This window comes from Chiloscyllium punctatum, chromosome 48 (assembly GCF_047496795.1).
Source record: "Chiloscyllium punctatum isolate Juve2018m chromosome 48, sChiPun1.3, whole genome shotgun sequence".
Classification (NCBI taxonomy): Eukaryota; Metazoa; Chordata; class Chondrichthyes; order Orectolobiformes; family Hemiscylliidae; genus Chiloscyllium; species Chiloscyllium punctatum.
In genome coordinates this window covers 29,851,268-29,995,446 of record NC_092786.1, presented here as the reverse complement: position 1 = coordinate 29,995,446, position 144,179 = coordinate 29,851,268, and positions in this window count along the sequence as shown.

Sequence of the window (144,179 nt, the reverse complement as noted above, 5' to 3'; positions counted from 1 at the left end):
TCCCTTATGAGACTTCCCACAGTGCATTACCTCACATTGATCAGAAGTAAACTCCATCTGCCATTACTCTGCTCAGTTTATCATCTGATCGATATCAGACTACAGACTGAGACCGTCCCCCTCACTGTGGACAACACCCTCAGCTTTCATGTCATCTGCAAATCTACTAATGATACCTTCTGCTTTCACATGCAAGATATTAATGTACATAATATCCAGCAATGGTTCTTGCACAGATACCGGTGGTACACCCGCAGGGCAAAGGCTTCCAATCGTGAAAACACCCTCCACTAATTGTGGATCCAATTTGCCAACTTGCCTTGGATCCCATGGGCTCTTCCCTTTAGGACCAGCCTTCCATGTGGGACCTTGTCAAAGGCCTTAATGAACTCCATGTAAACCACATCATCTACACTGGCTTCATCAATATCAGAGGACAGTCCTCTACCAAATCCATACAGACAATCCCTAATGAATTCCTGTACTTTTGAATGTTGATTCATCGTGTCCCTCAGAATTGTTTCCAATAATTTCCCTCCCCCTGCTGTCAGACTATCTGCTCTGTAATTACCTGGCCATTCCCTGCTGCCCTTCCTGAACAAAGGAACCACATTAGCGATCCTCCAGTCATTTGCCACTTCACCTGTGGCCAGAAAAGTATTAAATATATCCACCAGGGCCCCAGCAATCTGCTCCCTTCCCTCCCATAGCAGCCTGGAATATATTTTATTGTTACTGGGAATTTCTCCACCTTTTTGCCTGTCAATACATTTAACACCTCCTTCTCATTGATCTTAACATGTTCTCGAATCTCACCATCCCAACTGAAATCCCAGGCTACAATGTGTTTCTCCTGTGTGAATACAGATGGAAAGTATTAATTGAAGATCTCACCTACTTCCTCTGGCTCCATGCACTGATTGTCCCTTTGGTTTCTAACAGGCCCCACTGCTTAGTTGGTAATCCTCTTACTCTAACTGTACTTGTTAAATACCTTGTGGCTTATCCTTAACACTATCTGCTAAGAATATTTTGTGACCATTGTTTGCCTGTTCATTTTTAAGGAGCCCCCCCCCCCGCTTTCTATCTAATGCCTTTGTTACCCATTATTGTTAGCGTCGTCCATTTTGCCTGAGTTTCCACAAGGTTTTGAACCTTCCACCTTTTGTTCACCCTGTAACCACATCTATCTGGTGTCTAAATCTCTTTCATCTCTGTGTCACAAATTCAGCTACCTTATTGAAGAGACTTTGTCGATAGGGAAAATAAAAGTTCTGTACTCTTTTTCACAATTTCCTATCACAAAACAATTCGCTAATGTAGAGTTTTAGTTAAACCTTATCCCATCCTGTTCCTTTCTGCTTGTCTTCAGCCACATCCCCATGCTGCTCCGATGCATCACGTTTTCTATTTGGATTTGGAAAACACTTTGCTGTGTGTATGTCGTGCAGACCACGTGAGGATGGTCCTTCTCGAAAGGACAGGTGTTTGGGTTTTTTGTACATCAGCAATGGTTTCATACATATTTAGGGATTGTTAATTATTATTAAATTATTGATTTGAAATTCCACCATTTCTGATAGTGGGATTCAAACCTGTCTCCCCTGAACATTGGCTGATGTTTTCGATACATGCCCTAACAGTAATGTCACTAGGACATCACTTCATGTGTTCACACGTTGCTCATCCCTGAGCACAGATACCTTTCTCCCCACACAACTGTTTGATCCTGACATCTTCCTGCACTCTATTAATATCACTCAGTATCTCTCCATGTGGTATCCCTCACTGTGAGGGTCTAATTGCTGCCTCTGTCAGCACCTCTCCCTCTTGCAGCTACTCCAGATCCTGAACCAACAGAATTCTCTACTCCAGAGAGATGCAACAGCACAGGCCAGGGATGGAAACTGGGATTTTCCAGATCGCTGTGGGATTCAGTGCCAATCTCCATGTGTAACCCTCACTGTATCGGTCTAATTTCCCATTCTGTCTATTTCTCTGCCTCTTGCAGGTAATCAGGAAGGTCCTGACTCAATAGACTTCCCAACTGCTGGATGGGTCGTCCATCACCTCATCGAATGCAGTTGGTCAGCTAGAGTGCAGGGAGATCTGGAGCCTTCAATAAATCCTGTAGCGAGGTAGTATCACTCACAGTGACCAGAGCAGAGGACATTTAAAGGGCGAGAATCTTCAGCTCACAGGACATGTCATAGATACAGTGCTGAAGGCCAAACACAGGTCATAAAGCTCCCAGTCTTGATCTCCACCCTCTTGTAAGAGGATTATTTTCCAGCTCTGCTGTCCTGAGCCTTCCTGAGACAGTATAATGAGTTCACAGTTATCAATCCAGGCCTGTGCTGTCTCAGTGAGCATCAGTACAACAGAGGGGAAAACAGGCCTCCCTCATGAAAGTGGTATTGAAGCCTAAGATCCTTCTGTTCCCTGGTCCCTCTCATACATCCTCTGTTGTCCTATCATCAAGTCATACAGCACGGAAACTTACCTTTCGGTCCACCTTATCTGAGCCAGTGCCTTGAATGCTTCTTACTCTGAGAACAGTTCCTATCTCTGTAACCTCCTCCCTTGTTTCCAATCCCACTGTATATTTAAAACCTACTCCAATGCTGAATAGTCTCCCTGTCTCTGTAAACTCCACCAATCTGAATAATGTTTCCAATCCCAGCAATGTCCTCCTTTAGTCATTACAATAATCCCTATTACTGTCAACTTGCACAATACCCACAGCCCGCCCTGTCTCTGTAACATCCTCCAGCCTTTACCAACCACCCCCATCTGTGTACCTTCCTCCAGCCCCTACAGCACATGAAATCACTATCACCTTCAATCCCTATAACATTCCTGCCTCCTGTCCTACATCACCACAGACCTCCCTATCTGAGTAAACTCCTCCAGTCCCTTCAGCCTTTCCTGCCAGTGTAACCTGCTCCAATCCCTGCAACCCCCCCTGTGTATAGTGTTCTGAAGCCAATTTAACCTTCCCCATGTCTGCAACCGCATCCATCCTCTGTGATATCCTCTGTTGTTGTGACCTTCTCCCATCACAACAATGTTTCGTTATTCTTCCTCCTGCCATCACGACTAGCCTTCCTGACTCTGTAACCTCGTAAAGCCATGAATACCATCCATGTACCTGAAGCATCCTCTTTGTGGCTGTATCCAAGCCCACTCCGTACAGCTCCCTCTTTCTGTAACCTCCTTCTGTCTGAAAAACCATCCAGTGTCAACACCCCTCTGTATTACGAACTTCATCCAACCTCTTCCAGCTCCTCGCTATCACTGTACGCCATCCTTATCACGTCATTTCATCTCTGCAAACCTCACGGTCATAATAAATCTCTTCTATCTCCACAAAATAGTCCAAATCTCAGTAAACTCTTCTCTTCCTACTCCCCTCCCTGTGCATGTAATCTCATTGAGTCTTTAGAAACATTTGCCTATTACCACTTCTGGAAAAGACGACAATATATGTTTCTCCAATGAACATTACATCCTATAATCCTCCCTGTCACAGTAACTTTCTCCAACCCATTCGCACGTTCCTTTTCAGTCACCTCCTTCAGCCTCCAATCTCATTAAATCTCGGTCAAACTCCAAAAGCCCCCCTATCTCTGTAACCTCCCATGGTTAATCCATCCCTTTCTATCTCTGTAACCGCCTCCATTCACTCCCTGCCTCCCTATCTCTGTCAACTTCTCCAGTCATTCCTCCCATCCCTATCCCTTTCACTTCCTCCAGTCACTCCTTCTCTCCCATCTCCGTAAGCTCACCAAATCACTCCATCCACAATCTCCACAAATGGCGGGCCGAAGGGCCTATTGCTGTGCTGTACTGTTGGATTTTCTAATTTCCTGGCATCTACCTGGCAGAGCCTCTCCGAATCCTAGATGTTCTGTTCAATTTCTTTGCAATTTTTTGAAATGTCAATGGTTCAACCTCAGTCTACTTCACCTCTTTCTATGAGAAAATCCCACCATCTCCAGGATCAGCAGAGTGACCCTTCTCTGACCTGCCTCCAATACAAGAATAGCTTCCCTTCGGGAACTCACCCTGTTCATACTATTCTAGGGGTGGGCTGACTGGTACCTTGTATAGTTTTAGCAAGAAATCTATATATTTTGACTCCATTCCATTTGTAATAAATGGCAGCATTTGCTTTACCTTCTCAATTACCTGCTGACCCTGTAAGCTACCTTTTTCAGATTGATACACAATGGTTCCCAAAACCCTTTGTGCAGTCAGTCTGAAACCAAACAGTGTTAGCCTGACAGTAAGTCAGGAACATGCTAGAGTGTATTATAAAGGATATGGCAATAAATGATAACTGGACACTTAGAAACAATTGGAGATGCATGATATTTTAAAAGGAGAATATTTTAAAATCTGTTGGATTCTGTATTTTGGTGTCACCATAAATGGCAGAATAGGTAAGGGTGGGGGAGGTTAGTGGCAGTAGGGGGATATTTGAAATTTCAGAAGCATTTTGACAAGTTTTAACCAGGGAAGAGTAGCGAGAGAGAATAGGGGCCCTGAAAGGTCAATGGGGCTGTCTATGAGGAATCACTGTTGATGTGGAATATCCGAATCAAATATTTTGCATTAGGATTTACTGTGGAGAAAGATATGGAAGCTCGGAAACTTGAGAAAATACATAGTGATATCTTGAGGAGAGATTACATTTGAGAACAGGAGGTGATGGATGTCTTAACATGCAAAAAGTTAGATAAAACCTTGGGACATGATCAGATGTATCCCAGTGCCTAGTGAGAAGCTAGGGAGGAATTACAGAGCCCTTCGCAGAGATATTTGTATCAGTGACAGCCACTACAGGCCAGTGAGACTGATGGGAGGGTAATTTGTTGGACTAGATTCTGAGAGAGGATCATCATACATTTGGAAAGGCAAGAAGTCATTAGCGATAATCAACATTGCTTTATGGGTGGAAACTGATGACTGAGTGTTTGTGGAGGTAGACAAATAACAGATCAAGGCAGAGCAATGGATGATGTCTCCATGGACTTTAGCAAGGTCTTTGACAAGGGTCTGCATGGCAGACTTGTTATTATGTTTAGATCACACATAACCAGGGAGTGCTCACCAACTGGATACAAAACAGGATTGACGGTAGGAGAAGGAGCATGTTCAGAGAGGGTTACTACACAAACTTGCATGCCTGTGACCAACAGTGTGCCATGGGGTTAGGTGCTGGGTCACTGTTGTGTATCATTTATATAAACGGTTTGGCTGATAATACAGGAGTCATGGTTCGCAAGTTTGTGAGTGAGACTGAAATTGGTGGTAAAGTGGACAGCGAAGAGGGTTATCCAAGAGTACAATGGGGTCAACAGTACTGCTAGACCAGTGAGTTTAGGAATAACATGTGGCCAAATGCAAGATGTTGTGTATTGCTAAGGCAAACCAGGCTGGACTTGTACAGTTAATGTTCAGCCCCTGAGTAGTGTTATTAATCAGAAACCCAGGGATGCAGATACACAGTTTTTTTTTAAAGTGGTGTCACAGGTAGACAGGCTGGTGAAGCAGGCATTTGGGATGGTTATCTTCATTGGTCAGAGCATTGAGAGTAGGAGTTGGGATGTCATGGTGTGGCTGTATGGAACATTAGTGAAGCCACCATAAAGCATTATTGATTATATGGAAAAGCACAACTGGTTCACTTATGTCCTTGAGAGAAGGACATCTGACATTCTAACCTGCAGTGGTCACATGTGACTCCAGACCCACAGTAATATGGCTGACTCTGAGCAATTAGCAGTGGGGTAATGTACACTGGACCAACCGGTGACATCCTCAACCCATGAAGGAATCAATGAAAATATATGTCCATCTCTACCTCTGCAAACCACTCCAGCTGCAACAATTCATACTGGCTTGGTAACATTGATCAGGCCTTTGCCTCTCTCTGTAACACTGTTACCACCTCCAGCGCCTTCGACTCTCCCTGTTCCTATCATCTGATTAAACCCTGACAATGTTTCCTCTTCCTACTGCACTCCTCCTGCTAGTTGACCCCTAGTGATCTCTTTAAAAAAAAATTCCATATTTCTAAAGCATTGACTTCTTCAGAATTGTTCAGTTATTTTTGTATTCTAAGCCGCCCTTAATCAAATCTGGTAACTCCTGGGAATTACTAGGCCAAGACTGTCCGAAGTGGGGGAGGAGCATTGACAAGGTGTCGAGCACCTCAAGACTTGCTGTGGGGAGAAAGGGGAATCCAGAAGAAAACAGCACAAGGAGCGTGCTGCCACACCAACATCTCACCCACCCCCTTCCCACGGCCACCTTCTGCCCCAAGTGTAACAGAGTCTGTGGAAGGCCAGTCACCTACAGACTCCCCCTGAGAGTGGGAGAGAGTCAGCCTCGTCTGTGACCCATCACCAATAAGATGGTGAGATAGGAAAGTTGAACTCCCTTTCAATTGTCCTACTGCCTTTGTTACAAATTCCAATAATTCCCCGTCCAATGCCATGCCTTACAATGTAATGCTGTAAAGGGTCTTAAACACTGTCCTTCCAATTCTGTTTTCTGACTCTTATTACCCAGAATTTTGTCTTCTAATGATTGATAATCTGAGGCCACAAATTTTCTTGATCATCCCATTGTTATCCATAACGATGAGAGTTCCCCATCCTCCTTCCCATTCTGCCTGACTTTCCACAATATTGTGTAGCCTTGAATATTAATGCCCCACCTTTTCTTCACCCTGTGACCATGTCTCCCTGATGGTGATTAGATATAAATCACAGTCACATGTGGATATCCCTTATTGCAAATGTTTCGTGCATTCAAATTAATAAATAGTAATTTACTCTTTAAATCACAATTTCCTGTCACAAACTTATCTGCTGATGTACAATTTTCGTTAAACTAGGCCTCTTCCTGTTTCTTTTTTTTTTCCTCAGCCACAGCCCCATGTTTCAATATTTCAATCTTTCTCCATGGAATTGGGAATTTCCTTTCAGCTGCGCCAAGTCCCTCCTTGTCTGTGTCAGTTTAAAGCACTCTACATAATCCTGGTCATATGATTGACCAGGGGACTGTTCCCAGCACTGTACCATCCCATTACAATAGCTGACTCATCCCTGAGTACTGGTAGCAGTGCTCACTGCATCAGAACCACTTCTTTTGCCACCATGGTTTTATCCTGAAAACTTCCTGCACTCTGGTGATATCACTCAGTATCTCTCCATGTGGTATCCCTCACTATGTGGATCTAATTGCTGCCTCTGTCAGCGCCTCTCGCTCTGACAGCTGGTCTGAGATCCTGCGCCAAAAGAATCCACCGATCCGCAACAGCACAGACCAGGGACGGAGACTGGGTTTTTTGTGGTCTCTGCTGGATTCAGTGCTACTCTACATGAGTTATCTTCACTGCAACAGTCTAATTTCCCATTCTGTCTTTTTCTGACTCATGCAGGTAATCAGGATGTTTCTAACTCCTGTTTCATCCATCACCTTATTGAAAATGCTTGGTCAGCCAGAGAGAGAGAGAGAGAGGGAGAGGGAGATGGAGATCTGGAGCCTTCAGTAAATCCTGAAGCCGGTAAGATCAATCACAGTAAACAGCACAGGGTGGAGGTAGTAGACTTTTATATTCAGACCCGGAAGACAGTACAAAGATACACTGCTGGGCTACATTCTAGGCTTCATTCCCACCATCTTGTGAGGGTCCTGCTTTCCCCTCTGCTGTACTGGTCCTCCCTGAGACAGTACAGGAGGTCCCAGGCAACAGTCCTGGCCCATGCTGTATTAGTGACCTCTGTAATATCCTCCAGTCCCAATAATCCTTCCTCTGTTTGGAATCTTCTCTAGTCCACACAATGCTCTCTATCTCTGTCAGGTTCTCCAATCCCTAACACCGTAATCCTTAAACTTCTCCAGTAGATACTAAATTCCTTCATCCCTGTAAATGCTGAGTCCTGTCTATCCCTGTAAGCTCCTCCTACCAATGCCACCCTCCATGTTTTGTCTCTAACCTCTCCATCCATCCCAATCTGGATAAATGTCTCCAGCTCCTACAACCCTTCCTTATCTGTGAAAAAATTGTAACCTCGTTATCGTTCTCCAATTCTTCGATCTTAATCTATTTAAACTTCACCCGCACCCCACCAACCCGCCTGACCACAGGAACTTCTTCCAGTTTGTGCAACCCTCCCCATCTGTGTAACTGTCTCCAACCCAGCAACCTGCATTTTCTAGAGCCTAGAAGTCTTTTTATATCTGTGAACGTGTTCAGTCACTACAACCTTCCATATCTCTGTTAGTATACACAATACTCTTCTCTCTGAAACACCCACTGTCTGTGCCTCTTACTCTGCCTGCCTCTCCCTACATCCATTCCTATCTCCAGAATATAACCCAGCTCCCTCTATCTCTGTAAATTCCTCCAATTACCCAAGCCCCTTTGTCCCACTGACACTCTTGACCATATGTAACTACGTTTAACTCTAACATCCTTGAGATCCTGTATGACTCCCTATCTCTGTAACCTCTACCCATCTGTTAAAACCACAACGACTGAGGAATGACTCCCTCCATTCGCCATAAGGCAGATGGAATGACAGTGAACAGATATGATCGAACTGTCATTCCGGAGATGTAGATGCAGAATGACCGTCACAGGGAACTGAATATTGAAGGGTTGTTGGGATCTAGGCAGGCTAGGCAAAAAGCCAACAAGTTGTGAAGAAAGGGTGAGGTTAATGCATCAATGAGATAGCCACGTGGAACTGAAATCCAAAATTTGGAGGCTATTTGGGTGGAGCTGGGAATGAACAAACAGCAGCAATCGTTGGCCAGAATTCTTTTATAGGGACCAACCAGTAATGGTAATGTAAATATGGTTACAGTCAGGACACTGAATGTAGTTGTAGCAAGGGCAGTACAGGAACTGTGTGTGACAGTGGTCCCGATTGCATAACTAATGAGTATCAGGGCTGTAATGGATGGAATCCTGGATTGTATGCGAGATGGTTTTCTATAACATCATGTCAAGGACCCACCAACAAAATTGTCTATTGTAGATCAAATGCTGTGTGATAATAAATATCTAATAATGCCACGATAAAGGAGTGTTGTGAACAGAGACCCATAATGTTATGCAGTACATATTGAGTTTGAGCTCAGACCATGAGATGTAGGAGTGAAGTTAGGCCATTTGGCCCATTGAGGATGCTCGGCCCTACAATCAGATCATGGCTGATCTGATGACCTTCAACTCTAATTTTCTGCCTTTTCCCAAAACACTTGTTTGCCCGATTCATTAAAATCTGACCAAGTCTGTTGTGAATATTCTTAATGACCCAGCCTCGACAGCCCCCTGCAGTCAGGAATTCCCACAGAGTCTCTACCCTCTGAGTGAAGACATTCCTCCTCATCTCCATCTTAAATGGGTGAGCCCTTGCTGGGATTTTCTGCCCCCTGGTTACAGATTCTCACGCCATTGAAACGAAAGGAAGTGACAGAGATAATTATTGCAAATGACATGAAAATTGGTGGAGTTGGAGTTAATGAGCAAGGTGATCCAAGGTTGCAGGAGGTTACAAATCGGTAGGAAAGACGTGCAGAGAAATGACAAATAGAGTTTAATCTGGACAAGTCTGAGGTCATGTCAAATTCAAGAAGAAAGTTAGCATCCTGAGGGACATTGATATATAGAAGGATCTTGGTGCAAGTCAGTAACTCCCAGAAAATGGCAACAGAAGTGTTTCAGATGGGAAAGAAAGCAAAGGAAATACTGGCCTTCATCGGTCACAACGTTGGGTATCGTGGTTTGTATCTGATGCTGTAATTGTATAAAACTTCTGTTTGGCCACATTTGGAGTATTGTGTGCAGTTCTCATCGCCACACAATAGGGAGGATGTGGAGGCTTTGGAGAGAGTGCAAAAGGGGTTTGTCAGCATGTTGCCTGTGCTAGGTTTTTGAAGGGAGTGTTAGTGTTGAAGGAAAGAGGAAATTAAACAAAGTTGGATTGTTTCGTGAGAGTATCAGAAGCTGACAGGCGACCAGGTACAGGGAAATAAAATTATGGCAGGGACAGATCATGTGGATAGTCAGAATCTCTTTTCCAATGTGTAAGTTTCAAATAGTAGAGCACATAGATTTAAGGTGAGAAAGAGGAAGTTTAAACGAGATGTGTGATGCACGTTTTTAACGTAGAGAATGAAAGTTACTGAGGGAGGTCGGAGAAGCAGAAATATGAGCAAAGCATTGAAGTGGCATCTGGACAGAAACATGAACAGGCAGAGAACAGAGGGTATGTGCAGGTAGATGGGACTAGTTTAGAATAGCATCATGGACAGCACAGCCATGATGGCCGAAGGGCCTATTACTGTGCTGTACTGTTCTGTTTTCTAACTTCCCAGCATCTAACTTGTCAGATCCCCCCAGAATCTTGAATGTTTCATTCAGCTTCTCTCTCATGTTTTCTGAATGTCAATGGGTTCAACCTCCATCTACTCCACCTCATTAGAAAGTCCCTCCATTCTCAGGGACCAGCTGAGTGACCCTTCTCTGGCCTGCCTCCAATGTGACAATGTCGTTCCTTAGGGCACTCGGACTGCTCATAATATTCTAGGAGTGATCTGACTTGTACCTTACCCTAGATCTCCCTCTTTTTAGATGCCATTCCCTTTGTAATAAATACCAGCATTTGATTTGCCTTCTCTATTACCTGCTGAACCTGTACGCTACCTTTTTCAGATTGATAAACAGGAACTTCCACAATCCTTTCCATTGTCAGTCTGAAACCAATTACTGTTAGCCTGACAGTAAGTCAGGAGCATGCTGAAATGTGTTAGAAAGGATATGTGGACTTAAGAAACACATTTTATACAAGAGACTTTGTTATTGAGCCTGTTGGATTTTATTTGTTGGTGTGAATATAAATGGTAGAGTAGATAAGGGTGTCGGAGATGTGGTGGTACGGAGGTTATGGATTATTTGAATTTTCAGAAACCTTTGCACAAGTTTCAAGAAGGGCTAAAGAGTAACCTGGTAGAGAATAGGGCCCATTAAAGATCAAGGAAGTCACCTATGTGTGGAACCAGGGGAGATGGTGAGATCTTAGCAAAAAAAGATCTTGTCAGAATTTACTGTGGAGAAAGACATGGAAACTTGGAACTTGGGGAAATAAATAGTGATGTCTTGGAAAGAATCCTCAACAGAGAAGAGAAAGTGCTGGAGTCTTAAAACAAATAAAGGTTGATCAATCCTCAGTAGCTCATTAGGTCGATCCTACAACATTGTGGGAAGCTAGGGAAGAGATAGCAGTGTCCCTAACAGAGATATTTACATTATTAACAGACAGTGAGGTTCTGGAAGACTGGAGGGCGGCTAATGCTGTTCCATCACTTCAAGCTGAAGGGAAAAGCCAGGAAATTACAGCCCGGTGATGGGTAAGTTGTTGGAGGAGCTTCTGAGAGAAAGGAGCTTCGTATATTCGGAAGGGCAAGGGCTGATTAGAGAAAGTCAGCATGGCTTTGTGAGTGGACAACAGTATTTCACAAACCAGATTGACTCTTCAAGGAGGTGGAGACAGTGAGGTCTGCAGATGCTGGAGATCAGACGTGAGAGGGTTTTTGCTGGAAAAGCACAAGCAGGTCAGGCAGCATCTGAAGAGCAGGAAAATCAACATTTCAGACCGGAGCCCTTCATCAGGAATGAGGAGGTTGCCAAGCGATAGATGAATGTAGAGCAGTCAATGTTGTCCACATGCACCTCAGCAAATAATTTGACAAGGTTCCAAAGGATGTAGAATGTCTAGTCAAGAGGAAGAAGGAAGTTGACTTAAGGTTGAGGAAGCAAGAATTGAGTAGAACTCTAGAGGGTTAAATGGGACAACACAGTGTCTCCGTGGTTAACACTGCTACCTCATAGCACCAGGGACCTGATTTTAATTCCAGCCCTCGGCGACTGTATATGGAGTTTGCATGTTCTCCCATCATCTGCGTTTGTTTTCTCCCGGTGCTCCGCTTTCCACCGGCATCCCTAAGATGTGCAGGTTAGGTGACTCAGCCATGCTAAATTACCCATAGTGTTCAAGGATGTGTAGGTTTGGGCATTTTAGTCAGGGAAAATGTAGAGTAATATGGTGGGGGAATGGGTCTGGGTGGGATACTCTTTGGAGGGTTGGCATGGAGTTGTTGGGCCAAATTGCCTGTTTCCACACTGTAGGGATTCTCTGAAGGTACCAGGAAGGAACTGAAGAATGGACTTAGGACAGCTTGAGGGGGCATGAAAAAGTTTTGTTGGGAAGGATTAAGGAAAACTGTAAGGCATTCTCCACTTACATGTGGAACAAGAGCATGGCCAGAGTGAGGGTAAGGCTGATTAGGGTTAGTGGAGGGAACTTGTGTTTGGAGTTGGGGGAGGTCCTTCATAAATACTATGCCTCAGTATTTACAACTGAGGTGGACCTTGTCATTTGTGAGGACAGCATGAAAAGGACTGATACATGTTTACAGGTTGATGTTAAGAAGGAGGATGTGCTGAGAATTTTGTAAAACATAAGAATAGATAAATCTGCTGCACCCGAAGGGATATGTCCAAAGTTACGACAGGAAGTGAGGGAAGAGATTGTTGCGCCTTTGGTGATGACCTTTGTACCCTCACTGTCCACTGGAGTCATACCAAATGATTGGAGGGTGGAAAATTTTATTCCCTTGTTCAGGAAAGGTAATAGGGATAATCTTGGGAATTACAGACCTGTCATTCTTATGTCTGTGGTGTGCAGATTATTGAGGAGGACTCTGAGAGACATGATTTATGATTCATTAGAGATAGTCAGCATGGCTTTGTAAGGGGCAGATCATGCCTCTCAAATCTTATTGAATCCTTCGAGAATGTGACACAACACGTTTATGGCTAATTCAGAAATTACGGAGGCATGGGATACAGGGAAACCTGTCTGTCTGGATACAGAATTCCTGGCTCACAGAAGACAGAGGGTGATGAAAGATGGAAAGTATTCATCCTGAAGCTCGGTGACCAGTGGTGTTCTGCAGGGATTTGTTCCGGGAACCCTGCTGTTTGTGATTTTTATAAATGACTTGGATGTGGGTGTGGAAGGGTGGGTTAGTAAGTTTGCCATTGTCACGAAGGTTGGTGGAGTGATGGATAATGTGGAGGGCTGTTGTAGGTTGCAACGGGACATTGACAGGATGCAGAGCTGGGCTGAGAAGTGGCAGATGGAGTTCAGTCTGGAAAAATATGAAGTGATTCATTTTGGAAGGTCGAACTTGATTTTAGATTACAGAGTTAAAGGTGGGAACCTTGGCAATGTGGAGGAACAGAAGGATCTTGGGTTCCATGTCCATAGTTCCCTCAAAGGTGCCACCCAAGCTGATAGGGTTGTGAAGAAGGAATATGTTGTGTTGACTTTTGTTAGCTGGGGGATTGAGTTTTAAAGCTGTGAGGTTATGCTGCAACTCTATAGAGCCCTGGTTAGACCCCACTTGGAATATTGTGTTCAGTTCAGATTCCCTCATTACAGAAAGGATGTGGAAGCTTTAGAGATGGTAAAGAGATTTACCAGGATGCTGCCTGGACTGGAGAGCATGTCTTATGAAAAAAGGTTGAGGGAGCTAATGCTTTTCTCATTGGTGTGAAGAAGGGTGAGGGGTAACATGGTCCAGGTGAACAAGATGGTGTAAGGTGAAGACAGTGAATAATGCGAGACTTCATTTTTGCATAGCATAAATGGCTATTATGAGGGAGAATGATTTTAAGTAATTGGAGGATGGTTAAGGGGAGATGTCAGAGGTAGGTATTTTACACAGTGGCTGGTGGGTGGAATGCACTGCCAGCTGTGGTAATAAAATTAGATACATTAAGTACATTTAGTAGACTTTTGGATAGGCACATGGATGATCGTAAAATGAAGGGTACGTAGTTAGTTTGATCTTACAGTCGGATAAATGATTGGCATGGCATCATGACTGAAGGGTCTTGTGCTGTACTGTTCTGTGTTCTACCTTCCATGTGGTAAACTGAGTAATAAGCTCAGATCAATGCAAAAGGATAAGGCATTCAGGAGGAGCTAGTCAACTGGATACAAAATTGGCTTGATGGTGGAAGACAGAGGGTGATGGGAGACATGTTGTTTTTCTGACTGGAGGCATGTGAGTGGGTTCACTGTTGTTTGTCATTTGGATAAATGGTTTGGAAGGGAATATTGGTTTCCTGGTAAGTAAGTTTTTTTGGGTGACACTGAAATTGGTGGTAAAATGGGCAGTGAAGAAGGTTATCTATGATACAACAGGATGAACAGTACTGCTGGGATAGTGGGCTGAAGAATAGCAGATGGAGTTTAATTAGATAAATGTGAAGTATTCCATTTTGGTGAAACAAACCAGGGTGGGACTTGCACAGTTAATGTTCGAGCCCTGGGTCGTGTGGTCAATCAGTGACCCAGGGACGCAGGTACACAGTTTTTTGAAAGTGGTGTCACAGGTAGACAGGCTGGTGAAGCAGGTGTTTGGGATGGTTACCTTCATTGGGCAGAGCATTGAAAGGAGGAGTTGGGATGTCATGTTGTGGATCTGTTGCTCCCGATGCAGTCTCCTCTACATTGGAGACTGGATTGGAGACTGGACATCTCCTAGCAGAGCGCTTTAGGGAACATCTCTGGGACACCCGCACCAATCAACCACACCGCCCTGTGGCCCAACATTTCAACTGTGGTTGTCAGTGACAGAAATATCTCTGTGAGGGACTCCTTTAATTTCGTCCCTAACTTCCTCCAAAATCCAGGGACAAACTTGATTAGTTCCTAGAAATTGTCTTGTTTTCATGGATTTTAAATCCTCCAGCACCTCCTGCTCTGTAATGTGGACTCTTTTGAAGATATCACTGTTTATTTCCTGACTTCCCTAGCCTTTGTCCACAGTAGTTGTAATGTGAATTTTTTGTTTAAGGTGTCACCCACCTCCTGTGATTCCACACATTGATGGTGCCATTGATCTTTTAAGGGGCCACATTTTGTCCCAAGTTAATCTTTTTTTGAATATTCTTGTAGAATCTCTATGGATTTTCCTGAGCCTTATTTGCCAAAGCTTTCTTGGGTCCCCTTTTGGCCCTCCTGATTTCCCTTTTAAGTTTATTACTACACCCACAATGTTCTTCAAGAGATTCACTTAATCCAGATGGCTATATAATGATGTGCCCACTTTTTTCTTGACCATAACCTCAATATTCCCAATCATCCAGTGTTTCCTACTTGTGATCAGCATTGTCCTTCACACTAACAGGAATATGATGGCCCTGAACTCTCATTTTCTCTATTTTGAAAGCTTCCCACATGTCTGAGGTCCCTTTACATAGCCTCCAAATATCAACTTTTAAAATCTCTTGACTAATACCTTCTGGATTGGGGTAAGTCCAATTTTGATCTTTAACTTGTGGACCAGGCCTACTAATTATCCATAGCTATTTTCGAACTAATATAATTGTGGTCACTTTTCCAAAATGCTCCCCCACTAACACCTCAAGCACTTTTCCCTACCTTGCTTCCTAAAGGGAGGTCAGGTATCACCTCTTTCTCCATTTGGGTCAGTTGCATACTGACTGAGCCGGTTTTCTTGAACATACTGAACAAATCCCTCCCATCCAAGCTCAGAACATTTTGTCAGTCTCAGTCTCAGTTTAGAAAGTTAAAATCCCTGACCGTTACAGCCCTATCGTTCTTACAAATATCTGAGATGTCCGGAAAAAATTGCTGCTCAATTTTCCGCTGACTATTGGGGGCCTGTAGTACAGTCATATCAAACTGATAACCCATTTTTATTTCTCAGTTCCACTCGTATATCTTCACTGGGCGATCCCCAGGAATATCTTCTCTAAGTGCTGCAGTAATGTTTTCACAAATCTAAACCTCCACTCCCCCTCCTCACTTGCCTCCCCTTTTATCCTTCCTGTAGCATCTGTACCCCGGAACATTGAGCTGCCATTCCTGACCCTCTCTCAGCTGTGTTTCTGTAATACCTATGGTATCCCAGTCCCATGTTCCCATGCATGCATTGGGTTCATGTGCTTATACTGTCAGGCCTTTTCCATCAAAATAAATGTGGCTTAGTTCATCAGTTTTCCCTCATTGCCTGCTATGCTCTTGCCTGCCTTGTCGATTGAAATGACTGTATTGAAATTCTGTCCCAACCTCAATCTTCGGACTGTAGCCTGAGACCATCCCCCTCACTGTGGACAACATCCTCACCTTCCATGTCATCTGTAAACCTAATAATGATACCTTCTGCTTTCACATCCAACTCGTTAATGTACAAAATAAACAGCGATGGTTCCTGCACAGATCCCTGTGGTACACCCACTGGTGAAAGGCTTCTGATCGCAAAAACAAACCTCCAATTTTGGATCCAATTTTCCAACTTGCCTTGGATCCCATGGGCTCTTCCCTTTTGGACCAGCATTCCATGTGGGACCTTGTCAATCGCCTTAATGAACTCCATCATCTGCATGGCCCTTATCAATATTTTTAGACACCACTTCAAAAAGCTAAACTGAATTCCTCAGACAGTATCTTACTCTACCAAATTCGTGATGACTTTCCCTAATCGATTCCTGCCTTTCCGAATGTTGTTACATCTTGTCCCTCAGCATTGTTCCCAATAATTTCCCTCCCCCCTGCTGTCAGACTGTCTGCTCTGTAATTTCCTGGCCTATCCCTGCTGCCCTTCTTGAACAAATGAACCACATTAGCGATCCTCCAGTCATTCAGCACTTCACCTGTGGCCAGCAAAGTATTAAATATATCAACCAGGGCCCCAGCGATCTCCTCCCTTACCTCCCATAGCAGCCTGGGATACATTTCATTGGGCACTGGGGATTTCCCCACCTTTACGCCTGTGAAAACATTTAATACCTCCCCTTTATCAATCTTAACATGTTCTCGAACCTCACCATCCCGACTGAAATCCCCAGCTACAATGCCTTTCTCCTGTGTGAATACAGGTGGGAAGTATTAATTAAAGACCTCACCTACTTCCTCTGGCTCCATGCACAGATTGTCCCTTTGGTTTCTAACAGGCCCCACCAATTCCCCAGTAATCCTTTTACTCTCACTGTACTGGTAAAATACCTTGTGGCTTTTCCTTAACACTATCTGCCAAGGATATTTCGGGACCATTGGTTGAACCTCATTTTAAGGACCCCCTTGCAGTCTCCATACTTGTGAAGGGCTTCACCTGGTTTTATTGAACTGTATTTTCTTTATCAAACTCACGATATCGCTTGATCAGTATTTGCTGGACTTGCTGCCTTTGTCATTCCATCCGCATGAACACACTGGCCCAGATTTTTCACTCTATCACTTTAAAATGCTCCCATTTTATAAAAATGGACCCAAACGCAAATGGTTCTTCCCAGCCCATGTTTGCCACATCTTGTCCAATGATCGTGATACTGATGGGAGACTCAGATGTGAGAGGGACAGACAGGAGACTGTGTGGCTGCAGAAGAGACCCCAGGATGGTGTGTTGCCTCCTGTGTGCCAGGGTCAAGGATGTCTCTGAACAGTTGCAGAACATTCGGAATGGAGAGGGTGAACAGCCAGAGACCATTGTGCACATTTGTACGATTGACCAAGATAGACAAAAGGATGGTGTCCTGTGAAATTAGTACAGGGATTTCAGTAAGAATTTAAAAAGCAGGACCTCCAGGGTAGTCATCTTTGGATTACTCCCAGTGCCATATGCGAGTGAGGATAGACATAGAAAGTTAAGCGGAATGGATGTGTGGCTGAGGAACAGGTGAAGGGGCAGGGTTTTCAGATCTTGGATCTTTGGGATCTCTTCTGGGGTAGAGGTGACCTGTAAAAGAGGGATGGGTTGGACTTGAACCAGAGGGCACCAGTATCCCTGGATTGAGATTTGCTAGATTTACCCCGGAAGGGTGTAAACTAGTTTGGCAGGAGGTTGGGACATTGAATGAGAGGGGTACCATCGACCAGTGAGAGGAAAATACTTTAGCGATCAAGAGCAAGTTTCCTATTCAGGATATCCAGGGGCACAGTCAAGGGAGGGAAAAGATTTCTGGTTTAACGGGCATTTATTTCAATGCACGAGACCTGACTGGTAAGGCAGACAAGTTCAGAGCGTGGATTAGCTCTGGGGAGTGGGATATTATAGCCATAACAGAAACATGGCTAAGAGAAGGGAGCTCGGTGTTCCAGGATACAGAAGCTACAGGTGCGACAGAAGGACAAGTAAGTGAGGAGGGGAAGCTGCCCTTTTGAGGACATAACAATAGTGTTTAGAAAGGATACTCTTAAGGGGTCATCAAGTAAGGCCATATGTTCGGAATTTAAAAACAAAAAGGGGATGGTCAAACTGTTGGGACTGTATTATGACTCTCAAACAGCCAGGGGATACTAGAGGAGCAGATGTGATGAGAGTTTGGTGATAACAGTAGGAATAATAGAGTAGTACTGTTTGGAGATTTTAATTTCCCCTGGATTGACTGGGCCACCGAGAGTGTAAAAGGCCCGGATGGGATGGGATTTGTACATATTCCTAGATCAATATGTACAGGGTTCCCACGCTACTCAGGCGGGTGCAGCACTGGACCTCCCCTCAGAAACCAAGGTTGGGCAAGTGACTGAAGTCTCAGTCAGAGAGCGCTTTGGCTCCAGTGACCACAACTGTCTGAGAATTCACATGGTTATGGAAAAAGATCGAACAGGTCCACAGATTAAGGTGTGAAACTGGAGCAGAGCCAGTTTTGGGGCCATTAGGCAGGATCTAGCAGAGGCCGATTGGGTGAAGTTAAATATCACACAACACCAGGTTATAGTCCAACTAGATTTGGAAGCACTATTGATCATTACAGAAGATGAAAAACTTAATCTAAATGTGTTTGATATTACATTCCATGACACTGCTATCCTGTTGCTATAAATTCTGTGCCTTATGACTGTGCTCCACAACAACCTGATGAAGAAGCAGTGCTCAGAAAACTAGTGCTTCCAAATAAACCTGCTGGACGTGGTGTTGTGTGACTTTTAACTTTGCCCACCCCAGTCCAACACCGGCATTTCCAAATCATGACTACCATCGATTGGGTGAGTCTGTTTGAATAAAAAGGAACGACTGGCAAATGGGAGATTTTTTAAAGTGTCATCTCAAGAATCCAGGGTCAGTATGTCCCTCTTAGGGTGAAGGGGAAAGCTGGCAGGATCAGGGATCCCTGGCTGATGGGGGCTATTGAGGCTCTACTCAGGAAAAAGAAGATCGCATACATTGGCTTTAAGGTTTCTGTATCTACATAACCTCTTCCAGTCTGCGAGACACAATCAATCTTTGGAGACCCCACAATCCTCTCAGATCACTGCCACACTCCTGATCTGTAGAACTCACTCCAATGCCTGTGGCTCTCCCGATGCAGTTCCAACAAGACCCACCGTCTGTGTAACATCCTCCTATCGCTAGCACACACCCTGTGAATGTAAGCTCCTTCAGTCTCTCCATCCATCTACTCATCTCCATAACCTTCTCCAGCTCTGATATCCCAATCCGTGTAAATGTCACCCTCCCCTACAACCCTTCCCTTGACCGAACTGCAGGAGCTTACTCATGCTCCTTTTTTTTCTGTGAAACTGTCTCCAACCAAAATTGCTGTCCTTATCTCTCAGAAAATCTGTCAGACTCCACACCCTCCAATCCAAAAAAACTCCAGAACCTTAGCCTTCCAATATCTATAAACACTCTCGGTCTGTCTAATCTGCATATGTCTGTTTGTTCCTTCAATTTGTACAACCCACTTTATCTCTGTGATCTGCTCCTAAAGCACTCCTTGTCTGTGTAAACCAGTCCATCCTCCCGACATTCTTATGCCTGTAAACTGCTCCTTCCTTCCCAACCTCCCCATCTCCATGAACACCTGTAGGCCCTACAGCTGTCCACATTTCTGTAACCTCCTGTGGCTCTACGTTCCTCCTTCCTGGTGAAACCACGTCCAATCCCCAGAACCCTCGGAGCCTGTATCGTCTGCTCCTGATCAGACCATTGCTGTCTCCGTTACCTCTGACATTCCTAGCAACCCTCCCTATTTGTGTCTCTTCCTCCAGATCTTATCCTCTTTAACTTTCTGAAACATCTGCGTGCCATTGTAACCTGCCTTATATAGAACACAGAACATAGAACAGTAGAGCACACTACAGGCCCTTCGGCCCTCAATGATGTGCTGACCTTTCATCCTACTCTGAGATCAAACTATAATCTACAGACCCTACATTTTGCTATCATCCATGTGTCTTTCGAAGAGTTAATTAAATATCCCTAATGTAATTAACTCTACTACCACCCCTGCAGTGCATTCCACGCACCCACCACTCTGTGTAAAGAACCTACCTCTGACAACGCCCCTGAACCTTCCTCCAATCACCTTTAAATTATGACGTCTTCTGATAGCCATCTTCACAATGGGATAATTCTCCAGCTATCCACTCTATATCAGACTCGCATCATCTCGTGCACCTCTATCAAGTGACTTCTCATCCTCAATGAGAATAGCCCGAGCTCCCTCAGCTTTTCTTCATAAAACCTGTCCTGCAGTCCAGGCAGCATCCTGATAAATCTCCTCTGCATCCTCTCTCAAGCTTCCACCTCTTTCTGATATTAATGCAACCAGAACTGAACATGATATTCCTAGTGTGGTCTAACCAGGGGTCTATAGAGTTGCAGCATAACTTTGGCTCTTAAACTCATTCCCCTGCTAATGAAAGCCAACACACCATACACCTTCTCAACACCCCTATCAACTTGGTTGGCAACTTTGAGGGATCTATGGATTGAACCCCAAGATCCCGCTGTCCTCGACACTCACCAAGAATCCTGCTTTTAACCATGTCAAATCCTTCCAATCTTAAACCTTCCCAAACTTGGTAACTTCCTCCAGTCCCTACAACACTCCTAAACTGTGAAATCTCTTCACGTCCCTACAATCCCTCTTAGCTCTGTAACTTCCTTCAACACTAAATTCATGAAGCCTCCTTTTGCTACTGCAATATTCCTAATATCTGCATTACCCTCCCGTCCTGATATCCCTATGTAACCTCCACCATCCTCCAGTGCCCTTCTGGGGAACATTGCAGAGGAAGGAAGAGTTATAGAGTCTCGGCCGTGTTACGGAGTTGGGAAGGGCTGCCGAACCTGGAGGGTGGTACAAATGTAGGAAGGAACATGGATCCTGCAGGAGGTTAGAGTTAGCAGGATTTATAGAACCTGCAGGATGGGACCAAGTTAGAATGGGTTGTGGAAACTAAAGGATGTTCCAGTTTGAATGACGGATTTTATTTTTGATTGGACCAATGTCCAATCTTCATGAGCTAATTTTGGAGATGTTTATCAGAATGGCTGAACACAACTTCAGGTTCCCAGGCTGGGAGATGTGGAGTTCAGATGTGAATCTATTTACCCATTCTGTCTGGGTGCCTGACACTGACCTGGTGCTGCTCATGTGCTGCTCATGTGACCGCCAGATCTGCATGACTGACCAGAGCTCACCTCAACAAAGCCTTCGATTGGAATGATCCTTTTTTTTTCATTATATTTCAGTGGCAGTTTCATGAGATGCAGGAATTGGAGAGTTTTGATGTTGAGAGAATGAAGCCTTCAAAAATGAGATAACGAGAGTCCAGAGATAGTATACAGTATTCCTGTTAGGGTGAAGGGAAGGTTTACAGGTGTAGGGAACGTTAGATTACTAGAGAAATTGATGTTTTGGATAAGAAACAGAAGGAAGCATATATCAAGTACATTTAGGAGAAATCCAGTGAATCCTTAGCAGCGTATAAAGGTAGTAGGAGTATACTTCAGAGCGAAAAGCGGACAAGGGATAGCTTTGGCAAATAGGGTTAAGGAGAAGCCAAAGGGATTTTATTCATAGATAAATGATGAAAGGGTAGAACCTTTGTCCATTCTAAAACAAAACATAATTTACTCTTTCCCACAATTTCCTGTCACAACCCAATTCACTGATGTACAGTGTTAGTTAAACTCTGTCCCTTCCTGTTCCTTTCTGCTTGTCTTCAGCCACATCCTCATGCTGTTCCGATGCTTCACCTTTTCTCTTTGGATTTGGAAAGCTCCTTTCACCTGAACCCTGTCCCTGCATCCTCTTTGTCAGTTTAAAGCCCTGTCCATAAACCTACCGACATGATTGGCCAGGACACTGATCCCAGCATGTTTCCAGTGGGACCATCCTAATGGATTGTTTTGTAAATCAGGTATGGGATGTGGGTGTCTCTGGCTGACTAGCCTTTCTTGCCCAGCCCTAGCTGCCCTTGAGCTGAGTAACTTACTCAGCCATTTCAGAGGGTCATTGAGAGGCAAACACTTGGCTGTGGGAATGTCGTGCAGACCACGTGAGGATTGGCAGATGACCTTCTCTCAAGGACAAGTGTTTAGGTTTTTTGGACAACAGCAAGGGTTTCATACATATTTATGAAATGATAATTTAAAGTTATTGATTTCAAATTCCACCATTTCTGATGGTGGGATACAAACCCGCCTCCACTGAACATTAGCTGAGGTTTTGGATACATACATTCCTGACCAGTTATACCAGTGCATCATGAAGTTAAACCCGTTCTTCCGACACAATTGTGTGACCCTGACATCTTCCAGCAGTCTGGTGAAATCACTCTGTGCACAGAGCAGAGAGCAATGAGAGGGCTCCATACATCGTCTAACAAGACATGACACAGATATAGTGCTGGAGGGGGAGCAGAGTACAGACTTACTACCAAGTGCTAAGACTTACTGCTCTGCAACACTGTATCTACGGCATGTCTTGTGGACCAGTTTCTTCAATAATTTTTAATTCCTATAACAAGTATTATCTCTGTAAACTCCTCCCCTTGACATGTTTGAAATTTACCACTTTCCAGTCTGTCATCCCTATGTCTGTAACTTGCTTCAGTGTATATAACATGCCTTATCTCAGTAGTCTCCTCCTCCAATAACTGGAGACAGAGTCATGAAGCATAGGAATAGTTCCTTCGATCCAACCAGTCCATTCTGATCAGAGTCCTTGAACGAGTCGCGTTTTGCTGCATTTGACCCATATCCCTTCAAACCTTCTCCTCTCTATGTACCTGCCCAAATGTCTTTTACATGTTGTCATTGTATTTTTCTCTACCAATTCTCCTGGAAGCTCATTCCATACCTGTACCATCCTCTGTATAAACAGTATTCGCCTCCAATCCCTTTTAAGTCTTTCCTCTCTCACCTCATATTCATGCCCTCCAAAACATAGAACATGACAGTGCAGTACAGGTCCTTCGGCCCTCGATGATGCGCCAACCTGTGGAACCAATCTCAAGCCCATCTAACCAACACTATTCCAATTCTATCCAATGACAATTTAAATGCCCTTAAAGTTGGTGAGTCCACTGCTGTTGCAGGCAGTGCGTTCCATGCCTCTACTACTGAGTGAAGAAACTACCTTTGGCATCTGTCCTACATCTATTACCCATCAATTTAAAGCTATCTCCCCTCATGCTAGACATCGCCATCCGAGGGAAAAGTTCTCATTGCCCTACCCATCTAACCCTCTGATTATCTTATTTGTCTCAGTTAATAGGCGTGAAAACGTCTTATCTTGAATGAAAACAGCTTCAAGTTCCTCAACCTTTCTCATAAGACAATCCCTCCATACCAGATGACATCCTAGTAAATCTTCTCTGAATGCTTTGCAAAGCTTCCACATCCTTCCTGTAGTGTGGTGACCTAAACTGTACACAACGCTCCAAATGCGGATGCACCAGAGTTTTGTCCAGCTGCAGCAGGATCTCACAGTTCTGAAACTCAATCCCTGTACCAATAAAAGCTCACACACTGAATTTCTTCTAAACAACCCTATCCGCCTGGGTGGCAACTTTCAACGATCTATGTACATGGACACCGAGATCTCTCTGTTCATCCACACTACCAAGAATCTTACTACTAGCCTAGTACTAGCCTGTTACTCCTTTCAAAATGAATGACATCACATTTTTCCACATTAAACTCCATTTGTGAAATCTCAGTCCAGCTCTGCAGCATATCTATGCCTCTCTGTAACCGACAGCATCCTTCATCACTATCCACAACTTTACCGACCTTTAGTGTCATCCGCAAATTTACTAACCCATCCTTCAATGCCCTCATCCAGGTCATTTATATAAATGACAAGCAACATTAAACCCAAGACAGATTCTGACATAAACAACTAGTAACTGAACTCCAGGATGAGTGTTTCCCATGAAACATTACTCTCTGTCCTCTTTCAGCGAGCTAATTCCTGATCCAAACTGCACAATCACCCTCAATCCCATTTCTCCGTATTGTATGCAAAAGCCTAGTGTGGGGAACCTTAACACATGCCTTACTCTGATCCATATACACTACATTAACTGCTTTACCCTCATCCACCTTCTGAAAGAACTCAATAAGGTTTGTGAGGCACAGCCTACTCTTCACTAAACCGTGTTCACTAAACTTATTTATCTCCAGATGATTATAAATCCTATCCCTTGCAAGCCTTTCCAACACTTTAGCCAGAATTGAAGAAGAGCTCACAGTTATATAATTACCAGGGTTTTCTCTACTTTCTTCTTGGATAAGGGGACAACATTTGCTATCCTCCAGCTTTCTGACACTATCTCTGTAGACAATGACAGCATAAGGATCTAAGCCAAAAGCTCAGCAGTCTCCTTCCTGGCTTCCCAGAGAATCCGAAGATAAATCCCATCCGTCCAGGGGACATACCTATTTTCACACTTTCCAGAATTGCTAACCCCTTCTCCTCCTGCAGTTCAAACCCATCTATTTATGGACTCCACTGCCCTGGGGTAAAGACATGGGTTAATCAACTTACCTGTACCCCTCATGGTTTTATAAGCCTCAGCCACCTACGTCCAGTGGAAATACGAAGGACAATGATACAAATATCCCTGCTTGTGACCCTGCCACTACTTTGCCACAATGTTCTGGGATACACTTGTTCAGGACCTAGGGCTTTCTCTACCATTGTGTTCTAAGACCTCCATCACCACCTCTTCTATAATGGGGACTCTTTACAAGCCATCACTGTTTCTTTTCCTTTGTTTCCTAGTATCTGTCCACAGTACGTTCTGACATGAAATGCTCATTTATGATCTTCCCCATCTCCTGTGGATCCACACTTGGATAGTCTCACTGATTCTTTGACGGGCCCTGTTTTGTCTCTCCAGTTGTTTTTCTGTAGTTGTGTGCTGTAGAAAATTATTTGCATTCTCCTTAACCTTATCTGCCAAAGCAACCTCATCCCCCGCATATTGCTTTCCAGCTTATCCAGCCTCTCCGATTCTGTCAGACCCTCCAGTATCAGTAACATTGATTAGATTCCCTACAGTGTGGAAACAGGCCCTTCGCCCAAACAAGTCCACACCGACCCTCAGAAGATTAACCCACTCAGACCCATTTCCCTCTGACGGATGCATGTAGCAAGTGTGGAAAATTTAGCATGGCAAATTCACCTGACCTGCACATCTTTGGACTGTGGGAGGAAACCAGAGCACCGGGAGGAAACCCACGCAGACACTGGGAGAATGTGCAAACTCCACATAGACAGTCGCCCAAGGATGGAATCGAACCTGGGACCCTGGTGCTGTGAGGCAGTAGCGCCAACCACTGAGCCACCATGCTACCTCCTGAGCCACCGTGCTGCCCCCAATCTTCGTCAATTTTTGCTCCATTCACAGTTTCAGGAAATGCTTCCTGAATCAAGATGATCAGAATTCTACACAGCACTCCAAACCTGTGCTGACTATCCCGAATCAATCCTTGCCTTTGCAAATGCATGTAACTCCTGTCCTGCGGAATCGCTTCCAACAACGCATGCATAACTGACATCAAGCTAATTGGTGTTGATGTCACTGGCTTTCCCTCGCAGCCTTTCCTAAATACTAGCACAACATTAGCCACCCTCCAGGCTTCCAGCTCATCACCCATGGCTGTCAGTCATAGAAAAATCTCTTTATTAGACCCCGCAATTTCTTCCTTAGCTTCCCACAATATCCAGAGATACACTTGATTAGTTCCCAGGGATTTGTCTACCTTTTCTGCATTTTAGAAACTCCAGCACCTCCTGTATGTGGAGTCTTTTGAATGCATCACTGTTTGTTTCCCTGACTTCCACAGAAAGTTGAAATATGAAATTTTCTTTTAGGATTTCAGCCATCTTCTCTGGTTCCACACTTTGATGGCCCCCATTGATCTTTAAGGAACCATATTCCGTCTGTATTTAATCTTCTGTTGGTAATATACTTGCATTTTCCTCCACCTGATCTGCCAGAGCTTTCTGTCGTCCCCTTTGTGCCCTCCTGATTTCCCACTTAAGTGTACTACTCCACTCACAATGGTCTTCAAGAGATTCCTTTAATCCAGCTGGTTATATGTGACAAGTGCCTCCTTTTTGTTGACCAGAACCTCAATATCCCCCGTCATCCAGTGTTTCCTACTTGTGTCAGCATTGACCTTCACACTAACAGGAATATGCTGGCACTGAACTTTCATTTTATCTCTCTTTTGAAAGCTTCCCACCTGCCTGACGTCCCATTACCTGCCAATAGCCTCCACAAGCAATTGTTAAAAGCTCTTGACTCATCCCTTCTGGATTCATGGTGCTGGAAGAGCACAGCAATTCAGGCAGCATCCAAGTAGCTTCGAAATTGACGTTTCGGGCAAAAGCCCTTCATCAGGAATAAAGGCAGTGAGCCTGAAGCGTGGAGAGATAAGCTAGAGGAGGGTGGGGGTGGGGAGAAAGTAGCATAGAGTACAATGGGTGAGTGGGGGAGGGGATGAAGGTGATAGGTCAAGGAGGAGAGGGTGGAGTGGATAGGTGGAAAAGAAGATAGGCAGGTCAGGCACTGACCCCATCCTACCCAACATCATTATCCCTGTAAACTGCTCCATCCCTCTCCACCTCTCCATCTCCATGAACTCCTGTAAACTCGACAGCTCTCCACATTTCTGTAACCTCCTGTGCCTCTATGATACTCCCTCGCGATGAAGCCACCTCCAATCCCCACAACCCTCCCAGTTTTGGTCATCTGCTCCAGGTCAGACCGTTGCTGTCTCTGTTACCTCTGACAATCCTAGCAAACCTTCCTAATTGTGTATCTTCATTCAGATCCCATCTTCTCCAATTTTCTGTAACCCTCCCGATAAAGAACACACACCAGTACAGCATAGTAAAGGTCCTTCAACCTTCAATATTGTGCTGACCTTTTATCCAACTCTAAGATCAAACTAACCTACATACCCTACATTTTACTATCGTCCAAGAGTTACTTAAATGTCCCTAATGCATCTGACTCTACTACCACTGTTCCTTAGCTGGAATAGCTGGAGGCTATTCCACTCACCCACCATCCTCTGTGTAAAAAATCTACCTCTGACATCTCCATGAACCTTCCTCCAATTACCTTCAATTTATTCCCCTCATTATTGCCATTTTTGCAATGGGAAAAGTCTCTGGCTATCCTCTCTATCTATGCCTCTCATCATCTCGTACACCTCCAATAAGTCACCTCTCATCCTTTGTCATTCCAATGAGAAAAATCGGATCTCACACAATCTTTCTTCAGAAGACATGCTGTCCAGTCCAGGTAGCATCCTGATAAATCTCCTTTGCACCCTCACTAAAGCTTCCACAACTTTCTGATACTGAGGCAACCAGAACTGAACACAATATTCCAAGTGTGGTCTAACCTGGGCTCGATTGAGCAGCTGCATAATCTTGTGGCTCGTAAACTCAATCCCCCTGCTAATTAAAGCCAATACACCATACACCTTCTGAGCAAGGCTATCAACTTGAGTGGCAACTTTGAGGGATCAATGGTCGTTGAACTCAAGATTCTTCTGTTCCTCCACACTGTCAAGATCCTGCTGTTAACCCTATAAAGGTTGTCTGTGGAATCTTTCAATCTTAAACCATCCCTGTCTTGGTAACATCCTCCAATCCCTCCAACACTCGTAAACTGTGAAACCTCTTCAAGTCCCAACAATCCTCCTCTGCTCTGAAACCTCTTATTAACATGAAACCTCAAAATTACTGAAGCCTCTTTTTGCTACTGCAATATTACTAATGTCTGCAAAACTCTCCCGTTCTGATATCCCTCCCTATCTCTATAACCCCCATCACCCTTCTGGGGAACATTGCAGAGGAACGAATGGTTATAGAGTCCGAATCATGTTGTGGAGGTCAGAAGAGCTGCAGAACCTGAAGGGTTGTACAAATGTAGGAACGGACATGGATCCTACAGGAGGTTAGAGGAAGCGGGATTCATAGACCCTACAGAAGGGACTGGGAATGGGTTGTGGAGCCTGAAGGATGTTTAATTTTGGATGACTGTTTTTGATCAGAATATTGGGCCAATCTTGCTGTCCTTTTCATGGAGATATTTGCCAGAATGGCTGTGCATGCTTCAGATTGCCAGGCTGGAAGATGGGAGTTCAGATGTGAATCTATTTGCCCATTCTGTATGTGTGCCTGATACTGACCTGCTGCTGCTCTGGTAGAAAGCATTCTCCGTGCATTGTGGTGATCTCCAGATCTACGTGTCTGTCCAGAGCTCACCTCATCAAAGCCTTCACTTTGAAAGTTTTTTATTTTGTCATTGTTGTCAAGTGGCAGTTTTGCGAGATGCAGGAACTGGGGAGTTTCCATTTTGAGAGAACAGCATTCCAGAGACAGGAGAAGTATTCCTGTTAGGGTAAAAGGAAAGGCTGGTAGATGTAGGGAATACTGGATGATTAGAGAAACTGAGGTTTTAGTTAAGAAAAAGAAGCACATGCCAGTTATAGACAGGAGAGATAGTATCAAGGCAGTGGGAGTATACTAAAGAGGGAAATCAGGAGGGTGAAAAGGGACATGAGATAGCTTTGGCAAACAGGGTTAAGGAAAATCCAAAGGGTTTTTATAAATACATAAAGGACAAAAGGGTAACTAGGGTGAGAATAGGGCTGCTCAATAATCAGCAAGGAAGCCTGCGTGTGGATGGGGGAGATACTAAACAAGTATTTTGGATCAGTGTTTACTGTACAGAAGGACGTGGAAGATATAGAATGTTGGGAAGTAGATGGTGACATCTTGAAAAATGTCCATATTACAGAGGAGGAGGTGCTGGATTTCTTGAAACGCATAAAGGTGGATAAATCCCCAGGACCTGATCAAGTCTATCCTCGAACTCTTTGGGAAGCTCGGGAAGTGATTGCTGGGCCCCGTGCTGAAATATTTATATCATCAATAGTCACAGGTGAGGTACCAGCAGACTGGCGGTTGGCTAACATGGTGTCATTATTTAAGAAAGGTGGTAAAGAAAAGCCAGGAAACTACAGACCAGTTCACCTGACGTCAATGCTGGGCAAGTTAAAGGAAGGAATCATGCGTGACAGGATTTGCATGTGTTTAGAAAGGCAGTGTCTAATTAGCGATAGTCACCAGTGCTTTGTGCGTGGGAAATCATGTCTCAAGAAATTGATGGAGTTTTTTGAAGAAGTAACAAAAAGGATTGATGAGGGCAGAGTGGTCGATATGATTGATATGGACTTCAGTAAGGTGTTCGAAATGTTTCCACATGGAAAATTGGTTAGCAAGGTTAGATCTCATGGAATTCGGGGAGAACTAGCCATTTAGATACAGAACTGATTCGAAGGTAGAAGACGGAGGGTGGTTGTTACATTTGGTAAACTGGGTAATAAACTCAGATCAATGTAAAAGGATAAGGCATTCAGGAGGAGCTAGCCAACTGGATACAAAATTGGCTTGATGGGAGACATGTTGTTTTTCTGACTGGAGGCATGTGACCAGCGGTATAGTGGGCCCACTGTTGTTTGTCATTTGGATAAATGGTTTGGATGGGAATATTGGTTTCCTGGTAAGTAAGTTTTTTGGATGATACTGAAATTGGTGGTAAAGTGGACAGTGAAGAAAGTTATCTATGATATAACAGGATTAATAGTACTGCTGGGATAGTGGGGCTGAAGAATAGCAGATGGAGTTTGATTAGATAAATGTGAAGTGTTCCATTTTGGTGAAACAAACCAGGGTGGGACTTATACAGTTAATGTTCGGGCCCTGGGTAGTGTTGTCAATCAGTGACCCAGGGATGCAGGTACACAGTTCTTTGAAAGTGGTGTCAAAGGTAGACAGGTTGGTGAAGCAGGCATTTGGGATGGTTACCTTCATTGGGCAGGACATTGAGAGTAGGAGTTGGGATGTCATAATGTGTCATAAGACATTGGTGAGGCCACCATGAAACCATTGTTGATCAGCAGGAAGAACTCATCTGGTTCACTTACATCCTTTAGGGAAGGACATCTGACACTCTAACCTGGTCTGGCCTACACGTGACTCCAGACCCACAGCAATATGGCTGACTCTGAGCTGCCCTCTGGGCAATTAGCTGTGGGACAAAGAATGCTGGTCCAATCAATGACCCCCACATGGCATGAATGAATAAATAAAAATACATATGTCCCTCCCTACCTCTGCAAACCCCTCCAGCTGCAGCAATCCGTACTGGCTTTGTAACACTGTTCAGGCCCTGACCACTCTCTGTAACACACTCACCACCTCCAACAACTTCACCTCTCCCTGTTCCTATCGTGTCAATGATTCCCCTTCCCACTGCCCTCCCCCTGCTACCAGACCCATTGCAATTCCTTTAAAACTTACTCCTAAAACACTCTCTCACTTCAGGATTTTAAGTTTGTTGTGATCTTCTGAGCCTGATAATCTAATCACTTTGTCCTGAGTGTGGGACAGGTGGGAATTTCTTGCTGAGGTTTTGTCTGTTTCAATGGAATGTCCTTTTATTGAGTGATTTACACTGTTCCTTCAAATGTTTTCCACTGTTCATTTACAGACACATGTTTCAGTCTGTTTAGCCTGTTTACCTTGGTCAGTTCTCCTCTCAAACCCATGTAATTGGCTGTTTTTGTTTCCACTTGTAGCTTGTCATTTCTGTGATTCACTTTAAAACTTTATATTTCTTTAAACTGCACTTTATCAAAATTTCCCAGAGGATCTCTCCAGGTGACATTACTCAAAGTTTCATCACACAACAGTCGATCTGAGATAGTTACGTCCTGAGCCAGTTGCACAATGTGTTATTCAAAGAAACAATGAAAAGAATTCTTGGAACAACTCTTCCAATATCATTGTTGTCAGTGTGATTGTCCCAGATTATGCAAATATTGAAGTTTCTCAAAATTATCACAATGCCTTCATTAAAAATTCCAATGAGTTCCTGTTTAATGCAATGATGAGCAACGAAATGCTGTTCGGTGGCTAAAACTGTTCTGCTGCTTGTGTCCTTGGCAAGTAGTAGCCAGAATTTACATTCAGACTGACTCGACTTCATGGTCTGAGGCCAAATGCTTTCTCTGTAATGCCTTTGTTATCCACTATTGTTCGCGATACCCATTTTGTTCGCCCTGTAATCACATCTCCCTGGTGTCTAAATCTCTTTTATCTCTGTGTCACAAATCCATCTCCCTTACTGATGACACTTTGTCCATTCCAAAAAAACACAATTTACTCTTTCCCATAATTTCTTGTCACTGATGTACCGTTTTCATTAAACTCTGTCCCATCCTGTTCCTTTCTGCTTGTCTTCAGCCACATCCCCATGCTGTTCCAATGCTTCACCTTTTCTCTTTGGATTTGGAAAGCCTCTTTCACCCGAATCCTGTCCCTGCATCCTCCCTGTCAGTTTAAAGCCCTGTCCATAAACCTACCATTACGATTGGCCAGGACACTGGTCCCAGCACAGGTCCAGTGGGACCATCCTAATGGATTATTTGTTAAATCAGGTATGGGATGTGGGTGTCTCTGGCTGACCAGCCTTTCTTGCCCAGCACTAGCTGACCTTGAACTGAGTAACTTGCTTGGCCAATTCAGAGGGTCATTGAGAGGCAAATGCTTTGCTGTGGGTACATAGTGCAGACCACGTGAGGATGAGCAGATGTTCTTCTCGAAAGGACTAGTGTTTGGGTTTTTTGTACATCAGTAATGGTCTCATACTTACTTGTGGATTGTTAACTACTATTTTTAAAATTATTGATTTCAAATTCCCCCATTTCTGTTGTTGGGATTCAAACCTGCCTCTTCTGAACATTAGCTTGGGTTCGGGAAACATGCTCTCGCAATAATACCACTGGGCCATCACTTCACCTGCTCAGTGGTTACTCATCCCTGAGCACTAATACCAGTGCATCATGAATCAAAACCCGTTCTCGTGACACAATAGTTGATCCTGATACCTTCCTGCACTCTGGAGATATCACTCAGTATCCCTCCATGTGGTATCCCTCACTGTGTGGATCTAATTGCTGCCTCTGTCAGCGCCTCTCACTTTTGCAGCTGCTCCAGATCCTGAGCTAACAGAATTCTCCACTCCAGAGAGATGCAACAGCACAGGCCAGGGATGGAGACTCTTTTTTTTCCCAGATCTGTGTGGTTTTCACTGCCATTCTACATGTGTGACCCTCACTGCATCAGTCTAATTTCTCATTCTATCTATTTCTCTGTCTCTTGTAGCTGCTCAGGAAGTTACTCATTCTGTAGACTTCCCAACTGCTGGGTGTCTCATCCATCACCACATTGAAGATGGTTGGTCAGCCAGAGAGCCAAAGGGAAACGCGATCTGGAGCATTCAATAAATCCTGCAGTGAGGTAAGGTCACTCACCGTGCACAAAGCAGAGAGCATTGAGAGGGCTCCAAACATCGGCTAACAAGACACGACACCGATACAGTCCTGGAGGGGGAGCACAGTACAGGCACACCCCGGGGTCAATCACCGCTCCTACTTTAACTTATTTTGTACTGAGACAGCATCGAGAGTTGACAGTTATCAATCAAGGCTTGTGCTGTCTTAGTGAGCATCAGGACAACAGAGGTGAAAGCAGGCCTTCCACATCAGTGTCAATCTCTGTAACTTCCTCAATTCCTGATAGTCCCTCCACATATTTGAAATGTACTGCATTCCAGCCTACCATCCCTATTGCTGTAATTTGCTTCAGTGTCGCCAACATGCCTTATCTCGGTAGTCTTCTCCTCCAATAACTAGAAACAGAGTCATGCAGCACGGAAACAGAGAACCTTCAGTCCAACTCATCAATGCTGACCAGGTTTCCCAAACTGAATGAGTCGCATTTGCCTGCGTTTGGCCCATATCTCTTCAAACCTTCTCCTCTCCATGTACCTGCTGAAATGTCTTTTCCATGTTTTAATTGTACATGTTTCTCCCATGTGCCTCTGGAATTTCATTCCATATCTGCACCATCCTCTGTAGATAATGTTGCCCCTCAGTTCCCTCTTTAAATTTTTTCTCTGTCACCTCCTGTTTATACCCTCTAGTTTTGGACTCACCTGCCCTTGGCTGTTCAACTTACTTATAGCTGGCATGGTTTTATAAACTATTATAAGATCAGCCTTTCATGCCCAACGCATGTACTCAATGCTCTGATCAATGAAGACAAGTGTGCCAAATGCCGCATTCCCCACCCTGTCCACCTGTGATGCACTTCCAAGGAACAATGTAACTGCATCCCTTGGTTTCCCTCTGTTAGACAACGCTGCCCAGGACTCTAATATTAACTGTGTTAGTCCTCCCTGGTTTGCCTTAACAAAAGCCAATTTTGTATCCAGTTGGTCAGCTCTCCCTAATCCCATGTGATCTAACCTTATGAACCAGAATATCATGCTAATTCCAGTCAAAGGCCCTGCTGACGATAGTGTAGACAATGTATGGTCACCACTTTAACAAAAGCAATCATGTTAGTGAGACATGCCCTTGTATGCACAAAGCCGTGCTGACTATCTTTCATCAATCCTGGCCTTTCCAAATGAATGTGACTCCTATCTGATAGAGTCAATTCCACAACTTACCCAACACTGACATTGGGCTAATTGGGTAATTGGTCTTTTGTTCCCTGGCTTTCCATCACAGCCTTTCTTAAATAGTGGAACAAAACTATATTATTGTCATAGTTGTACAGCATGGAAACAGACCCTTCAGTTGGTACCAACCATAATTTAAAACTAAACTCATCCCAGCTGCCTGTTACTGGCCCATATCCCTCCAAACCTTTCCTATTCACGTACTTATCAAAATGTCTTTTAATTGTTGTATTTGGACCCACATCCACCCCTTCCCCAGGAAGTTCATTCCACACTCAAACCACCCTCTGTAGCAATTTGCCCCTCATGTCTTCTTTTTGAACATTTCTCTCCTCTAACCTTAAAAATGTGGCCCCTCCAGTTGAGACTCCCCCATCCTGGAGAAAAGGCAACTGCCATTAACTCTATCTATAACCCTCATCTTTATCATAAAGTTCCATATGGTCACCTCTCAATCTCCAGGTTCCAGTGAAAAAAGACTCAGCCTATCCAGCCATTTTTCAGAACTCAAGCCTTCCATACCCAGCAACATCCTGGTAAATCTCTTCTGAACAACCTGCAGCTGAATAATATCCTCCCTATAACTGGGCGACCAGAACTGGATGGAGTATTGCAGAAGAGACCTGACCAATGTCCGTGCAATCTCAACATGACGTCCCAAATCCTCCACTCAATGAACTGAGCAATAGTCAGGCGTGCCAAGCACTGGCTTATCCATCCTGTGATGCAAACTTCAAGAATTATGTACCTGAACCCGGAAGTCCCTCTGCTCTAAAACACTAATTGGCGCCCTGACATTAATTGTATAAGCTCTACCCTTGTTTGTTTTACCAAATGCATTACCTCGCATTTATTCAGATTGAATTCCATCTACAGTTTTTCAGCCCATTCACCCACGCCATCAAGATACCTTTGTAACATTAGAGAACCTCCTTCACTGTTCACTATCCCACCCTACAGTCTTCCAGCACATCACAATGATACAAATACGTTTGCTCAGGACTCACAATTTCTTCCCTAGCATCCCACAATATCCTGTGATATACTTAATCAGGTCGTGGGGCTTTCCATACCTTCGTATTTTAAAACCTCCAGCACCACCTCTTCCATAACGTGCACTCTTTCCAAGTCATAGAGATGTACAGCATGGAAACAGACCCTTCAGTCCAACTCGTCCATGCTGACCAGAAGATCTAAATAAATCCATCCCATTTACCAGCGTTTGGCCTATTTACCTCTAAACCCTTATTATTCATATACCCATCTGGATACCTTTTAAATGTTTTAATTGTACCAGACTCCATTACTTTCTCTGTCAGCTCATTCCATGCACACATTACCCTGTGGGTAAAAATGCTGTCTCTTTGCTCCCTTTTAAACCTTTATCCTTAAAGCTTTGTCCTCTAGTTATGGACTTCCCTACCCCTGGGAAAAGACCTTGAATGTTTACCCTATCCATGCCCCTCAAGTTTATATAAACCTCTGTAGGGTCACCCCTCAGTCTCCGATTCTGCAGTGACAGTAACCCCAGCCTATTCAGCAACAACCCGGGCAATTTTTTGTTCATCTTTTCTGAGCCTTTCAAGTTTCACAATGTCCTTCCTATAGTGGGGAGACTGGAATTGCAGAGTACTCCAATTGTGGTCTAACATATTACTCTTGTTCCCTGAGTTCCCCAGTCTCGGTCGATAGTAACTTCCAGAGTGAAAAATTTGTTTAGGATATTAGACATATCCTGCAGTTCCATATATCGATGGCCTCATTGATCCTTAAGGATTTTGTCTTGAGTTACTTGATTACTCTTAATATATTTATACAATCATTTTTGGATTCGCCTTATTCTTCTCTGCTTCGGCTATTTCATGTATCCTTTCTGCATTCCTGATTTCTACCCAAAGTGTATTCCTACAGACCCTATGCTCCTCAGGGATTCCCTTGACCCAGCTGGCTATATGTACCCCATTTTCCTTGACCAGAGTCTCGGTAGACAGTCAGTGTTTTCGAATGCTGTTAGCATTGACCTGCACATAAACAGGAACATGCTGGCACTGAACACACAATTGATCTCACTTTTAAAATATTCTCACTTGCCAGACTCCCTGCAAATAGACTCCCCAGTCACCTTTTGAAAGTTCCTGGCTGATACGATCAAGATTGGTCAGGCCCCATTTTATAACTTGCACTTGTGGACCAGGCCTGTCCTTTTTCCATGGCTGTTTTCAAACTAATAGAACTGTGGTCACTTTGGCAAAATGCTTTCCCACTAAGACCTCAGTCCCTTTCCCTACCTTGTTTCCCAAGAGGTGGTCAGGTTTTGCCCCTTTCTCTTTACAGGCCATTGACATATTGATTGGGAGGTTTCTGGAATGCAATTACCAAATTCATCCCTTGCAAACGCTGAATATTGGGGCGGTCTAGGTTTGATAAGTTTAAAAAACCCAACCATAACATACCTACTATTTTGATTGATATCTGAGATCTCCCAACATATTTGTTTCTCAGTCTGTGACAGATTATTCGGGGTCAGTAGGACAATTGTATCAAAGTGATGACTCATTCTTATTTCTCAGTTCCATGAACATAGCTTCACTGGGCGATCCCACAGGTATGTCCTCTCTAAGTACTGCTGTGACAATTAATGCAATCGAAACCCACCACCACGCATCTCTCTTGCCTCCCCTTCGATGCTTCCTGTAGCATCTCTACCTTGAAACAATGAGCTGCGAGTCCTGCCCCCCCCCCCCCCCCCCCCCCCCCAGCTGTGTTTCTGTAATAACTGTAATATCCCAAGTCTGATGTTCCAATCCATGTCCTGAGTTCATCTTCCTTAGCTGTCAGGCCTCTTTCATTGAAATAAATACAGTTTAATCATCAGTTTCCCCCATTCCCTGCCATGTTCTTGCCCACCTTCTCTTTTGAAATCACTCCCTTTAACTTATGTACCAGCCTCAATCTTCTTTCTGGCCTTACGACTGATAATGTCAAACACCCTGCCAGACTAGTTTGTATCCTCTCAAGCAGCTCTAACAATTCGCCACACCAATATATGGCTCCCCCTCCTGCTCCCAGTTCAGGTGTCTTCCCCACCCTCTCTACCTGTTTTTGACACCCTCAGGGATCTATGGAGTTGTCCATGAAGGTCCCTGTGTTCCTCAGTACTCCACAAGGACTGAACATTCATTATGTATGTCCTTCGCTTATGTACCTCCCACAGGGTATGACCTCACATTGATCAGAACTAAACTCTGCTCAGATTATCATCTGATTTAATATCATACTGTAGCCTGAGACCATCCGCCTCACTGTGGACAGCACCCTCACCTTTCGTATCATCTGCAAACCTACTCATGATATCTTCTGCTTCACGTCTAAGTCATTTAAGAACATAATAAACAACAGTGGTTCCTGCACAGATCCCTGTGGTACACCCACTGCTGAAAGAACTTCAAACAGAAAGAAGTCTATCCACTAATTTTGTATCCCATTTGTCAACTTGCCTTGGAACCCAATGGCTCTTTACCTTTGGACCAGCCTTCCACAAGGGATCTTGTCAAAGGCCTTATTCAAGTCCATGTAACCCACATCATCTGCACTGCCTTTGTCAATATTTTTAGACACCATTTCAAAAACACTACTGAATTCCTCAGACAGTATCTTCCTCGACCAAATCCGTGATGACTCAGCCGAGTTGATCCTTGCCTTTGCAATTGTTAATGCATCTTCAGCATTGTTCCCAATGATTTCCCTCTCCCTGCTGTCAGACTATCTGCTCTGTAATTACCTGGCCTGTTCCTGCTGCCCTAATTGAAAAAATGAACCACATTAGCGATCCTCCAGTCATTCAGCACTTTAACTGTGGCCAGCAAGTATTAAATATATCCACCAGAGCCCCAGCAACCTCATCCCTTACCTCCCATAGCAGCCTGGGATACATTTCTTTAGAAACTGGGGATTTCTCCCCCTTCATGCCTGTGAAAACATTTAATACCTCTTCCTTATTGATCTTACCATGTTCGAGAACCTCACCACCCCAACTGAAATCCCTGGCTACACTGCCTTTCTCCTGTGTGAATACAGATGGGAAGTATTCATTGAAGACCTCACCTCCTTCCTCTGGCTCCATGCACAGATTGTCCCTTTGGTTTCTAACAGGCCTCGCTCTTTAGCTGGGAATCCTCTTCCTCTAACTATACTGATAAAATACCTTGTGGCCTCTCCTTAACAGTACCTGAAAAGGATATTTCATGCCAATTCTTTGCCCGTCATTTTAAGGACCACCTTGCACACTCTATACGTTTGTAGGCTTCGCCTGTTTTCATCACATTGTACTTCCTTGATCCAGCTCACGATATCGCCTGACCAGCATTCGCTGGAGTTACTGCCTTTGTCATTCACTTTTCGGGGAGCACACTGGCCCTGAATTTTCACTGTATCACTTTAATGTTCTTCCTCTTTCTGAAATAGTTCCTCCCAGTCTGTGTTTGCTGGATCCTATCTCATGATAGTGATAATGCCCAGTGACAGTGATATTCTAACAATTGGTGGGCTTCCTCAAATTTGACCTCTTCAGTTCTGCACTATCCTTTTACCAGAATGACTTTGAAACCTAGTGTTATGACCACTATCGCCAAAACACTACGAAAATCCTTATGTGTCATCTTGTCCAGCACCTACAGCCCGCTCTGTCTGTAACATCCAGTCCTTACTGACCTACCCATCTGTGTACCTTACTCCAGCACATGATGTTGCTGTAACCTTCTCCAGTCCCCACAGCACTCCTCCATCCTGACCTACAGCATCTCATTACCTCTAACCTTCCACCATCCATTTCATCTCCCTGTCTGTACAGTGTCCTCCAGTTCCTACAGCGTTTCCTACCAACCCTCCCTTTGTGTAACTTTCTGAAAGGCACTTGAACACTCCCGAGATCTGTAATCTTGCCCTCTCTCACTCTTCAATCATCTTTGTCTCTGTGACTAACTCCTATCACTAACTGTTTCTTACCTCTGACCACATTCAGTCAGTACTAGCCTTCCTAGCTCTCGAACATCCTGCAGCCACGAAAGCCATCCGTGTGTTTGAAATGTCCTCTCAATTGTTGTAACAACTTTCGTTCTCACAACTGTCTCTGTCTCTAACCTCAGCCAGTCCATAGAATCCTTGCTAACTCAGTAACCTCACCAGGTGTGTACAACTCTGAGTATGACTAACTTCATCCAATCTCCCCAACTGTCCCTACCTCTAATTGTCTGGAAAATCCACAACCCTCCCTATTGCGTTAACCTCCTCCAGTCCCTCTCATGGACATCATCAATGTAACCTTCTCCTGTTCCTGACTGTATTCTCCTCCTGTACCAATAACTACTTGTGAACTTCATGACCTGGTCCAAACTCTGCAGTGCTCTGTCTCATCAGATACATGGGTGGCACGGTGGCTCAGTGCTGAGCATTGCAGCCTCACTGCACCTGGGACCGGGCTTCAATTCCAGCCTTGGTTGACTGTTCATGTAGACTTGGCATGTTCTCCCCCCTGACTGTGTGGGTTTCTTCCGGGTGCTCTGGCTTCCTCTCACAGTCCAAAATTTGCACCATCAGTGGATTGGCCATCATAAATTGACTGTAGTATTCAGGAATGTGTGGTTTAATTAAATTCACCATGAGAAATGCAGAGTTTAATGGATAGATAGAACGGTGGATCTGGATTGGATGCTCTTCAGAGGGTTGGAATGGACTGGTTAGGCCGAATGGCCTGGTTCCACACTGTGCAGATTCCATTCAGATCTTTGTCCAGCCTTGTCAACCATCCCTGTCTCTTGAATCTTGCCTCATCCCTAATATTCTCCTTATCGCTGTAATTTCATCCAGACTCTAAAACACTCCTTGCCGATGTAAGCTTCTCCAGGCCTTAAAAAGATCGATGTGACTGTCACCTCTTCCTGCTTTTAGAACCCTTCCTATAACTATTACCATTTGGTACAGCACTCCCAATCATTGTTCCCTCTTGAAACTCCCATAAACATTTATATCTCTGAAAACTCATCTGGACTGTCTCAACTTCCCTTTGACAGTTACGTAGCGAGACTTGCTCTATATCAATGAAGTAATTAAGTCTTGACAACACTCACTGTTATAACTCCCTCCAGCCTTACAGCACTGAGGATCTGTAGAAGCTCTTTTCAACCCAACAGCCATCTCAGTGTCTGTAATCTCCTCCACTCCCTATAATTCATTCTCTCTGAGCTCTTCTGTAGTCCATTAAACATTCCATAACACTGTCTGTATCAGTCTAACCTTCTCCAAAAACATAAACTTCCCTGTCTGTGTAAATCCCTACACCTATCCCTATCCCTCTAAGCTCTGTCTAACAATACAGCCCTCCATGTCTGTATATTCACCTTCAGTCCCTACATCCCTCTCTATCTGTGTAACCTTCTCCATGCATTTTTGCTTCAGTCTCTTCAATTGCCCCATCAGTGTAATCTCTTACAGACCCAAAAACTCCCCTCTCTTTAACTTACTCAGGCCACACAACCCTCACTATCTGTAACCTACTCCTGTCTGAGAAACCTACCTCTGCAAACTGCTCCAACTCTTCAACTCTCCATCAGCTCCTGCAGCTCTTTCAGCCCTACCTATCTACAAAACTTCTTCCAGTCCCTAAAAGGCCAACAGTCTGAGGAGACCACCGTCCCTATCAGTGTAATCCTCTCAGGTCCCTGCAGTATTCCTGATCTTTCGAATTCACTCCAATGCCTGTGCCTCTCCCAATCCAGTTCCTACAAAACCCACCTGTCACTATCACCCCCCCGTCAATGTAAACTCCTCCTGTGTCTCCACCCATTTCCATAACCTTGTCCAGCTCTTACACCACTATCTGTTTAAACATCACCCTCCCCGATAACTTCCTCCTGTTTGTGCTATGCTCCCTTATCTGTGAAACTGTCTCCAACCAAAATTGCTATCCCAATCTCTGAAAATAAATTGAGATTTCACATCCTCCATGTCTAAATAACCCCCAAAACCTAAGCCTTCCTACATCCATAAACAACTTCAGTCACGAGTACCCTGCATATCTCTGTTTGTTCTTCCAGTCGATACAAACATCTTTATAAGACCATAAGACATAGGAGCAGAAGTAAGGCCATTTGGCCCATCGAGTCCACTCCGCCATTCAATCATGGCTGATGGGCATTTCAACTCCACTTACCCGCATTCTCCCCATAGCCGGTAATCTGCTCAACTCCCTAAAACACACCCTGTCTGTGATCCAGCCCGGTCCTACAAATATCCTTCTCCATCCCTCCCAACATTCCCATCTCCATGAGCCCCTGTCAGTCCTATAGCTCTCCACATTTCTGTAATGTCCTGTGGCTCTATGGTCCTCCCTCTGAGTAACCTGGTTCAGACCCCATACTCTCCAGCTTCCTGAATCCTCTTCCGGCCATTGCAACTAAAACCACATGTTTATATAATATCCACCAGTGCTTAAACCCTCCCCAACTCAGTAACCTCTTGCAGCCCTACAATCTCCCCTCCCTCCCTCCTCAAATGCCTTAATCACCATGAAACCTCACAATTACTGAAGCCTCCTTTTGGCACTGCAAACCTCCTAATGTCTGCAAAATCCTCCTGTCCTGATATCCCTCCCTATCTCTGTAATACCCATCACCCTCCAATGCCCTTCTGGGGAACATGGCAGAGGAGGGAAAATTTGTAGAAAGTGGACCATGTTACGGAGGTAGAATCCTGGGAATTACAGATTTGGTCTAATGTCTGTGGTGTGCAGATTATTGGCGAGAACTCTAAAGACAGGATTTATGACTACTTGGAAAACCATAGTTAAATTTTAGACAGTCATTATGGATTTGTGAGGGGCAGGTCATGCCTCACAAACCTTATTGAATTCTTTGAGGATATGACAGAATACATTGAAGGCTCATTCAAAAAAGAAGGATGATTGAGATACAGGGAAATCTGTCTGTCTGGATACAGGATTGGATGGCCTAGAGAAGACAGAAGGTAGCAGCAGATGGAAATATTGAGCCTGGAGCTCAGTGACCAGTGGTGTTCTGTAACAATTGGCTCTGGGACTCTGCTCTTTGTGATTTTTGTAAATGACTTGGATGTGGATGTTGGAGAGCGGGTTAGTAAGTTTGCCAATAACATGAAGCTTGGTGGAGTGGTGGGGAATGTGGAGGGCTGTTGTAGGTTGCAATAGAAAGTTTGAGGGATCTGGGGCTTTTCTCCCTGGAGCGAAGAAGGATGAGAGGTGACTTGATAGGGGTTTAGAAGATGTTGAGAGACATAGATAGATTGGATAGCCAAAGTCTTTTCCCATGTCTTTTTCAGAAGTGACTATCAACAAGGGGTGTAATTTTAAGGTGTTTGGAGAAAGCTTTCAGGGGGATGTCAGAGATAGGTTCTTTATTCAGAGAGCAGTGGGGGCAGAATGCCCCGCCAATGGTGGTAGTAGAGTCAGATACATTAGGGATATTTAAGAAGACTCTTGGATAGGAACATGGAAGTTAAGTACATTGAAGGTTATGTAGGTTAGTCTGATCTTAGAGTAGGATAAAAGGCTGCCAAAACATTGAGAGCTGAAGTGCCTGCACTGTGCTCTACTGTTCTATGTTCCAAGTTGCACTCAGTTTATAAATTCTCGTCAGTTGGTGAATGTGTGAGGGAGTGAGGCAGGTGTGAGAGTGAGGCGTGGGAGGGAGTGAGGTGTGTGAGGGAGTGAGGTCAGGAATCTGGGGTGGGGCATTAGACCAAGACTTCCAGTTATGGTGTGCATTGTTACATTCACCTGAGTGTCAGCACAATATGCGTGGTTACCAAGACTAGCCAAAATCCACCAAGTTCAGTTATTAAAATGATTTGTGGATTGCTGTTAGCTCCTGGTTTCTTCAGAAGCATTCTGTTGGGTGACCTATGAATTAGTATCTGACCATCCACAAACATGTACAAATTTATTTTGATACTGTTGAATGTGAAGATACATTTATTGGATATAGTTTCAGAGAGTTCATTGTTAGACACAAGATGCTGCAATAGACTGTCAAATGTGAATGTTTTCACCCAGTGTCTGGTTCGAGGCAGATGTATGGAGCCTGGGAGACATGCCAAATGTCATCACCATAAGTAACTTGTGCGCTGTGATTCTGACACTCCATGTCCATACATCTGCTCCCTGGGCCAGGCTCTGACTGAGGATGAATTTGTAACACCTGGTTCCTGGTCAGTCACTGGTATCTAATTTAGATATCATTTACACCCACACTGAGAGCAGTGACAGCCTGTTGGCTAGTTTCCTGCTGCTCAAGGTGAATTTCAAATGATTCTCTGTGTGGGAATGTTTGAATGACTGCCCTGACTCAGGTTGGAAACTATCTGGTCAGATTCAGGAGCAGGCCAGTGTCTCACTCAGTGCCACAGGCAGCTGTGAGGTCCAGTAGCACTGTACCCGAATTCAGGCCTTTTGGAATCCACTTTTAATGTCGATCATGATGCAAAGTCATGGGTTTACTGACCTGATCAATTATCAGGAGTTTGCCATGTTTGTGAATTGGGCAATAATAAGATATGAGCTACAATTATTCAACTGAACAATAACTGCATCATCTCTGAAAACAATAAAGTTGATTTTATATTGATGGAATTAAAATATAAACACGAACAACCTTTTATGATACAAAAGAATCACATTTTGTTTTGTATTGAAAAAGAACATGTCTGACTATTTTGGTGATCACAATTACACATTGAATTCACAGTATTCAAATACATACATTGTCGCTCTACCATTTGCAAAGTGGTTGAGCTCTAACTGATTACATATTCAGAGTGAACAAATGATTGAACAATAAAATAGACTTATAACTCATACACATTTAAACATAATCAATCGATTTAATTTCTCACCTGAAATGTGTGAGCTTCAGCTATTTGACAATAATTCTATTAGTTTTAAAATAATGATGGAAAAGCATAGACTACATCTAAACGTTGAAGTTCTAAATTGGAGAAAGGCCAATTTTGACGGTATCTTTCAAAGGTTGATGGCGTCAGATGGTCGCAAGTAAAGAGATGGCTGGAAAATGGGAAGCCTTCAGAAATGAGATAACAAGAGTCCAGAGACAGTATATTCTTGTTAGAGTGAAAGGAAAGTCTGTTGGTACAGAGAGTGATGTATGACTAAAGAAGTTGAGGGTCCAGTTAAGAAAAAGAAGGAAGCATATGACAGGTACAAGCAGGATAGATCGTGTGAATCCTTAGAGTATAAAGGCAGTGGGAGTATACAAAAGAGGGAAATCAGGAGGGCGGAAAGGGGACATGAGATAGCTTTGGCAAATAGAGTTAAGGAGAATCCAAAAAGGATTTTACAAATACATTGAGGGCAAAAGCGTTAATAGGAAAAGAATAGAGCCCTCAAAGATCAGCAAGACGGCATTTGTGTGGAACCGCAGGAGATGGGGGAGATACTAAACAAGTATTTTGTATCAGTCTTTACTCAGGAGAAGGACATGGGAGATGTAGAAATACAGAGAAATAGATGGTGACATCTTGAAGAATGTCCATATTACAGAGGAGGAAGTGCTGGATGTCTTGCAATGCATACAAGTGGATAAATCCCCACGAACTGATCGAGCAGCTATACGGTAGAACTCTGTGGGAAACTAAGGAAGTGAATGTTGGGTCTCTTACTGAGATACTTGTACCATTGATAGTCACAGTGAGGTGCCAGAAGACTGGACGTTGGCAAACGTGGTGCCACTGTTTAAGAAGGGCAGTAAGGACAAGCCAGGGAACTATAGAGCAGTGGGCCTGATGTCAGTGGAAGGCAAGTTGTTGGAGGGAAACATGAGGGAGAGGTTGTACATGTATTTGGAACGGCAAGGACTGATTAGGGAGAGTCAACATGGCTTTGTGCATGGGAAATCATGTCTCACAAACTTGATTGATCTTTTTGCAGTAGTAACAAAGAGGATTGATGAGGGCAGAGCGGTGGACGTGATCTATATGGACTTCAGTAAGGCTAAGGTTCCCCATGTGAGATTGGTTAGCAAGGTTAGATCTCATGGAATACAGGGAGAACTAGCCATTTGGATACAGAAATGGCTAAAGGTAGAAGACAGAGGGTGGTAGTGGAGGGTTGTTTTTCAGATTGGAGGCATGTGGAGTGTAACAAGGATCGGTGCCGGGTCCACTACTTTTTCTCATTTACATAAATGATTTGCATCTAACTATAAGAGGTACAGTTAGTAAGTTTGCAGATGACGCCAAAATTGGAGGTGTATTGGACAGCAAAGAAGGTTACCTCAGATTACAGCAGGATCTTGATCAGATAGGCCAGTGGGCTGAGGAGTGGCAGATGGAGTTTAATTTAGATAAATGCGAGATGCTGCATTTTGGGAAAGCAAATCTTAGCAGGACTAATAATCTTAATGGTGAGGTCCTAGGGAGTGCTGCTGAACAAAGAGACCTTGAAGTACAGTTTCATTGTTCCTTGAAAGTGGTGTGCTTTCCTTAATTGCTCATAACATTGAGTGAAGTGGTTGGAAGCTCGTGTTGCGGCTGTGCAGGACATTGGTTAGGCCACTTTTGGAATACTGTGTGCAATTCTGGTCTCCTTCCTATCGGGCGGATGTGGTGAAACTTGAAAGGGTTATGAAAAGATTTACAAGGATGTGGCCAAGGTTGGAGGTTTTAGCCATTGCTGGAGGTTGAATAGGCTAGGTCTATTATCCTTGGAACGTTGGAGACTGAGGCGTGACCTCATAGAGGTTTATAAAATCATGAGGGGCATGAATGGGAAAATAGACAAGGTATTTTCCCTGGTGTGGGGGAGCCCAGAACTAGAGGACATAGGTTTAGTTTGGGAAGGAAAAATATAAAAGAGACGTAAGGGGCAACGTTTTCAGAGTGTGATACATGTATGGAATGAGCTGCCAGAGGAAGTGATGGGGGTTAGGACAATTGCAACATTTATAAGGCGTCTGGATGGGAATATGAATAGAAAGGGTTTGGAGGGATATGGGCTGAGAGCTGGCAGGTGGGACTAGATAGGGTTAGAATATCTGGTCAGCATGGACAAGTTGGACCGAAAAGTGTGTTTCCATGCTGTGCGTCTCTTTGACTCTGTGACTGTAATTTAGAAATGACAATGATTTCACATGCACTGTCAAATAAATAGTTTATATTATTAAATTGTAGCATACAATAAGTTGAAAACTTGTTATTTTTAGAATGAATGATAAAGAACAAAGAACATTCCAACACAGGAACACCCTTCAGCCCTCCTAGCCTGCGCCGATCCAGATCCTCCTATTTTCTCAACCTGCCACCTATTCTCTAAGGGTCTGTTATCCCTCTGCTCTCTGCCCATTCATGTTTCTGTCTAAATACATCTTAGATAACGCTGTCATTCCTGCCCCTACCACCTCCGCTGACCACATGTTGCAGGCTGCCACTGCCCTATGTGTAAAGAACTTCCCACATATATCTGCCCTAAACCTTTCCCCTCTCACTTTGAACTCATGACCTCTAGTAATTAAGTTCCACAATCTGGGGAAAAAGCTTCTTGCTATCCACCCTGTCTATATCTCTCTTGATTTTGTATACCTCAATCAGGTCCCTCCTCAACCATTGTCTTTATAATTAAAATAATCCTAATCTACTCAATCTTTCTTCATAACCAACACCCTCCATACCAGGCAACGTCCTGGTGAACCTACTCTGCACTCTACTAAAAATATGTGGATGCTTTGAATAATGTGGTGACCAAAACTAAATGCTAAAGACCAAAGAACTGTCACGTGACCTGCCAGCGCTTGTACTCAACCCCTGATCCAATGAAGGAAAGCATGACATATGCCTTCTTGACCACTTTACTGACCTGCATCGCCACCTTCAGGAAACAATGGACCTGAACACCCAGATCTTGCTGTACATCAATTTTCCCCAAGACTTTTTCATTTACTGTATTGTTTGCTCTTGAATTGGATCGTCCTAAATGCATCGCCTCGCATTTGCACAGATTTAACTCCATCTGCCATTTCTGTGCCCATCTTTCCAATCTATCTATATTCTTCTGACAGTCCCCTTCACTAGTAGCTACTCCACCAATCCTGGTGCCATCTGTAAGATTGCTAATCAGGCTACCAATACCTTCTTCCAAATCATTAATATATGTCACAAACAACAATGGTCCCAGCATGGATCGCTTTTGCACACCACTGGTGATAGGTCACCATTTTGAGAAATCCCCTTCCACAACTACTTGAATTGACAAGTGCAGCCTCGTTCCTTGAATGAACGTGTGCAGTTTCATTCACTCAATAAACGTTTGGTTCATCGAAACATTGAATAACGTTTAATTCACTGAATCAATCATTAAAGTTTGATTCAATGAATTAAGAATGCAGTTTGTTTCATTGAATGAAAGCGTTAAGCTTGAGACATTGACTGAATGAGAGAAGGTATAATTATTGAACTAAAACGTGCAGTTAGGTTCATGGAGTGAATGTGTGCAGTTTGATTGAGACAATGTGTGAAGCTTAGGACATTGCACAGCTAGTTCTCTATCCATCTGGATAAAACACCCTGAACCCCATGTGACATCACCTTCTCCATCAGCCTACCATGTAGAATCTAATAAAATGCCTTATTCAAGTCCCTCAGTATATTCTCCAGTAACTTCCCTACCTCTGATGTCAGGCTCGCCGGTCTACAATTACCTGTATTATCCCCACTATCTTTCATAAACAAGTGGACAACATTAGCAATTCTCCAGTCCTCTGGGACATCTCCCATGTTCAAGGATCCTGCAAAGATACATGTTGAAGCCCCAGTTGTTTCCTCACTCACATCCCTCAGAAATGTGTGATAGATCTCATCTGGACCTGGGGGCTTGTCAACCTTTTAGAATAGAACATAGAACATAGAACATAGAACATAGAAGAATACAGCGCAGTACAGGCCCTTCGGCCCTCGATGTTGCGCCGATCAAAGCCCACCTAACCTACACTAACCCACTATCCTCCATATACCTATCCAATGCCCGCTTAAATACCCATAAAGAGGGAGCGTCCACTACTGCTACTGGCAGGGCATTCCATGAACTTACGACTCGCTGAGTGAAGAACCTACCCCTAACATCCGTCCTATATCTACCCCCCCTTAATTTAAAGCTATGCCCCCTTGTAATAGCTGACTCCATACGTGGAAAAAGGTTCTCACTGTCAACCCTATCTAACCTCCTAATCATCTTGTACACCTCTATCAAATCACCCCTAAACCTTCTTTTCTCCAATGAAAACAACCCCAAGTGCCTCAGCCTTTCCTCATAAGATCTTCCTACCATACCAGGCAACATCCTGGTAAACTTCCTCTGCACCCGTTCCAGTGCCTCCACATCCTTCCTATAGTATGGCGACCAAAACTGCACACAATATTCCAGATGCGGCCGCACCAGAGTCTTATACAACTGCAGCATGACCTCAGGACTCCGGAACTCAATTCCTCTACCAATAAAAGCCAGTACGCCATATGCCTTCTTCACTGCACTATTTACCTGGGTGGCAACTTTCAGAGATCTGTGTACATGGACACCAAGATCCCTCTGCTCTTCCACACGACCAAGTAGTCTACCATTAGCCCAGTAATCCATCTTTTTATTACTCTTACCAAAGTGAATCACTTCACACTTAGCTACATTGAACTCCATTTGCCACCTTTCTGCCCAGCTCTGCAGCTTCTCTATATCCCGCTGTAACCTGCCATATCCTTCCTCACTGTCTACAACTCCTCCGACTTTCGTATCATCCGCAAACTTGCTCACCCAACCTTCTAACCCTTCCTCCAGGTCATTTATAAAAATGACAAACAGCAATGGTCCCAAAACAGATCCTTGCGGAACACCGCTAGTGACGGCACTCCAAGATGAACCTTTGCCATCAACTACTACCCTCTGTCTTCTTCCAGAGAGCCAATTCCTAATCCAAACCTCCAACTCACCCTCAATGCCATATCTCTGTATTTTCTGCAGTAGCCTACCATGGGGGACCTTATCAAACGCCTTACTAAAATCCATATATACCACATCTACCGCTTTCCCCTCATCTACCTCCTTAGTCACCTTCTCAAAGAATTCAATAAGGTTTGTGAGGCACGACCTGCCCTTCACAAAACCATGCTGACTATCCTTGATCACATTGTTCCTATCCAAATGTGCATAAATCCTATCCCTTACAATTCTCTCTAAGACTTTGCCCACAACAGAAGTGAGACTCACTGGCCTATACTTACTAGGATTATCCCTACTCCCCTTCTTGAACAAGGGAACCACGTTTGCTAGCCTCCAGTCCTCTGGCACTACTCCTGTCGACAAAGAGGACACAAAAATCAAGGCCAATGGCTCTGCAATCTCCTCCCTTGCTTCCCAGAGAATCCTAGGATAAATGCCATCAGGCCCAGGGGACTTATCTATTTTCACCCTTGCCAGAATTTCCAACACCTCTTCTCTACATATCTCAAAGCCATCCATTCTACTTATTTGTGCCTCAGTATTCATATCGACAACAATGTCCTGTTCCTGAGTGAATACTGACGAATATGCGAAACATCCTCCCTCTTTATGTCGACTTGACCCAGAGTACTCACTGATCTACCCCGAACCTATCCATCATGTCCCTCTCTTTGTTGAATACAGATGCAAAGTACTCGTGAAGAATCTAACCCATTTTCTCTGACTCCACGCATGACTTTCGTCCTTTGTTCCTGTGTGGGCCAAACATTTCTCTAGTTACCCTTTAGTTCCTTGTATATGAATAAAAGTTTTTGGGATTTTTCTCAACCCTGTTTAGTAAAGATATCTCATGACCACTTTTAGCCCTCTTGAATCCTCAATATTTACTGTGAAATGTGGTTAGTGTAAAGAAAATAAACATTTGTTCGTGCGAGTGGGAACTCAGACCATTTCTAAAGGCAAGAGAAGAAACCTCTTGGGAAGAGTAATTTTCAGCCACCGTCCCCCCAAAGTACTTCTGAGGTTGAAAAGAGTGAGGGCCTGAAACCCGGGCACAACAGTGGGTGGTTTGAGCATGCAAATTGACTCAATTAATCAACTTGACAAGGCTATCCTCAAATAAAGATTCATGGAGTGAATGAGAGATTATTTCTGAGAGCAGAACGTCATGGAACCAACCAGAGAATGGGCTAATTTAGATTTGATATTATGTAACATGGAAGGATTGGTGGATGAGCTTTGCCTCGGAAAGAGTAACCACAACATGCTGGAGTTTCACATTCAGATTGAAAGAGTGAAGACTGAGTCATACATGTGAGTTTTAGTGTTAGGCAATTATAATAATACTGACCTAAGAAAGGTTTTGGCCTGGGTGGACTGCGGGGAGAAAAGAACAGTCAAAGGCAGGACAGCTGAAGAAATTTGGCAAAAAAGTTAGGGAGATACTAAAGACCGAAGAGGAATTGCATAACGGAGAAAAATCATCCATACCTTGATAAGGAAGTCCAGGATAACTTGAAGGCAAATCACAGGGCATGTCATACTGCACACGTTAGTTACACTGTGGAGGATTGGGCAAGTCTAGGCCTCTTGGTGGTATGGCTGAATTCTTATGTGATAAACCCAGATAATGTTCGAGTGACCTGGGTTCAAGTCCTGCCATAGCAAGTGGCGGAGCTTGACTTCAAATCTGGAATTAAGAGACTGATGGTGGTTATGAATCGATTGCCGAGCAAAACTCACCTGGTTCACTGATGCCCTTTAGGGAAGGAAACTGCCATCCTTACCATAGACTCACCAATCTTAGGCTGAAGACATTTCTCTTTATCTTGGTTCTAAAAGATCTTTTCTTGACTCTCAGGTTTATGTCCTTGAGTCCTTTCTCTCCTAACAGTGGAAGCATCTTCCCAACATCTACTCAGACCAGGCAACTAGTATTCTGTATGCTTCAGTTAGATCTCTTTCATCCTTATAAACTCCAGCGAGTATAGACACAGAGACGTCATATGTTAAGCTTTCCATTCCTAGGACCATTCTTATGAAGCTCCTCTGAGCACGTTCCGTGGCGGTATACAATGCTCCAAAACGGTACACAATACTCCAAATGTGGTCTGACAAGAGTCTTATCGAGCCTCGGAAATCCATCGCTGCTTTAATATTCAAGAAAGAAATGCCATCACTCGATTTGCCTTTCTGACCGGACGGGCCACCTGAAATAATACTCTTACGATGGAGAATAATAAATTTACCATGGAATTACAAACACGAACAATGATTAAAGCATACTGGGAAATGGATCCCAGCCTTGACTAAAGTCTCTCTGCTAATCCACATGCTGCAGAATTCAGACAGGCTGCAGCTACCCATATATGGTTTGCGAACAAACCTGACCGCTACAGACCTTGTAACGCCAACCTGAGGTTGGACCTGAATGGGGCAATGCAAATTCGCCCTTGGGCCATCAATGTGACAACCCCAGGTTGGGACTGATTGATCAGGATAAATGAACCTGATCATTCCATTGGCAGATCCTCCATACCCTCCCAAAAAGATGTGAGGACCTGGAAGGATACGAATCAACGCAAAACCCCTGAGGGAGAAGTAACTCGAGAATAACCACTGAAAGAGAAGATTAGATTAGATTAGATTTGATTACTTACAGTGTGGAAACAGGCCCTTCGGCCCAACAAGTCCACACCGCCCCGCTGAAGCGCAACCCACCCATACCCCTACATCTACCCCCTACCTAACACTACGGGCAATTTAGCCTGACCAATTCACCCAACCTGCACATCTTTGGACTGTGGGAGGAAACCGGAGCACCCGGAGGAAACCCACGCAGACACGGGGAGAACGTGCAAACTCCACACAGTCAGTCGCCTGAGGCGGGAATTGAACCCAGGTCTCTGGCACTGTGAGGCAGCAGTGCTAACCACTGTGCCACCGTGCCGCCCCATGCACCTGCAATAAGAACAAGAAGACTTCACCCCGTGGAATCCGGTCAACTTCTAATGGGGTGGTATGTGATCAACCAAAGTTACGTTAAACCGTAAGATAGTTTGTAGTGTTTTTCATTATGTTTTAATACGATCCATTGTTCTAATATTAATTGTGATCAATAAACAAATATTATTTTTAAGAGTTGACTCAGTTCTTTTACTGAATATAAGATTTCAAAGACACTCAGCGGCAGATGCAACACCTCCCTAACTACTGACTCAACTTGCACGTTTACCGTAAGACAATCCTGGACTGGAACTCATGAAACTCTTTGTACTTCAGACTTCTGAATTTTCTCCCCAGTTATAAAATAGTCCATACCTCTCTTCTACCTCGTACTTTCCCAAGTTGTACTCCATCTGCCACTTCTTTCTCCACTCTCTTAGAATACCTAAGAGCTCTGCGGGCATATCTTTGAGATCCAGGTAGTTGGCAGATCTGAGCTGATAGATGTGTGGACGTGTCTTCACCCGGAGGCTAGAGACTTTACTTTTTATTCTAACCTACACAAGTGCCATACCGGAATCGATATGTTTCTGTCCCCTCGATCCTTTTGAACTCAATATTGTTTTGTGAAGTAGGTAATGTATCTATTTCCGACCATGCCACAGTATATATGGAGGTTAAGAATAGTGATGATGAGATAGCTTCCCGACATTGTCATATGGACCCTTTCCTATTGAAGGGTAGTAAGTTCATAAAATATTTCTTGCAGGAATTTAAAACCTTCAGCGACATCAACTCAGGCACAGCCAGTAAAGCGTCGGTGATGTGGGAGACTGCTAAGGCATATGTGCGAGGCTGGATCATCTCATATTCCGTGACCCAGAAAAGACAAAAGGGAGAACAACAGAGTCTGCCCGAGGCTCGCCTGAAGGCGGTTGAGACAGCTTATGCGGATAGACCCTCCATTATTAAACTACAGCTGAACACAGCCCTTACAGCAACTTTGAATCCCACACTTACTTAAAAAGCAAAGAGGGAGCTATTACTTGTGAAGCAGAGATTATTTGAATACAGTGACAAGCCTGGCAGGAATCTAGCATACCTTGCCAAAAAGAAAAAGGCTCCCCAAGTCATTACATCCAGTAGAAAGAGTGCTGGTACCTTGACTTATGATCGTAAAAAGATCAATGCAGACTTTAGAAAGTTCGATTTCAAATTGTGTAGGTCACAGAGCTGTGAGGATAGAACAACGAAGATAGAGACTTTATTTAAAACAAATCTTGCCCTCCCGGGCCTAACCTGGAAGCAGGTGTTTAGATTAGACTTACAGTGTGGAAACAGGCCCTTCGGCCCAACAAGTCCACACCGACCCGCAGCCCACCCATTGCCCTTAACTAACACTATGGGCAATTTAGCATGGTCAATTCACCTGACCCTGTACATCTTTGTGACTGGGAGGAAACCCACGCAGACACGGGGAGAACATACAAACTCCACACAGTTAGTCGCCTGAGGCAGGAAGTGAACCCAGGTCTCTGATGCTGTGAGGCAGCGGTGCTAACCACTGTGCCACCGTGCCACCGTGTTGTTCTTGAATGCCCCCTAGAAACCCAGGAAATACAGGAGGCAGTAAGGCAGCTCCAGACTGGCAAAGCGCCCGGACCAGATGGATTCCAGGCTGAGTTCCATAACGAATTGATTGGGGAATTGGTTAGGCCACTTATAAATTACTCACATAGTCAGGACTGTCTCTCGCCTTCTCTGAGCGAAGCAAATATTTGTCTCATTCTCAACAAGGAAAAGGCTCCAGATGACTGCTCTTCATATAGACCTATATCCTTGTTGAATGTGGATTTTAAAATTCTCTCAAAAGTGTTATTAAGACTGGAGAGGGTTTTACCATTCATTATTAAAGAAGGCCAGATGGGGTTTATAAAGGGTCGCAGATCAACTAATAACATTAAAAGAGTCTTAAATATGGTACAAGCCTGCCAGCAGGGAGCGATGCCGGGATTAGTTGCCTCCCTAGATGCAGAGAAGGCATTCGATTGGGTAGAATGGCCATAGCTCGTTTATATGCTGGAACGGTTTGGTGTTGGAGTGGTCTTTACTAAATGGGTTACAGTATTATATAATGATCCCAAAGCAGCGGTGATCACCGACAGTTTAAGTTCAGATAGCTTTTGCATTGGCAGAGATTGTCGTCAGGAATTTCCTCTCCCACCATTATTGTTTACTGTCGTGATTGAGCCGTTGGCGGAAGCTATACGAGCTGACCATAATAAAATGGCTCCGGAGGATGTATTGGGTAAGCAAAAAATTATTCTGTCTGCGGATGATGTCCTCCTTTTCTTAAATGATCCATTGACTTCTGTGTCCCTCTTAATTCAAGTGGTTAACCTTATTTCTCAGGTTATAAAATCAATTTTGTGAAATCAGAGGCCATGCCACTGGGAGGTCTTGCCAGTATATCCAATTTTCCGGATGAATCCCGTTTTGCCTTTCGGTGGTCACTGGGAGGTTTTCTTTACTTAGGTATTTTTAATACTCCGGCGTTTGGTCAGCTATATAAAGTCAATTATACACATTCATTGGAGAAAATATGATAGGACCTTCAACGCTGGGAAGATCTCCTGATATCCTGGCTCGGTAGAATAGCTTTGTTCAACATGAACATCCCTACCTCGCCTTTTATACGCTATGAGAATGCTCCCCTTGATGCTGCCGAGACAGGCGCTGCGTAAGCTTTATGGTTGGCTCGGCTCCTTTACTTGGAGTCTTAGAAGGCCCCTTATTAAATTAGAAAAGCTACAGCTTCCACAAGTAAGAGGTGGGCTGGATTTTCCGGATTTCAGGAGGTACCAATTGAGCTCTCTATTATCCTACATAGCTGATTGGGCCTCTTGTGACCCACAATCAGTCTGGTTCAATACTGAGGCCTCCCAACCAAAATATCCCCTGATCAATTTACTATTTATGGATAAGATGGGAGTTATTATGATCATTGTAAAAATCCTATTTTATTAACTACAATCAAAGCATGGAGGATAGTGCAAAAGGATGAGGGTAACCTACAAAAATCCTTCCCCCTGTACCCCTACTGTGGGAAGTTTGGGATTATATCAGATATATATAATATATATACAGATATATCAGCCACATTGCCTTTGCTTAGCCATTGGGATGGTTCTGGCTGGTTCGGGGGCCCTAGAGGAGGAATCCTGTATCAATACAGATTCTGTTATGACTTAATATAATTTTTAAAACATATGTATCTAGTTATTTATTTACTTATTTACTTTCTTTTCTCCTTTTGTTTAGTTTTAGTAATGTAGGTTATCCTATTTTATGGTTTGCTTGTTTGGAGAATAGATGAGTAGTTTGTTTTTAAATTCTATATTGGGATTGTTATTATATTGTAAAGCAGAATACACTAGATTGTACTATTTTTATAATTTCGTAAAAAAAATCAAAAGTCTTCTTTTTATTAAAAATGAAATAGGGTATCACGTTCGCAATTTTCTCGTCTCCTGGGACCCTCCCTGATTTCAAAGATTTCTGGAGGATTACCATTAATGTCTCCATCCAGCTTATTTACCCATTTAGTTTTTCGAACAACTTCTCCTAATCAGCTCTGCCTCCTCACTGTCTTGAATTTTTGTGATATTATTCATGTCTTCCACCATGAAATCTGACATGAAAGAATTAATCAGTTTCTCATCTATTATTTGTTCCACATTACTATCTCTCCAGTGTCATTTTCCAGTGCCCCAATATCCACTTGTGCTTCTCTTTTTTGCCCTTTAATTACCTAAAGAGACTCTTACAGTTGTCCGTTATATCACTGATAGCTTATCCTCATATTTAATCTTCTCCGTCCTTATTTCTTATATGTTGCCCTCTGTTCCATTTTGTAAGCTTCCCAATCCTCTGGTTTCCCACTATCATTTGCCATGTTATCTGCTTTCTCTTTTGCTTTTACCCTAGCCATGCATTCCCCAGACATCCACGGATGCCTCATCCTCCCTGTACAATGTATCTATTACCTCGGGATGAATTATTGCCGTGACTCCTAAATTGCTCCAAGAAACTCCTGCCATTACTGTTCCACTCTCTTTCCTGCTAGGCTCCTCTCCCAGTCAATTCTACCCAGCTCCTCCCTCATGTTTTTGTTCGTGCCTTTGTACAGCTGTAATATTAACTCCAATTCTACTTTCTCCCTCTCAAATTGAAGTTTAGGTTCAATCATATTAGGATCTCTGCCTCCAAAGGGTTCCTTCACCTGGATAACTTTAATACAGCAGATTCCTTTCAGTTGTTCTTGAGAGGTGCGTTTCATTTGCAAGGCCAGCATTCTGTCGTCTGAGTTTAATTTCTATTTAGAATATGGTGATAAACCCCCAGGGATTCTTGTGGTGCAGGAACACTAACAGGAATGTTACAAAGAGAGAAACAGGGTTCTTAACAATTTAATAGTGAAGGGAGAATGATATAGCTTCAAATCCTGTGGGCCCTTGGAGATTGTATTCCTCACTATCTGATGCTCACAAGCTTTGGAAATAGTGAGACCACATTCTCTGTTTCCAACAATTAAAGTGATAGAGTCATACATCATACAAACCGGCCCTTCAGCCCAATGCAACTATGCCAGTCAGAAAACACCAAGCTACGTTATTCCCAGTTACCTGAAGATCTATACCCAACTATTCCCTGGCATTTTGCGTTTAAATAATGCGTTACCGTGTATCTGTGACCTGAGCTTTTTTGTTCTTCCAATATATGCACGAAATGATTTCACGGAAATAGATCAAACAATTTCAATGACAGCAACAAACTCATCAGATCAACAAAATGTCCTCATTGTTTAATAATTATTAGACAATCGATTTGTCTTTTTAGTTCATTTGGGATTTTATTGGAGCTAGACCAGCATTAATTGCTCTTGAGACGTTCCAGTGTTGGTGTTGGTCCATCCAAGTGGCTGGTGTGAAGGAGTGCCAGCTGTGCATCTCATGCGCCGGTTTGGCTGGGAGTAAATATTACTGGTGGTGGATGGAGTGTTACCCAAGCCACCACGCTGTAATAAACAGCTCGCACAAAAACAGATTCTTTGTCAATACAAAATATATGAGAAGGAATTTATTATTCTTCAGAGAAACAACAACTTTCGCAAGAAGTTTATATAATAATGAAGGGAAGTCTGTTTCTATGTTATTGGCGTCCTTATGTTTCTATGTTAATGGTGTCAAATAGCTGGAATAATGTTGGTGCTGTCCTTGGAGGATTCTTGCACTGAGCATGTGAATTATCCTGGATGTTTTCAGAAATGGTTGGACTGTCCTAGGTTGAGTAAGTGCTGATACTCCATGGGATGATACTGGTTTGTAATCTCACGAGTTACTGAGTACAGTTCGAATGAACAAACCAACAAGTCCCATTGGCTGCTGCTTCAGAATATATCAGAGCTTTCATGACTGATCCCACACAAAATCATGTTATAAAGACAAGGCCCAACGAGTCGGCATCATCCAGTGCTGATATAAGTGCTTTATAAAGTTTGTGAGGTTTCCTTCTTTATCCACCCTCTCAGGCATTGCATTCTAGATACAAACCATCGTCTGGGTTCAAAACAGATTCAACAAATCCTCTATTAGTGTCTTGTTTTTCAATTTAAACGTGTTATCCCTTATTTTTAACCCTTTGAAAAGGGGAACAGCTGCTGTCTATTCACTCTGCTTTCATGTTCTTATCCACGTCTGTCAGGTTCAGTTTCCTCCCACAATGCTTCAGTAGATTGACAATGCTTAATTACCCATCATGTGCAGTGAGGTGTGTTAGCTATGGGAGACGCAGGGACAGGGTAGGTGGCGGGTTAGCCATGGGAAATGCAGGAATTGGGTATGAGGTGGGTCTGGGTGCAACACTCTGCAGAGGGTTAGTGTGGACTCGATGGGCCAATGTCCCATAAAATAGCAAAAATAAAGGTTAAATCAAAGAAAGAAAAATACTGTGGTTCTGAAGCAAAAAAGAAACAGAGTGCTGGGGAAACGGAGTAGGTTTGGTAGCCTCTGTCGAGAGAAAAACAGTCAGTATTTTGAGTCCACTCACCATGCATCAGATCTGGAAGCAACTGGGAAATTGTGCAATGCGTGTTGGTGGATTGAGTTGAATATATCGAGAAATAAAGACATTGAAAAAAGTAAACAAAGGGACTGTGTTTGGAAATAAATTCGGAGATCATTTTCATTTATTTTTCACCTTTTCCCATATTCCTGAGTATCATGCCCATGTAGGTATACATCCAAGTCCCTGTTTCAAGTGAGTTCTGTCCCCTGTATCACTCCATCCTGAGTGTGGTCATCTTCTTTACTTCATTAATGGGACATGGGTGTTGTCGGCTGGGTCAGCATTTATTTTACTTTTCGAGTTACTTTTGAGAAGGTGCTGGGGAACTGCTTCTCTGAACCACTGCACATCGATGTGCTGTAGACTGGCAGTGGCTCAGTCTGTCTGGTTTCACGTCTTTGAGACCTTGTAGTGTTATAACAGAATGTCTGACTTGGACATTTCAAAGGCCATTTGAGAGACTACCACTGCTGACGGCCTGGAGTCACATGCAGACCAGACCAGTGAAGAAATCAAATTTCCTTCCCTGAAGGAAACGAGTGAGACAGATGTTCTTAATTTTGGCACCCATCAATATTTCATTAGATTGATAATTCCAAATATTTGATTGAATTCAAATGCCAGCGTCTGATGTGGCGGGATTGAAGTCTGGGTTTGGGTCATTACCTGGGAAAGGTATACCATTGGGAAACATTTGCGGAAATCTCAGAATTTACAGTCTAGAGAAAATACCGCTCGACCATCACTTCCCCAGTATCTCCACCATCAATAGCAGTGTTGCTATTATCATGACTGATGTACAGATAATTGTGCAGTTACATTGTCAATGATTTCGACGAGAGCAGAACTATTTTTACATCAGGGACTGCAGAGAAATGTAACAGTTTATCAGCCAGGAATACAAACAGAGGAGAGGTAGGCATTTTCAACACTGAGTGGGTGTGCCATATATACAAGCACTGACTTGCTCCTGACATTGGAAAGTCAGTGTAGGTTCTTTGGATGGTTTTCTTCGATTTGTGTTGTCAGCTGCTGCATTCATTCAGGGAGACCAGAGGGCCTGATGTTCCTACTCTGTGCAAGGTATGAGGATAGATTTTATAGTGTATCTGGGTCTGCAGAGAATGCATAGGGAGGAGCAGAGCACTGCATTATCCTTTCTGAGATTTCCACAAATATTTACCAAGGGAAACCTTTCCTAGGTGCAAAACGTGAAGCCAGTTTATTTCAACAATGAGGAGGTCACAGAGCTGTGCAGTCTCACACCAGGGCGAGGACTATATTCAAAATGTCCATCAACCATTTTGATTCTAGAACTTGCCAGGCAGGAGTAGGGGACATATGCATTTTGCCAGAGTCCCATCATCTCACGTATTCACAAGGTGACAGAGGCCACCTCTATCTAATGAGGTGAATACATTGGTTCTGTGTAAACAGGAGAAGCAACCTAAAATCTGTTTTGGAAATATTAGAGAACAAGATTACTGGCAAAGTGAGGAAATTAAGAAATTTAGAAATAGTAAAGTCGAAGAACTGGAAAAAAAATCATTGTATTGAAGGTTGGTAAGCTGCTGGACCAGATGAGTGATGAATTTAGAGGGCTACAGAGATAGGGTTGGAGAATTGAGCTTGCTGTATAAGTCTTTCCGGAGCTGGTGAAGGCACGATGGGTCAATGCCCTCCTTCTTTCCTACCTTTTCTGTAATTATATAAGGGAGGTCAAAGCTCTTTATGTTCTGTAATGGATCCTGCAGACTGGAAAGCAGCCACTTTGAATACACATATTTACAAAAAGACGAAGAATGAAAACAGAAAACCAACTGGGGGATAGGTTTATATCATTAGTGAGGAAACTATGAGCAATATTTGTAAATAATCATAAATAGATCATTGAAGAGCAATGTTATGTTTGAACAGCGTCAACCAGATTCAGGACGGGAAAACTGCTATTGAAAAACGTACTGGAGTTTATGGAGCATGTTGGTTGTGACATCTACGAGAGAGGACAAGTGGGAACGGTGTATTTGTAATTTCAGAAGGAGGTTGACACGGTTGCACACAGGTCAGTGAAGAAAGTTACAGTCCTTGGGTAAGGTGGAGGTGTCCTACATGGAATGAGAATTGGATGATGGAGAGAACACAGAGACTAGCGTCCTCCTTTGGACAGAAGGCCATGACTGATTGGGTATCACATGCATCAGTGCTTGGAACACCACTATTTGTAACACAAAGAAGTGATTTGAATGTGAGCAACAGCTACATTCCTTTTCATGTTGTATTTATTACCGGGTGAAAGTTTGCGAAGTGCTTTTGGCAAAAAGGATCGGAATGTCCTTGGCCACAAGTCACGAACAGCAAGGCATCCATTGATGAGGACAGGAAATGAAATAGCAGCCTTCATTACAAAATGAATCATGTGTTGGAGTTGTGGAGTGTTGTTGAGGCAGTATTTGGACTATTGTCTCTCCTTTCTCTCCTTTATAAATCAATGATCTCCTTGTCACAGAGGCAGTGCAAAGCTGTTTTATCAGAATAATCTCTGGGATGATGGTAACGTGAAGAGAGTGTGAATGAGATGAATGTTTAATTTGTAGCACGGTGAGAGAATAAAAGTTGACTGCATTGAGACTTGAAGATTATGGACGAACACACAATATGTCCAGAGAAAGACATTTATAGCATGGGAAATTACATTTTGCCGGGGGTACGTGTTTCTTGGTGGTTTATGCACTTCTGTGGAGCTCCCATGCTGGTTAAGCGAGAGCTCCAGGGTCTGAATGAACTCTCACTGTCTCAATGTGCAGTTGGTGTGTGATCCTGCACTGAACGTCACCTTGTTCACAAATCTGTCAGCAGCTGCAATGCTTAACTCCTGAAAAATTTAGCCATCCCAACAGCTTTTGACCTCCATAGGGAATACCAACCTGCCTTCTCGGAGATGTCCTCCCTCCTCACCATGAACACACCACATTAATGTATCCATTGTGTACTATTAGCAATGGAGCCAGGAGGAACGACATGGAGCAGTCTATCCGTGCAGTACCCTTTTCATTGGTTTGTCATATTGGATCGTCGATAACATCGTCCTATTTCCGTACAAGGGGATGGAGCGGCTGAATGGCTACCTCCTGATACCATGGGAGAAGCTCAAGAACGTGACTGGGCAACCTCTAGGTTCCTGTTTAACAGCTGAATGTGTTTGACTGGATTCCTTATCTTCCTATGTAATAGTCAGGAGGCAATGAATGGGCCATATCTATTCTTATCCAATAGTATTAATGGGCTGAATGACCTTCTCACATTTCTGTGAAATGAGCTTGAGGTGCTGAATGAACTCTTCCCTATACTGTGGAAGAGTATCCAGCAGAACTGTTACACGAATGTTACCGACATTTCAACAGCACAAGCCTGAATGCTGTCCGGTCCAGCTGGTCATGGACACAGACTGCTTTAGGAGCTGAAGCGGACACATGGTCTTGAGTCGCCATCCCCACATCTGAGCTTCTGATGGAGGGAAGACACTAAGGGGCAATTGAGGATGCTTGTGCTGTGGATCTCCTGCAGAGTTGTCCCAGGACTGAGGTGGTAAATGTTCAAGAACCACAAACATCTTCTTTGTGCTGAATCACTGCAACCGGTGGGGAGGTTACCCCTGATTTCCACTTAGTTCAATTTTCTTCAGGTTCCTTGATACCATCCTCAGTTAAACAATGCCTTGTTGTCAGGGCCAGTCACTCTTACCTGGTTTTCATATATTTTGTTGATGTCAAATGGTCGTGGTGTATGTGTGCAGTGCATTTCCTTCTCACAGAGGGGAGTGACTGTCAGGACGTCTCTATTCCAGAGAGGAAGGGAAGTTAGATCATTGAGATAGTTGGAAGACATGGATGGATGAATATTTGTAACGTCAGGCACTCCAGAAGTTGGGCCTAGTGCAGGTCAGCCATGATAATATTGCAGAGAAAGGCAGGCTCTCGGGGCTGAATAACCAACTCCTGCTTCTAATGTTCTTGCATTCTGTTATTGGAATGTTCATCGTTCTTGTTTTCCTGGAAGACCTGTGAAAGAATGTTGTAGTCAAAGAGACCAGAGGATTTTGTGAGCAATATCTGGGTACAGTATGGGGGCTGTATTCACTGTGAATCTGGGTCTACAATATGACAAATAAATTGAGACAGGGGAACGTCTGTAAAGAGAGAGGAGGGGGCTGTTTCACAGTAACAGCCACTATTATCCTAAGAAAGCTATCCTATCCACACCAAACCATGTTTGACTGTCTTCAGAGCCTGAATGGTGTCCTCTGTTTCTGTGCACCAGCTACTGGAGCAAGTAGTCTCCAATTCCTCCGAAGTACCAGATTGATGGGCTGTATGGAATGGAGCGAAGAAGGACAGAGAAACATGAGTGGGTCCTGACTCCACCAGCCACTAGGATTGTGGCTTTTCAGAATGTGGTCTCAGCCCCACATTAATATCTGCCACTGATTGTCCTAAAGTCACTTTCCCATCAAATAATTATCTGACACACCTTTGACTAAATGTAAACACACAGGCACCACAGACCTGTGGGGAAGAGACTTCACGCTGAAACTGTCCGTTCACAATTTCTCCTTATCCCTGTTCCTACCAAGGTTGGAGAATCATTGTTCCTTTTTCTAGTCCCACTCCTCCATCGGTCACGACAAATTATCAATGCAACCAAGTGTGTGATATGCCAAATGATATCAGTCTCAGACTGGGTTAGGTTCAGTGTTCGGAATAAGTCAGGCAGATTTCTTAAATTTATATATAAAAAAACTAATCTAAAACGAGAGGAAAGTTACTCAAATTACGATGGAAAGATAAATGACTCTGTTCGCCGAGCTGGGAATTTGTGTTGCAAACGTTTCGTCCCCTGTCCCCTACCAGCATGAGCAAAACTAATGTAGTGTACAAAATCCCATGCAAGGACTGCACAAAACACTACATTGGACAAACAGGAAGACAGCTAACGATCCGTATCCAGGAACACCAACTAGCCACGAAACGACACGACCAGCTATTCTTAGTAGCCACACACGCAGATGACAAGCAACATGAATTCGACTTGGACAACACTACCATTATAGGGCAGGCCAAACAGAGAACTGCCAGGGAATTCCTAGGGGCATGGCACTCAGCCACAGACTCAATCAACAAACACATCGATCTGGACCCAATAGACCGGCCACGACAGCGGACAGCTCGAACTGACAACTGGAAGCGGCAGAGACAAATCACTATAAATGCCGGAGGAAACATCACAGAAGCGCTTCACAGGAGGCTCCCAAGCACTGAGGATGTCACCTAGACAGGGGACGAAACGTCTGCAACACAAATTCCCAGCTCGGCGAACAGAACCACAACAACGAGCACCCGAGCTACAAATCTTCTCCCAAACTTTGAAGATAAATGACATACAGTTTGGACATTGACAATCTGCACATCAACATTTATTTTTGTATAAATCTGAGATACAGAAACATGCACACACAGACAGACACACAAACACACACGGCTGAAGTAAACAGAAAAAAAAGAAAATGCAGAATAGTAGTTCAGAAGAGCTTTTGTTGAAGTAATAGTTAATTTCATGACAAAAGCAAAATTGAGATTGTTTCAATTGTTATTCTGCCTCTGAAGTGGTAAAGATTCTGCCTCTGAAGTGGTGGTTTTCAGCTCTCATATATTGCTGTAGAGAAGAACAATTAAAGAGATGGATCAATGGCCGTGGCTTCTCCGACAGGTCCCATTTTCTGTCTGATCTGAAACATACAGTAATGTTACCCAAACACTAACCTAGGTCTCGTCGAACATTCTCCTGATTGCATGACTCCATCTGCTCTATTTAGGAATGACGCATAAATTATAATTAGAAGATATGTTTACATGCAACTGCATAATGCTGGTACAACAGATTCATGTTTTTGTACTACCTGTGTTAAAATGAGTATGTTATTTTCTAAAATTGAATCCTTAGTTTTATTCTCTCATCCCTCACGCCCCAATACACTCTCCCAGGGTCATAAATAGTTCAATATGAACATCTCTCTTTCTCAGGCCTGACGTGCTCTGCCCCTGTACAGGCCATGAGGGACATGGATACGGGAAACAGCCAAGGTTATTTTCCGAGGCTGGAGAGGTCCAAAACAGAGGGCAGAGATTTAAGATGAGAGGGGAAAGATTTAAAAAGATGCCTGAGGGATAACTGTTTCACATAGACGATAATGCGTGTCTGGACTAGCTGGCCGCGAAAGTGGTGGAGGCTGGTACAATTATAACATTTAAGAGGCAATTGATTAGTATATGAATAAGAAAGATTTAGAGTGTTATGTGTCTAATGCTGGCAAATGGTACTACACCAGATTGGAATATTTGGTCGGTGCAGATGAGTTGGACTGAATGGTCTGTTTCCGTGTTGTATGACACTATGATTCCATCGGGCCTTCATTCTAGTAAGGATGAAGTGAAACATCTGAGAAAAGCTTCTAAAACAATTGCATTTTTTTTCAGTTTAGGGGTTCATTACTACACACAATTTATCCAGTGTAGTCTTAGCATTCTCTTGTAAAAATGCAGTGAAGCATCCCAATGATTGTACCCTTTGCATAAAACAGCAAGATTCGATAACCTTTTCTAATTATTGGCTGTATCTGCTGACTAGGCTTATGTGGCTCATGTACCGGGACACGCAAATCCTGTACCAATGAGTTTTCCGATATTCTCTCCATTTAAGTAGGTTACTGTTATTTTACCTGTTCAACACAGCACTGACTTGCCTTAACTCACATTGTACTGTTGTCTGCCAAAGTTTTGCTCACTATTTTCCCCTCTCCGTATCCCATTGCAGATGTCCAGTTAAATGACTATCTTGATGAATGAGCTAGTTGAGCTCCAAGCCAAGCAGTCCTCTCATCCAAGTCATTGGTATAGATTGTAAATAGTTCATAATCTCACACTGATCCCTGAGGAACTCCATCCAGTTACAACTTTACCACCTGAATATAAACATTTATTCCAAATATTTATTCCCTGATAGTTAACCGGATTTCCCTTGTTGCTGGGCAGAAGGCTAGAAAGGTTGGATGGCCTGATCCTACACTGTGTAATGTACTTAGCGGGCTGAATGACTTCAATCTGTTCCTGCATAAGTCCTTAGAGGGAAGAATGGTCTACCCCTGTCTCATTATAACGATGTAAAAACAATGACTGCAGATGCTCGAAACCAGATTCTGGATTAGGTGGTGCTGGAAGAGCACAGCAGTTCAGGCAGCATCCAAGGAGCAGCGAAATCGACATTTCGGGCAAAAGCCCTTCATCAGGAATAAAGCGATGCTGACTGGCTGAATGGGATCCTTCTTTACCTCTGTAATACTACTGAGTGCTTGAGAGAACAACACATGGGTTAGGTCCAGCAGCTGGCCATTCAGTCCCTCGAGCTTGCTGCACCATTCAGAATGTGCATTGTTGATGTGAGAGTGACAAAACATCCCTTTCCTGTCTGTTCCCAATAAACATGGGTTCTTTTGCTCATCGAAGTTCTATGGAATTCAACCTTGAGTGTTTTCAGTAACCCAGTCTTCATTGCTCCCTAAGGACGAGAACACCACAGATTACACAAGCCTAAAGAGAAAGGAGCATCCCTGTTTCAGTCTGAAATGGGAAGGTCCTTATTCTCAAAATGTGTTCCCATCAAACCAATCACCACTCTTTTGATATATAAGGAGTCGACAATAAGGAACATACATCCCCCACTCAGCTCCGCAAACCTGTCCACATTCCCATTAACAATCTTAAATCAAATGCTTTCCAAATTCAGCCTCCACTGAACTCGTGGAAAGACAATTCGAGGCAACACAAGATCATATGAGCATGAGACACTGGAGCAGAATTAGGCCATTCAGCCCATCTAGTATACCATGACATTTGATCACGGCTAAATTATTTATAAACCCCATTCTCCTGCCTTCTCCAACTGACCATTGATAACTTATTTATAAAAAATGTATATATCCCTGCATTAAAGACCGTATGTGCCTATATGTGGGGGTCCGTTCGTGTGTTTGTGTGTAAAATATCCGTAGCTGCGTGCGTATCTCTGTCTGTGTTATGTATGTTCGTGTCAGTATCTAAGTTTGTGTGTAGCTCTGTCAGCATCGCTGTGCAATGCTGCTTTTGAAGTAAATACATTGAAATTGAATTCAAAGTTTCACTCGTCCTCTCTCTCTGTCTGTCCCTATGGCTCATAGAGTTCATAGAATCGCTACAGTTGGGAAACTGGCCCTTCGGCCCAACAGGTCCACACTGACCCGTCGAAGAGTAACCCACTCAGACCCGTTCAAATACTATACTACGTTTACCAATGACTAATGCCCCTAATCTACACATCCATTTTGGGCAATGGGCAATGGGAAATTAAGCATGGCTAATTCACCTAACATTCACACTTTTGGACTGTGGGTGGAAACCGGAGAACCTGGTGGAAACCCAGGCAGACCCGGGGAGAGTGTCCAAACTCCACAAAGACGGTCGGCTGAGGGTGGAATCGAGACCAGGTGTCTGGTGCTGCGAGGCAGCAGTGCTGAACAGAGTTTTGAGATTAGATTCTTAGAATACTACCTTCTGTTCGCTGAGCTGGGAATTTGTGTTGCAGATGTTTCGTCCCCTGTCTAGGTGACATCCTCAGTGCTTGGGAGACTCCTGTGAAGCGCTTCTGTGATGTTTCCTCCGGCATTTGTAGTGGTTTGAATCTGCCGCTTCCGGTTGTCAGTTCCAGCTGTCCATTGCAGTGGTCGGTATATTGGGTCCAGGTCGATGTGCTTATTGATTGAATCTGTGGATGAGTGCCATGCCTGTAGGAATTCCCTGGCTGTTCTCTGTTTGGCTTGTCCTATAATAGTAGTGTTGTCCCAGTCGAACTCATGTCGCTTGTCATCTGCGTGTGTGGCTACTAAGGACAGCTGGTCGTGTCGTTTCATGGCTAGTTGGTGTTCATGGATGCGGATCATTAGCTGTCTTCCTGTTTGTCCAATGTAGTGTTTTGTGCAGTCCTTGCATGGGATTTTGCACACTACATTGGTTTTGCTCATGCTAGGTATCGTGTCCTTCGTCCTGGTGAGTTGTTTTCTGAGAGTGGCTGTTGGTTTGTGTGCTGTTATGAGTCCTAGTGGTCGCATAGTCTGGCTGTCAGTTCGGAAATGCTCTTGATGTATGGTAGTGTGGCTAGTCCTTTGGATTGTGGCATGTCCTCGTTCTGTTGTCTTTCCCTTAGGCATCTGTTGATGATATTGTGCGGGTAACCGCTTTTGGCGAATACATTTGTATAGGTGCTCTTCTTCCTCTTTTTCTAAACGTCTGCAACACACATTCCCAGCTCGGCGAACAAAACCACAACAAAGAGCACCCGAGCTACAAATGTTCTCACAAACTTTGAACTACGTTCTGCTGGCCTCCTCACACCACTGTATCAATGGCAGAGTTTTTTACTCTCTGAGAAGATAACAAATCATTTACTGTGAATCACTTACATTGCACAGCTGTTTGGTTGTTCAAACAATATCTTTGGTAGCACAGAGCAATTTTCTGTAATACTGAGCGATGTCGTTCCTGTGATATTACCACCACAACTGGGCCTTTTTTCTGGACTATCCAATACTTGCTCACATAATCTTTAAGCATTGCAGTTCACAGAATGAGAAATAAATTCATCTCATCTCCTGACAAAATGGTTCGCTCAGTGGTGAGCATTCCCATTCTGAAAGCTCAAGTATTATTTGCAACCCACCATCTCCCAGCACTGTGTGTGTGCGTGTGTGTGTGTGCGCGTGGATGGTGCTGTGAGCTGCTGCCCTCTCTCCCACCCAGACTGAATTCACGAAGATTATCACCCTCTGCCGCTGTCACTGCAGTAGGATAGGGAGGCTAGGTAAGGGAGAGATTGTGCCATTTTAAGCACCACAGAGATTGTCAGACCTGTACCTACATATAGATGCTCACAGAGTCAAACACAGATATACAGATACGGGGGGTGAGGATCGAGACGGTTATCTGGCACTCCACCACCTGACTTGTCCCTTTCTGTCCTATTCCAAGCTGTTTCTCCTGGCATGCGAGAAAGGGAGGGAGGGAGTGAAGGATGGAGTGGGTGGCCCTGCTATTGGTGGCGTGGGTGGGAGGGAGATGGTGTTGTGTTCAGAGGGAGCCAGTCCACAGTGTTGGGTCCATGCAGTGTTATTAGAGAGGGAGACATAGTAGAGAGAGAGGGAGGGAATGTGCTGATTGCAGTAGTGAGAGTGGTGGAGCATGAACCTTGTTCGGGGGTAGGTGCTATAACAGATACACAGTGAGTGTGAGGGAGCAGAGAGAATATGGTGACCCTTATCCAGACAGAGCGTGGAAGGTTATTGATCCTGTATTGCTGGATATTTCTTCAGACCGCAGATACTGCACTGAGCTGGGTGGTGAGCTCAGACCATGATCAGTGTGTCTGGTGGTGTGGCCCCCTCTGGCAAGAGATGGTCCCCCTCTGTACCAGCCCATCTGCCAGGACCTCTGTGCCCCTGTCGACAAACCGTGGTGAAATTGTACTTTATCTGCCATCCTCAGTGTAAACTGTGCAGGGCAGCTCCACAGTGAGAAAACTCAACTGTGTGCGCATTGGCACTTTAAAGATGGTCCCAGTACCAGGGATCACGAAGTATCCAGGGGCATCCGAGCAATAGTGAGTAATTCCAGCCATGATGGGTGGGAGTATCGTGCTAGTATTGAATGAGAGCGATACGATGTGGGTAGTTAATGAAGTGAGTTCGAAAAGACAGCACCAGGAAACTAGCTCAGCCTCGTGCAGACGATCCCTCTGTCACACTCAATGTAAATGTCACTAAGACAAATTATTGTTAGATTCAGCCCAATGAGTCGAAGACTCTGCTGACCCCATTCTCAGTTACAATGCCGCAGCTACTTGTCCAATGCACTCCATCATAGAGAAGGAGCTAAACGTGATCTACCCTTGGGAAGTAAGACAGTGCGTAGGATATGGTTGAGATATCAATGAGGAAACACTTTGTGGCAAGTCATCAAAGTTCTATTAGTTTAAAAATAGAGATGGAAAATGATGAACCAGGTATAAAACTTGAAGTTCTAAATTTTTGAAAACCCAATTTTGAAGATATTAATCAAGAACCTTCCAAGGTCGATTAGCATAGATATTGGCAGATAAAGGACCAGCTGAGAAGTGGAAAGCCTTCAAAAATGAGATATCAAGAGCACAGAGAGGGTGAATGGTAAGGCTGGTAGGTATAAGGAATGCTGGATGATTGGAGAAATTGAGGGACTGGTCACGGATAAGAAGGAAACATGTTTCAGATGTAGACAGCAGAAAATGAGTTATTTTCTAATTCATTCATGGAATGAGGGCGTCGCTGGCTAGGCCAGCATCTATTACCCATCCCTAATTGCCCAGAGAGCAGTTAAGAGTCCACCACATTGCTATGGGCCTGGAGTCACATGCAGGCCAGACCAGTTAATGATGGCAGATTGCTTCCTTCAACGACGTTAGTGAACCAGATGTATTTTGCCGACAATCGAAGTGGTCATCATTAGCTCCTTAATTCCTGATTTAAAGTGAATCACTAGAAAAGTCTGAAGGCAACGGGAGTATGCTTAAGAGGGAAATCGGGAGTGCAAAAAGGGGACATGTGTTAGCTTTGGCAAATAGGGTTAAGGAGAATCCAAAGTAATTCTGCAAATATATTAAGGATAAAAGAGTAACTAGGGAGAAAATAGGATCCCTTAAAGATTAGAAAGGCCGCAGATGTGCAGAACTGCAGGAGATAGGGGTGGTACTGAACGAATGTTTCATATCAGTATTTACTGTGCAGGATATGCAAGCAAGATAATCTGGGAAAGAAGTACTGATATCTTATAAAATGTCTGTATTACAGAGGAGACGCTGGAGGTCTTAAAATGTTCAACTGTGGATAAATATCCAGGATATTATTAGATGTATGGTAGAACTTTGTGGGAAGCTGGAGAAGTGATTGCTGGGCCTATTGCGGAGACATTTGTATCATCGATAGCTGCAGGTGAGGTGCCAGAAGACTGGAGATTGCCTAACGTGATGCCACTAATTAAAGCATTTAAGAAGGGTGATGGGGAAAAGCCAGTGAGCCTGACGTCAGTGGTGGGTAAATTGTTGGAGGGGATTACGAGGCACTGGATCTGCACGTATTTTGACAGGCAACGACTGATTAGGGATCTTCAACATGGCTTTGTGCATGGCTTATGTGTCATTTACTTGTCTGAGTTTTTTTTGAAGAAGCGACTGAGAAGATTAATTGAGGCAGAAAAGCTTACATTATCGACATGAACTTTGGTAAAGCGTTTAACAATGTTGTGCATGGGCATCTGGTTAACAAAGTTGGTTCTTATGAAATACATGGAGAACTAGCCATTTTGAAAAATTAGCTCAAAGGTAGGGGACAGAGGGCAGTGTGGATGGTTGCAATATACTGGCAAAGATTTGCAATGCTTCTTATGCTGGGCGGATAGTCCAGTTTGGGGAGTAATCCACTAGCACGGTCTGCCCAACTCTCCATCTTAGCTGTTGCCTTACACAAGTTTATGGTCGCTGAGCTGGTTCTGTGAGGCAGATTCAGACATTGAGGCAATGGACCATTCCAGCTGATCTGGCATTGTCTTTATTCAATGTTTGCATTCTTGTGATTTGACCCATCATTGTCTCCCTTCTCCAGTTACTTCCTCTCCCCTGTATCTTTATCCATATTTTCCCGAAGTTATCAGGTAATTAATTGTTTTTTTCTGTATCTTTTCCTGGCCTTGGTTTTTGGCTCCCTCGTGTACCGCGTGCTGGTATTGTGTACCTCATAAATAATGAAATGTTGTGCCTCGGGCGGTTGTTCACTTTCTGGTGTGTCCCATGTGGTTCTCCATGTCGGGCAGGGGGATTCCAGTAGCTTTGATTCACGCCTTTGAAACTTGGTCTGTGCCTGTCCACTGAACACCTGTGTTTGTCCCTCTCAGCTGATCGTGCGGTCAGTAACACAAGGAAGCACCTCGCGTGTTATTGTAAAGGAGCAGACATCGAACGTGTAGCTGAGAGGCTTTTGACTGGCTCCTGTTATTGAAAAGTTAGTGGAGCTGCTGTGGATGGGTTGCTGGAGATTGTGTTGTGAGCGACCTCAGAAATTCAGGGAGAGCTGAGGATTTGGTGACCCAACTCTGGATGGAGCATGGGAACTGTAGTTACAGCATCTGGGTCTGTAACATGAACAACAAATGGAGCAGAGGCTGCAGAGAGGGGAAGCTCTGAAACCACAGAGTGAGTGTGTGTGTGGTTGGGGGTGGGGGGGGGGGGGGGTGCGGTTGGTAGTGGGGAAGGGATCTGCGAAATTTGTCTGTGTCTTAGCCTGGACAAGCACACACTCTCACGTTACCCCTTACATGCACTAATGCGCCATCTCCCTATCCGCTCCACACACGCACTCACACCCCTTTCTCATATATGCACACGCACATTCTGTTCTATTACATGCATAACTACACCCACTCTGTTTCCCTCCTGCACTCACACACGCACGCCCCCTCAGTCTCTCTCACGTACACATATTCTCTCTCTCTCTCCCCTTCACACAGCATACCTCCTCAAACACACGTACACGCACACACACACGTATGGACGTTTAAATCTGTGGCGTATTCACAGGTGCTGCAGGGTTCAGTTCTCAGGCCTCAACTGTTTACAACCTATCCAAATGACCTGGAAGGAAAGACAGAGAGTAGCAACTAAATTCACAGGTTGTCCGCAACTAGATGTTAAAACAGGCTGTGATGAGGACATAAAGAGTTTAAAACTGAATATTGATAAGTTTGGAAAATGGGGCAGATTGCTACATCTTGCAGGTGGTGTTTAATGTTGAAAAATGCAAAGTTGAAATTCCTACTGCCACTCCTAATTCCTATGTTCTTGTGTTATTCCTTCTGCAGTTATTTGGATTTTATTCATCATTGGTTGCTGGGGCCACAGGAGCCAAGGGTTTTGGTTGAGGGAGATGCAGGTTGATCCATGTGTAGGGAAGAAGACACTAATGTGGAGAAAAGACGGTAGTAAGGCCTTTTTGATTACCACAGCAGGCCTGGTAAATAGATGGGTAAAAACAATGACTGCAGATTCTGGATTAGTGGTGCTGGAAGAGCACAGCAGTTCAGGCAGCATTCAAGGAGCTTCAAAATCGACGTTTCAGGCAAAAGCCCTTCATCAGGAAGAAAGGCAGTGAGCCTGAAGCGTGGAGAGATAAGCTAGAGGAGGGTGGGGGTGGGGAGAAAGTAGCATAGAGTACAATGGGTGAATGGGGGAGGGGATGAAGGTGATAGGTCAGGGAGGAGAGGGTGGTTTGGATAGGTGGAAAAGGAGATAGGCAGGTAGGACAAGTCTGGACAAGTCATGGGGACAGTGCTGAGCTGGAAGTTTGGAACTAGGGTGAGGTGGGGGAAGGGGAAATGAGGAAACTGTTGAAGTCCACATTGATGCCCTGGGGTTGAAGTGTTCCAAGACGGAAGATGAGGCGTTCTTCCTCTTGGCGTCTGCTGGTGAGGGAGCAGTGGTGAAGGAGGCCCAGGACCTCCATGTCCTCGGCAGAGTGGGAGGGGGAGTTGAAATGTTGGGCCAGGGGGCGGTGTGGTTGATTGGTGCAGGTGTCCCGGAGATGTTCCCTAAAGCGATCTGCTAGGAGGTGCCCAGTCTCCCCAATGTAGAGGAGACCACATCGGGAGCAACAGATACAAAAAATGATATTAGTGGATGTGCAAATAAAACTTTGATGGATGTGGAAGGCTCCTTTAGGGCCTTGAATAGAGGTGAGGGAGGAGGTGTGGGCGCAGGTTTTGCAGTTCCTGCAGTGGCAGGGGAAAGTGCCAGAATGGGAGGGTGGGTTGTAGGGGGATGTGGATCTGACCAGGTAGTCACGGAGGGAACAGTCTTTGCGGAAGGCAGAAAGTGGTGGGGAGGGAAATATATTCCTGGTGGTGGGGTCCGTTTGGAGGTGGCAGAAATGTCGGCGGATGATTTGGTTTATGCAAAGGTTTGTAGGATGGAAGGTGAGCACCAGGGGCGTTCTGTCCTTGTTACGGTTGGAGGGGTGTGGTCTGAGGGCGGAGGTGCGGGATGTGGACGAGATGCGTTGGAGGGCTTCTTTAACCACATGGGAAGGGGAATTGCGGTCTCTAAAGAAGGAGGCCATCTGGTGTGTTCTGTGGTGGAACTGGTCCTCCTGGGAGGCGGAGGAATTGGGAACACGGGATAGCATTTTTGCAAGAAGTAGGGTGGGAAGAGGTGTAATCCAGGTAGCTGTGGGAGCCGGTGGGTTTGTAAAAAATGTCAGTGTCAAGTCGGTCGTCATTGATGGAGATGGACAGGTCCAGGAAGTGGAGGGAGGTGTCAGAGATGGTTAATTTAAGGTCAGGGTGGAATGTGTTGGTGAAGTTGATGAATTGCTCAACCTCCTCACGGGAGCACGAGGTGGCGCCAATGCAGTCATCAATGTAGCGGTGGAAGAGGTGGGGAGTGGTGCCGGTGTAATTTCGGAAGATCAACTGCTCCACGTAGCCAGCAAAGAGACAGGCATAGCTGGGGCCCATACGTGTGCCCATGGCTACCCCTTTGGTCTGGAGGAAGTGGGAGGATTCAAAGGAGAAATTGTTAAGGTTGAGAACCAGTTCGGCCAAACGAATGAGAGTGTCGGTGGAAGGCGTACTGTGCTGTGCTCTTCCAGCACCACTAATCCAGAATCTGGTAAACAGATGGCCTATCCGCGTTCTTAATTTCTGATGTTTAATTGTCTGGAATAAAAGAAATAAAAATGTAACAGTCAGATAGACAGTCGTAATTAATATGCTGTTTTGCAATAAAGGAACAAATGACAATTTAGACCAGAAGTAAAGACTTGGCAATTCTTTTGAGATTTAATGACTATTTGCTGCATCTGCAGTCTGGGAACTGGGTGATGGGACAACAAAACACGTTAGCGTTGTTGCAACTTTAAATTCAGATCTTGAGTAAAAATATTACATTATCAATTCTATTGTAAAGAGGCCATAATCTATATCTTCTGAAAACTATTTTGCATGAATTATGGAAGAAAACAAATATTGAAAATGTTAGAAAAACAAGATGTGAAGAGGATATGAATCTATAAATATTTATAGTTGGGTCAAGGAAACGGACAAATATTGGTGTTTGGATCATAGTTGGGAAAAATTTTCTGTCTTTGAATACGTTGGTGAGTTGAATGGAAAAGCAGTGTAGTATTTCAATGGACAGATTGCAAAACTGAGGCATAAGGAAGGGGAACCTGGATCACAAAACAAAACCTCTCACATCAACATCAAGTTGTTTCAGAAGGCAACATAAATCTTGAATTATTTTAAAACCCAATACATTTAGAAATAGGGAAGTTTCCATTACAGATTAATAGTGAGACCACTTTCACTTTATAATTGTGTCTTCTTGTTTTTGAGCCTTGGAGCAACGGGAAGAGCTGCTCTCTGTTCACCCTGTCCCGAACCCTCATGCTGCTAAACACCTCCATCAGGAGCACCTCTCAACCTTCTTTGCTTAAAAGTAAAATCAAGAAATTCTAGCCTCTTTTCATAGATTGAGTACTCTTGACTTGTTACATCTGAAATTTATCAAATTTGTCAATATTAATTTTCATCTGTCATCGATCTGGCTACCTGCACAATCAGTGTATACCCTCCATACCCTAACACGTTGCTCTTCACTGTGAATTACTTAGCTAAACTTTGCATCACCCACAGCATTGTGTATCATTTCCCCCAAACTCTCTCCCTCCCATTCTCATCATCATCATTTATGAAGTTGTGAAAGCCTTGACTTTCTTCCTGTTCTTCAGATGTTACTCACAGGGAAAGAATTGAGAATCCCAGTCTCTTGTTTTTTTTGTATTTTGGACAATTTACAGCGTGATGCAGTTGAGGTCTTTTTATGACGGAGCCACAAATTTTATTTTGGAAATATCGCTGAATTCCCTTTTGTACTATGCGCCTCTGTACGTTTCATTTATAAGGCTTGTATAAAATTAACATTGGATACGGTTTAGGTGGTTTTCACTGCAATATTTGTGCTTTACGTGGACCTGGATAATGTTCTTTGTAACATGCCCTGCAATAGTCAGAGCTGAAGGAATTTTCGCCCGTAGGATGGACACAGATTCATAATTTTGTTTGAAAGGGCTAGAGTGATGAGGTTAAAGCTCAAATTAAACTCTACATATAGACTCACGGCAGGAGATCAAATCATATCGTCAAGTCTACCTTGAACTGGAAACAAATTATTAAACCATTCAGCCACGTTTATTCATATTGTAAAAAAATGTTTCAAAAAATGCGCTTCGAGCAGCATGGAACTGACAGCTGCTTCTGGGATTGCAGACCGTTAAATATTTATTATCGTCTTTTTTTTACAAATGATCAAGTTATTATAGTTTATTAATATAACATTAAGTTTCATTTTCTATTAACATGCAAAAACAAGCAAAAAATCACGACTTTCTTTCAAATGAATATTTTTAAAGAACATTTTAAGGTTTGAAAAAAATTAAAGTGTATTCATATTTTAAACTTAAAAATCACACAACACCAGGTTATAGTCCAACAGATTTAATTGGAAGCACAATAGCTTTCGGATCTCCTTCATCAGGTGATTGTGGAGGGCTCGATCGTAACACAGAATTTATAGCAAAAATTTGCAATGTGATGTAACTGAAATTATACATTGAAAAATTGATTGTCTGTTTCGCCTTTCATCTGTTAGAATACAGTGATAGTTTCACTTCTTTCATGTGTAAATCACAAAACCCATTTTTTTAAAGTTGCATTTTCGTGTTAGCTGTTAACTTTGAAGAGATTGTACGGTATGCTTAGCTTAGATTAGATTAGATTACTTACAGTGTGGAAACAGGCCCCTCGACCCAACAAGACCACACCGCCCCGCCGAAGCACAACCCACCCGACCCGTTCCCCTACATTTACCCCTGGACCTAACACTACGTGCAATTTAGCATGGCCAATTCACCTGACCTGCACATTTTTGGACTGTGGGAGGAAACTGGAGCACCCGGAGGAAACCCACGCATGGCGTGCCATGTGGCATGGCGGCTCAGTGGTGACTGGTTTCATCACAAACTCAGACCCCTATCTGTGTGGTATTTGCACATTCTCACCGTGTCTAAGCAAGTTTCCTCCTACAATCCAAAGCTGTGCTGGTTAGTTGAATTGGCCATGCTAAATTGCCCATAGTGTGAGGTGCATTTGTCAGAGGTAAATATAGGAGAGGGGAATGTGTCTTTGTGTGTTACTCTTTGGGAGGGTCGGTATGGAGTTGTTGGGCTGAGGGGCCTGTTTCTATAATGTAGGGAGTCCATTCTTAGATGTGACAAATCGTCCCAGTGAAAATATACTGGATGAAATTTAAAAAATAAGAAAGGAAAGAACGCGTAGATGGTATTGTACCATATGCTCTCTTGGATAGAAAACTGGCTAACCGGTCCAAGTCAGAGAGTAGTGGTAGATGGTAAATATTCAGCATGGAGTCCAGTTACAAGTAGAGTTCCGCAGGGATCAGTTCTGGGTCCTCTGCTGTTTGTAATTTTTATTAATGACTTAGATGAGGGAGTCGAAGGGTGGGTCAGTAAATTTGCAGATGATACAAAGATAGGTGGAGTTGTGGACAGTGAGGAGGGCTGTTGTCGGCTGCAGAGGGACTTAGATATGATGCAGAGCTGGGCTGAGGAGTGGCAGATGGAGTTCAACCCTGCCAAGTGTGAGGTTGTCCATTTTGGAAGAACAAATAAGAATGCGAATAAGAACAGGGTTAATGGTAGGGTTCTTGGTCAGGTGGAGGAACAGAGGGATCTTGGGGTCTATGTACATAGATCTTTGAAGGTTGCCACTCAGGTGGATAGAATTTGTAAGAAGGCCTATGGAGTATTATCGTTCATTAGCAGAGGGATTGAATTCAAGAGTCGTGAAGTGATGTTGCAGCTGTACAGGACTTTGGTTAGGCCACATTTGGAGTACTGTGTGCAGTTCTGGTCGCCTCACTTTAGGAAAGATGTGGAAGCTTTGGAGAGGGTGCAGAGAAGATTTACCAGGATGTTGCCTGGAATGGAGAGTAGGTCGTACGAGGATAGGTTGAGAGTTCTCGGCCTTTTCTCGTTGGAACGGCGAAGGATGAGGGGTGACTTGATAGAGGTTTATAAGATGATCAGAGGAATAGATAGAGTAGACAGTCAGAAACTTTTTCCCCGGGTACAACAGAGTGTTACAAGGGGACATAAATTTAAGGTGAAGGGTGGAAGGTATAGGGGAGATGTCAGGGGTGGGTTCTTTACCCAGAGAGTGGTGGGGGCATGGAATGCGCTGCCCGTGGGAGTGGTAGAGTCAGATTCATTGGCGACCTTTAAGCGGCATTTGGATAGGTACATGGATGGGTGCTTAATCTAGGATAGAAGTTCGGCACAACATCGTGGGCCGAAGGGCCTGTTCTGTGCTGTATTGTTCTATGTTCTATGTTCTAACAGTAAGAAAGAAATTGAGAAACAAACATGGAGGTTGGTTTCAGATAACTTAATAAGGTTGTAATAATGAGGGATTTTAATTTTTTTAAAAAATTGATTTGGACTACCATCGTGTTAAAGGGTTGGATGGTGACGTACTTGTCAAATATATTCAAGAAAACTTGCTTTATCGATATGTGCATGACCCCATTAGAGAAGGAGCAAAACTTGACCGTCTTCTGTGCAACATACAGGGCATCTGTCTGAAATAAAGTAGGGAAGTAGTTTGGATCTTGCAATCATAACTCTATAGCTTCAAAATGGTTATAGAAAATAATTAAGCCTTCCATCAATGTTATCTTTTCAATTGGAGTACCATAAATTTTAATGGCATGGGACAAGGACTTACCAAGTTTCGTTGGTAAGACTGTTAACAGGTAAAACAACGTCTGACAAATGGGAGGCATTCAACAGCGCGACGTCGAGAGTTGAGAGGCATTATGTTCTTGTTAGAGTGAATGGTAAGAGTGGTAAGATGAAGGAACAATGGATGACTAAAGTTGTTAAGGTCCACACAAGAATGAAAGAGATTGTTACTTTAGGTATAGACAATTCTATTCAATTGGATGACTTAATCAATATGAAGATGGTGGGGCATTATTTAGAGAGAAATCAGGAAAGGAAAAAGGAGAAATGGGATAGCTTGATACATGTATTACAAGTTTAAGGATAATCCAAAAATATCGTGCCACTGCATTAACATCAAGAGGGTGCCCACGGAGAGGGTAAGGCCTCTCCAAGATCATGAAGGATATCGATGCGCTGAACCCAGGAGATGGGGAATAAAATCATCCCATTCCTGATGCATCAGACAGCAACAAACACACACTATTGACTGCACCTCGCATTCATCCAGATTCAACACTATCTGCTATTTGTCAGCACATTGACCCATTTGATCAAGATCCTTTTGTAATCTCAGAAAACCTCCTTCACTGTCCACTGTGCCACCAATTTTGGTGTCATCCACAAATTTACTAACATACCTTCTATGTCCTCATCCAAATCGTTTACATAAATGACAAACAATGAAAACCCAGAACCACTCTCTGTGTAACACGGCTGGTCACAAGACTTCAGTCCAAACAGCAACTGCCCACCATTACTCTCTGTCTCCTGCCATTGCACCAACTGAAAGTGCTGCAGAGAAATCCCACAGGTCAGGCTGTATCGGAGCAGAGAAAAACGGAATTAACTTTTTGAGTCCCACATGACTTGTTCAGAACAGGTTCATATAAGCCTCAATATGTCAACTTTGTTTCTCCGTCCAGATCCTGCGTAATCTGTTGCATTTCTCCACCATTTTTTGTGCTAGTGCTACATGTATTACATGTCTGCTTCTTTAAGTTCTGAAAATAAATGAACGAATTACAGCAAATTGATTTTGATTTAATAGGTATTTTAAAGACAGCTACATGTGATGAAAACTGGGTATAGATTATTAATTATGACATTGTCTGCGTGCTTTCTGATTAAGCTAATATCCTTAGGTTCTGAAAGTTTTCAACACGTTTCTCAGAATAATTATAGCAAAGATGGTGGTCACGTAGCCCATCATGTCTGTATCAGCTCAGAATGACCTATATCCTCACTCTTACTCTGCTGTAACTCCCTGTAACCTAACATATTTTGTTATCTATGTCTGTTTTTAATTCTGAATATTACGTCCATTTATAAACAATCTTCTCAAGCTATATAACCTGTGATTAAACAGTCTAAATATAAAATACAATTCCATATATCTCATTTAAAATTGTCCTGTTCTCCTCACATTGTCGTTCAGCATTCCATGTACCAAAGGTTATCTGTTATCTTGCTCTGCATTGCATTTCATTCCATTTGTCAGAAAGAGTGATGGTTGAATACTCATGACCAGGATATGTTACTGTCCTCCCCTCTGCGCTTCTCAGCCACTGGCCCAAGCCCTTCCAGTCTCATAGCCAATATCCTATTCATTCCATCCCTTACTCATTAATTCATGACTTTTAATGAACAAGGCTATTATATATTATTATGGGCCAGGCCCAACTCCTCAAAACATTTTAAGCAGGTAGCCCAGACCATAAGTTTGCTATTTATTGAAGGCTATTGTATAGAGTATATTCCAGGAGTGAATTAGCTGGTTCAGACTGCCGAGTTTTAAACGAACAATATCTATTTACCAAATTACAGAATGAAGCACACGAACCAAAGATATAATACCCAAATAACTTATTCTATCCAACCGACAGAGTATCCCGACTTAAGGATGCTGTTCCAAAATACTTGCAATAATCGCAATAAACAAACCTCTTAGCACAAACAGTAAATCTGACACAAAAAGCTTACAGGTCAGAAAGGCAGAAGGAGGTAGAGAGCGTCCAATGTCAACAGTGACCCTGACTCATCTAACCCCCAAACTTAAACGATCTGCCCATCCCATCCATGTCCTCTTGATTACACCAGTTTTTTTAAAAATGAAATGAAAGTGGTTTACCTGAGGCATTACCTGCTAGGTACGATCAAAGGGGCCCCAATGGACTTTTCAAAATTCAGATATATTGGAATCTTGGGTTTTTAGAACACTGTCTGAAAATAAACAAGGACGACATAACCTTTTAAAGGGACCAGTTTTGTAACATGCCACATTTGGCTTTAGATTGAATTCAAAGAAATGTAAGACTTACTGGTTTGAAGCAAATCAAGTGTATTAAGATGTTTGTGAGCTTGAATTGAAAAATACTTTAGCGCATTGTTTATTGAAGATACAAAATTGCCTTATCAGAGCAATGAAAGGAATGCCCAGACAGACCAACACTTGCTGTGTATGGTCAGGGCAAATATGCCCACTGAGAATCTATTGGCTTTGCGTAATCTAGTCGAGGAGAGATTGGCTCAGTAACAACATCTAGGTTGTGTTTTCTGGGGGGTGGTTGTGGGAGGTTCAGGCAGTTACAACATTGCAAACAGACAACACTGCAGAATCATCCAGCCTGCGATAAGAAAACATCCATCATTCTCCCTCACAACGAACTTCACTAGAGCAATGGGTGATGGGAGATGTGACCAATAGCCAGCAATGTCAGCATCCAGTCCAGTCCTGTTCTTATCGTGATCTGAAGGAACCAAACTGAAAGGAGTTAACTGGATCTGTTTGTTCAGTGACTGTAGTTGATGTCAGCCTCCATGGACCCTAATTCTGTCACTGGACGGTTTCCCTCTTCTATTAGTAAGGGGCCTCTTGCAATGATTTATCCCATTGTAGCAGCAGATGCATCACATCCATCACTAACAGCGACCAACAGCTCCAGGGACAGTAAGAGGAGAGATCAACATCTGAGAATAGTCTGGAATGTTCCATTAATTGACCAGAATCTGAGAACATTAGACTGGAATGCTGCAACAATGGACAGGAGTTTATCCTGGGGTCTTATTATTTTTTCCTGGTCTGGGTCGATATTATTAGATCGGATATACGGTGTACTGATGATTATTCAGGCGTGTTACTATCCCATGCTTGCTATTGTTGGTGTTCCTGGTAAGTCTCTCCATCTCTATCCATTTATTAATCCCATAAACCATGTCAAAGCTCATTGTTATTTCTGTTTTCTATATTTGGCAAAGACGGAAACTGTTATCTTCAGTTTCAACTGCAAATTCCATTCATTACCCACAGATTTCAGAATCGCCCACACTCCGGGCCTCACAAATATCTGAGAACAAGACTGTTCACAATCCCGAAGTACCTTTTTCCCTGAATTAATTTATGTTTCGGTATTCTGGCTGTCATCAAACCTATCCACTACCAGCTCGATAATACCCCCAGTTGCCATCTTGACATCAATGCTGATGCCTAATAAACGATTATCTACACCTTGATAAAATTCAGACTATATGGTTCTAGCTCTCGTCGAAGCACGATTTCAGTTGCAAATATTTCAATCACAGCATTATTCTTGTCTCTAAATTAACTCCACGAGAGGCACACTGTCATATTCGTAACGTCACAACAAATTTAATTCAGAGGCCCAGGTTGCGACACATAATGATATTGTTTCAGATCCTACCACAGATGATGTCAGAACTTAAACTCAAATGACAGGAATTGGAAAAGAAAGCGATTTTCACTCATATCAACCATAACTTCACCTGAATTTTGTCAATTTCATCTATTTCACTGATGTCCTTTGTTAAAGACATCTAGCATTATTATCTGGTCAGACATAAGACTGACGTCAGATCCACAGCCAATGTGCTTGGCTGCATACTGCCTGAAAGAATGACCTCACAGGAAAATGCATTTAGTGAAGTGAACAAAGGCTGCCCTTGCCAGCGATGCAGACATCCCATGTAATAACAAAATTAAAGGTTAAATAAAACAAATAATTTCGCAAGAGATCAGAAGCAAAAAAGAATGAAAAGAATGAGAAAGTGCCAGAGAAACTGAGCAGATTTGGCAGCCTCGGATCGAGAGAAAAACAAAATTACCATTTTGAGTACAGTGAGCATAAATCAAAACTGAACACAGCTGCGAAATAGCGTGATTGATGCCGGTGACAGTGAAGTCTGTTGTAAAGGGTGGGGGGGGGGGGGGGGGGGGGTAGGACTGTTTTGAATAGATAGAGAAAGAGAGAGAGAGAGAAAGATTCAAACAAAGGGATTGTTGATGGTCAGCTGGGATGGAAAATAAAACGAGATTAACCTTATTTATTTTTATCTTGTTCCCATATTATTGAAAATCATGCCCATGTAAGGTATAAACCAAAGTCACTGTTGAGGTGAATTATGTCCCTTTTTCTCTCTTTCCTGAGTGTGATCATCTTCTTGTATTCCTCTTTGTCCTTGAGAAGATGTTGGTGAGCTGCCTTCCTAACCCACTGCAGTCTGTGGGCTGTAAGGAGTCAGTGCTTAGTTCTGTCCTGTTTCATTTCTTTGAGACTTTGTAGTGAGTGATATAACTGAGTGGCTGGCTTGGCCATTTCAAACTACAACTGAGAGTTAACCACATTGCTATTGTTCTGGAGTCGCATGTAAGCCCGAACTGGTTAAGATGGTAGATTGCTTTCCCTGAAGAGCATGAGGGTGCCAGGTAGGACAATCGAGAATGGTTTCATTGTTTTACTTGATTCTGAATTCCTGATATTTTATTGATTTCATTCCAACATTTGCCGTGGTAGGATTCGAATCCCGGCTCTGGGTCATTACCTTGCTCTCTGGATTAATATTTCGGAGATAATACAGCTAAACCATCGCCTCCTCAGCATCTCCACTGACAATGGTGATGGTGCTTTTGATGTAGCTTTGCTTCATAAGGCAAAGAAATGATTTGGCAACATATGCCATCCTTCTCATTTTGTATTTATGATAAGGCGAGATGATGGGAAGTGCTCTTGGTGAAAAGAAGCTGGATGTCCTTGGACATGAGCCACTGACAGAATTCATACAGAGCAGTACGTAATCAGCACAGTCAATGTGTGGTATCGTTCATTGCTAAATGATTAATGTATAAGTGTGATGACACATTCCTGCAGTTGTAAAGTTGTTATTGAGACAGTACATTGTCACTGTGAACAGATTTTCCCTCCTTTATAATGAATGATCTCCTTGCTACAGAGTGACAGTGTAATGGAGTTTCCCCATACCATCCCTGCAGTGATGGTACCATGAGGACAGTGTGAAGGAAATGAGTGCTTAAGCTGTATATCTACAAAAGATTTTTTTTAAAAACTGTATTAAAACATGAACGTTATGGAGTAACTCTCATTATTTCCAAACCAAAACGCTAATAGCGTGAAATATAACGTGTTTTCCATGATATACGTCTTCACACTAGGTCAAATATATAGATAGGAAATGTTGAGAAGGACATGGGCCAAGTGCAGAGAAAGGAGGTTAGTATGAGTGGACATTTTTGTCATTATGAACCAGTTTGGGCTAAACGGACTGTCTCCGTGCTGTAGGATTCTATGACTCTATGTTAGTTTCCATAACTCTGTGGACACCCCTACCATGATGGTTGAGAGAGACCTCCAGGTTCTGAATGAACTCTCACTGCCTCAATGTGCAGTTTTGTGTGACCTTGCACTAAGCGTCATGTTGTTCACAGATCTGTCAGCAGTCAAAATCTGATCGAGTTAACCATTCCCACCAGATTGTGACCTCCATACAGAACACTAGTCTGTCTTCTCTATCAAAAAAAAGCTAGTCCCTTTTGTTTTCTCAAGGCTGTTCCTTTGCTCAAAGATACTGCCTTTGACTTTAGGGGCAATAAAACAGGACCTGACTCCAGTCAGTCTGGTTCGGTACAGAGATGAAAAGTATTTTAAGAGATGTTTGTTTATATGTAAACAGATGAAACTTCAGGCCAAAGTGGTCATGCTTTAGAAGTTACCTGTATAATGAAAAGAGAGTGGTCAGCTCTTTTAGACGAACTAGCTGAGCTGAGCTGAACAGTTTTCAGTTGTGTCTTGAACTGGGACGTTCAGTAGGGAGCTATGTGGAAACTCTCTCTCTCTTTTCTGCCCTTCACCTTCAACCTGTAAGCATGTGTTCCATTTATACTGGGGTTTAAAGGGAGTTTGCTAATTGGGACTGTTGTATATATTCGGAATACTTAAATTAATGAAGGTTGGATAGGTTGAGTTCTATAGGGGTTCTTTCCTCTGTTCTTTGTGTTTCATTGTGTAATTTTGTGAGTACAGTTTTTGTGTGTTTTAAAATCTAGTGGACAACCTCGCTATCTGACTCAGGGTAATTTTTGTTGTACACTTAACGAAAAAAATTGCAAAGTTATGGTCTGGGCTGCCTGTTTAAGAATGTGCTGAGTGGTCTAGCCTAGCCCCTATCAGATTGGGGGTTCTTTGCGGGATTTTAAACAGAGAGTATGAGGTGCTTGTGTTGGTTGAGCGACCATTTTTGACAGCGAGAGAGAGAGGCTTTGGGGGCTTCGTGAGGAAGAGAGTGTGGATGAACAAGCCCCTGATAGTCAGAAGCCCAGTGAGAAGCTGTTTAAGTATGTTCATGCATTCCCTAAATTTGATGAGGAGGAAAAAAGAGGAGAAAGGAGTTGAAAAGAGGAAAAAAGACGAAAAAAGAGGAAAAAAGTGGAAAAAAGTGGAAAAAAAGAGGAGAAAAGAGGAAAAAAGACGAAAGAAGAGGAGAAGAGGAAAAAAGAGGAAATAATTGGAAAAAAGAGGAAAAAACAGGAGAAAAGAGGAAAAAAGAGGAGAACTGAGGAAAAATGAGGGAAAAGAGGAAACAAAAGGAAAAAAGAGGAGAACTGAGGAAAAAAGAGGTAGAAAGGAAAAAAAGAGAAGAAAGGAATTAACGTAGGAAGTTTGGTTCACTAAAAAAGGGAGATAAGTTTCTTCGATTGAAACAAGGAATAAGGTTTGATTAATTGAATCAATGATTGTAGTTGGATTCCATGATTCAATGAATGCAGTTTGTTTCTTTGAATGAAAGCGTTAAGCTTGACACATTGAATGAATGAGTGAAGCTCTACTTATTGAATTATCACGTGCAGTTAGGTCCATGGAGTGAATGTATGCAGTTTGATTGAGACAATGTGTGAAGCTTGTGACATTGAATGAATGAGTAGCTGTATTCATGGAATTCACAAATGCAGATTGCTTCATTACCGAATTTGTTTGATTGAATCAATGCGTTAATCATTCTCTAATGATTGAATTATCATGACCAATATGTTTCATTGAATTAACGAGTATAGTAGGATTCACTAAATAAGTGAGTTAGGTTTGTTCCATTGCAACAAGGAATAAGGTTTGCTTCATTGAATCAATGAATGTAGTTTGATGCAAATGATTCAATGAATGCAGATTGTTTCATTAGAATGTGTGAATTAAATTGACACATTGAATTAATAGGAGCAGTTGGTTCATGTAGTGAACGTGTGCAGTTTGAGAGAGACAATGCGTGAAACTTGTGCCATTGAAAGAATGAGAGTCGCTCTACTCATTGAATAGACAAGTGAAGCCTCTGACATTGAAAGAACGTATGCAGTTTGGTTCACTAAAAAAGGGAATTAGGTGTGTGCAATTGAAACAAGGAATAAGGTGTGATTCATTGAATCAATGATTGTAGTTTGACTCAATGATTCACTGAATGCAGTTTTTTTTTCATTGAATGATTTAATGAATTAACACGAGCAGTTTGGTTCATGGAGTGAATGTATGCAGTTTGATTGAGACAATGTGGGAAGCTTGTGATATTGAATGAATGAGTAGCTGTATTCATGGAATTCACAAATGCAGATTGTTTCATGACCGAATTTGTTTGATTGAATCAATGCGTTAAGCATTCACTAATGATTGAATTATCATGATCAATATGTTTCATTAAATTAACGAGTATAGTAGGATTCACTAAATAAGTGAGTTAGGTTTGTTCGATTGAAACAAGAAACAAGGTTTGCTTCATTGAATCAATGATTGTACTTTGATGCAAATGATTCAATAAATGCAGATTTTTTCATTAAATTGAATGAATTAAATTGGCACATTGAATTAATAGGGGCAGTTTGGTTGATGTAGTGAACGTGTGCAGTTTGAGAGAGACAATGCGTGAAACTTGTGCCATTAAAAGAATGAGAGCAGCTTTACTCATTGAATTGACAAGTGCAGCCTCTGACATTGAATGAACGTATGCAGTTTGGTTCATTAAAAAAGGGAGATAGGTTTGTTCGATTGAAACAAGGAATAAGGTTTGATTAATTGAATCAATGATTGTAGATTGATTCCATGATTCAATGAATGCAGTTTGATTCAGACAATGTGTGAGGCTTGTGACATTGAATGAATGAGTAGCAGTATTCATTGAATTGATAAATGCAGTCGGCTTCATGAACTAAATGTGAGCAATTTGTGTGATTGAATCAATGCGTTAAGAGTACCTCTACTCATTGAATTGACAAGTGCAATCTGTTTCATTGAATGAACGCGTGTCGAAGGATTCACTAAATAAGTGAGTTAGGAATGCAGTTTTTTTTCATTGAACGATTTATTGAACATTTGCATCAAACTACAATCATTGATTGAATGAAGCAAACCTTGTTTCTTGTTTCAATCGAACAAACCTAACTCACTTATTTAGTTAATCCTTCTACACTCTTTCATTCAATGAAACAGATTGCACATGATAATTCAATGAGTAGAGGTACTCTTAACGCATTGATTCAATCACACAAATTGCTCAATTTTAGTTCATGAAGCCGACTGCATTTATCAATTCAATGAATACTGCTACTCATTCATTCAATGTCACAAGCTTCACACATTATCTCAATCAAGCTGCATACATTCAGTCCATGAACCTAACTGCACGTGTTAATTCAATAAGTAGAGCTTCATTCATTCAGTCAATGTGTCAAGCTTAACGATTTCATTCAATGAAACAAACTGCATTCTTAATTCATTGAATTACACTTTCATGATTGATTCAGTGAATTAAACGTTATTCAATGTTTCGATGAAACAAACTTAACACGTGGATTGAGTGAAAGAAACTGCACGCGTTCATTCAAGGAACGAGGCTGCAGTTGTCAGTTCAATGAGCAGAGCGATTATCGTTCAGTCAACTTGTCAAGCTTAACGCTTTCATTCAAAGAAACAAACTGCATTCAAACTACAATCATTGATTCAATGAATCAAACCTTAATCCTTGTTTCAATCGAACAAACCTATCTCACTTTTTTTGTGAACCAAACTGCATACGTTCTTTCAATGAAAGAGACTGCACATGTCTATTCAATGAGTAGAGCGACTCTCATTCTTTCAATCGCACAAGTTTCATGCATTGTCTCTCTCAAACTGCACACGATCACAACATGAACCAAATTGCTCTTACTAATTCAATGTGTCAATTTAATTCATTCAATTTAATGAAACAACCTGCATTCATGGAATCATCTGCTTTATCGGTAATCATTGATGCAATGAAGCAAACCGTATTCCTTGTTTCAATAAAACAATCCTAAATCACTTATTTAGTGAATTCTAATGCACTCGTTCATTCAATGAAACAGATTGCACATGATAATTCAATGAGTAGATGTACTCTTAGCGCATTGATTAAATCACACAAACTGCTCACATTTAGTTCATGAAGCCGACTTCATTTGTCAATACAATGAACAGAGCTACTCATTCATTCAATGTCCTAAGCTTCACACATTGTCTCAATCAAACTGCACACTCCATGAACCTAACTACACGTTTTAATTCAATAGTTATAGCTTCTCTCATTCGGTCAATGTCTCAAGCTTAATGCTTTCATTCATAGAAACAAACTGCATTCATTGAATCATAGAATCAAACTACACCCATTGATTCAATGAATCAAACCTTATTCCTTGTTTGTGAACCAAACTGCATACGTTCATTCAATGTAAGAGGCTGCACTTGTCAATTCAATGAGTAGAGTTACTCTCATTCTTTTAATGGCACAAGTTTCACGCATTGTCTCTCTCAAACTGCACACGTTCACTACATGAACCAAACTGCTCCTATTAATTCAATGTGTCAATTTAATTCATACATTCTAATGAAACAATCTCCATTCATTGAATCACTTGCATCAAACTAAATTCATTGATTCAATGAAGCAAACCTTATTCCTTGTTGCAATGGAACAAACCTAACTCACTTATTTAGTGGATCCTACTATACTCGTTAATTCAAAGAAACATGTTGTTCATGATAATTCAATCATTAGTGAATGCTTAACTCAAGATGCAATCTGCATTTGTGAATTCCATGACTACAGCTACTCATTCATTCAATGTACAAGCTTCACACATTGTCTCAATCAAACTGCACACGTTCACTACATGAACCAAATTGCTCTTACTAATTCAATGTGTCAATTTAATTCATTCAATTTAATGAAACAACCTGCATTCATTGAATCATCTGCTTTATCGGTAATCATTGATGCAATGAAGCAAACCGTATTCCTTGTTTCAATAAAACAATCCTAAATCACTTATTTAGTGAATTCTAATGCACTCGTTCATTCAATGAAACAGATTGCACATGATAATTCAATGAGTAGATGTACTCTTAGCGCATTGATTAAATCACACAAACTGCTCACATTTAGTTCATGAAGCCGACTTCATTTGTCAACACAATGAACAGAGCTACTCATTCATTCAATGTCCTAAGCTTCACACATTGTCTCAATCAAACTGCACACTCCATGAACCTAACTACACGTTTTAATTCAATAGTTATAGCTTCTCTCATTCGGTCAATGTCTCAAGCTTAATGCTTTCATTCATAGAAACAAACTGCATTCATTGAATCATAGAATCAAACTACACTCATTGATTCAATGAATCAAACCTTATTCCTTGTTTGTGAACCAAACTGCATACGTTCATTCAATGTAAGAGGCTGCACTTGTCAATTCAATGAGTAGAGTTACTCTCATTCTTTTAATGGCACAAGTTTCACGCATTGTCTCTCTCAAACTGCACACGTTCACTACATGAACCAAACTGCTCCTATTAATTCAATGTGTCAATTTAATTCATACATTCTAATGAAACAATCTGCATTCATTGAATCACTTGCATCAAACTAAATTCATTGATTCAATGAAGCAAACCTTATTCCTTGTTGCAATGGAACAAACCTAACTCACTTATTTAGTGGATCCTACTATACTCGTTAATTCAAAGAAACATATTGTTCATGATAATACAATCATTAGTGAATGCTTAACGCAAGATGCAATCTGCATTTGTGAATTCCATGACTACAGCTACTCATTCATTCAATGTACAAGCTTCACACATTGTCTCAATCAAACTGCACACGTTCACTACATGATCCAAAATGAAGCTTAACGCTGTCATTCAATGAAACAAACTGCATTCATTGAATCATTGAATCAAACTACAATCATTGATTCTATGAATCAAAGCTTATTCCTTGTTTCAATCGAAGAAAATTTCTAATTTTAGGATAAATTAGGAAAAAAGCGGAAAAAATATGAGGAGTGAGGAAAAAAGAGGAAAAAAGGAAAAAGAGGAGAAAGGAGGAGGAAAGAGGAAAAAGGTTGAAAAAGTGGAAAAAAGAGGAAAAAAGAGGTGAAAAGAGGAAAAATGACGAGGAATGAGGAAAAAAGTGGAAAACAGAGGAGAAAAGAGGGATAAAGAGGAAAAAGGAGGAAACAGAGGAGAAAGAAGGAGAAATGAGGAAAAAAGAGAAAAGATGAAAAAGTGGAAAATAGAGGAGAAGTGAGGGAAAAAGAGGAAAAAAGGAAAAAAGAGGAGACAGGAGGAGAAAAGAGGAAAAACGACGTAAAAAGAAGAAAAAAGAGGAAGAAAGAGGAAAATAGGGAAAAAGAGTAGAAAGGAGGAAAAAAGAGGAGAAAAGAGGGAATAAGAGGAAAAAAGAGGAGAAAAGAGGAAAAAAGTGGCGAAATTAGGAAAAAAGAGGAGAAAGGAGGGATGAAGAGGAAAAAAGAAGAAACAAGTGGAGAAATGAGGAAAAAAGAGGAAAAAAAGAGTAGAAATAAGGAATGAAGAGGGAAAAAGGGGGAGGAAAGAGGAAAAAAGAGGAAAAAGAGGAAAAAAGGAAAAAAGAGGAGAAATGAGGTAAAAAGTGGAAATACGAGCAAAAAATAGGAGAAATGAGGAAAAAAGAGGAAAAAAGTGGAGAAACAAACTGCATTCATTGAATCATTGAATCAAACTACAATCATTGATTCAATATATCAAATCTTATTCCTTGTTTCAATCGAACAAAACTATCTCTTTTTTTTAGTGAACTGTATACGTTCATTCAATGAACGAGGCTTCACTTGTCTATTCAATGAGTAGAGCTACTCTCATTCTTTCAATGGCACAAGTTTCACGCATTTTATCTTTCAATCTATACATGTTCATTACATGAACCAAACTGTCGTTATTAATTCACTCTGTAAGTTTAATTGATTCAATTTAAACAAACTGCACTCCTTGAATCATTGCATCAAACTACAATCACTGATTCAATGAAGCAAACCTTATTCATTGTTTCAATCGAACAAACATAATTCACTTATTCAGTGAAAACCACTACACTCGTTCATTCAAGGAAACAGTTTGCTCATGATAATTCAATGAGTAGAGGTACTCTTAACGCATTGATTCAATCACACAAATTGCACACATTTACTTCATGAAGCAATCTGTATTTGTCATTTCCATGAATACAGCTACTCATTCATTCAATGTCACAAGTTTGACGCATTGTCTCAATCAAACTACACACTGCATAAACCAAACTGCCCCTATTAATTCAATGTGTCTATTTAATTCATTCAATTTAATGAAAAAAACTGCATTCATTGAATCATTGAATCAAACTACAATCATTGATTCTATGAATCAAACCGTAGTCCTTGTTTTCATCGAACAAACCCATCCCTCTTTTTTCGTTAAAAAAACTGCATACATTCATTCAGTGAAAGAAGCTTCACTCCTCTACTCAATGAGTAGAGATACTCTCATTCTTTTAATGGCACAAGTTTCACGCATTCTATCTATCAATCTACACATGTTCACTACATGAATCAAACTGTCATTATTAATTCAATGTTTAAGTTTAATTCATTTAATTTAATGAAACAAACTGCATTCATTGAATCATTTGCATGAAACTACAATCATTAATTCAATGAAGCAAACCTTATTCATTGTTTCAATCGAACAAATTTAACTCACCTATTTAGTGAATCCTACGACACTCGTTCATTGAAGGAAACAGTTTGCTCATGATACTTCAATGAGTAGAGGTACTTTTAACGCATTGATTCAATCAAACAAATTGCACACATTTAGTTCTGAAGCAATCTGCATTTGTCAATTCCATGAATACAGCTACTCATTCTTTCAATCTCACAATTTCACATTGTCTCAATCAAACTGCACACATTCACTCCGTGCACCAAACTGCACGTGTTAATTCAATGAGTAGAGCTTCTCCCATTCAATCAATGTGTCAAGCTAAACGCTTCTTTTCAATGAAACAAAACTGCATGCTTGAATCATTGAATCAAACTTTAATGATTGATTCAGTGAATTAAACGTTATTCAATGCTTCAATGAAACAAACTGCACAAGTTCATACAATGCAAAAGGCTGCACTAATCAATTCAATGAGCAGAGCGATTCTCATTCAGTCAACGTGTCAAGCTTAACTCTGTCATTCAATGAAACAAACTGCATTCATTGAATCATTGAATCAAACTACAATCATTGATTCTATGAATCAAACCTTATTCCTTGTTTCAATAATACAATGAGTAGAAGTACTCTTAACGCATTGATTCAATCACACAAATTGCACACATTTACTTCATGAAGCAATCTGTATTTGTCATTTCCATGAATACAGCTACTCATTCATTCAATGTCACAAGTTTCACGCATTGTCTCGATCAAACTACACACTGCATGAACCAAACTGCTCCTATTAATTCAATGTGTCTATTTAATTCATTCAATTTAATGAAAAAAACTGCATTCATTGAAGCATTTGCATCAATCTACAATCATTGATACAATGAATCAAGCCATAGTCCTTGTTTTAATCGAACAAACCTATCCCTCTTTTTTCGTTAAAAAAACTGCATACATTCATTCAGTGAAAGAAGCTTCACTCCTCTACTCAATGAGTAGAGAATCTCTCATTCTTTTATTGGCACAAGTTTCACGCATTCTATCTATCATTCTACACATGTTCACTACATGAATCAAACTGTCGTTATTAATTCAATGTTTAAGTTTAATTCATTTAATTTAATGAAACAAACTGCATTCATTGAATCATTTGCATGAAACTACAATCATTGATTCAATGAAGCAAACCTTATTCATTGTTTCAATCGAACAAACCGAACTCACTTATTTAGTGAATCCTACTACACTCGTTCATTGAAGGAAACAGTTTGCTCATGATACTTCAATGAGTAGAGGTACTTTTAACGCATTGATTCAATCAAACAAATTGCACACATTTAGTTCTGAAGCAATCTGCATTTGTCAATTCCATGAATACAGCTACTCATTCTTTCAATCTCACAATTTCACATTGTCTCAATCAAACTGCACACATTCACTCCGTGCACCAAACTGCACGTGTTAATTCAATGAGTAGAGCTTCTCCCAATCAATCAATGTGTCAAGCTAAACGCTTATTTTCAATGAAACAAAACTGCATACTTGAATCATTGAATCAAACTTTAATGATTGATTCATTGAATTAAACGTTATTCAAGGAATGAAGAGGAAAAAAGGGGGAGGAAAGAGGAAAAAAGAGGAAAAAGAGCAAAAAAGGAAAAAAGAGAAGAAAGGAGGAGGAAAGAGGAAAAAAGAGGAAAAAAGAGGAGAAATAAGGAATGAAGAGGAAAAAAGGTGGAGGAAAGAGGAAAAGAGAGGCAAAAGAGGAGAAATGAGGTAAAAAGTGGAAAAAAGAGGAAAAAGTAGGAGAAATGAGGAAAAAAGTAGAAAAAAGTGGAGAAACAAACTGCATTCATTGAATCATTGAATCAAACTACAATCATTGATTCAATATATCAAATCTTATTCCTTGTTTCAATCGAACAAAACTATCTCTTTTTTTTTGAGAACTGTATACGTTCATTCAATGAACGAGGCTTCACTTGTCTATTCAATGAGTAGAGCTACTCTCATTCTTTCAATGGCACAAGTTTCACGCATTTTATCATTCAATCTATACATGTTCATTACATGAACCAAACTGTCGTTATTAATTCACTGTGTAAGTTTAATTGATTCAATTTAAACAAACTGCACTCCTTGAATCATTGAATCAAACTACAATTACTGATTCAATGAAACAAACCTTATTCATTGTTTCAATCGAACAAACATAATTCACTTATTCAGTGAAAACCACGACACTCGTTCATTCAAGGAAACAGTTTGCTCATGATAATTCAATGAGTAGAGGTACTCTTAACGCATTGATTCAATCACACAAATTGCACACATTTACTTCATGAAGCAATCTGTATTTGTCATTTCCATGAATACAGCTACTCATTCATTCAATGTCACAAGTTTCACGCATTGTCTCGATCAAACTACACACTGCATGAACCAAACTGCCCCTATTAATTCATTGTGTCTATTTAATTCATTCAATTTAATGAAAAAAACTGCTTTCATTGAAGCATTTGCATCAATCTACAATCATTGATTCAATGAATCAAACCGTCGTCCTTGTTTTAATCGAACAAACCTATCCCTCTTTTTTCGTTAAAAAAACTGCATACATTCATTCAGTGAAAGAAGCTTCACTCCTCTACTCAATGAGTAGAGAATCTCTCATTCTTTTATTGGCACAAGTTTCACGCATTCTATCTATCAATCTACACATGTTCACTACATGAATCAAACTGTCGTTATTAATTCAATGTTTAAGTTTAATTCATTTAATTAATGAAACAAACTGCATTCATTGAATCATTTGCATGAAACTACAATCATTTATTCAATGAAGCAAACCTTATTCATTGTTTCAATCGAATAAACCTAACTCACTTATTTAGTGAATCCTACTACACTCGTTCATTGAAGGAAACAGTTTGCTCATGAAACTTCAATGAGTAGAGGTACTTTTAACGCATTGATTCAATCAAACAAATTGCACACATTTAGTTCTGAAGCAATCTGCATTTGTCAATTCCATGAATACAGCTACTCATTCTTTCAATCTCACAATTTCACATTGTCTCAATCAAACTGCACACATTCACTCCGTGCACCAAACTGCACGTGTTAATTCAATGAGTAGAGCTTCTCCCATTCAATCAAAGTGTCAAGCTAAACGCTTCTTTTCAATGAAACAAAACTGCATACTTGAATCATTGAATCAAACTTTAATGATTGATTCAGTGAATTAAACGTTATTCAATGCTTCAATGAAACAAACTGAACAAGCTGATGAATTGTATGAAACTGCACAAGTTTATACAATGCAAAAGGCTGCACTAATCAATTCAATGAGCAGAGCGATTCTCATTCAGTCAACGTGTCAAGCTTAACGCTGTCATACAATGAAACAAACTGCATTCATTGAATCATTGAATCAAACTACAATCATTGATTCTATGAATCAAACCTTATTCCTTGTTTCAATCGAAGAAAGCTACATCTCTTTTAGGAGAAATGAGGAACAAAGCGGAAATAAGAGGACAAAATATGAGGAGTGTGGAAAAAAGAGTTAAAAAGGAAAAAGAGGAGAAAGGGGGAGGAAAGAGGAAAAATGAGGAAAAAAGAGGAGAAATATGGAAAAAAGTGGAAAAAAGAGGAAAAAATAGGAAAAAAGAGGGGAAATGAGGAAAAAAGAGGAGAAAAGAGGAAAAAAGTGGAAGAATGAGAAAAAAGAAGAAAAAAGTGGAGAAATGAGGAGAAAAGAGGGATAAAGACGATAAAATAGGAGAAAGGAGGAGGAAAGAGGAAAAAGGTTGATAAAGTGGAAAAAAGAGGAAAAAAGAGGTGAAAAGAGGAAAAACGACGAGGAATGAGGAAAACAGTGGAAAAAAGTGGAGAAATGAGGAGAAAGAGGGATAAAGAGGAAAAAGGCGGAAACATAGGAGAAAGATAAAGAAATGAGGAAAAAAAGATGAAAAAGTGGAAAAAAGAGGGGAAAAGAGGAAAAAAAGAGGAAAAACGAGGTAAAAAGAAGAAAAAAGAGGAAGAGAGAGGAAAATAGGGAAAAGGAAAAAAGAGGAAAAAAGAGGAGAAAGGAGGGATGAAGAGGAAAAAAGAAGAAACAAGTGGAGAAATGAGGAAAAAAGAGTAGAAATAAGGAATGAAGAGGAAAAAAGTTGGAGGAAAGAGGAAAAAAGTGGAAAAAGAGGAAAAAAGGAAAAAGAGGAGAAAGGAGGAGGAAAGAGGAAAAAAGAGCAGAAATAAGGAATGAAGATGAATAAAGGGGGAGGAAAGAGGAAAAAAGAGGAAAAAGAGGAAAAAGGAAAAAAGAGGAGAAAGGCAGAGGAAAGAGGAAAAAAGAGGAAAAAATAGGAGAAATGAGGAAAAAAGAGGAAAAAAGTGGAGAAACAAACTGCATTCATTGAATCATTGAATCAAACTACAATCATTGATTCAATAAATCAAATCGTATTCCTTGTTTCAATCGAACAAAACTATCTCTTTTTTTTAGTGAACTGTATACGTTCATTCAATGAACGAGGCTTCACTTGTCTATTCAATGAGTAGAGCTACTCTCATTCTTTGAATGGCACAAGTTTCACGCATTTTATCTTTCAATCTATACATGTTCATTACATGAACCAAACTGTCGTTATTAATTCACTGTGTAAGTTTAATTGATTCAATTTAAACAAACTGCACTCCTTGAATCATTGAATCAAACTACAATCACTGATTCAATGAAGCAAACCTTATTCATTGTTTCAATCGAACAAACATAATTCACTTATTCAGTGAAAACCACTACACTCGTTCATTCAAGGAAACAGTTTGCTCATGATAATTCAATGAGTAGAGGTACTCTTAACGCATTGATTCAATCACACAAATTGCACACATTTACTTCATGAAGCAACCTGTATTTGTCATTTCCATGAATACAGCTACTCATTCATTCAATGTCACAAGTTTCACGCATTGTCTCGATCAAACTACACACTGCATGAACAAAACTGCTCCTATTAATTCAATGTGTCTATTTAATTCATTAAATTTAATGAAAAAAACTGCATTCATTGAAGCATTTGCATCAATCTACAATCATTGATTCAATGAATCAAACCGTAGTCCTTGTTTTAATCGAACAAACCTATCCCTCATTTTTCGTTAAAAAAACTGCATATATTCATTCAGTGAAAGAAGCTTCACTCCTCTACTCAATGAGTAGAGATACTCTCATTCTTTTAATGGCACAAGTTTCAAGCATTCTATCTATCAATCTACACATGTTCACTACATGAATCAAACTGTCGTTATTAATTCAATGTTTAAATTTAATTCATTTAATTTAATGAAACAAACTGCATTCATTGAATCATTTGCATGAAACTACAATCATTGATTCAATGAAGCAAACCTTATTCATTGTTTCAATCGAACAAACCTAACTCACTTATTTAGTGAATCCGACTACACTCGTTCATTGAAGGAAACAGTTTGCTCATGATACTTCAATGAGTAAAGGTACTTTTAACGCATTGAGTCAATCAAACAAATTGCACACATTTAGTTCTGAAGCAATCTGCATTTGTCAATTCCATGAATACAGCTACTCATTCTTTCAATCTCACAATTTCACATTGTCTCAATCAAACTGCACACATTCACTCCGTGCACCAAACTGCACGTGTTAATTCAATGAGTAGAGCTTCTCCCATTCAATCAATGTGTCAAGCTAAACGCTTCTTTTCAATGAAACAAAACTGCATACTTGAATCATTGAATCAAACTTTAATGATTGATTCAGTGAATTAAACGTTATTCAATGCTTCAATGAAACAAACTGAACAAGCTGATGAATTGTATGAAACTGCACAAGTTCATACAATGCAAAAGGTTGCACTAATCAATTCAATGAGCAGAGCGATTCTCATTCAGTCAACGTGTCAAGCTTAACGCTGTCATTCAATGAAACAAACTGCATTCATTGAATCATTGAATCAAACTACAATCATTGATTCTATGAATCAAACCTTATTCCTTGTTTCAATCGAAGAAAGCTACATCTCTTTCAGGAGAAATGAGGAAGAAAGCGGAAATAAGAGGACAAAATATGAGGAGTGAGGAAAAAAGAGGAAAAAAGGAAAAAGAGGAGAAAGGACGAGGAAAGAGGAAAAATGAGGAAAAAAGAGGAGAAATATGGAAAAAGGTGGAAAAAAGAGGAAAAAATAGGAAAAAAGAGGGGAAATGAGGAAAAAAGAGGAGTAAAGAGGAAAAAAGATGAAAAAAGAGGAGAAAAGAGGAAAAAGGAGGGAAAAAAGAGGAGAAAAGAGGAAAAAAGTGGAAGAATGAGAAAAAAGAAGAAAAAAGTGGAGAAATGAGGAGAAAAGAGGGATAAAGACGATAAAATAGGAGAAAGGAGGAGGAAAGAGGAAAAAGGTTGAAAAAGTGGAAAAAAGAGGAAAAAAGAGGTGAAAAGAGGAAAAATGACAAGGAAAAAAGTGGAGAAATGAGGAGAAAGAGGGCTAAAGAGGAAAAAGGAGGAAACATAGGAGACAGAAGGAGAAATGAGGAAAAATGAGAAAAAAAGATGAAAAAGTGTAAAAAAGAGGAAAAATGCGGAGAAATGAGGAAAAAAGAGGAAAAAAGGAAAAAAGAGGAGACAGGAGGAGAAAAGAGGAAAAACGAGGTAAAAGGAAGAAAAAAGAGGAAGAAAGAGGAAAATAGGGAAAAGGAAAAAAGAGGAAAAAAGAGGAGAAAGGAGGGATGAAGAGGAAAAAAGAAGAAACAAGTGGAGAAATGAGGAAAAAAGAGGAAAAAGAGTAGAAATAAGGAATGAAGAGGAAAATGGGGGAGGAAAGAGGAAAAAAGAGGAAAAAGGGGAAAAAAGGAAAAAAGAGGAGAAAGGAGGAGGAAAGAGGAAAAAAGAGGAAACAAGAGGAGAAACAATCTGCATTCATTGAATCATTGAATCAAACTACAATCATTGATTCAATATATCAAATCTTATTCCTTGTTTCAATTGAACAAAACTATCTCTTTTTCTTAGTGAACTGTATACGTTCATTCAATGAAAGAGGCTTCACTTGTCTATTCAATGAGTAGAGCTACTCTCATTCTTTCAATGGCACAAGTTTCACGCATTTTATCTTTCAATCTATACATGTTCATTACATGAACCAAACTGTCGTTATTAATTCACTCTGTAAGTTTAATTGATTCAATTTAAACAAACTGCACTCCTTGAATCATTGAATCAAACTACAATCACTGATTCAATGAAGCAAACCTTATTCCTTGTTTCAATCGAAGAAAGCTATATCTCTTTTAGGAGAAATGAGGAAGAAAGCGGAAATAAGAGGACAAAATATGAGGAGTGAGGAAAAAAGAGGAAAAAAGGAAAAAGAGGAGAAAGGAGGAGGAAAGAGGAAAAATGAGGAAAAAAGACGAGAAATATGAAAAAAAGTAGAAAAAAGAGGAAAAAATAGGAAAAAAGAGGGGAAATGAGGAAAAAAGAGGAGTAAAGAGGCAAAAAGATGAACAAAGAGGAGAAAAGAGGAAAAAGGAGGGAAAAAAGAGGCGAAAAGAGGAAAAAAGTGGAAGAATGAGAAAAAAGAAGAAAAAAGAGGAAGAAAGAGGAAAATAGGGAAAAGGAAAAAAGAGGAAAAAAGAGGAGAAAGGAGGGATGAAGAGGAAAAAAGAAGAAACAAGTGGAGAAATGAGGTAAAAAGTGGAAAAAAGAGGAAAAAGTAGGAGAAATGAGGAAAAAGGTAGAAAAAAGTGGAGAAACAAACTGCATTCATTGAATCATTGAATCAAACTACAATCATTGATTCAATATATCAAATCTTATTCCTTGTTTCAATCGAACAAAACTATCTCTTTTTTTTAGTGAACTGTATACGTTCATTCAATGAAAGAGGCTTCACTTGTCTATTCAATGAGTAGAGCTACTCTCATTCTTTCAATGGCACAAGTTTCACGCATTTTATCTTTCAATCTATACATGTTCATTACATGAACCAAACTGTCGTTATTAATTCACTCTGTAAGTTTAATTGATTCAATTTAAACAAACTGCACTCCTTGAATCATTGAATCAAACTACAATCTCTGATTCAATGAAGCAAACCTTATTCATTGTTTCAATCGAACAAACATAATTCACTTATTCAGTGAAAACTACGACACTCGTTCATTCAAGGAAACAGTTTGCTCATGATAATTCAATGAGGAGAGGTACTCTTAACGCATTGAATCACTCAAACAAATTGCACACATTTAGTTCTGAAGCAATCTGCATTTGTCAATTCCATGAATACAGCTACTCATTCTTTCAATCTCACAATTTCACATTGTCTCAATCAAACTGCACACATTCACTCCGTGCACCAAACTGCACGTGTTAATTCAATGAGTAGAGCTTCTCCCATTCAATCAATGTGTCAAGCTAAACGCTTCTTTTCAATGAAACAAAACTGCATACTTGAATCATTGAATCAAACTTTAATGATTGATTCAGTGAATTAAACGTTATTCAATGCTTCAATGAAACAAACTGAACAAGCTGATGAATTGTATGAAACTGCACAAGTTCATACAATGCAAAAGGCTGCACTAATCAATTCAATGAACAGAGCGATTCTCATTCAGTCAACGTGTCAAGCTTAACGCTGTCATTCAAAGAAACAAACTGCATTCATTGAATCATTGAATCAAACTACAATCATTGATTCTATGAATCAAACTGTATTCCTTGTTTCAATCGAAGAAAGCTACATCTCTTTTAGGAGAAATGAGGAACAAAGCGGAAATAAGAGGACAAAATATGAGGAGTGAGGAAAAAAGAGTTAAAAGGAAAAAGAGGAGAAAGGAGAAGGAAAGCGGAAAAATGAGGAAAAAAGAGGAGAAATATGGAAAAAAGTGGAAAAAAGAGGAAAATATAGGAAAAAAGAGGGGAAATGAGGAAAAAAAGAGGAGTAAAGAGCAAAAAAAGATGAAAAAAGAGGAGAAAAGAGGAAAAAGGAGGGAAAAAAGAGGAGAAAAGAGGAAAAAAGTGGAAGAATGAGAAAAAAGAGAAAAAAGTGGAGAAATGAGGAGAAAAGAGGGATAAAGACGATAAAATAGGAGAAAGGAGGAGGAAAGAGGAAAAAGGTTGAAAAAGTGGAAAAAAGAGGAAAAAAGAGGTGAAAAGAGGAAAAATGACGAGGAATGAGGAAAACAGTGGAAAAAAGTGGAGAAATGAGGAGAAAGAGGGATAAAGAGGAAAAAGGAGGAAACATAGGAGAAAGAATGAGAAATGAGGAAAAAAGATGAAAAAGTGGAAAAAAGAGGAGAAAAGTGGGAAAATGAGGAGAAATGAGGAAAAAAGAGGAAAAAAGGGAAAAAGAGGAGACAGGAGGAGAAAACAGGAAAAACGAGGTAAAAAGAAGAAAAAAGAGGAAGAAAGAAGAAAATAGGGAAAAGGAAAAAAGAGGAAAAAAGAGGAGAAAGGAGGGATGAAGAGGAAAAAAGAAGAAACAAGTGGAGAAATGAGGAAAAAAGAGTAGAAATAAGGAATGAAGAGGAAAAAAGGTGGAGGAACGAGGAAAAAAGAGGAAAAATAGGAAAAAAGGAAAAAAGAGGAGAAAGGAGGAGGAAAGAGGAAAAAAGAGGAAAAAAGAGGAGAAATAAGGAATGAAGAGGAAAAAATGGGGAGGAAAGAGGAAAAAAGACGAAAAAGAGGAAAAAGGAAAAAGAGGAGAAAGGAGGACGAAAGAGGAAAAAAGAGGAAAAAAGAGGAGAAATGAGGTAAAAAGTGGAATAAAGAGGAAAAAATAGGAGAAATGAGGAAAAAAGAGGAAAAAAGTGGAGAAACAAACTGCATTCATTGAATCATTGAATCAAACTACAATCATTGATTCAATATATCAAATCTTATTCCTTGTTTCAATCGAACAAAACTATCTCTTTTTCTTAGTGAACTGTATACGTTCATTCAATGAAAGAGGCTTCACTTGTCTATTCAATGAGTAGAGCTACTCTCATTCTTTCAATGGCACAAGTTTCACGCATTTTATCTTTCAATCTATACATGTTCATTACATGAACCAAACTGTCGTTATTAATTCACTCTGTAAGTTTAATTGATTCAATTTAAACAAACTGCACTCCTTGAATCATTGAATCAAACTACAATCACTGATTCAATGAAGCAAACCTTATTCCTTGTTTCAATCGAAGAAAGCTATATCTCTTTTAGGAGAAATGAGGAAGAAAGCGGAAATAAGAGGACAAAATATGAGGAGTGAGGAAAAAAGAGGAAAAAAGGAAAAAGAGGAGAAAGGAGGAGGAAAGAGGAAAAATGAGGAAAAAAGACGAGAAATATGAAAAAAAGTAGAAAAAAGAGGAAAAAATAGGAAAAAAGAGGGGAAATGAGGAAAAAAGAGGAGTAAAGAGGCAAAAAGATGAACAAAGAGGAGAAAAGAGGAAAAAGGAGGGAAAAAAGAGGCGAAAAGAGGAAAAAAGTGGAAGAATGAGAAAAAAGAAGAAAAAAGAGGAAGAAAGAGGAAAATAGGGAAAAGGAAAAAAGAGGAAAAAAGAGGAGAAAGGAGGGATGAAGAGGAAAAAAGAAGAAACAAGTGGAGAAATGAGGAAAGAAGAGGAAAAAAGAGTAGAAATAAGGAATGAAGAGGAAAAAAGGTGGAGGAAAGAGGAAAAAAGAGGAAAAAGAGGAAAAAAGGAAAAAAGAGGAGAAAGGAGGAGGAAAGAGGAAAAAAAGAGGAAAAAGGAGGAGAAATGAGGAAAAAAGTGGAAAAAAGAGGAAAAAATAGGGAAAATGAGGAAAAAAGAGGAAAAAAGTGGAGAAACAAACTGCATTCATTGAATCATTGAATCAAACTACAATCATTGATTCAATATATCAAATCTTATTCCTTGTTTCAATCGAACAAAACTATCTCTTCTTTTTAGTGAACTGTATACGTTTATTCAATGAAAGAGGCTTCACTTGTCTATTCAAAGTGTAGTGCTACTCTCATTCTTTCAATGGCACAAGTTTCACGCATTTTCTCTTTCAATCTATACATGTTCATTACATGAACCAAACTGTCGTTATTAATTCACTGTGTAAGTTTAATTGATTCAATTTAAACAAACTGCAGTCCTTGAATCATTGAATCAAACTACAATCACTGATTCAATGAAGCAAACCTTATTCATTGTTTCAATCGAACAAACATAATTCACTTATTCAGTGAAAACTACTACACTCGTTCATTCAAGGAAACAGTTTGCTCATGATAATTCAATGAGTAGAGGTACTCTTAATGCATTGATTCAATCACACAAATTGCACACATTTATTCATGAAGCAATCTGTATTTGTCATTTCCATGAATACAGCTACTCATTCATTCAATGTCACAAGTTTCACGCATTGTCTCGATCAAACTACACACTGCATGAACCAAACTGCCCCTATTAATTCATTCAATTGAATGAAAAAAACTGCATTCATTGAATCATTGAATCAAACTACAATCATTGATTCTATGAATCAAACCGTAGTCCTTGTTTTAATCGAACAAACCTATCCCTCTTTTTTCGTTAAAAAAACTGCATACATTCATTCAGTGAAAGAAGCTTCACTCCTCTACTCAAAGAGTAGAGATACTCTCATTCTTTTAATGGCACAAGTTTCACGCATTCTATCTATCAATCTACACATGTTCACTCCATGAATCAAACAGTCGTTATTAATTCAATGTTTAAGTTTAATTTATTTAATTAATGAAACAAACTGCATTCATTGAATCATTTGCATGAAACTACAATCATTGATTCAATGAAGCAAACCTTATTCATTCTTTCAATCGAACAAACCTAACTCACTTATTTAGTGAATCCTACTACACTCGTTCATTGAAGGAAACAGTTTGCTCATGATACTTCAATGAGTAGAGGTACTTTTAACGCATTGATTCAATCAAACAAATTGCACACATTTAGTTCTGAAGCAATCTGCATTTGTCAATTCCATGAATACAGCTACTCATTCTTTCAATCTCACAATTTCACATTGTCTCAATCAAACTGCACACATTCACTCCGTGCACCAAACTGCACGTGTTAATTCAATGAGTAGAGCTTCTCCCATTCAATCAATGTGTCAAGCTAAACGCTTCTTTTCAATGAAACAAAACTGCATACTTGAATCATTGAATCAAACTTTAATGATTGATTCAGTGAATTAAACGTTATTCAATGCTTCAATGAAACAAACTGAACAAGCTGATGAATTGTATGAAACTGCACAAGTTCATACAATGCAAAAGGCTGCACTAATCAATTCAATGAGCAGAGCGATTCTCATTCAGTCAACGTGTCAAGCTTAACGCTGTCATTCAACGAAACAAACTGCATTCATTGAATCAAACTACAATCATTGATTCTATGAATCAAACCTTATTCCTTGTTTCAATCGAAGAAATCTACATCTCTTTTAGGAGAAATGAGGAACAAAGCGGAAATAAGAGGACAAATATGAGGAGTGAGGAAAAAAGAGGAAAAATGAAAAAGGAAAAAGGAGGAGGAAAGAGGAAAAATGAGGAAAAAGAAGGAGAAATATGGAAAAAGTGGAAAAAAGAGGAAAAAATAGGAAAAAAGAGGGGAAATGAGGAAAAAAGAGGAGTAAAGAGGAAAAAAGATGAAAAAAGAGGAGAAAAGAGGAAAAAGGAGGGAAAAAAGAGGAGAAAAGAGGAAAAAAGTGGAAGAATGAGAAAAAAGAGAAAAAAGTGGAGAAATGAGGAGAAAAGAGGGATAAAGACGATAAAATAGGAGAAAGGAGGAGGAAAGTGGAAAAAGGTTGATAAAGTGGAAAAAAGAGGTGAAAAGAGGAAAAATGACGAGGAATGAGGAAAACAGTGGTAAAAAGTGGAGAAATGAGGAGAAAAGAGGGATAAAGAGGAAAAAGGAGGAAACATAGGAGAAAGAAGGAGAAATGAGGAAAAAAGAGAGAAAAAGATGAAAAAGTGGAAAAAAGAGGTGAAAAGAGGAAAAAAGAGGGAAAATGAGGAGAAATGAGGAAAAAAGAGGAAAAAAGGAAGAAAGAGGAGACAGGAGGAGAAAAGAGGAAAAACGAGGTAAAAAGAAGAAAAAAGAGGAAGAAAGAGGAAAATAGGGAAAAGGAAAAAAGAGGAAAAAAGAGGAGAAAGGAGGGATGAAGAGGAAAAAAGAAGAAACAAGTGGAGAAATGAGGAAAAAAGAGGAAAAAAGAATAGAAATAAGGAATGAAGAGGAAAAAAGGTGGAGGAAAGAGGAAAAAAGAGGAAAAAGAGGAAAAAAGGAAAAAAGAGGAGAAAGGAGGAGGAAAGAGGAAAAAAGAGGAAAAAGGAGGAGAAATGAGGTAAAAAGTGGAAAAAAGAAGAAAAAATAGGAGAAATGAGGGAGAAAAGAGGAAAAAAGTGGAGAAACAAACTGCATTCATTGAATCATTGAATCAAACTACAATCATTGATTCAGTATATATCAAATCTTATTCCTTGTTTCAATCGAACAAAACTATCTCTTTTTTTAGTGAACTGAATACGTTCATTCAATGAAAGAGGCTTCACTTGTCTATTCAATGAGTAGAGCTACTCTCATTCTTTCAATGGCACAAGTTTCACGCATTTTATCTTTCAATCTATACATGTTCATTACATGAACCAATCTGTCGTTATTAATTCACTGTGTAAGTTTAATTGATTCAATTTAAACAAACTGCACTCCTTGAATCATTGAATGAAACTACAATCACTGATTCAATGAAGCAAACCTTATTCATTGTTTCAATCGAACAAACATAATTCACTTATTCAGTGAAAACTACTACACTCGTTCATTCAAGGAAACAGTTTGCTCATGATAATTCAATGAGTAGAGGTACTCTTAACGCATTGATTCAATCACACAAATTGCACACATTTACTTCATGAAGCAATCTGAATTTGTCATTTCCATGAATACAGCTATTCATTCATTTAATGTCGCAAGTTTCACGCATTGTCTCGATCAAACTACACACTGCATGAACCAAACTGCCCCTATTAATTCAATGTGTCTATTTAATTCATTCAATTTAATGAAAAAAACTGCATTCATTGAATCATTGAATCAAACTACAATCATTGATTCTATGAATCAAACCGTAGTCCTTGTTTTAATCGAACAAACCTATCCCTCTTTTTTCGTTAAAAAAACTGCATACATTCATTCAGTGAAAGAAGCTTCACTCCTCTACTCAATGAGTAGAGATACTCTCATTCTTTTAATGGCACAAGTTTCACGCATTCTATCTATCAATCTACACATGTTCACTACATGAATCAAGCTGTCGTTATTAATTCAATGTTTAAGTTTAATTCATTTAATTAATGAAACAAACTGCATTCATTGAATCATTTGCATGAAACTACAATCATTGATTCAATGAAGCAAACCTTATTCATTGTTTTAATCGAACAAACCTAACTCACTTATTTAGTGAATCCTACTACACTCGTTCATTGAAGGAAACAGTTTGCTCATGATACTTCAATGAGTAGAGGTACTTTTAACACATTGATTCAATCAAACAAATTGCACACATTTAGTTCTGAAGCAATCTGCATTTGTCAATTCCATGAATACAGCTACTCAATCTCACAATTTCACATTGTCTCAATCAAACTGCACACATTCACTCCATGCACCAAACTGCACGTGTTAATTCAATGAGTAGAGCTTCCCCCATTCAATCAATGTGTCAAGCTAAACGCTTCTTTTCAATGAAACAAAACTGCATGCTTGAATCATTGAATCAAACTTTAATGATTGATTCAGTGAATTAAACGTTATTCAATGCTTCAATGAAACAAACTGAACAAGCTGATGAATTGCATGAAACTGCACAAGTTCATACAATGCAAAAGGCTGCACTAATCAATTCAATGAGCAGAGCGATTCTCATTCAGTCAACGTGTCAAGCTTAACGCTGTCATACAATGAAACAAACTGCATTCATTGAATCATTGAATCAAACTACAATCATTGATTCTATGAATCAAACCTTATTCCTTGTTTCAATCGAAGAAAGCTACATCTCTTTTAGGAGAAATGAGGAACAAAGCGGAAATAAGAGGACAAAATATGAGGAGTGAGGAAAAAAGAGGAAAAAAGGAAAAAGAGGAGAAAGGAGGAGGAAAGAGGAAAAAAGAGGAAAAAAGAGGAGAAATAAGGAATGAAGAGGAAAAAAGGGGGAGGGAAGAGGAAAAAAGGAGGAAAAAGAGGAAAAAGGAAATAAGAGGAGAAAGGAGGAGGAAAGAGGAAAAAAGAGGTGAAAAGAGGAAAAATGACGAGGAATGAGGAAAAAAGTGGAAAACAGTGGAGAAATGAGGAGAAAAGAAGGGATAAAGATGAAAAAGGAGGAAACATAGGAGAAAGAAGGATACATGAGGAAAAAAGAGAAAAAAAGATGAAAAAGTGGAAAATAGAGGAGAAATGAGGGAAATAGAGGAAAAAAGGAAAAAAGAGGAGACAGGAGGAGAAAAGAGGAAAAACGAGGTAAAAAGAAGAAAAAAGAGGAAGAAAGAGGAAAATAGGGAAAAAGAGTAGAAAGGAGGAAAAAACAGGAGAAAAGAGGGAATAAGAGGAAAAAAGAGGAGAAAAGAGGAAAAAAGTGCCGAATTAGGAAAAAAGAGGAAAAAAGAGGAGAAAGGAGGGATGAAGAGGAAAAAAGAAGAAGCAAGTGGAGAAATGAGGAAAAAAGAGTAGAAATAAGGAATGAAGAGGAAAAAAGGGGGAGGAAAGAGGAAAAAAGAGGAAAAAGAGGAAAAAAGGAGAAAAGAGGAGAAAGGAGGAGGAAAGAAGAAAAAAGAGGAAAAAAGAGGAGAAATGAGGTAAAAAGTGGAAAAAAGAGGAAAAAATAGGAGAAATGAGGAAAAAAGAGGAAAAAAGTGGAGAAACAATCTGCATTAATTGAATCATTGAATCAAACTACAATCATTGAATCAATATATCAAATCTTATTCCTTGTTTCAATCGAACAAAACTATCTCTTTTTTTTAGTGAACTGTATACGTTCATTCATTGAAAGAGGCTTCACTTGTCTATTCAATGAGTAGAGCTACTCTCATTCTTTCAATGGCACAAGTTTCATGCATTTTATCTTTCAATCTATACATGTTCATTACATGAACCAAACTGTCGTTATTAATTCAATATGTAAGTTCAATTGATTCAATTTAAACAAACTGCACTCCTTGAATCATTGAATCAAACTACAATCACTGATTCAATGAAGCAAACCTTATTCATTGTTTCAATCGAACAAACATAATTCACTTATTCAGTGAAAACTACTACACTCGTTCATTCAAGGAAACAGTTTGCTCATGATAATTCAATGAGTAGAGGTACTCTTAACGCATTGATTCAATCACACAAATTGCACACATTTACTTCATGAAGCACTCTGTATTTGTCATTTCCATGAATACAGCTACTCATTCATTCAATGTCACAAGTTTCACGCATTGTCTCGATCAAACTACACACTGCATGAACCAAACTGCCCCTATTAATTCAATGTGTCTATTTAATTCATTCAATTTAATGAAAAAAACTGCATTCATTGAATCATTGAATCAAACTACAATCATTGATTCTATGAATCAAACCGTAGTCCTTGTTTTAATTGAACAAACCTATCCCTCTTTTTTCGTTAAAAAAACTGCATACATTCATTCAGTGTAAGAAGCTTCACTCCTCTACTCAAAGAGTAGAGATACTCTCATTCTTTTAATGGCACAAGTTTCACGCATTCTATCTATCAATCTACACATGTTCACTACATGAATCAAACTGTCGTTATTAATTCAATGTTTAAGTTTAATTCATTTAATTAATGAAACAAACTGCATTCATTGAATCATTTGCATGAAACTACAATCATTGATTCAATGAAGCAAACCTTATTCATTGTTTCAATCGAACAAACCTAACTCACTTATTTAGTGAATCCTACTACACTCGTTCATTGAAGGAAACAGTTTGCTCATGATACTTCAATGAGTAGAGGTACTTTTAACGCATTGATTCAATCAAACAAATTGCACACATTTAGTTCTGAAGCAATCTGCATTTGTCAATTCCATGAATACAGCTACTCATTCTTTCAATCTCACAATTTCACATTGTCTCAATCAAACTGCACACATTCACTCCGTGCACCAAACTGCACGTGTTAATTCAATGAGTAGAGCTTCTCCCATTCAATCAATGTGTCAAGCTAAACGCTTCTTTTCAATGAAACAAAACTGCACACTTGAATCATTGAATCAAACTTTAATGATTGATTCAGTGAATTAAACGTTATTCAATGCTTCAATGAAACAAACTGAACAAGCTGATGAATTGTATGAAACTGCACAAGTTCATACAATGCAAAAGGCTGCACTAATCAATTCAATGAACAGAGCGATTCTCATTCAGTCAACGTGTCAAGCTTAACGCTGTCATTCAACGAAACAAACTGCATTCATTGAATCATTGAATCAAACTACAATCATTGATTCTATGAATCAAACCTTATTCCTTGTTTCAATCGAAGAAATCTACATCTCTTTTAGGAGAAATGAGGAACAAAGCGGAAATAAGAGGACAAATATGAGGAGTGAGGAAAAAAGAGGAAAAAATGAAAAAGGACATAGGAGGAGGAAAGAAGAAAAATGAGCAAAAAGAAGGAGAAATATGGAAAAAGTGGAAAAAAGAGGAAAAAATAGGAAAAAAGAGGGGAAATGAGGAAAAAAGAGGAGTAAAGAGTAAAAAAGATGAAAAAGAGGAGAAAAGAGGAAAAAGGAGGGAAAAAAGAGGAGAAAAGAGGAAAAAAGTGGAAGAATGAGAAAAAAGAAGAAAAAGGTGGAGAAATGAGGAGAAAAGAGGGATAAAGACGATAAAATAGGAGAAAGGAGGAGGAAAGAGGAAAAAGGTTGATAAAGTGGAAAAAAGAGGAAAAAAGAGGTGAAAAGAGGAAAAATGACGAGGAATGAGGAAAACAGTGGTAAAAATTGGAGAAATGAGGAGAAAGAGGAATAAAGAGGAAAAAGGAGGAAACATAGGAGAAAGAAGGAGAAATGAGGAAAAAAGAGAGAAAAAGATGAAAAAGTGGAAAAAAGAGGTGAAAAGAGGAAAAAAGAGGGAAAATGAGGAGAAATGAGGAAAAAAGAGGAAAAAAGGAAGAAAGAGGAGACAGGAGGAGAAAAGAGGAAAAACGAGGTAAAAAGAAGAAAAAAGAGGAAGAAAGAGGAAAATAGGGAAAAGGAAAAAAGAGGAAAAAAGAGGAGAAAGGAGGGATGAAGAGGAAAAAAGAAGAAACAAGTGGAGAAATGAGGAAAAAAGAGGAAAAAAGAGTAGAAATAAGGAATGAAGAGGAAAAAAGGTGGAGGAAAGAGGAAAAAAGAGGAAAAAGAGGAAAAAAGGAAAAAAGAGGAGAAAGGAGGAGGAAAGAGGAAAAAAGAGGAAAAAGGAGGAGAAATGGGGTAAAAAGTGGAAAAAAGAGGAAAAAAATAGGAGAAATGAGGGAGAAAAGAGGAAAAAAGTGGAGAAACAAACTGCATTCATTGAATCATTGAATCAAACTACAATCATTGATTCAATATATCAATATATCTCTTTTTTTAGTGAACTGAATACGTTCATTCAATGAAAGAGGCTTCACTTGTCTATTCAATGAGTAGAGCTACTCTCATTCTTTCAATGGCACAAGTTTCACGCATTTTATCTTTCAATCGATACATGTTCATTGCATGAACCAATCTGTCGTTATTAATTCACTGTGTAAGTTTAATTGATTCAATTTAAACAAACTGCACTCCTTGAATCATTGAATCAAACTACAATCACTGATTCAATGAAGCAAACCTTATTCATTGTTTCAACCGAACAAACATAATTCACTTATTCAGTGAAAACTACTACACTCGTTCATTCAAGGAAACAGTTTGCTCATGATAATTCAATGAGTAGAGGTACTCTTAACGCATTGATTCAATCACACAAATTGCACACATTTACTTCATGAAGCAATCTCTATTTGTCATTTCCATGAATACAGCTACTCATTCATTCGATGTCACAACTTTCACGCATTGTCTCGATCAAACTACACACTGCATGAACCAAACTGCCCCTATTAATTCAATGCGTCTATTTAATTCATTCAATTTAATGACAAAAACTGCATTCATTGAAGAATTTGCATCAATCTACAATCATTGATTCAATGAATCAAACCATAGTCCTTGTTTTAATCGAACAAACCTATCCCTCTTTTTTCGTTAAAAAAAACTGCATACATTCATTCAGTGAAAGAAGCTTCACTCCTCTACTCAATGAGTAGAGATACTCTCATTCTTTTAATGGCACAAGTTTCACGCATTCTATCTATCAATCTACACATGTTCACTACATGAATCAAACTGTCGTTATTAATTCAATGTTTAAGTTTAATTCATTTAATTAATGAAACAAACTGCATTCATTGAATCATTTGCATGAAACGACAATCATTGATTCAATGAAGCAAACCTTATTCATGGTTTTAATCGAACAAACCTAACTCACTTATTTAGTGAATCCTACTACACTCGTTCATTGAAGGAAACAGTTTGCTCATGATACTTCAATGAGTAGAGGTACTTATAACACATTGATTCAATCAAACAAATTGCACACATTTAGTTCTGAAGCAATCTGCATTTGTCAATTCCATGAATACAGCTACTCATTCTTTCAATCTCACAATTTCACATTGTCTCAATCAAACTGCACACATTCACTCCGTGCACCAAACTGCACGTGTTAATTCAATGAGTAGAGCTTCTCCCATTCAATCAATGTGTCAAGCTAAACGCTTCTTTTCAATGAAACAAAACTGCATACTTGAATCATTGAATCAAACTTTAATGATTGATTCAGTGAATTAAACGTTATTCAATGCTTCAATGAAACAAACTGAACAAGCTGATGAATTGTATGAAACTGCACAAGTTCATACAATGCAAAAGGCTGCACTAATCAATTCAATGAGCAGAGCGATTCTCATTCAGTCAACGTGTCAAGCTTAACGCTGTCATACAATGAAACAAACTGCATTCATTGAATCATTGAATCAAACTACAATCATTGATTCTATGAATCAAACCTTATTCCTTGTTTCAATCGAAGAAAGCTACATCTCTTTTAGGAGAAATGAGGAACAAAGCGGAAATAAGAGGACAAAATATGAGGAGTGAGGAAAAAAGAGGAAAAAAGGAAAAAGAGGAGAAAGGAGGAGGAAAGAGGAAAAAAGAGGAAAAAAGAGGAGAAATAAGGAATGAAGAGGAAAAAAGGGGGAGGGAAGAGGAAAAAAGGAGGAAAAAGAGGAAAAAGGAAATAAGAGGAGAAAGGAGGAGGAAAGAGGAAAAAAGAGGTGAAAAGAGGAAAAATGACGAGGAATGAGGAAAAAAGTGGAAAACAGTGGAGAAATGAGGAGAAAAGAAGGGATAAAGATGAAAAAGGAGGAAACATAGGAGAAAGAAGGATACATGAGGAAAAAAGAGAAAAAAAGATGAAAAAGTGGAAAATAGAGGAGAAATGAGGGAAATAGAGGAAAAAAGGAAAAAAGAGGAGACAGGAGGAGAAAAGAGGAAAAACGAGGTAAAAAGAAGAAAAAAGAGGAAGAAAGAGGAAAATAGGGAAAAAGAGTAGAAAGGAGGAAAAAACAGGAGAAAAGAGGGAATAAGAGGAAAAAAGAGGAGAAAAGAGGAAAAAAGTGCCGAATTAGGAAAAAAGAGGAAAAAAGAGGAGAAAGGAGGGATGAAGAGGAAAAAAGAAGAAGCAAGTGGAGAAATGAGGAAAAAAGAGTAGAAATAAGGAATGAAGAGGAAAAAAGGGGGAGGAAAGAGGAAAAAAGAGGAAAAAGAGGAAAAAAGGAGAAAAGAGGAGAAAGGAGGAGGAAAGAAGAAAAAAGAGGAAAAAAGAGGAGAAATGAGGTAAAAAGTGGAAAAAAGAGGAAAAAATAGGAGAAATGAGGAAAAAAGAGGAAAAAAGTGGAGAAACAAACTGCATTAATTGAATCATTGAATCAAACTACAATCATTGAATCAATATATCAAATCTTATTCCTTGTTTCAATCGAACAAAACTATCTCTTTTTTTTAGTGAACTGTATACGTTCATTCATTGAAAGAGGCTTCACTTGTCTATTCAATGAGTAGAGCTACTCTCATTCTTTCAATGGCACAAGTTTCATGCATTTTATCTTTCAATCTATACATGTTCATTACATGAACCAAACTGTCGTTATTAATTCAATATGTAAGTTCAATTGATTCAATTTAAACAAACTGCACTCCTTGAATCATTGAATCAAACTACAATCACTGATTCAATGAAGCAAACCTTATTCATTGTTTCAATCGAACAAACATAATTCACTTATTCAGTGAAAACTACTACACTCGTTCATTCAAGGAAACAGTTTGCTCATGATAATTCAATGAGTAGAGGTACTCTTAACGCATTGATTCAATCACACAAATTGCACACATTTACTTCATGAAGCACTCTGTATTTGTCATTTCCATGAATACAGCTACTCATTCATTCAATGTCACAAGTTTCACGCATTGTCTCGATCAAACTACACACTGCATGAACCAAACTGCCCCTATTAATTCAATGTGTCTATTTAATTCATTCAATTTAATGAAAAAAACTGCATTCATTGAATCATTGAATCAAACTACAATCATTGATTCTATGAATCAAACCGTAGTCCTTGTTTTAATTGAACAAACCTATCCCTCTTTTTTCGTTAAAAAAACTGCATACATTCATTCAGTGTAAGAAGCTTCACTCCTCTACTCAAAGAGTAGAGATACTCTCATTCTTTTAATGGCACAAGTTTCACGCATTCTATCTATCAATCTACACATGTTCACTACATGAATCAAACTGTCGTTATTAATTCAATGTTTAAGTTTAATTCATTTAATTAATGAAACAAACTGCATTCATTGAATCATTTGCATGAAACTACAATCATTGATTCAATGAAGCAAACCTTATTCATTGTTTCAATCGAACAAACCTAACTCACTTATTTAGTGAATCCTACTACACTCGTTCATTGAAGGAAACAGTTTGCTCATGATACTTCAATGAGTAGAGGTACTTTTAACGCATTGATTCAATCAAACAAATTGCACACATTTAGTTCTGAAGCAATCTGCATTTGTCAATTCCATGAATACAGCTACTCATTCTTTCAATCTCACAATTTCACATTGTCTCAATCAAACTGCACACATTCACTCCGTGCACCAAACTGCACGTGTTAATTCAATGAGTAGAGCTTCTCCCATTCAATCAATGTGTCAAGCTAAACGCTTCTTTTCAATGAAACAAAACTGCACACTTGAATCATTGAATCAAACTTTAATGATTGATTCAGTGAATTAAACGTTATTCAATGCTTCAATGAAACAAACTGAACAAGCTGATGAATTGTATGAAACTGCACAAGTTCATACAATGCAAAAGGCTGCACTAATCAATTCAATGAACAGAGCGATTCTCATTCAGTCAACGTGTCAAGCTTAACGCTGTCATTCAACGAAACAAACTGCATTCATTGAATCATTGAATCAAACTACAATCATTGATTCTATGAATCAAACCTTATTCCTTGTTTCAATCGAAGAAATCTACATCTCTTTTAGGAGAAATGAGGAACAAAGCGGAAATAAGAGGACAAATATGAGGAGTGAGGAAAAAAGAGGAAAAAATGAAAAAGGACATAGGAGGAGGAAAGAAGAAAAATGAGCAAAAAGAAGGAGAAATATGGAAAAAGTGGAAAAAAGAGGAAAAAATAGGAAAAAAGAGGGGAAATGAGGAAAAAAGAGGAGTAAAGAGTAAAAAAGATGAAAAAGAGGAGAAAAGAGGAAAAAGGAGGGAAAAAAGAGGAGAAAAGAGGAAAAAAGTGGAAGAATGAGAAAAAAGAAGAAAAAGGTGGAGAAATGAGGAGAAAAGAGGGATAAAGACGATAAAATAGGAGAAAGGAGGAGGAAAGAGGAAAAAGGTTGATAAAGTGGAAAAAAGAGGAAAAAAGAGGTGAAAAGAGGAAAAATGACGAGGAATGAGGAAAACAGTGGTAAAAATTGGAGAAATGAGGAGAAAGAGGAATAAAGAGGAAAAAGGAGGAAACATAGGAGAAAGAAGGAGAAATGAGGAAAAAAGAGAGAAAAAGATGAAAAAGTGGAAAAAAGAGGTGAAAAGAGGAAAAAAGAGGGAAAATGAGGAGAAATGAGGAAAAAAGAGGAAAAAAGGAAGAAAGAGGAGACAGGAGGAGAAAAGAGGAAAAACGAGGTAAAAAGAAGAAAAAAGAGGAAGAAAGAGGAAAATAGGGAAAAGGAAAAAAGAGGAAAAAAGAGGAGAAAGGAGGGATGAAGAGGAAAAAAGAAGAAACAAGTGGAGAAATGAGGAAAAAAGAGGAAAAAAGAGTAGAAATAAGGAATGAAGAGGAAAAAAGGTGGAGGAAAGAGGAAAAAAGAGGAAAAAGAGGAAAAAAGGAAAAAAGAGGAGAAAGGAGGAGGAAAGAGGAAAAAAGAGGAAAAAGGAGGAGAAATGGGGTAAAAAGTGGAAAAAAGAGGAAAAAAATAGGAGAAATGAGGGAGAAAAGAGGAAAAAAGTGGAGAAACAAACTGCATTCATTGAATCATTGAATCAAACTACAATCATTGATTCAATATATCAATATATCTCTTTTTTTAGTGAACTGAATACGTTCATTCAATGAAAGAGGCTTCACTTGTCTATTCAATGAGTAGAGCTACTCTCATGCTTTCAATGGCACAAGTTTCACGCATTTTATCTTTCAATCGATACATGTTCATTGCATGAACCAATCTGTCGTTATTAATTCACTGTGTAAGTTTAATTGATTCAATTTAAACAAACTGCACTCCTTGAATCATTGAATCAAACTACAATCACTGATTCAATGAAGCAAACCTTATTCATTGTTTCAACCGAACAAACATAATTCACTTATTCAGTGAAAACTACTACACTCGTTCATTCAAGGAAACAGTTTGCTCATGATAATTCAATGAGTAGAGGTACTCTTAACGCATTGATTCAATCACACAAATTGCACACATTTACTTCATGAAGCAATCTCTATTTGTCATTTCCATGAATACAGCTACTCATTCATTCGATGTCACAACTTTCACGCATTGTCTCGATCAAACTACACACTGCATGAACCAAACTGCCCCTATTAATTCAATGCGTCTATTTAATTCATTCAATTTAATGACAAAAACTGCATTCATTGAAGAATTTGCATCAATCTACAATCATTGATTCAATGAATCAAACCATAGTCCTTGTTTTAATCGAACAAACCTATCCCTCTTTTTTCGTTAAAAAAAACTGCATACATTCATTCAGTGAAAGAAGCTTCACTCCTCTACTCAATGAGTAGAGATACTCTCATTCTTTTAATGGCACAAGTTTCACGCATTCTATCTATCAATCTACACATGTTCACTACATGAATCAAACTGTCGTTATTAATTCAATGTTTAAGTTTAATTCATTTAATTAATGAAACAAACTGCATTCATTGAATCATTTGCATGAAACGACAATCATTGATTCAATGAAGCAAACCTTATTCATGGTTTTAATCGAACAAACCTAACTCACTTATTTAGTGAATCCTACTACACTCGTTCATTGAAGGAAACAGTTTGCTCATGATACTTCAATGAGTAGAGGTACTTATAACACATTGATTCAATCAAACAAATTGCACACATTTAGTTCTGAAGCAATCTGCATTTGTCAATTCCATGAATACAGCTACTCAATCTCACAATTTCACATTGTCTCAATCAAACTGCACACATTCACTCCATGCTCCAAACTGCACGTGTTAATTCAATGAGTAGAGCTTCTCCCATTCAATCAATGTGTCAAGCTAAACGCTTCTTTTCAATGAAACAAAACTGCATACTTGAATCATTGAATCAAACTTTAATGATTGATTCAGTGAATTAAACGTTATTCAATGCTTCAATGAAACAAACTGAACAAGCTGATGAATTGTATGAAACTGCACAAGTTCATACAATGCAAAAGGCTGCACTAATCAATTCAATGAGCAGAGCGATTCTCATTCAGTCAACGTGTCAAGCTTAACGCTGTCATTGAATGAAACAAACTGCATTCATTGAATCATTGAATCAAACTACAATCATTGATTGTATGAATCAAACCTTATTCCTTGTTTCAATCGAAGAAATCTACATCTCTTTTAGGAGAAATGAGGAACAAAGCGGAAATAAGAGGACAAAATATGAGGAGTGAGGAAAAAAGAGGAAAAAAGGAAAAAGAGGAGAAAGGAGGAGGAAAGAGGAAAAAAGAGGAAAAAAGAGGAGAAATAAGGAATGAAGAGGAAAAAAGGGGGAGGGAAGAGGAAAAAAGAGGAAAAAGAGGAAAAAGGAAATAAGAGGAGAAAGGAGGAGGAAAGAGGAAAAAAGAGGTGAAAAGAGGAAAAATGACGAGGAATGAGGAAAAAAGTGGAAAACAGTGGAGAAATGAGGAGAAAAGAAGGGATAAAGAGGAAAAAGGAGGAAACATAGGAGAAAGAAGGATACATGAGGAAAAAAGAGAAAAAAAGATGAAAAAGTGGAAAATAGAGGAGAAATGAGGGAAAAAGAGGAAAAAATGAAAAAAGAGGAGACAGGAGGAGAAAAGAGGAAAACCGAGGTAAAAAGAAGAAAAAAGAGGAAGAAAGAGGAAAATCGGGAAAAAGAGTAGAAAGGAGGAAAAAAGAGGAGAAAAGAGGGAATAAGAGGAAAAAAGAGGAGAAAAGAGGAAAAAAGTGCCGAATTAGGAAAAAAGAGGAAAAAAGAGGAGAAAGGAGGGATGAAGAGGGAAAAAGAAGAAGCAAGTGGAGAAATGAGGAAAAAAGAGTAGAAATAAGGAATGAAGAGGAAAAAAGGGGGAGGAAAGAGGAAAAAAGAGGAAAAAGAGGAAAAAAGGAGAAAAGAGGAGAAAGGAGGAGGAAAGAGGAAAAAGGTTGAAAAAGTGGAAAAAAGAGGAAAACAGAGGTGTAAAGAGGAAAAATGACGAGGAATGAGGATAAAAGTGGAAAACAGTGGAGAAATGAGCAGAAAAGAAGGGATAAAGAGGAAAAAGGAGGAAACATAGGAGAAAGAAGGAGAAATGAGGAAAAAAGAGAAAAAAAGATGAAAAAGTGGAAAATAGAGGAGAAATGAGAGAAAAAGAGGAAAAAAGGAAAAAAGAGCAGCCAGGAGGAGAAAAGAGGAAAAACGAGGTAAAAAGAAGAAAAAAGAGGAAGAAAGAGGAAAATAGGGAAAAAGAGTAGAAAGGAGGAAAAAAGAGGAGAAAAGACGGAATAAGAGGAAAAAAGAGGAGAAAAGAGGAAAAAAGTGGCGAAATTAGGAAAAAAGAGGAAAAAAGAGGAGAAAGGAGGGATGAAGAGGAAAAAAGAAGAAACAAGTGGAGAAATGAGGAAAAAAGAGGAAAAAGAGTAGAAATAAGGAATGAAGAGGAAAAAAGGAGGAGGAAAGAGGAAAAAAGAGGAAAAGAGGAAAAAAGGAAAAAAGAGGAGAAAGGAGGAGGAAAGAGGAAAAAAGAGGAAAAAAGGAGAAATGAGGTAAAAAGTGGAAAAAAGAGGAAAAAATAGGAGAAATGAGGAAAAAGAGGAAAAAAGTGGAGAAACAAACTGCATTCATTGAATCATTGAATCAAACTACAATCATTGATTCAATATATCAAATCTTATTCCTTGTTTCAATCAAACAAAACTATCCCTCTTTTTTCGTTAAAAACACTGCATACATTCATTCAGTGAAAGAAGCTTCACTCCTCTACTCAATGAGTAGAGATACTCTCATTCTATTAATAGCACAAGTTTCACGCATTTTATCTTTCAATCTATACATGTTCATTACATGAACCAAACTGTCGGTTATTAATTCACTGTGTAAGTTTATTTGATTCAATTTAAACAAACTGCACTCCTTGAATCATTGAATCAAACTACAATCACTGTTTCAATGAAGCAAACCTTATTCATTGTTTCAATCGAACAAACCTAACTCACTTATTTAGTGAATCCTACTACACTCGTTCCTGGAAGGAAACAGTTTGCTCATGATACTTCAATGAGTAGAGGTACTTTTAACGCATTGATTCAATCAAACAAATTGCACACATTTAGTTCTGAAGCAATCTGCATTTGTCAATTCCATGAATACAGCTACTCATTCTTTCAATCTCACAATTTCACATTGTCTCAACCAAACTGCACACATTCACTCCGTGCACCAAACTGCACGTGTTAATTCAATGAGTAGAGCTTCTCCCATTCAATCAATGTGTCAAGCTAAACGCTTCTTTTCAATGAAACAAAACTGCATACTTGAATCATTGAATCAAACTTTAATGATTGATTCAGTGAATTAAACGTTATTCAAGGAATGAAGAGGAAAAAAGGGGGAGGAAAGAGGAAAAAAGAGGAAAAAGAGGAAAAAAGGAAAAAAGAGGAGAAAGGAGGAGGAATGAGGAAAAAAGAGGAAAAAAGAGGAGAAATAAGGAATGAAGAGGAAAAAAGGGGGAGGAAAGAGGAAAAAAGAGGAAAAAGAGGAGAAATGAGGTAAAAAGTGGAAAAAAGAGGAAAAAATAGGAGAAATGAGGAAAAAAGAGGAAAAAAGTGGAGAAACAAACTGCATTCATTGAATCATTGAATTAAACTACAATCATTGAGTCAATATATCAAATCTTATTCCTTGTTTCAATCGAACAAAACTATCTTTTTTTTTTAGTGAACTGTATACGTTCATTCAATGAAAGAGGCTTCACTTGTCTATTCAATGAGTAGAGCTACTCTCATTCTTTCAATGGCACAAGTTTCACGCATTTTATCTTTCAATCGATACATGTTCATTGCATGAACCAATCTGTCGTTATTAATTCACTGTGTAAGTTTAATTGATTCAATTTAAACAAACTGCACTCCTTGAATCATTGAATCAAACTACAATCACTGATTCAATGAAGCAAACCTTATTCATTGTTTCAATCGAACAAACATAATTCACTTCTTCAGTGAAAACTACTACACTCGTTCATTCAAGGAAACAGTTTGCTCATGATAATTCAATGAGTAGAGGTACTCTTAACGCATTGATTCAATCACACAAATTGCACACATTTACTTCATGAAGCAATCTGTATTTGTCATTTCCATGAATACAACTACTCATTCATTCAATGTCACAAGTTTCACGCATTGTCTCGATCAAACTACACACTGCATGAACCAAACTGCCCTTATTAATTCAATGTGTCTATTTAATTCATTCAATTTAATGAAAAAAACTGCATTCATTGAAGCATTTGCATCAATCTACAATCATTGATTCAATGAGTCAAACCGTCGTCCTTGTTTTAATCGAACAAACCTATCCCTCTTTTTTCGTTAAAGAAAACTGCATATATTCATTCAGTGAAAGAAGCTTCACTCCTCTACTCAATGAGTAGAGATACTCTCATTCTTTTAATGGCACAAGTTTCACGCATTTTATCTTTCAATCTATACATGTTCATTACATGAACCAAACTGTCGTTATTAATTCACTGTGTAAGTTTAATTCAATTAATTTAATGAAACAAACTGCATTCATTGAATCATTTGCATGAAACTACAATCATTGACTCAATGAAGCAAACCTTATTCATTGTTTTAATCGAACAAACCTAACTCACTTATTTAGTGAATCCTACTACACTCGTTCATTGAAGGAAACAGTTTGCTCATGATACTTCAATGAGTAAAGGTACTTTTAACGCATTGATTCAATCAAACAAATTGCACACATTTAGTTCTGAAGCAATCTGCATTTGTCAATTCCATGAATACAGCTGCTCATTCTTTCAATCTCACAATTTCACATTGTCTCAATCAAACTGCACATATTCACTCCGTGCACCAAACTGCACGTGTTAATTCAATGAGTAGAGCTTCTCCCATTCAATCAATGTGTCAAGCTCAACGCTTCTTTTCAATGAAACAAAACTGCATACTTGAATCATTGAATCAAACTTTAATGATTGATTCAGTGAATTAAACGTTATTCAAGGAATGAAGAGGAAAAAAGGGGGAGGAAAGAGGAAAAAAGAGGAAAAAGAGGAAAAAAGGAAAAAAGAGGAGATAGGAGGAGGAATGAGGAAAAAAGAGGAAAAAAGAGGAGAAATAAGGAATGAAGAGGAAAAAAGGGGGAGGAAAGAGGAAAAAAAGAGGAAAAAGTGGAGAAATGAGGTAAAAAGTGGAAAAAAGAGGAAAAAATAGGAGAAATGAGGAAAAAAGAGGAAAAAAGTGGAGAAACAAACTGCATTCATTGAATCATTGAATCAAACTACAATCACTGATTCAATGAAGCAAACCTTATTCATTGTTTTAATCGAACAAACATAATTCACTTATTCAGTGAAAACCACTACACTCGTTCATTCAAGGAAACAGTTTGCTCATGATAATTCAATGAGTAGAGGTACTCTTAACGCATTGATTCAATCACACAAATTGCACACATTTAGTTCTGAAGCAATCTGCATTTGTCAATTCCATGAATACAGCTACTCATTCTTTCAATCTCACAATTTGCACGTGTTAATTCAATGAGTAGAGCTTCTCCCATTCAATCAATGTGTCAATCTAAACGCTTCTTTTCAATGAAACAAAACTGCATACTTGAATCATTGAATCAAACTTTAATGATTGATTCAGTGAATTAAACGTTATTCAATGCTTCAATGAAACAAACTGAACAAGCTGATGAATTGTATGAAACTGCACATGTTCATACAATGCAAAAGGCTGCACTAATCAATTCAATGAGCAGAGCGATTCTCATTCAGTCAACGTGTCAAGCTTAACGCTGTCATTCAATGAAACAAACTGCATTCATTGAATCATTGAATCAAACTACAATCATTGATTCTATCAATCAAACCTTATTCCTTGTTTCAATCGAAGAAAGCTATATCTCTTCTAGGAGAAATGAGGAAAAAAGCGGAAATAAGAGGACAAAATATGAGGAGTGAGGAAAAAAGAGGAAAAGAGGAGAAAGGAGGAGGAAAGAGGAAAAATGAGGAAAAAGGAGGAGAAATAAGGAAAAATGTGGAAAAAAGAGGAAAAAATAGGAAAAAAGAGGGGAAATGAGGAAAAAAGAGGAGTAAAGAGGAAAAAAGATGAAAAAAGAGGAGAAAAGAGGAAAAAGGAGGGGAAAAAGAGGAGAAAAGAGGAAAAAAGTGGAAGAATGAGAAAAAAGAAGAAAAAAGTGGAGAAATGAGGAGAAAAGAGGGATAAAGACGATAAAATAGGAGAAAGGAGGAGGAAAGAGGAAAAAGGTTGAAAAAGTGGAAAAAAGAGGAAAAAAGAGGTGAAAAGAGGAAAAATGACGAGGAATGAGGAAAAAAGTGGAAAAAAGTGGAGAAATGAGGAGAAAGAGGTATAAAGAGGAAAAAGGAGGAAACATAGGAGAAAGAAGGAGAAATGAGGAAAAAAGAGAAAAAAGATGAAAAATTGGAAAAAAGAGGAGAAAAGAGGTAAAAAGAGGAAAAATGAGGAGAAATGAGGAAAAAAGAGGATAAAAGGAAAAAAGAGGAGACAGGAGGAGAAAAGAGGAAAAACGAGGTAAAAAGAAGAAAAAAGAGGAAGAAAGAGGAAAATAGGGAAAAAGAGTAGAAAGGAGGAAAAAAGAGGAGAAAAGAGGGAATAAGAGGAAAAAAGAGGCGAAAAGAGGAAAAAAGTGGCGAAATTAGGAAAAAAGAGGAAAAAAGAGGAGAAAGGAGGGATGAAGAGGAAAAAAGAAGAAACAAGTGGAGAAATGAGGAAAAAAGAGTAGAAATAAGGAATGAAGAGGAAAAAAGGGGAGAAAAGAGGAAAAAAGACGAAGAAAATAGGAGAAATGAGGAAAAAAGCGGAAGAAAGATGAAAAAATAAGAGGAGTGAGGAAAAAAGAGGAAAAAAGGAAAAAAGAGGGGAAAGGAGGAGGAAAGAGGAAAAAAGAGCAAAAAAGAGGAGAAATGAGGTAAAAAGTGGAAAAAAGAGGAAAAAATAGGAGAAATTAGGAAAAAAGAGGAAAAAAGTGGAGAAACAAACTGCATTCAATGAATCATTGAATAAATCTACAATCATTGATTCAATATATTAAATCTTATTCCTTGTTTCAATCGAACAAAACTATCTTTTTTGAGTGAACTGTATACGTTCATTCAATGAAAGAGGCTTCACTTGTCTATTCAATGAGTAGAGCTACTCTCATTCTTTCAATGGCACAAGTTTCACGCATTTTATCTTTCAATCTATACATGTTCTTTACATGAACCAAACTGTCGGTATTAATTCAATATGTAAGTTTAATTGATTCAATTTAAACAAACTGCACTCCTTGAATCATTGAATCAAACTACAATCATTGATTCTATGAATCAAACCTTATTCCTTGTTTCAATCGAAGAAAGCTATATCTCTTTTAGGAGAAATGAGGAAAAAAGCGGAAATAAGACGACAAAATAAGAGGAGTGAGGAAAAAAGAGGAAAAAAGAGGAGAAATGAGTTAAAAAGTGGAAAAAAGTGGAGAAAGGAGGGATGAAGAGGAAAAAAGAAGAAACAAGTGGAGAAATGAGGAACAAAGAGGAAAAAAGAGTAGAAATAAGGAATGAAGAGGAAAAGAGGGGGAGAAAAGAGGGAAAAAGAGGAAAAATGGAAAGAAGAGGAGACAGGAGGAGAAAAGGGGAAAAAAGAGGAATAAAGAGGAAATAAGAGGAGAAATCAGGGAAAAAGAGAAGAAATGAGGGAAAAAGAGGAAAAAAGAGTAGAAATAAGGAATGAAGAGAAAAAAGGGGAGAAAAGAGGAAAAAAGAGGAAAAAAATAGGAGAAATGAGGAAAAAAGCGGAAAAAGATGAAAAAATAAGAGGAGTGAGGAAAAAAGGGAAAAAGAGGAAAAAAGAGGAGAAATGAGGTAAAAAGTGGAAAAAAGAGGAAAAGTAGGAGAAATGAGGAAAAAAGAAGAAAAAAGTGGAGAAACAAACTGCATTCATTGAATCATTGAATCAAGCTACAATCATTGATTCAATGTATCAAATCTTATTCCTTGTTTCAATCGAACAAAACTATCTCTTTTTTTTAGTGAACTGTATACGTTCATTCAATGAAAGAGGCTTCACTTGTCTATTCAATGAGTAGAGCTACTCTCATTCTTTCAATGGCACAAGTTTCACGCATTTTATCTTTCAATCTATACATGTTCATTACATGAACCAAACTGTCGTTATTTATTCACTCTGTAAGTTTAATTGATTCAATTTAAACAAACTGCAGTCCTTGAATCATTGAATCAAACTACAATCACTGATTCAATGAAGCAAACCTTACTCATTATTTCAATCGAACAAACCTAACTCACTTATTCAGTGAATCCTACTACACTCGTACAGTTTGCTCATGATAATTCAATGAGTAGAGGTACTCTTAACGCATTGATTCAATCACACAAATTGCACACATTTACTTCATGAAGGAATCTGTATTTGTCATTTCCATGAATACAGCTACTCATTCATTCAATGTCACAAGTTTCACGCATTGTCTCGATCAAACTACACACTGCATGAACCAAACTGCCCCTATTAATTCAATGTGTCTATTTAATTCATTCAATTTAATGAAAAAAAACTGCATTCATTGAAGCATTTGCATCAATCTACAATCATTGATTCAATGAATCAAACCGTATTCCTTGTTTTAATCGAACAAACCTATCCCTCTTTTTTCGTTAAAAAAACTGCATACATTCATTCAGTGAAAGAAGCTTCACTCCTCTACTCAATGAGTAGAGATACTCGCATTCTTTTAATGGCACATGTTTCACGCATTCTATCTATCAATCTACACATGTTCACTACATGAATCAAACTGTCGTTATTAATTCAATGTTTAAGTTTAATTCATTTAATTTAATGAAACAAACCGCATTCATTGAATCGTTTGCATGAAACTACAATCATTGATTCAATGAAGCAAACCTTATTCATTGTTTCAATCGAACAAACCTAACTCACTTATTTAGTGAATCCTACTACACTCGTTCATTGAAGGAAACAGTTTGCTCATGATACTTCAATGAGTAGAGGTACTTTTCACGCATTGATTCAATCAAACAAATTGCACACATTTAGTTCTGAAGCAATCTGCATTTGTCAATTCCATGAATACAGCTACTCATTCTTTCAATCTCACAATTTCACATGGTCTCATTCAAACTTTACACATTCACTCCGTGCACCAAACTGCACGTGTTAATTCAATGAGTAGAGCTTCTCCCATTCAATCAATGTGTCAATCTAAACGCTTCTTTTCAATGAAACAAAACTGTATACTTGAATCATTGAATCAAACTTTAATGATTGATTCAGTGAATTAAACGTTATTCAATGCTTCAATGAAACAAACTGAACAAGCTGATGAATTGTACGAAACTGCACAAGTTCATACAATGCAAAAGGCTGCACTAATCAATTCAATGAGCAGAGCGATTCTCATTCAGTCAACGTGTCAAGCTTAACGCTGTCATTCAATGAAACAAACTGCATTCATTGAATCATTGAATCAAACTACAATCATTGATTCTATGAATCAAACCTTATTCCTTGTTTCAATCGAAGAAAGCTATATCTCTTTTAGGAGAAATGAGGAAAAAAGCGGAAATAAGAGGACAAAATATGAGGAGTGAGGAAAAAAGAGGAAAAGAGGAGAAAGGAGGAGGAAAGAGGAAAAATGAGGAAAAAGGAGGAGAAATAAGGAAAAAAGTGGAAAAAAGAGGAAAAAATAGGAAAAAAGAGGGGAAATGAGGAAAAAAGAGGAGTAAAGAGGAAAAAAGATGAAAAAAGAGGAGAAAAGAGGAAAAAGGAGGGAAAAAAGAGGAGAAAAGAGGAAAAAAGTGGAAGAATGAGAAAAAAGAAGAAAAAAGTGGAGAAATGAGGAGAAAAGAGGGATAAAGACGATAAAATAGGAGAAAGGAGGAGGAAAGAGGAAAAAGGTTGAAAAAGTGGAAAAAAGAGGAAAAAAGAGGTGAAATGAGGAAAAAAGAGGAAAAAAGGAAAAAAGAGGAGACAGGAGGAGAAAAGAGGAAAAACGAGGTAAAAAGAAGAAAAAAGAGGAAGAAAGAGGAAAATAGGGAAAAAGAGTAGAAAGGAGGAAAAAAGAGGAGAAAAGAGGGAATAAGAGGAAAAAAAGAGGCGAAAAGAGTAGAAATAACGAATGATGAGGAAAAAAGGGGAGAAAAGAGGAAAAAAGACGAAAAAAATAGGAGAAATGAGGAAAAAAGCGGAAGAAAGATGAAAAAAATAAGAGGAGTGACGAAAAAAGAGGAAAAAAGGAAAAAAGAGGGGAAAGGAGGAGGAAAGAGGAAAAAAGAGGAAAAAAGAGGAGAAATGAGGAAAAAGTGGAAAAAAGAGGAAAAATTGGAGAAATTAGGAAAAAAGAGGAAAAAAGTGGAGAAACAAACTGCATTCAATGAATCATTGAATCAAACTACAATCATTGATTCAATATATTAAATCTTATTCCTTGCACACATTTAGTTCTGAAGCAATCTGCATTTGTCAATTCCATGAATACAGCTACTCATTCTTTCAATCTCACAATTTCACATGGTCTCAATCAAACTGCACACATTCACTCCGTGCACCAAACTGCACGTGTTAATTCAATGAGTAGAGCTTCTCCCATTCAATCAATGTGTCAAGCTAAACGCTTCTTTTCAATGAAACAAAACTGCATACTTGAATCATTGAATCAAACTTTAATGATTGATTCAGTGAATTAAACGTTATTCAATGCTTCAATGAAACAAACTGAACAAGCTGATGAATTGTATGAAACTGCACAAGTTCATACAATGCAAAAGGCTGCACTAATCAATTCAATGAGCAGAGCGATTCTCATTCAGTCAACGTGTCAAGCTTAACGCTGTCATTCAATGAAACAAACTGCATTCATTGAATCATTGAATCAAACTACAATCATTGATTCTATGAATCAAACCTTATTCCTTGTTTCAATCGAAGAAAGCTATATCTCTTTTAGGAGAAATGAGGAAAAAAGCGGAAATAAGAGGACAAAATATGAGGAGTGAGGAAAAAAGAGGAAAAAAGGAAAAAGAGGAGAAAGGAGGAGGAAAGAGGAAAAATGAGGAAAAAAGAGGAGAAATAAGGAAAAAAGTGGAAAAATGAGGAAAAAAGAGAGAAATGAGGAAAAAAGAGGAGTAAAGAGGAAAAAAGATGAAAAAAGAGGAGAAAAGAGGAAAAAGGAGGGAAAAAAGAGGAGAAAAGAGGAAAAAAGTGGAAGAATGAGAAAAAAGAAGAAAAAAGTGGAGAAATGAGGAGAAAAGAGGGATAAAGACGATAAATATAGGTAGGAGGAGGAAAGAGGAAAAAGGTTGAAAAAGTGGAAAAAAGAGGAAAAAAGAGGTGAAAAGAGGAAAAATGACGAGGAATGAGGAAAAAAGTGGAAAAAAGTGGAGAAATGAGGAGAAAGAGGGCTAAAGAGGAAAAAGGAGGAAACATAGGAGAAAGAAGGAGAAATGAGGGAAAAAGAGAAAAAAGATGAAAAAGTGGAAAAAAGAGGAGAAAAGAGGAAAAAAGAGGAAAAATGAGGAGAAATGAGGAAAAAAGAGGAAAAAAGGAAAAAAGAGGAGACAGGAGGAGAAAAGAGGAAAAACGAGGTAAAAAGAAGAAAAAAGAGGAAGAAAGAGGAAAATAGGGAAAAGGAGTAGAAAGGAGGAAAAAAGAGGAGAAAAGAGGGAATAAGAGGAAAAAAGAGGCAAAAAGAGGAAAAAAGTGGCGAAATGAGGAAAAAAGAGGAAAAAAGAGGAGAAAGGAGGGATGAAGAGGAAAAAAGAAGAAACAAGTGGAGAAATGAGGAAAAAAGAGTAGAAATAAGGAATGAAGAGGAAAAAAGGGGAGAAAAGAGGAAAAAAGAGGAAAAAAATAGGAGAAATGAGGAAAAAAGCGGAAGAAAGATGAAAAAATAAGAGGAGTGAGGAAAAAAGAGGAAAAAAGGAAAAAAGAGGGGAAAGGAGGAGGAAAGAGGAAAAAAGAGGAAAAAAGAGGAGAAATGAGGTAAAAAGTGGAAAAAAGAGGAAAAAATAGGAGAAATTAGGAAAAAAGAGGAAAAAAGTGGAGAAACAAACTGCATTCAATGAATCATTGAATCAAACTACAATCATTGATTCAATATATTAAATCTTATTCCTTGTTTCAATCGAACAAAACTATCTCTATTTTTTAGTGAACTGTATACGTTCATTCAATGAAAGAGGCTTCACTTGTCTATTCAATGAGTAGAGCTACTCTCATTCTTTCAATGGCACAAGTTTCACGCATTTTATCTTTCAATCTATACATGTTCTTTACATGAACCAAACTGTCGTTATTAATTCAATGTGTAAGTTTAATTGATTCAATTTAAACAAACTGCACTCCTTGAATCATTGAATCAAACTACAATCATTGATTCTATGAATCAAACCTTATTCCTTGTTCCAATCGAAGAAAGCTATGTCTCTTTTAGGAGAAATGAGGAAAAAAGCGGAAATAAGAGGACAAAATATGAGGAGTGAGGAAAATAGAGGACAAAAGGAAAAAGAGGAGAAAGGAGGAGGAAAGAGGAAAAATGAGGAAAAATGAGGAGAAATAAGGAAAATATTGGAAAAAAGAGGAAAAAATAGGAAAAAGGAGGGCAAATGAGGAAAAAAGAGGAGTAAAGAGGAAAAAAGATGAAAAAAGAGGAGAAAAGAGGAAAAATAAGGAAAAAAAGAGGAGAAAAGAGGAAAAAAGAGGAAGAATGAGAAAAAAGAAGAAAAAAGTGGAGAAATGAGGAGAAAAGAGGGATAAAGACGACAAAATAGGAGAAAGGAGGAGGAAAGAGGAAAAAGGTTGAAAAAGTGGAAAAAAGAGGAAAAAAGAGGTGAAAAGAGAAAAATGACGAGGAATGAGGAAAAAAGTGGAAAAAAGTGGAGAAATGAGGAGAAAGAGGTATAAAGAGGAAAAAGGAGGAAACATAGGAGAAAGAAGGAGAAATGAGGAAAAAAGAGAAAAAAGATGAAAAAGTGGAAAAAAGAGGAGAAAAGAGGTAAAAAGAGGAAAAATGAGGAGAAATGAGGAAAAAAGAGGAAAAAAGGAAAAAAGAGGAGACAGGAGGAGAAAAGAGGAAAAACGAGGTAAAAAGAAGAAAAAGGAGGAAGAAAGAGGAAAATAGGGAAAAAGAGTAGAAAGGAGGAAAAAAGAGGAGAAAAGAGGGAATAAGAGGAAAAAAGAGGCGAAAAGAGGAAAAAAGTGGCGAAATTAGGAAAAAAGAGGAAAAAAGAGGAGAAAGGAGGGATGAAGAGGAAAAAAGAAGAAACAAGTGGAGAAATGAGGAAAAAAGAGTAGAAATAAGGAATGAAGAGGAAAAAAGGGGAGAAAAGAGGAAAAAAGACGAAAAAAATAGGAGAAATGAGGAAAAAAGCGGAAGAAAGATGAAAAAATAAGAGGAGCGAGGAAAAAAGAGGAAAAAAGGAAAAAAGAGGGGAAAGGAGGAGGAAAGAGGAAAAAAGAGGAAAAAAGAGGAGAAATGAGGTAAAAAGTGGAAAAAAGAGGAAAAAATAGGAGAAATTAGGAAAAAAGAGGAAAAAAGTGGAGTAACAAACTGCATTCAATGAATCATTGAATCAAACTACAATCATTGATTCAATATATTAAATCTTATTCCTTGTTTCAATCGAACAAAACTATCTTTTTTTAGTGAACTGTATACGTTCATTCAATGAAAGAGGCTTCACTTGTCTATTCAATGAGTAGAGCTACTCTCATTCTTTCAATGGCACAAGTTTCACGCATTTTATCTTTCAATCTATACATGTTCTTTACATGAACCAAACTGTCGTTATTAATTCAATGTGTAAGTTTAATTGATTCAATTTAAACAAACTGCACTCCTTGAATCATTGAATCAAACTACAATCATTGATTCTATGAATCAAACCTTATTCCTTGTTTCAATCGAAGAAAGCTATATCTCTTTTAGGAGAAATGAGGAAAAAAGCTGAAATAAGAGGACAAAATAAGAGGAGTGAGGAAAAAAGAGGAAAAAAGAGGAGAAATGAGTTAAAAAGTGGAAAAAAGTGGAGAAAAGAGGGATGAAGAGGAAAAAAGAAGAAACAAGTGGAGAAATGAGGAACAAAGAGGAAAAAAGAGTAGAAATAAGGAATGAAGAGGAAAAAGGGGGGAGAAAAGAGGGAAAAAGAGGAAAAAAGGAAAGAAGAGGAGACAGGAGGAGAAAAGGGGAAAAAAGAGGAATAAAGAGGAAATAAGAGGAGAAATGAGGGAAAAAGAGAAGAAATGAGGGAAAAAGAGGAAAAAAGAGTAGAAATAAGGAATGAAGAGAAAAAAGGGGAGAAAAGAGGAAAAAAGAGGAAAAAAATAGGAGAAATGAGGAAAAAAGTGGAAAAAGATGAAAAAATAAGAGGAGTGAGGAAAAAAGGGAAAAAGAGGAAAAAAGAGGAGAAATGAGGTAAAAAGTGGAAAAAAGAGGAAAAATAGGAGAAATAAGGAAAAAAGAAGAAAAAAGTGGAGAAACAAACTGCATTCATTGAATCATTGAATCAAACTACAATCATTGATTCAATGTATCAAATCTTATTCCTTGTTTCAATCGAACAAAACTATCTCTTTTTTTTAGTGAACTGTATACGTTCATTCAATGAAAGAGGCTTCACTTGTCTATTCAATGAGTAGAGCTACTCTCATTCTTTCAATGGCACAAGTTTCACGCATTTTATCTTTCAATCTATACATGTTCATTACATGAACCAAACTGTCGTTATTAATTCACTGTGTAAGTTTAATTGATTCAATTTAAACAAACTGCAGTCCTTGAATCATTGAATCAAACTACAATCACTGATTCAATGAAGCAAACCTTATTCATTGTTTCAATCGAACAAACCTAACTCCCTTATTCAGTGAATCCTACTACACTCGTACATTGAAGGAAACAGTTTGCTCATGATAATTCAATGAGTAGAGGTACTCTTAACGCATTGATTCAATCACACAAATTGCACACATTTACTTCATGAAGTAATCTGTATTTGTCATTTCCATGAATACAGCTACTCATTCATTCAATGTCACAAGTTTCACGCATTGTCTCGATCAAACTACACACTGCATGAACCAAACTGTCCCTATTAATTCAATGTGTCTATTTAATTCATTCAATTTAATGAAAAAAAACTGCATTCATTGAAGCATTTGCATCAATCTACAATCATTGATTCAAAGAATCAAACCGTATTCCTTGTTTTAATCGAACAAACCTATCCCTCTTTTTTCGTTAAAAAAACTGCATACATTCATTCAGTGAAAGAAGCTTCACTCCTCTACTCAATGAGTAGAGATACTCTCATTCTTTTAATGGCACAAGTTTCACGCATTCTATCTATCAATCTACACATGTTCACTACATGAATCAAACTGTCGTTATTAATTCAATGTTTAAGTTTAATTCATTTAATTTAATGAAACAAACCGCATTCATTGAATCGTTTGCATGAAACTACAATCATTGATTCAATGAAGCAAACATTATTCATTGTTTCAATCGAACAAACCTAACTCACTTATTTAGTGAATCCTACTACACTCGTTCATTGAAGGAAACAGTTTCAATGAGTAGAGGTACTTTTCACGCATTGATTCAATCAAACAAATTGCACACATTTAGTTCTGAAGCAATCTGCATTTGTCAATTCCATGAATACAGCTACTCATTCTTTCAATCTCACAATTTCACATGGTCTCATTCAAACTTCACACATTCACTCCATGCACCAAACTGCACGTGTTAATTCAATGAGTAGAGCTTCTCCCATTCAATCAATGTGTCAATCTAAACGCTTCTTTTCAATGAAACAAAACTGCATACTTGAATCATTGAATCAAACTTTAATGATTGATTCAGTGAATTAAACGTTATTCAATGCTTCAATGAAACAAACTGAACAAGCTGATGAATTGTATGAAACTGCACAAGTTCATACAATGCAAAAGGCTGCACTAATCAATTCAATGAGCAGAGCGATTCTCATTCAGTCAACGTGTCAAGCTTAACGCTGTCATTCAATGAAACAAACTGCATTCATTGAATCATTGAATCAAACTACAATCATTGATTCTATGAATCAAACCTTATTCCTTGTTTCAATCGAAGAAAGCTATATCTCTTTTAGGAGAAATGAGGAAAAAAGCGGAAATAAGAGGACAAAATATGACGAGTGAGGAAAAAAGAGGAAAAAAGGAAAAAGAGGAGAAAGGAGGAGGAAAGAGGAAAAATGAGGAAAAAAGAGGAGAAAGAAGGAAAAAAGTGGAAAAAAGAGGAAAAAATAGGAAAAAAGAGAAATGAGGAAAAAAGAGGAGTAAAGAGGAAAAAAGATGAAAAAAGAGGAGAAAAGAGGAAAAAGGAGGGAAAAAAGAGGAGAAAAGAGGAAAAAAGTGGAAGAATGAGAAAAAAGAAGAAAAAAGTGGAGAAATGAGGAGAAAAGAGGGATAAAGACGATAAAATAGGAGAAAAGAGGAGGAAAGAGGAAAAAGGTTGAAAAAGTGGAAAAAAGAGGAAAAAAGAGGTGAAAAGAGGAAAAATGACGAGGAATGAGGAAAAAAGTGGAAAAAAGTGGAGAAATGAGGAGAAAGAGGGCTAAAGAGGAAAAAGGAGGAAACATAGGAGAAAGAAGGAGAAATGAGGGAAAAAGAGAAAAAAGATGAAAAAGTGGAAAAAAGAGGAGAAAAGAGGAACAAAGAGGAAAAATGAGGAGAAATGAGGAAAAAAGAGGAAAAAAGGAAAAAAGAGGAGACAGGAGGAGAAAAGAGGAAAAACGAGGTAAAAAGAAGAAAAAAGAGGAAGAAAGAGGAAAATAGGGAAAAAGAGTAGAAAGGAGGAAAAAAGAGGAGAAAAGAGGGAATAAGAGGAAAAAAGAGGCAAAAAGAGGAAAAAAGTGGCGAAATTAGGAAAAAAGAGGAAAAAAGAGGAGAAAGGAGGGATGAAGAGGAAAAAAGAAGAAACAAGTGGAGAAATGAGGAAAAAAGAGGAAAAAAGAGTAGAAATAAGGAATGAAGAGGAAAAAAGGGGAGAAAAGAGGAAAAAAGAGGAATAAAATAGGAGAAATGAGGAAAGAAGCGGAAGAAAGATGAAAAAATAAGAGGAGTGAGGAAAAAAGAGGAAAAAAGGAAAAAAGAGGGGAAAGGAGGAGGAAAGAGGAAAAAAGAGGAAAAAAGAGGAGAAATGAGGTAAAAAGTGGAATAAAGAGGAAAAAATAGGAGAAATTAGGAAAAAAGAGGAAAAAAGTGGAGAAACAAACTGCATTCAATGAATCATTGAATCAAACTACAATCATTGATTCAATATATTAAATCTTATTCCTTGTTTCAATGGAACAAAACTATCTCTATTTTTTAGTGAACTGTATACGTTCATTCAATGAAAGAGGCTTCACTTGTCTATTCAATGAGTAGAGATACTCTCATTCTTTTAATGGCACAAGTTTCACGCATTCTATCTATCAATCTACACATGTTCACTACATGAATCAAACTGTCGTTATTAATTCAATGTTTAAGTTTAATTCATTTAATTTAATGAAACAAACCGCATTCATTGAATCGTTTGCATGAAACTACAATCATTGATTCAATGAAGCAAACCTTATTCATTGTTTCAATCGAACAAACCTAACTCACTTATTTAGTGAATCCTACTACACTCGTTCATTGAAGAAAACAGTTTCAATGAGTAGAGGTACTTTTCACGCATTGATTCAATCAAACAAATTGCACACATTTAGTTCTGAAGCAATCTGCATTTGTCAATTCCATGAATACAGCTACTCATTCTTTCAATCTCACAATTTCACATGGTCTCATTCAAACTTCACACATTCACTCCATGCACCAAACTGCACGTGTTAATTCAATGAGTAGAGCTTCTCCCATTCAATCAATGTGTCAATCTAAACGCTTCTTTTCAATGAATCAAAACTGCATACTTGAATCATTGAATCAAACTTTAATGATTGATTCAGTGAATTAAACGTTATTCAATGCTTCAAGGAAACAAACTGAACAAGCTGATGAATTGTATGAAACTGCACAAGTTCATACAATGCAAAAGACTGCACTAATCAATTCAATGAGCAGAGCGATTCTCATTCAGTCAACGTGTCAAGCTTAACGCTGTCATTCAATGAAACAAACTGCATTCATTGAATCATTGAATCAAACTACAATCATTGATTCTATGAATCAAACCTTATTCCTTGTTTCAATCAAAGAAAGCTATATCTCTTTTAGGAGAAATGAGGAAAAAAGCGGAAATAAGAGGACAAAATATGAGGATTGAGGAAAAAAGAGGAAAAAAGGAAAAAGAGGAGAAAGGAGGAGGAAAGAGGAAAAATGAGGACAAAAGAGGAGAAATAAGGAAAAAAGTGGAAAAATGAGGAAAAAATAGGAAAAAAGAGAGAAATGAGGAAAAAAGAGGAGTAAAGAGGAAAAAAGATGAAAAAAGAGGAGAAAAGAGGAAAAAGGAGGGAAAAAAGAGGAGAAAAGAGGAAAAAAGTGGAAGAATGAGAAAAAAGAAGAAAAAAGTGGAGAAATGAGGAGAAAAGAGGGATAAAGACGATAAAATAGGAGAAAGGAGGAGGAAAGAGGAAAAAGGTTGAAAAAGTGGAAAAAAGAGGAAAAAAGAGGTGAAAAGAGGAAAAATGACGAGGAATGAGGAAAAAAGTGGAAAAAAGTGGAGAAATGAGGAGAAAGAGGGCTAAAGAGGAAAAAGGAGGAAACATAGGAGAAAGAAGGAGAAATGAGGGAAAAAGAGAAAAAAGATGAAAAAGTGGAAAAAAGAGGAGAAAAGAGGAAAAAAGAGGAAAAATGAGGAGAAATGAGGAAAAAAGAGGAAAAAAGGAAAAAAGAGGAGACAGGAGGAGAAAAGAGGAAAAACGAGGTAAAAAGAAGAAAAAAGAGGAAGAAAGAGGAAAATAGGGAAAAAGAGTAGAAAGGAGGAAAAAAGAGGAGAAAAGAGGGAATAAGAGGAAAAAAGAGGCAAAAAGAGGAAAAAAGTGGCGAAATTAGGAAAAAAGAGGAGAAAGGAGGGATGAAGAGGAAAAAAGAAGAAACAAGTGGAGAAATGAGGAAAAAAGAGGAAAAAAGAGTAGAAATAAGGAATGAAGAGGAAAAAAGGGGAGAAAAGAGGAAAAAAGAGGAAAAAAATAGGAGAAATTAGGAAAAAAGCGGAAGAAAGATGAAAAAATAAGAGGAGTGAGGAAAAAAGAGGAAAAAAGGAAAAAAGAGGGGAAAGGAGGAGGAAAGAGGAAAAAAGAGGAAAAAAGAGGAGAAATGAGGTAAAAAGTGGAAAAAAGAGGAAAAAATAGGAGAAATTAGGAAAAAAGAGGAAAAAAGTGGAGAAACAAACTGCATTCAATGAATCATTGAACCAAACTACAATCATTGATTCAATATATTAAATCTTATTCCTTGTTTCAATGGAACAAAACTATCTCTATTTTTTAGTGAACTGTATACGTTCATTCAATGAAAGAGGCTTCACTTGTCTATTCAATGAGTAGAGCTACTCTCATTCTTTCAATGGCACAAGTTTCACGCATTTTATCTTTCAATCTATACATGTTCTTTACATGAACCAAACTGTCGTTATTAATTCAATGTGTAAGTTTAATTGATTCAATTTAAACAAACTGCACTCCTTGAATCATTGAATCAAACTACAATCATTGATTCTATGAATCAAACCTTATTCCTTGTTCCAATCGAAGAAAGCTATGTCTCTTTTAGGAGAAATGAGGAAAAAAGCGGAAATAAGAGGACAAAATATGAGGAGTGAGGAAAATAGAGGACAAAAGGAAAAAGAGGAGAAAGGAGGAGGAAAGAGGAAAAATGAGGAAAAAAGAGGAGAAATAAGGAAAATATTGGAAAAAAGAGGAAAAAATAGGAAAAAGGAGGGCAAATGAGGAAAAAAGAGGAGTAAAGAGGAAAAAAGATGAAAAAAGAGGAGAAAAGAGGAAAAATAAGGAAAAAAAGAGGAGAAAAGAGGAAAAAAGAGGAAGAATGAGAAAAAAGAAGAAAAAAGTGGAGAAATGAGGAGAAAAGAGGGATAAAGACGACAAAATAGGAGAAAGGAGGAGGAAAGAGGAAAAAGGTTGAAAAAGTGGAAAAAAGAGGAAAAAAGAGGTGAAAAGAGAAAAATGACGAGGAATGAGGAAAAAAGTGGAAAAAAGTGGAGAAATGAGGAGAAAGAGGGATAAAGAGGAAAAAGGAGGAAACATAGGAGAAAGAAGGAGAAATGAGGAAAAAAGAGAAAAAAAGATGAAAAAGTGGAAAAAATAGGAGAAAAGAGGAAAAAAGAGGAAAAATGAGGAGAAATGAGGAAAAAGAGGAAAAAAGGAAAAAAGTGGAGACAGGAGGAGAAAAGAGGAAAAACGAGGTAAAAAGACGAAAAAAGAGGAAGAAAGAGGAAAATAGGGAAAAAGAGTAGAAAGGAGGAAAAAAGAGGAGAAAAGAGGGAATGAGAGGAAAAAAGAGGGGAAATGAGGAAAAAATGGCGTAATTAGGAAAAAAGAGGAAAAAAGAGTAGAAAGGAGGGATGAAGAGGAAAAAAGAAGAAACAAGTGGAGAAATGAAGAAAAAAGAGGAAAAAAGAGTAGAAATAACGAATGAAGAGGAAAAAGGGGGAGGAAAGAGGAAAAAAGAGGAATAAAGAGGAAAAAAGAGGAGAAAAGGGGAAAAAAGAGGAATAAAGAGGAAAAAAGTGGAGAAATGAGGGAAAAAGAGGAGAAATGAGGAAAAAAGAGGAAAAAAGAGTAGAAATAAGGAATGAAGAGAAAAAAGGGGAGAAAAGAGGAAAAAAGAGGAAAAATAGGAGAAATGAGGAAAAAAGCAGAAATAAGAGGATAAAATATTAGGAGTGAGGAAAAAAGAGGAAAAAACGAAAAAAGAGGAGAAAGGAGGAGGAAAGAGGAAAAAAGAGGAGAAATGAGGGAAAAAGAGGAGAAAGGAGGGATGAAGAGGAAAAAAGAAGAAACAAGTGGAGAAATGAAGAAAAAAGAGGAAAAAAGAGAAGAAATAACGAATGAAGAGGAAAAAGGGGGAGGAAAGAGGAAAAAAGAGGAATAAAGAGGAAAAAAGAGGAGAAAAAAGGAAAAAAGAGGAATAAAGAGGAAAAAAGTGGAGAAATGAGGGAAAAAGAGGAGAAATGAGGGAAAAAGAGGAAAAAAGAGTAGAAATAAGGAATGAAGAGAAAAAAGGGGAGAAAAGTGGAAAAAAGAGGAAAAATAGGAGAAATGAGGAAAAAAGCAGAAAAAAGAGGATAAAATATTAGGAGTGAGGAAAAAAGCGGAAAAAACGAAAAAAGAGGAGAAAGGAGGAGGAAAGAGGAAAAAAGAGGAGAAATGAGGGAAAAAGAGGAAAAAAGAGTAGAAATAAGGAATGAAGAGTAAAAAGGGGTTAAAAGAGGAAAAAAGAGGAAAAAAATAGGAGTAATGAGGAAAAAAGCGGAAAAAAGATGAAAAAATAAGAGGAGTGAGGAAAAAAGAGGAAAAAAGAGGAGAAATGAGTTAAATAGTGGAAAAAAGTGTTGAAAGGAGGGATGAAGAGGAAAAAAGAAGAAACAAGTGGAGAAATGAGGAAAAAAGAGTAGAAATAAGGAATGAAGAGGAAAAAAGGGGGAGAAAAGAGGAATAAAGAGGAAAAAAGAGGAGAAATGAGGGAAAAAGAGAAGAAATGAGGGAAAAAGAGGAAAAAAGAGTAGAAATAAGGAATGAAGAAAAAAAGGGGAGAAAAGAGGAAAAAAGAGGAAAAAATAGGAGAAATGAGGAAAAAAGCGGAAAAAAGATGAAAAAATAAGAGGAGTGAGGAAAAAAGGAAAAAAGAGGAGAAAGGAGGAGGAAAGAGGAAAAAAGAGGAAAAAAGAGGAGAAATGAGGTAAAAAGTGGAAAAAAGAGGAAAAAATAGGAGAAATGAGGAAAAAAGAGGAAAAAGATGAAAAATAAGAGGAGTGAGGGAAAAAGGAAAAAAGGAGAAAGGAGGATGAAAGAGGAAAAAAGAGGAAAAAAGAGGAGAAATGAGGTAAAAAGTGGAAAAAAGAGGAAAAAATAGGAGAAATGGGGAAAAAAGAGGAAAAAAGTCGAGAAACAAACTGCATTCATTGAATCATTGAATCAAACTACAATCATTGATTCAATGTATCAAATCTTATTCCTTGTTTCAATCGAACAAAACTATCTCTTTTTTTTAGTGAACTGTATACGTTCATTCAATGAAATAGGCTTCACTTGTGTATTCAATCAGTAGAGCCACTCTCATTCTTTCAATGGCACAAGTTTCACGCATTTTATCTTTCAATCTATACATGTTCATTACATGAACCAAACTGTCGTTATTAATTCAATGTGTAAGTTTAATTGATTCAATTTAAACAAACTGCACTCCTTGAATCATTGAATCAAACTACAATCACTGATTCAATGAAGCAAACCTTATTCATTGTTTCAAACGAACAAACCTAACTCACTTATTTAGTGAATCCTACTACACTCGTTCATTCAAGGAAACAGTTTGCTCATGATAATTCAATGAGTAGAGGTACTCTTAACGCATTGATTCAATCACACAAATTGCACACATTTACTTCATGAAGCAATCTGTATTTGTCATTTCCATGAATACAGCTACTCATTCATTCAATGTCACAAGTTTCACGCATTGTCTCGATCAAACTACACACTGCATGAACCAAACTGCCCCTATTAATTCAATGTTTCTATTTAATTCATTCAATTTAATGAAAAAAAACTGCATTCATTGAAGCATTTGCATCAATCTACAATCATTGATTCAATGCATCAAACCGTAGTCCTTGTTTTAATCGAACAAACCTATCCCTCTTTTTTCGTTACAAAAACTGCATACATTCATTCAGTTAAAGAAGCTTCACTCCTCTACTCAATGAGTAGAGATACTCTCATTCTTTTAATGGCACAAGTTTCACGCATTCTATCTATCAATCTACACATGTTCACTACATGAATCAAACTGTCGTTATTAATTCAATGTTTAAGTTTAATTCATTTAATTTAATGAAACAAACTGCATTCATTGAATCATTTGCATGAAACTACAATCATTGATTCAATGAAGCAAACCTTATTCATTGTTTCAATCGAACAAACCTAACTCACTTATTTAGTGAATCCTACTACACTCGTTCATTGAAGGAAACAGTTTGCTCATGATACTTCAATGAGTAGAGGTACTTTTAACGCATTGATTCAATCAAACAAATTGCACACATTTAGTTCTGAAGCAATCTGCATTTGTCAATTCCATGAATACAGCTACTCATTCTTTCAATCTCACAATTTCACATGGTCTCAATCAAACTGCACACATTCACTCCGTGCACCAAACTGCACGTGTTAATTCAATGAGTAGAGCTTCTCCCATTCAATCAATGTGTCAAGCTAAACGCTTCTTTTCAATGAAACAAAACTGCATACTTGAATCATTGAATCAAACTTTAATGATTGATTCAGTGAATTAAACGTTATTCAATGCTTCAATGAAACAAACTGAACAAGCTGATGAATTGTATGAAACTGCACAAGTTCATACAATGCAAAAGGCTGCACTAATCAATTCAATGAGCAGAGCGATTCTCATTCAGTCAACATGTCAAGCTTAACGCTGTCATTCAATGAAACAAACTGCATTCATTGAATCATTGAATCAAACTACAATCATTGATTCTATGAATCAAACCTTATTCATTGTTTCAATCGAAGAAAGCTATATCTCTTTTAGGAGAAATGAGGAAAAAAGCGGAAATAAGAGGACCAAATATGAGGAGTGAGGAAAAAAGAGGAAAAAAGGAAAAAGAGGAGAAAGGAGGAGGAAAGAGGAAAAATGAGGAAAAAAGACGAGAAATAAGGAAAAAAGTGGAAAAAAGAGGAAAAAAGAGGGGAAATGATGAAAAAAGAGGAGTAAAGAGGAAAAAAGATGAAAAAAGAGGAGAAAAGAGGAAAAAGGAGGGAAAAAAGAGGAGAAAAGAGGAAAAAAGTGGAAGAATGAGAAAAAAGAAGAAAAAAGTGGAGAAATGAGGAGAAAAGAGGGATAAAGACGATAAAATAGGAGAAAGGAGAAGGAATGAGGAAAAAGTTTGAAAAGTGGAAAAAAGAGGAAAAAAGTGCTGAAAAGAGGAAAAATGACGAGGAATGAGGAAAAAAGTGGAAAAAAGTGGAGAAATGAGGAGAAAGAGGGATAAAGAGGAAAACGGAGGAAACATAGGAGAAAGAAGGAGAAATGAGGAAAAAAGAGAAAAAAAGATGAAAAAGTGGAAAAAAGAGGAGAAAAGAGGAAAAAAGAGGAAAAATGAGGAGAAATGAGGAAAAAAGAGGAAAAAAGGAAAAAAGAGGAGACAGGAGGAGAAAAGAGGAAAAACGAGGTAAAAAGAAGAAAAAAGAGGAAGAAAGAGGAAAATAGGGAAAAAGAGTAGAAAGGAGGAAAAAAGAGGAGAAAAGAGGGAATAAGAGGAAAAAGAGGAGAAAAGAGGAAAAAAGTGGTGTCATTAGGAAAAAAGAGGAAAAAAGAGGAGAAAGGAGGGATGAAGAGGAAAAAAGAAGAAACAAGTGGAGAAATGAGGAAAAAAGAGGAAAAAAGGAAAGAAGAGGAGACAGGAGGAGAAAAGAGGAAAAAAGAGGAATAAAGAGGAAAAAAGAGAAGAAAAGGGGAAAAAAGAGGAAGAAAGAGGAAAAAAGAGGAGAAATGAGGGAAAAAGAGGAAAAAAGAGTAGAAATAAGGAATGAAGAGAAAAAAGGGGAGAAAAGAGGAAAAAAGAGGAAAAATAGGAGAAATGAGGAAAAAAGCGGAAATAAGAGGACAAAATATTAGGAGTGTGGAAAAAAGAGGAAAAAACGAAAAAAGAAGAGAAAGGAGGAGGAAAGAGGAAAAAAGAGGAGAAATGAGGGAAAAAGAGGAAAAAAGAGTAGAAATAAGGAATGGAGAGTAAAAAGCGAGAAAAGAGGAAAAAAGAGGAAAAAATAGGAGAAATGAGGAAAAAAGCGGAAATAAGAGGTCAAAATATTAGGAGTGAGGAAAAAAGAGGAAAAAACGAAAAAAGAGGAGAAAGGAGGAGGAAAGAGGAAAAAAGAGGAGAAATGAGGGAAAAAGAGGAAAAAAGAGTAGAAATAAGGAATGAAGAGTAAAAAGGGGAGAAAAGAGGAAAAAAGAGGAAAGAAATAGGAGTAATGAGGAAAAAAGCAGAAAAAAGATGAAAAAATAAGAGGAGTGAGGAAAAAGAGGAAAAAAGAGGAGAAATGAGGTAAAAAGTCGAAAAAAGTGGAGAAAGGAGGGATGAAGAGGAAAAAAAAGAAACAAGTGCAGAAATGAGGAAAAAAGAGGAAAAAAGAGTAGAAATAAGGAATGAAGAGGAAAAATGGGGGAGAAAAGAGGAAAAAAGAGGAAAAAAGGAAAGAAGAGGAGACAGGAGGAGAAAAGGGGAAAAAAGAGGAATAAAGAGGAAAAAAGAGGAGAAATGAGGGAAAAAGAGAAGAAATGAGGGAAAAAGAGGAAAAAAGAGTAGAAATAAGGAATGAAGAGAAAAAAGGGGAGAAAAGAGGAAAAAAGAGGGAAACAAATAGTAGAAATGAGGAAAAAAGCGGAAAACAGATGAAAAAATAAGAGGAGTGAGGAAAAAAGGAAAAAAGAGGAGAAAGGAGGAGGAAAGAGGAAAAAAGAGGAAAAAAGAGGTGAAATGAGGTAAAAAGTGGAAAAAAGAGGAAAACATAGGAGAAATGAGGAAAAAAGAGGAAAAAGATGAAAAAATAAGAGGAGTGAGGAAAAAAGGAAAAAGAGAAAAAGGAGGAGAAATGAGGTAAAAAGTGGAAAAAAGAGGAAAAATAGGAGAAATGAGGAAAAAAGAAGAAAAAAGTGGAGAAACAAACTGCATTCATTGAATCATTGAATCAAACTACAATCATTGATTCAATGTATCAAATCTTATTCCTTGTTTCAATCGAACAAAACTATCTCTTTTTTTTAGTGAACTGTATACGTTCATTCAATGAAAGAGGCTTCACTTGTCTATTCAATGAGTAGAGCTACTCTCATTCTTTCAATGGCACAAGTTTCACGCATTTTATCTTTCAATCTATACATGTTCATTACATGAACCAAACTGTCGTTGTTGATTCACTCTGTAAGTTTAATTGATTCAATTTAAACAAACTGCAGTCCTTGAATCATTGAATCAAACTACAATCACTGATTCAATGAAGCAAACCTTATTCATTGTTTCAATCGAACAAACCTAACTCACTTATTCAGTGAATCCTACTACACTCGTACATTGAAGGAAACAGTTTATTCATGATAATTCAATGAGTAGAGGTACTCTTAACGCATTGATTCAATCAAACAAATTGCACACATTTAATTCATGAAGTAATCTGTATTTGTCATTTCCATGAATACAGCTACTCATTCATTCAATGTCACAAGTTTCACGCATTGTCTCGATCAAACTACACACTGCATGAACCAAACTGCCCCTATTAATTCAATGTGTCTATTTAATTCATTCAATTTAATGAAAACAACTGCATTCATTGAAGCATTTGCATCAATCTACAATCATTGATTCAATGAATCACACCGTATTCCTTGTTTTAATCGAACAAACCTATCCCTCTTTTTTCGTTAAAAAAACTGCATACATTCATTCAGTGAAAGAAGCTTCACTCCTCTACTCAATGAGTAGAGATACTCTCATTCTTTTAATGGCACAAGTTTCACGCATTCTATCTATCAATCTACACATGTTCACTACATGAATCAAACTGTCGTTATTAATTCAATGTTTAAGTTTAATTCATTTAATTTAATGAAACAAACCGCATTCATTGAATCATTTGCATGAAACTACAATCATTGATTCAATGAAGCAAACCTTATTCATTGTTTCAATCGAACAAACCTAACTCACTTATTTAGTGAATACTACTACACTCGTTCATTGAAGGAAACAGTTTGCTCATGATACTTCAATGAGTAGAGGTACTTTTAACGCATTGATTCAATCAAACAAATTGCACACATTTAGTTCTGAAGCAATCTGCATTTGTCAATTCCATGAATACAGCTACTCATTCTTTCAATCTCACAATTTCACATTGTCTCAATCAAACTGCACACATTCACTCCGTGCACCAAACTGCACGTGTTAATTCAATGAGTAGAGCTTCTCCCATTCAATCAATGTGTCAAGCTTAAACGCTTCTTTTCAATGAAACAAAACTGCATACTTGAATCATTGAATCAAACTTTAATGATTGATTCAGTGAATTAAACGTTATTCAATGCTTCAATGAAACAAACTGAACAAGCTGATGAATTGTATGAAACTGCACAAGTTCATACAATGCAAAAGGCTGCACTAATCAATTCAATGAGCAGAGCGATTCTCATTCAGTCAACGTGTCAAGCTTAACGCTGTCATTCAATGAAACAAACTGCATTCATTGAATCATTGAATCAAACTACAATCATTGACTCTATGAATCAAACCTTATTCCTTGTTTCAATCGAAGAAAGCTACATCGCTTTTAGGAGAAATGAGAAACAAAGCGGAAATAAGAGGACAAAATATGAGGAGTGAGGAAAAAAGAGGAAAAAAGGAAAAAGAGGAGAAAGGAGGAATAAAGAGGAAAAAGGTTGAAAAAGTGGAAAAAAGAGGAAAAAAGAGGTGAAAAGAGGAAAAAAGAAGAAATAAGAGGAAAAAATATGAGGAGTGAGGAAAAAAGAGGAAAAAAGGAAAAAGAGGAGAAAGGAGGAGGAAAGAGGAAAAATGAGGAAAGAAGAGGAGAAATAAGGAAAAAATTGGAAAAAAGAGGAAAAAATAGGAAAAAAGAGGGGAAATGAGGAAAAAAGAGGGAAAAAAGAGGAGAAAAGAGGAAAAAAGTGGAAGAATGAGAAAAAAGAAGAAAAAAGTGGAGAAATGAGGAGAAAAGAGGGATAAAGACGATAAAATAGGAGAAAGGAGGAGGAAAGAGGAAAAAGGTTGAAAAAGTGGAAAAAGAGGAAAAAAGTGGTGAAAAGAGGAAAAATGACGAGGAATGTGGAAAAAAGTGGGAAAAAGTGGAAAAAAGAGGAGAAAAGAGGAAAAAAGAGGAAAAATGAGGAGAAATGAGGAAAAAAGAGGAAAAAAGGAAAAAAGAGGAGAAATGAGGTAAAAAGAGGAAAAAAGGAAAAAAGAGGAGACAGGAGGAGAAAAGAGGAAAAACGAGGTAAAAAGAAGAAAAAAGAGGAAGAAAGAGGAAAATAGGGAAAAAGAGTAGAAAGGAGGAAAAAAGAGGAGAAAAGAGGGAATAAGAGGAAAAAAGAGGAGAAAAGAGGAAAAAGGTGGCGAAATTAGAAAAAAGAGGAAAAAAGACGAGAAAGGAGGGATGAAGAGGAAAAAAGAAGAAACAAGTGGAGAAATGAGGAAAAAAGAGGAAAAAAGAGTAGAAATAAGGAATGAAGAGGAA